This window comes from Jaculus jaculus, chromosome 19 (assembly GCF_020740685.1).
Source record: "Jaculus jaculus isolate mJacJac1 chromosome 19, mJacJac1.mat.Y.cur, whole genome shotgun sequence".
Taxonomy (NCBI): Eukaryota; Metazoa; Chordata; class Mammalia; order Rodentia; family Dipodidae; genus Jaculus; species Jaculus jaculus.
Window position 1 is genome coordinate 34,774,616 of NC_059120.1, and position 129,460 is coordinate 34,904,075.

The 129,460-nt window shown below is 41.7% G+C and overlaps 1 protein-coding gene and 1 pseudogene across 3 annotated transcripts; both read left to right on the forward strand.

Annotated features, from left to right (window-relative positions):
• Window positions 1-19,243: 19,243 nt before the first annotated feature.
• Window positions 19,244-94,552, forward strand: Vtcn1 (V-set domain containing T cell activation inhibitor 1). Of its 3 annotated transcripts, none has more exons than XM_045138414.1 (6): window positions 19,244-19,335; window positions 71,347-71,411; window positions 82,940-83,287; window positions 85,076-85,354; window positions 90,009-90,175; window positions 93,677-94,552. In XM_045138414.1, exons 1-5 carry the CDS (start codon window positions 19,313-19,315, stop codon window positions 90,128-90,130), a joined length of 837 nt encoding a protein of 278 aa, XP_044994349.1. In that variant the 5' UTR covers window positions 19,244-19,312; the 3' UTR covers window positions 90,131-90,175; window positions 93,677-94,552. The 3 variants fall into 3 exon arrangements, with proteins under 3 accessions (XP_044994349.1, XP_044994348.1, XP_044994350.1); XM_045138413.1 differs by lacking the exon at window positions 93,677-94,552 and adding an exon at window positions 92,599-92,899; XM_045138415.1 differs by lacking the exons at window positions 90,009-90,175; window positions 93,677-94,552 and adding an exon at window positions 92,599-92,899.
• A 23,561-nt stretch (window positions 94,553-118,113) lies between these two features.
• Window positions 118,114-119,497, forward strand: LOC101596260 (annotated as a pseudogene).
• The last annotated feature ends 9,963 nt before the right edge of the window (window positions 119,498-129,460 follow it).

Below are 129,460 nucleotides of genomic sequence, written 5' to 3' on the forward strand. Positions count from 1 at the left end.
TGATGACTTCTGTCTCCCATAATACTGCATACAGTGCGTTTTTTTTCCAGCGTTCAGTTGGCTGAGATACAGGGAGAAGGTTTTCTGCTCAGCACCAACTCCATTTCTCAGTGACTTTGCCTCTCAGGCATGTGAAGTCTTCAGCAATAGGATCTTACCATCGCTTTCTCACAGGAAACCAAGGGCCTTGGCAATAGCCTATAATGTTTTGGAGGCAACAGGGACCTCCCTGTCCAATGACTCACTGGAAGGTATCCCATCCCAGGCACTGAAAATCTTCTAGTAACAATCTATGGCTTCTGGATGTGCCATTATTTAAGAAAGTAGATTTTCATATGTCTTATTCAGAATATCTTGAATTTTGGTTGGCCCCCTCCCCTCCACCCTTCTTTTATACAATCTCTTCCCCTGACCTTGCTTAGGCCTTTCCCCTCCTTGTAATCTGTTCTTCTACTTACATATATACAATACCATCCTCTTAAGACCTCCCCTCTCTTCCCTCCCTTATAGCCTTTTTCTAGCTTTTGGGCCTCTGCTACTAATTTTTGATTCCATATCACACACAAGTCTATACATTTGTAGCTAGGGTCCACATATAAGACAAACATGTGACGTTTGGCTTTCTGAGCCTGGGTTACTTCACTTAGTATAATCCTTTCCAGATCCATCCATTTCCCTGCAAATTTTATTTTTCTTTACCACTGAATAGAATTCCGCTGTGTATATGTACCACATCTTTATTATCCATTCCTCTGTGGATGGACTAGGCTGGTTCCATTTCCTAACTAATGAGAATAGAGCAGCAATAAACATGGTTGTACAAGTAGCTCTAAGGTAGTGAGAAGAGTCATTAGGATATATACCGAGGAGTGCTATAGCTAGATCATGACAAAGCTAATTTTTTGAGCTGACTCAAGAACCTCCACACTGATCCACAATGGCTATAACAGATTACATTCCCACCAACAATGCAGAAGGGTTCCTTTTACCACATCCTCACCAATATTTATTGTCATTTGTTTTCTTAATGGTAGCCATTCTGTTAGGAGAGAGATGGAATCTCAAGGTAGTTTTAATTTGCATTTCCCTCATAGCCAAGGATGTAGAACATTTTTAAGATATTTATATGCCATCTGTATTTTTTCTGTTGAGAACTCTCTATTTAGTTCCATAGCCCATTTTTTGATTGGGTTGTTTGATTTATCATTGTTCTGTTTTTTGAGTTCTTTGTACATTCTGGATATTAATTCTCTGTCAGATGTGTAACTGGCAAAGATTTTCTCCCATTCTGTAGGTTGTCTATTTGCTGTATTCACAGTGTCCTTTGCTGTACAAAAGCTTTGTAGTTTCATGAGATCCCAGTAGTTGACTAGTGGTTTTATTTTCTGAGCAATTATGGTTATATTCAGAAAGTCATTACCTATGTCAATATGTTGAAGGGTTTCACCTACCTTTTCCACTAGCAATTTCAGAGTTTCAGGTCTGATATTAAGGTTCCTGATTGATTTGGATTTGATTATTGTGCATGGAGATCTATCTTCATCCTTCTACATATAGATATCCAGTTTTCCCAGCACCACTTGTTGAAGAGGCTATCTTTTCTTCAATGAATATTTTTGTTAAAAATCACATGGCTGTAGCTGCCTGGATTAACATTTGGAACTTTTATTCTGTTCCATTGATCTACATGTCTGTCTTTGTACCAATACCATGCTGTTTTTGTTACTAAGGTTTTGTAATATAGCTTAAAATCAGGTATAGTAATAACCATCAGCCTTATTTTTCTTGCTCAAAATTGTATTGGCTATTTGAGGTTTTTTGTTCTTCCAAATGAAATTTAGGATTTTTTTCTATTCCTGTGATGAATGCCATTGGAATTTTAATGGGAATTGCATTAAATGTGTAGATTGCTTTTGGTAAGATTTACATTTTCACAATATTGATTCTTCCAATCTAAGACATAGGATGTCTTTTCATTTCCTAGTGCCTTCTGCAATTTCTTGTTTGAGTGTTTTAAAGTTCTCATTGTAGAGCTCCTTCACGTCATTAGTTAAATTTATTCCAAGGTACTTTATTAATTTTTAGGCAATTGTGAATGGGAGAGATTCCCTGATTTCACTCTCTACATGTTTGTTGTTAGTATATAGAAAAGCTACTGATTTCTGTGTATTTATTTTGTATCCTGCTATGTTGCTACAAGTTTTTATCAGCTCTATCAGTTTGCTGGTAGAGTTTTTAAGCTCTTTTATGTATAGAATCATATCATCTGCAAATAGTGATAATTTGATCTCTTCCTTCCCAATTTGTATCCCTTTTATGAGTGTCTCTTGCCTTATTGCTATAGCTAAGACTTCCAATACTATATTAAATAAAAGTGGTAACAGTGGATACCCTTGTCTTGTTCCTGAATTTACTGGAAAAGCTTTGAGTTTTTCAGCACTTAGTATTATCTTGGCTGTAGGTTTGTCATAGATAGCTTTAATTATGTTGAGATAAGTTCCTTCTAGTCCCAGTTTCTGTAACACTGTTACCATGAAAGGATGTTGGATTTTGTTGGATGCCTTTTCTGCATCTATTGAGATGATCATGTAATTTTTCTCCTTCAGACAATTTATATGATGTATTGCATTTATTGATTTGCATATATTGAACCATCCCTGCATCCCTGGGATAAAGCCAACTTGGTTGGGGTGAATAATCTGTTTGATATATTCTTGTATTCTGGTTGCCAGTATTTTGTTCAGAATTTTTACATCTATGTTCATGAGGGAGATTGGTCTGTAATTTTCTTCTTTTGTTTTCTCTTGGCCTGGTTTTGGTTTGAGGGTAATGCTGGAGTACAAGGAGTTCAGTAGAATTCCTTCCTTTTCTATTTTATAGAATTTTTTGAGAAGCATTGATGTTAGTTCTTTCATAAAGGTCTGCTAAGACTCGCCAGTGAATCCATCTGAGCCTGGTCTTTTTTTAGTTGGGAGACTTTTTATAACTGCTTGGATCTCTGTACTTGTTATAGGTCTATTTAAATGGTTTATCTCATATCAACTGAATTTTGGTAGGTCATTATGAATCAAAGAAATCATCCATTTCAGATTTTCAAATTTAGAGGCATACATATTCTTAAACTATGTCCTTATAATTGTCTGACTTTCTTTGGTATCTGTTGTAATTGTGCCTTTTCATCTCTAATTTTATTAATTTTTGTCTCTTCTCTCTTTCTTCTGGTCAAATTTGTTAAGGGTTTATCAATCTTATTTATGCTTTCAAAGAACCAACTCTTTGTTTCAATAATTCATTGTATTTTTTTTTGTTTCTATTTCATTAATTTCTGCCCCAATCTTTTTTTTTTTTTTTTTTTTTGAGGTAGGGTCTCACTCTGGCTCAGGCTGACCTGGAATTCACTATGTAGTCTCAGGTTGGCCTCGAACTCTCGGCAATCCTCCTACCTCTGCATCCCGAGTGCTGGGATTAAAGGCGTTCACCACCACGCTCGGCTCTTCTGCCCCAATCTTTATGATTTCTTCTCATCTACTGACTTTTGGTTTGCTTTTGTTCTTATTTTTCTAAGGCCTTAAAGTGGAGCATTAAATTGTTTATTTGTTAATTCTCTAATTTCTTAATATAGGCACTTAGAACTATAAATTTTCCTCTTAGGACTGCCTTCATTGTGTCCCAAAGGTTTTGGTATGTTGTATTCTCATCATCATTTGGTTCTATGAATTTCTTGATTTCCTTTTTGATTTCTTCTATGACTCATTGATCATTCAACAGTGTACTATTTAGTCTCCATGAATTTCTGTATGCTCTGTAGCTTTTCTTGTTTCTGAGTTGCAGTTTAATCCCACTGTGGTCAGATAGATTTCAAGGGATTATTTCAATTTTCCTATATTTTGCAGATTTGCTTTTTGGTCTATTTTAGAGAATGTTCCTTCCATGTGCTGCTGAGAAAAATGTATATTCTGCAGTATTTGGATGGAATGTTCTGTACATATCTGTTACGTCCATTTGTTCCACAACATCATTTAATTCAGATGTCTCTCTGTTTATTTTTTGCTGGAATGACCTGTCAATTGATGAGAGTAGGGTATTGAAGTCTCCCACTACAATTGCATTTCATTTTATCTGTGACCTTAAGTCTAATAGTGTCTGTTTGATGAAACTAGGAGCCCCCATGTTAGATGCATATATGTTTAGGATAGTAATGTCATCCTGCTGGAGTGTTCCTTTAATCAGTATAAAATGACATTCTTTATCTTTCCTCACTAATTTTGGTTTGAAGTCTATCCTGTCAGATACTAGGATGGCAATCCCTGCTTGTTTCCTAGGCTCATTTGCTTGAAATACCATTTTCCATCCTTTCACCCTAAAGTGGTGTCTATCATTTATTGAGAGATGAGTTTCCTGGAGGCAACAAATGGCAGGATCCTGCATTTTAATCCAGTATGCAAGCATGTGTCTTTTGGTTGGTGCATTGAGGCCATTGATATTACAAGTTATTATTGAAAGGTATGCATTTATCCTCACCATTCTTCTTATTTTGTAGTGTTTTCTATTTTCCCTTTACTCATTTGTTTTAACTGTTATTTGATTGTGGATTATTTTTTCCTATTTCCTCCTGTGGGTGTTTTGCTTTCTCTTTGGCATTAAGAATTCCTTCAAGGGCTGGAGGGATGGCTTAGCGGTTAAAACATTAGCCTGCAAAGCCAAAGGATCCAGGTTCAATTACCCAGATCCCACGTTAGCCAGATGCACAAGGGGATATATGCATCTGGAGTTCATCTGCATTGGCTGGAGCCCTGGTATTCCCATTCTCTCTCTCTCTCACTATCTCCCTCTTTCTCTGTCAAATAAATAAATAAATAAAAATAAAACATTTTTTAAAAAAGAATTCCTTCAAGTATTTTCTGTAGATCTGGTTTAGTTGTCATAAATTACCTTGTCCTGTTTTGTTCTGGAATGGCCTTATTTTTCCATCAATTTGGATGGATAGCTTTGCAGGATAAAGTAATCTTGGTTGACAGTTTTTATCTTTCAAAACTTGGGATATATCATTATAAGCCCTTCAGGCTTTTTTTTTTTTTTTTTCAGGGATGACCTGTCAATTGATAAGAGCGGGGTATTGAAGTCTCCCACTACAATTGTGTTTGATGTTATCTGTGACCTTAAGTCTAATAGTGTTTGTTTGATGAAACTGGGAGCCCCCAAGTTAGGTGCACATATGTTTAGGATTATAATGTCCTCTTGCTGGAGAGTTCCTTTAATCAGTATAAAATGACTTTCTTTATCTTTCCTCACTAATTTTGGTTTGAAGTCTATCCTGTCAGATATTAGAATAGCAACCCTGCTTGTTTCCTAGGCCAGTTTGCTTAATATATCCTTTTCTGTCCTTTCACCCTAAGACAGTGTCTTTTATTGAGAGATGAGTTTCCTGGAGGCAACAAATGGCAGGATCCTGCCTTTTAATCCAGTCTGCAAGCCTGTGTCTTTTGGATGGTGCATTGAGGCCATTAATATTAAGAGTTGTTATTAAAAGGTATGCATTTATTCTCACCATTCTTCTTATTTTGAATTGTTTCCTGCTTTCCCTTTACTCTTGTTTTAACTGTTATTTGAGTGTGGTTTATTTTTTCCTGTTTTCTCCTGTGTGTGTTTTGCTTTTTCTTCTGCATTAAGAATTCCTTCAAGTATTTTCTGTAAAGCTGGTTTAGTTGTCAAAAATTCCTTTAGCCTGTTTTTGTTGTGGAATGTCCTTATTTCTCCATCAATTTGGATAGATATCTTTGCAGGATAAAGTAATCTTGGTGGACAGTTGTTATCTTTCAGAACTTGGAATACATCATTTCAAGCCCTTCTGGCTTTTAAAGTTTGTGTTGAGTAATCTGCAGTTATTCTGATGGGTTTGCCTTTGAAGGTGACTTGCTTCTTCTCTCTAACTACTTTCAATATATTTTGTTTGGTTTGTGTGTTTAGTAGTTTAATTATAACATGGTGAGGAGAGGCTCTTTCCAGATTTTGTCTGTTTGGTGTTCTAAATGCTTCTTGTATCTGCATTGGCATTTCTTTTCCAATTTTGGGAAATTTTTCTTCCATTATTTTGTTGAAAACACCTACTAAGCCTCTGGATTGAAATTCTCTGTTTGTTATACCCTGAATTCTTACATTTGATCTTTTCATAATGTCCTGAATATCTTGAAATTTCCCTTCATATCTTGCTATTAGCCTGTCTTTATCTTTGTTGGACTGTATTAGATCTGCCATCTGGTCTTCTAGTTTAGATATTCTGTTTTCTCCTTCATCCATTCTACTGGAGAGATATTCCACAGAGTTTTTTATTTCATTGACTGTATTCTTCATAGTCAGGTTTTCTTCAGTATTTCTATTTCCTTACTCATGTCTTATAATAACCTCTTTATTTCATTAAGCTGGTTTCCTGTGTTCTCTCTCAGGAGTTTGTTTTCCTTTTTAATTTCTTTGTTTTCTTCTTTGATTCCCTTCATCTCTGATTTCTTTGAGCATAGATAGCGTCGTTTTCTTGAAATCTTTGTCAGGCACTTCATCTAAAACAGTCTCATTGGTGATCATTTCTGATGGGTTTTTAGTGGGTCTGTATTGTCTGGATTCTTTGAGTTTCTTGTATTACATTGGAGTGACTTTTGCTTCCTGAATTGATTGGATGCTTGGGTTTGTACTTATCTGCAGTGCTCCCAGATGTGGCAGTCCACCTCTATATACTCTCAGGATATGAGTTCAAGGTGCCAGGTGTAGCTCTTGTCCCCCAGTAACACCACTGAAGTAATCCTAGGTGTTGTGTTTGCTTACTAAGCAAGTATTCTAGTAGACTGGGTGGAATAATTCTAGTGGGTGGAAAAATTTACTGGCAAATTCTAAACTTCAACTGAGTAACATACACAATCAATAAAAACCAGCACAAAGTATGCAATTGTGGGGATTAAGACAAACAGATAGTCATATAAAGCCAAAATCCCTAAGGATGTGTGTTGTTCTACACCCTTCATCTTTTCAGCAGAGAGGGAGAGATTTCTGTTCTGAATTGGGTTCCAGGTCAGTCTGGCCCTGGATCATACCCTTCCCCCAATAATGACAGAAGCAAAAAACAAAGGCCCTATATATATGAAAGCACCAAAGACAAAATATTCAACCCCAAAATACAGGCTATTTGAAAATGGTAAAGCCAACCAAGAATATATACCCCAGAATCTGCCCTGACAAGGAAAGAGAAATTAACTCTTGCAGGACCGTATATCTGTTTTTTGTTGTTGTTGTTGTTTTTGTCAGTCAGCTTCATTACCTTTTGGGATGGCTTCCAATCTCACCAATGCTGAGTACCCACCTCAGTCCCTCTGTGTTGTGCTGTGCAGCTGCACCTCTGCTCTGCTCTGCTGGCTGCACTGCCACTGGAGGCTGAATGCTGGAGGTTCACAGTTCTGATGGTGGGGAATGGGAGAGTTCAGACTTCTGGGTTTGTTCACACTTTCAGTAGCTCTTTAGTTGATCTCAGCTGTCTCTCCTTCAGATTTCTGAACTTTGCAAGAAGGCTGATGGAGTTTAAACATCTGTTGCTTGGTCTCTGCTGCGGCTGCCACCTGGCATGCCTGGTAGGACTGTGCCGGACAAGCCTGCAGATCACAGACTGCAATTGCCTCAGTGGGACACTGGCCATTTTCCTCCTTTCTAGTGGATCTTGGTCTCTCCAGCTTCTCCACTGTGTCTAAGAATAACCTATATTTCTTCACTTTTCAGAAGAAGAGTATGTTTTTCTAGGGTTTGGCTTAAATCCCTCCCTAGGCTGGTTTGGCATGGCTCCTCAGCTGCCATCTTACCCAGAAGCCTCTAGAGTCACTTTTAAATGAAACAATATCCCTAGTTGTTTTAAATTGTTGATTAAACTTGCTTCTAAGGCTATTAACATGTGCTGCCTGTACTCACAGTTGTTAGATGTTTTTTAAAAAGTATGCCCACTTTCTATGTTCTAAATATAATCAGTGTCACCAGTTAGCTTGCCATGAACATTAGACAGAATGACATTGAAATTTTGTGCTATTCTGTAACTAAACATGTTTTGCTCAACACTAAGGTGACCAGATCTGCTCTGTGTCTACATTCTTCTTCTACATGGAGGAGGTTATCAGCTCAGTGCCAGCAGGATTTCTCAGTGGCTTTGCAGCCAAAGTATGTGGCGTCTTCAGCAATAGGGTCTTACCGTCTATTCCTGGTGGGAAACCAAGGGCCTTGGCAATGGCCTGTAATGTTTTGGGGGCATCATGGACCTCCCTGACCAACAACTCATTGGAAGGTATCCCATCACTGGCACTGAAAATTTCCTAGCAACAATCTACGGCTCCAGAGTGTTCCATTGTCCAAAAAGGAAGGTTTCCATATGATTTATTTATATCTTCTTAGATTTTGATTAGCCCTTCCTCTACCTTTCCTTACACAATCTCTTCCCCTGACCTCACTTGGGCCTTTTCACCCCCATTAATCTATTCTTCTACTTACATATATACAATACCATCCTATTAAGTACCCCTTCCCCTTACTTTCTGTTGCCTTTATGTTTCTTTTCTAGCTTACTGGCCTTTGTTACTGAGTTTTCTTCCTACTCACATAGCAGTCCAGTCACCTATAGCTAGTATCCACATATGAGAGAGAACATGCAACGCTTGGCTTTCTGGGCCTGGGTTACCTCACTTAGTATAATCCTTTCCAGATCCACCCATGTTCCTGCAAATTTCATAACTTCATTTTTCTTTACCGCTGTGTAGAGCTCTATTATATAAATGTGCCATATCTTCATTATCCACTCATCAGTTGAGGGACATCTAGACTGCTTCTGTTTCCCAGCTTTTGAAAATTGAGTGGCAATAAACATGGTTGAGCAAGTATCTCTAAGGTAATGAGATGAGTCCTTAGGAGTGCTATAGCTGGGTCATATAGTAGATCTATTTTTAACTGTCTTAGGAACATCCACACTGATGTCCACAATGGCTGGACCAGATTGTAGTCCCACCAACAGTGTAGAAGGATTCCTCTTTTTCCACATCCTTACCAGCATTTATGGTCATTTGTTTTCATGATGATAGCCAATCTGAAAAGAGTGGGATGGAATCTCAACGTAGTTTTAATGTGCATTTCCCTGATGACTAGGGATGTAGAACTTTTTTTTAGATACTTATATAATATCTGTATTTCTTCTTTTGAGAAGTCTCTATTTAGTTTCATAGGCCATTTTTTAGTTGGCTTGTTTGATTTTTTATTATTTAATTTTTTGAGTTCTTTGTATATCCTAGATATTAATCCTCTGTCAGATATATAGCTGGCAAAGATTTTTCCCATTCTGTAGGTTGCCTCTTTGCTTTATTCATAGTATGCTTTGCCATACAAAATCATTGTAATTTCATGAGCTCCCAGAGGTTAATCTGTGGTTTTATTGCCTGAGCAATTGGGGTTAGATTCAGGAAGTCTTTGCCAAGACCAATATGTTGAAGGGTTTCTCCTACTTTTTCCTCTAGCAGTTTCAGAGTTTCAGGTATGATGTTAAGGTCTTTAATCCCATTGGACTTAATTCATGGAGAGAGAGAAGAATCTATTTTCATCCTTCTACAGATATATATCCAGTTTTCCCAGCACCATTTGCTGAAGAGGCTGTCTTTTTTCCAATGAGTATTTTTGGCATTTTTATCAAATATAGGGTGGCTATAGCTACCCAGACTTACATCTGTGTCCTATATTCTATTCCTTTGATTTACATGTCTGTTTTTGTGCCAGTACCACGCTGTTTTTGTTACTATGGCTCTGTAGTATAGGTTAAAATCAGGTATGATGATACCACCAGCCTTATTTTTGTTGCTCAGTATTGTTTTATATTTGAGATTTTATTGTGATTCCAAATGAATTTTTGGATTGTTTTTTCTATTTCCATGGCGAATGCCATTGGAATTTTGATGGGGATTTCATTAAATGTATAGATTGTTTTTGGTAAGATTGCCATTTTCACAATATTGATTCTTCCAATCTAGGAACAAGGGATGTTTTTCCATATCCTAGTGTCTTCTGCAATTTCTCGCTTGAGTGTTTTAAAGTTTTCATTGTAGAGCTCCTTCACTACCTTGGTTAGGTTTACTCCAAGGTACTTTATTTTTGAGATGCAATTGTGAATGGGAGTGATTCTCTGATTTCATCCTCTGTGTATTTGTTGTTAGCATATAGGAAGGCTACTAATTTCTGTGGATTTATTTTGTATCCTGCTACATAGCTGTAGGTGTTTATCAGCTCTAACAGTTTTCTGGTAGAATCTTTAGGGTCCTTTGTATATAGAATCATGTCATCTGAAAATAATGATAACTTGATCTCTTCCTTTCCAATTTGAATAGCTTTTATGTGTGTCTCTTGCCTTATTGCTAAGGTTAAAACTTCCAGTACTATATTAAGTAAAAGTGGGGATAGTCAACACCCTTGTCTTGTTCCTGATTTTAGTGGAAAAGTTTCCAGTTTTTCTCCATTTAGTAACATGTTGTCTGTAGGCTTGTCATAAACAGCCTTTATAATATTGAGATATGTTCCTTCTATTCCCAGTCTCTGTCATGAAGGGATGTTGGATTTTGTCAAATGCTTTCTTTACATCTAATGAGATGATCATGTGATTTTTGTCCTTCAGTCCATTTATATAATATATTACATTTATCGATTTGCATATATTGAACCATCCCTGCATCTCTGTGATGAAGCTTACTTGGTCCAGGTGAATGATCTCTCTGATATATTCTTGTATTTTGTTTGCCAATATTTTGTTGATATTTTTTACATCTATGTTCATGAGAGAGATTGGTCTGTAATTTTCTTTTTTGTTCTAACTTTGCTTGACTTTGGTATCAGGGTGATGCTGGTTTTGTAGAAGGAGTTTGGTCGGATTCCTTCTTTTTCTATTTTATGGAAAAGCTTAAGAAGCAATGGTGTTAGTTCTTCCCTGAAGGTCTGGTAAAATTCAGCAGTGAATCCATCTGGGCCTGGACTTTTTTCAGTTGGGAGATTTTTGATAACTGCTTGGATCTCCATAATTGTTATAAGTCTATTTAGGTGACTAATCTCATTTTGATTTAATTTAGGTAGGTCATATAAATCAATGAAATCATCCATTTCCTTCATATGTTCATACTTTGTGGAGTATATGCTTTTATAGTATGTCCCTATGATTTTTTTAATTTCTCTGGTATCTGTTGTGGTGTTACCTTTTTCATCTTTAATTTTATTAATTGTGTCTCTTCTCTCTTTCTTTTGGCCAGATTTGCTGAGGGTTTACAATCTTGTTTATCTTTGAAAGAACCAAATCTTTGTTTCATTGATTCTTTGGATTTTTTTTTTTGTTTCTATTTCATTAATTTCTGACCTAATCTTTATTATTTCTTCCCATCTGTGATTTTCAGTTTGCCTTGTTCTTCTTTTTCCAAGGCTTTCATGTAAAGCATTAGGTTGATTACTTGAGACCTTTCTAATTTCTTAATATGGGCACTTAAAACCGTAAATTTCCCTCTTCAGACTGCCTTCATTGTGTTCTAAAGGTTTTGGTATGTTGTGTGTTCTCATTATCATTTAATTCTGTGAATTTTTTTATTTCCTTCTTGATTTCTTTATCGACCCATTCATCATTTAGTAGTGTATTGTTTAGTTTCCATGATTTTGTGTATGCTCTATAGCATTTCTTGCTATTGATTTGTAGTTTCATTCCATTTTGGTCAGATATAATGAAAGGAATAATTTCAATTTTCCTGTATTTGTTAAGATTTGCTTTGTGTACTAATATATGGTCTATTTTAGAGAATGTTTCATGTGCTGCTGAGAAGAATTTGTATTCTGTGGCAACTGGATGAAATGTCCTGTATATATCTGTTTGGTCCATTTGTTCTATGACCTCATTTAATCCAGATGCCTCTCTGTTTATTTTTTACTGGGATGACCTGTCAATTGATGAGAGTGGGGTATTGAAATCACTCACTACAACTGTGTTTGGTGTTATCTGTGACCCTAGTTCTAATAAAATTTGTTTGATGCAGTTGGGAGCCCATATGTTAGGTGCATATATGTTTAGGATTGTAATGTCTTCCTGTTGGAGTGTGTCTTTAATCAATATAAAGTGACCTTCCTTATCTTTCCTAACTAATGTTGGACTGAAGTCTATCTTGTCAGATATTACAATAGCAACCCCTGCTTGTTTTCTAGGCCCATTTGCTTGAATCACCATTTTCCAACCTTTTACCCTGATATAGTGTCCATCCTTTATAGAAAGATAAGTTTTTTGGAGGCAACAAATTGAAGCATCCTGCTTTTTAACCCAGTCTTCAAACCTATGTCTTTTGTTTGGAGCATTGAGGCCATTGATATTAAGAGATATTATTAATGCTGGGCATGGTGGCACACACCTTTAATCCCAGAACTTGGGAGGCAGAGGCAGGAGGATCATCATGAGTTTGAGGCTACCCTGAGATTACAGAGTAAATTCCAGGTCATCCAGGGCTAGAGAGACCATACTTTGAAAAACAAACAAACCAAAAAAAAAAAAAAAGAGAGAGAGAGAGAGAGAGAGAGAGAGAGAGAGATATTATGGAAAGGTGTGTGTTTATTTTTGCCATTTTTTTAGTAGTTCTTCCAGTTTTAGCTTTGGTCTCTTGTGTTACCTAGTATTTGAGTATTGTTTGTTTTTTCCAGTTTCCTTATATGAGTGCTTTTCTTTCCCTTCAGCATGGAGGATTCTTTCAAGTATTTTCTGTAGAACTGGTTTTGTCTTCAAATATTCCTTTAGGGCTGGAGAGATGGCTTAGCAGTTAAGCGCTTGCCTGTGAAGCCTAAGGACTCCAGTTCAAGGCTCCATTCCCCAGGACCCACGTTAGCCAGATACACAAGGGGGCGCATGCATCTGGAGTTCGTTTGCAGTGGCTGGAGGACCTGGCGCGCCCATTCTCTCTCTCTCTCTGCCTCTTTGTCACTCTCAAATAAATAAATAAAAATAACAACAAAAAAATTAAAAAATATATTCCTTTAGTCTGCTTTTGTTATGGAATGTCCTTATTTCTCCATATATTTGAAAGGATAGCTTTGCAGGATAAAGTAACCTTGGTTGACAGTTGTTATCTTTCAGAACTTGGGATACATCACTCCAAGCCCTTCTGGCTTTTAAAGTTTTCATTGAATAATCTGCTGTAATCCTAATGGGCCTGCCTTTGTATGTAATTTGATTTTTCACTCTAACTGCTTTCAATATATTTTCTTTGGTTTGTATGTTTGGTAGTTTAATTATAATATGGCATGGAGATGTTCTTTCCAGGTTTTGTCTGTTTGGTATTCTAAAGGATTCCCATATCTGCATTGGCACCTCTTTCCCAATTTGGGGGAAATTTTCTTCTATTATTTTGTTGAAAATGCCCACTATGCCTTTGGAGTGAAATTCTTCTCCTTCTACTATACCCTGAATTCTTATGTTTGATCTTTTCATAGTGTCCTGAATATCTTGAATTTCCCATTCCTCCTTTCCTATTAGTTGTCTTTCTCTTTGTTGTACTGTATTAGATCTGCCACCAGATCTTCTAGCTTAGATATTCTGTCTTCTCCTTTATCCATTCTATTGGTGAGATTTTCTACAGAGTTTTTTATTTCATTAACTGTGTTCTTCATTGCTAGTATTTCTGACTGGTTTTTCTTTATTTTTTCTATTTCTTTACTTATGTCTTGTATTGACCTCTTTATTTCATTAAATTGGTTTCCTGTGTCATATTTGGTTCCTTTGATTTGCTCTTTCATTCCTTTGATTTCCTCTTTGACTTATTTGAGCATATTGATAATCTTTCTTTTGAAATCTTTCTCAGACATTTCCTCTAACTCATTCTAACTGGAGGTCATTTCTGATGCATTAATACTTTTTGGTGGATTTATATTGTCTTGATTTTTGATGTTTCCTGTGTTATAATGTGTATATTTTTGAATATAGGATTAATTTAATACTTGTGTTTTCTAGTTAGCTGCAGTATTATTAGATGTATCAATCAATCTGATGTAATATATATTCAGGGTCGGAGATTAAGGTGCTAGGTGTGGCTCTTAAGACTCTCAGAATATCTATAAAAGTGACCCTAGGTGTTTTGTTTGTCTGCTATGAGAGTATTCAAGTAGGATGAGTGGAACAAAATACAGGAAGATTCTAAAATTTAACTAAACAATGTACACATTCAATGAAAAGCAGCACAGAGTGTTTATGTAAGAGTAATTATTATGGCAACCAGATCCTCTAATAAAGTCACTGTCCTTTAGGGTGTGTGGTTCCCCACACCCTTAATCCTGTCAACTAGGAGTTTAAGATTTCTAGGTTGTTGAGTGTTCCAAGTAAGCTTGTGACCAAGTGAGACCCTTCCCTAATGTACAACAGAAGAGGAAACAAAGCCACTATAACTCAAGAAGCAACAAATAGCAAGCCCAAAATAGAGCTTATTTAAGAATGGCAAATCTGACCATCCATCAGATTTGACATCTAATTTATCCTGCTATGGAAGGTGAAATTAGCACTTCTGGTTCAGGCCTATATCCCAGGCTTAGTTAACGGATACTGACCTGGTGTAATCCCAGTTCCCTTTTGAACGATTTTGGCCTCAGTTATGCTGGGCTCCTGGTTGGGTACCTCTTTGGTGCACTGTGAGTTCAAGTAGGCTGGCTGGGTCATTGCATCACTACTCTGGTCACTGGTGCTGGGTTCTGTGAGCTCCCTTCCTCTGGTCTCTGGTGCTTGCTGGCACTTGCACTGGCAGTGGGGGAGGCGAAGCTGTGGATGGTGGCTCTAGTTCTCCAGCTGGTCCACGTGATCCTCTGCCTCGTGATCTGCTCTTCATTGTTCTCTGCAGTCCTCTCTTCATGTTTCTTGAGTTTGCGAAGAGCTCTGGCATGAGTGGAAAATCCCCTCACCTGGCTTTTCCTGTGGCTCAACGTGAGCCTTGCAGCTGTGACCCCATGGACCTGGTGCCACCACTTCTGGAGTCGCTTCTGCCTGCCTGTGTGGGCTCTAGATGCTCTGGTTCTCTCCTACTTCTCTGCTGCCATTTGTAATTTCTTATGCACCTCACATTTTAGTAGAAGAGTGTATTTTGCTGGGTATTTATTTTGGCTTTTTTTCCCCCTATGCTGCTTTGGCATGGTTCCTACACTGCCATCTTAAACAGAAGTCGGTGATGCACACTTTTAATCCCAGTTAGGAGGATTGCTGTAAATCAAGGCCATCCTAGGCCTACAGAGTGAGTTACAGGTCAGCTGGGCTAGAGTGGAAACCTACCTTGGAAACAAAAAAAGACCACAAGAGACAATGGGGCACGCCCAGCATTTTCTACAACTCTTGTAAGCCACCTGTCTTCTTGATCAAGGAAGACACAGAGACCCAGAGATTGGGCTCCAATGAATGCACAGTCTACAAAAGAAATGTCCAAACAGAGGGGATGATCCTCATGTTTCCATGGGAGGCCACACACTCAGCATAGCCCTGGCTCTTCCTAGTAGATCAGCCACAGAGCTCCTTGCATGTCCCTAAAGTCTCTCCTAAAAAGCCAAAATTGGTCTTAAATATGTAGAGATAGTTCAATATTGGCTCCCACTGTGACACAGATTTCTTCGATCTGGAATCCCCTCCTCCCTGAGGACTCTGTTCTTTCTGCTTCCTTTCCTCTGACTTTAAAATAAACTTTATTATTTAAACCCCTTTTTGCCTTTAAATCTTTAATTGGCTGGGAAAGCAGATTCCCAGTGCACAACTAGATGGATCAGAACTACATTCCTGAGCCCTAAATTATTTTAATAAATTAAACTTAACCTAAACTTAATAAGTTAATTCATCCAGGTGTAATGGACCATACCTTTAATGCCAGCACTCAGGGAGACTGAGGTGGGAGGATCACTGTGAGTTCAAAGACAACCTGGGACTACAGAGTGAGTTCCTGGTTAGCCTGGGGTAAAGTGAGACCCTAGTTTGAAAAAAAAAATACATATATTATTAATTATATATATAATTTAATTCAATTGAGAAATTACAAGAGGCTGAATTTAGACCTTATAGAATTATAAAGAGAAATAAGGTATGGTATTGGAGGCATAAACAAAGCCCTAACCCCAAAGAACCCCAGAATGTGAGCATATTTGGAGATTAGGACTTCTAATGAAGTAATTAAATTAAAATGAGGTCATTGGAGTGGTCCTGATATACTGTGACTGTTGTCCTTATAAGAAAAGGAGACTGGGATACAGCCCTGCAGGGGGAAGACCCTATGACCATGGAAAGACAGACACCTACAAGGCAATGTGATGGGCCTTAGTTGGAACCAAGCCTATCAGCACTTTGGTTTCAGACTTGTAGCTTCCATTACGGAGAGAGAGTAAAATCCTGTTGTTGAAGCTACAGTCTGTTGTACTTTGTTATAAACATCCTAGCAAAGCAGTCAAGGAGGAACATCAAAGACTTGGTGAACACAGGGATATGAGGAGCAAGCGGGGAGGGAGTAATGGGTAGCTGAGGTCCCTGACCTGTGTAATTTCATGCTCAGTCTCAAAGAATGATGCCAGGCTGGAGAAATGGATTAGGGGTTAAGGCAAAGCCAAAGGACCTAGGTTCGATTCTTCAGGACCCATTTAAACCAGATGCACAAGATGATGCAAGTGTCTGGAGTTCATTTACAGTGTCTGGAGGCCCTGGCATGCCTACTCTCTCTCTTTCTCTCTCTCTGTCTCTCCTCTTTTTCTGTCTCTTTGTCTTTCAAATAAATATATTAAAAATAATATTAAATGTATATTTCAAAGAATAATGCCCCCAAATTACAGTGCTTGGAGACACACAAAGGATAGTCCTGAAGGAAAAGCTTGCATTGCTTCTGCCCACCCAAGGCTCAGAAGTAACTCTGGAAGCCCTCGTCTGCACTAAGAGCACACAGCAAAGGGAGCATGCTTGCTTCCATCCCACCCTGACCCAGTACCTGGCTCAGGAATAAGACTGAGAAGTTTAACCCTGCCAGATAATATGTTCCCCTCAGTATGCTCCACTCAAGTTCCAAAGAGTCTGGCTTACAGACCAGTTGCCCTAACAAGCCCTCAAAATTGTCTATACTCCTCCCCTACCGAAAAAGTTGCATAAAGGTTTTCTGTCTCTTTAATAATGTCGAGTAGATAATCACTCCTATACCCCCCTGTGCTAAGCTTTGATCCTTTTGCTGATAATCAATTTTGTGCCTTTTTGTTTTAATCTTTGTCAGATTATTCCAAATGTAGAAGAGACATTCCCTTTATGCTGCTAGCATGAGAGGCTACTGTGTGGTCAAGGTATAACCAAGAGGAGAGAGGGCTGGACATTCCAGGTGATTCTTCTAGTTTTGTGCTATAAAGGAGAGCAAGTATGGATGTCCGTTAAGCAGCTGGCTGTGTAGGGACAGAACTCATGAGCCAGTGCTGGAAATACACATGTTGCCTTCTCTAAACATAGGGCAACTGAAGTACAGTGGTATCTGAGGTCACGATGGGACATGTTCTGTGAGAAGAGAAAACAGAGGACAGACCATGCAGAAACCTGTTGCTTATGGGAGAGAGAAAGAAGACAATCTGGGTCCAAGACAGCTTGAGAGCCTTAGCAGACACTCATAGGGTGCTAGCAGAGCATGGTATCAGGAGTCTTGTGTCCCTCAAAGGCTATAGAGATCAGCGCTTCTAGTCCCCCTCCACAGAGAGATCAATGCTTCCAGCACCACCGACCCATCCCCCCATCACTTCAGTGGGTCTTCTCATGTCTTTACTACTGTCAGTTAGCTTCTCCTGTGGTGGTAGATCCTTTTCAAGGGTGGCAGAATGTTTTGCAGCTTTACATTCCTGCATGAAGTATCTGCCCTGTGGCAGGAGGCATTTTTGTCAGCTTCCTGTCAGAAGCTGCCCCCTGGCCACTTCTCCCTGTCAGAGGACTGCTTGCTGGGCCCATTTTGTTCTCCTCCAGGACTTTCTCTGGACCATCTCTTAGTGATGACAGGTGGAGGCTGGAGGCATTTGAGGTGAGGGTCCTCTTTTCAAGACTGTGAGGGATTGGTCAGAATCCCAGGGCTTTTGGTCAGAATGTACAAGAACTGTGGAAATGTTTGTTCCCACTGATGTTGGCCTCCCAAACATGGGAGAGACCCATCTTCATGGATGTTATGTAGGTTCCAGGGTGTTGTTTACTTACTCTGGGGAAAGGGTGGCACATGGACCTTCCACCAAACCAACCCAATAAGGGATGCTGTGAAGGAAGGTGAAGTGTTTCTCCCAAAGCCTCCCAGGATACTGGCCTGGCTCTGTCTAACTATAGAGCTCTCTCCACTATGAAATTCTTTTTTTCTGTGGTCCCCCTTTCTCCTTACTTCTTAGTACTCCTTCTCGGCTCTCCTCCATGGCTCTTCCGAGAACCCAAGTCCAATCTGGAGTGGCTCTGCAAAAGGCCTGGCCACTTTCACGACCGTCATCCAGTGCTCATGGGCATCTCCCATTCAGGTGTAGAGAAAACAAAGTGAAGGGAGCCAGCTTCATTCCTTCAGATGCACCCTATGCCATATCCCAGCATTCAGGAGGCTGATGCCAAAGAATTGCCTGGGCTACAGTGTGAGGATGTGCCTTAAGAAAGTCCTTGTAGTCAGAAATCTGAAGGCTGATTACTCGCCTTCAGCAATAGTTGTATGTGATGTAGTTGCAGCCTCCCACTAAAATAAAACCAAAGGAGAATTTTCCATCCAGCTACACAGCCCAAGGTGAGCTGTTTTGAGAGACAAACTCAAGGTTCTTGTCACTTTAGTTCACGACCTTTTTGAGGTCCCCTTAGCATGAGCCATTTGTGTGAGTGAGACCACGGGGTGACCCAGCCTGCTCCTGAGCCTGAGCTCCAGCACTCAGGGAGCTGTCCAGTTCTTTCTTGTTTTGAAAATTGACCTCCTTCTCTGGAGCTCCCTTCCACAGTTACAAAGCAAAGACCGTGCTGAATACAAGCCCTGAGGTGGGGCCTGGGGGCCTCTCTGCTCTCCTTCAAGTCAGAGCTTGTAAAGGGCCTTGGCTTCCCAGGCTGGCTGAGAGCTGAGGGCCACAGGCAATTCTGTACCACAGGGCTGTTTCCTCATACCTGAGTCCTCTACAGCCGCACGCACCCCGCCCGGCCCTTACTACTTAAGGCCAGCACACTGGAGCTTGCTGTGAGTCACAGCACCCAGGAGGCAGCAGTAGCTCTGCCCACCCAGCACCAGGCCGTGCTGTGGGAAGGAGCCCTTCCCTTGACATGGGGCAGATTGTCTTCTGGAGGTAATGTGATTTTATCTTCTTCCTGATAGATTAAGACATGGGTAGGCTCTTTGGGGTGTGAGAAGAACCTCTGAGCTGTCCTACAGGGCCACTCTTATGCCCTGCAGGATCCAGCATTGGGCCAGATAATAGCCTAACCCCAGGGCACACACTCATGGGTAGGCAATGTTTGGGTTTGTGAGCTGTCGTGGAGGGCTGGCAAGTGTTGGACCAGTTCTGGACAGAAGGGGGTGTGCAGCAGATGGGGGCTCACTGAGGAGTCTGGGAACAGGAGCTGGGTGGCGTGGGGCTGCACGGATGGGAAGGGATTGCCGACTGGGTGTGGCTTTGATGCAGGGGACCCTCTGGCAGCCCTCAGAAGGAAGGAAATGACAGCATCTTAACTCTTCTCTGTGGGTATAATTTCTCTGGATTACTGAGCAATTCACACCAATACCTCTAACCACTAGCTCAATTTTCTGGCAGCTCCTTGGAGAGGAAACCTTGGTAGTTGCTCCTGCAGTAGCATAACTCCCCAGAAATTGAATTTAAAAAAAAGCAAGTTCCTTTGCTATCCTTTGCTCCCCACTTAGCAAATATTACAGTATTTTTTTCCCTCAAGACAATAATTTGCCTTTCTGGAAGAGATGGAATATGATTTTTTTTTTACCTTAAAATAGCTGGTAATTTATTTCCAGTCTCAACTTGTTACAATTTTAAGAAGATATACTTGTTGATTTTAGGGGCTGTTTAAAGGACCAATACTCCAATTTCTATGTGTCTTTTACAATAAAAAAAAAAAAAAAGAATGTAAGGGAGAGGTTAGAATAAAGAAGCTAAAAAGATTAAAAGTGAAAAGTCTGACAAGACTGAGAGAGAATTACATCCCAGAGACAGCCTAGAAAATTCTTTTCCCCTGAAACAGAACACCATTTCCTTCACTCGTGTTCATCTGAAACCACCAGTCTTGCAGGAATGTTGTGGGGGGGGGAGGGGGTGGTGAGAGAGGGGAGGGGAGGGGAGGAGGGGGCTGGGCAGCGCTCCTCCTCTGTGGGTCTGGTGTGAACACTATGCGCTCTCCACCTGCATCCTGGAGAAGTGGCAGATGGCCACAGCCCGTGCGAACGTTCACAAGAAGCACCCCTCCTCCCGCCTTACCCTCAGAGCCATTTAGTAGTGTCCTTTCCTCCTCGTCACCCAGTGAAGTCTCGGTGTCACCTCAGAGCAACCAAGTCATTTCTCAAGGCCTGCGGCTTGGGCAAGGTCATTTTAAACCCACCCTATCTCACTCTAAAACCCTGTCCCTGCACCCTTCATCCCAGGTCCTCTGTTCCACATTTCTCCAGCTTTGGCCTCATGGATGGAAACATGGAACAAGTGGCCCTGTTGTTCCAAGGACAGGTGTGTGGGCTTACTAATAATACATTACAGCCAGCCAGACTGGTTTTGCTGGAGGCTCAGCCAGAGGTGGGTGTTCAAAATGCAGGTCCCTCACCCTCTGGAGACCCATTGGGATCAACAGAGGCTCCTCTTGTTGGCCTTGGGAACCTTGTTAGCTGTTCCTATACTCAGATGACAAAAGAGGGGCAAGCCACAAGGGTGGCTGGGCCTTGGTGCACAGGGGTCACCAGGAAGAGGGGCCGTGAGCCACTTCATGAGAGTCGGGATCCAGAATCCTTGCCCTGTGGTATAGGTGGAACCCCCTTGAGAAGACCACTATCTTCTCCTGGCCCCCAAATGCCCCTGTCTTCTCCATATTTTTCCTGATTCACGCTAGCACCTCTCGTTGAGGTGTTCGCAAGCTCAGTGGAGCTGGAGAGGGCTCGTGAGGGCCTAACACTTTCCGCAGCCCCAGCAGATTGCTGTTAAGAGTAATCAGACTGCCAAAGCCTTCAACTGTCCCCATCATGGCTGTCCAGGGCAGCAGTATTCACCATGGAACACTTGTCAAGTACTAATTGGAGTCCAGGGGTGGAAAAGTTAGGATCCCAGTGAACAATATAAGTATCTATTCTGTGCTGGGTGTCGCATTAGACTCCGAGACAAAGATGACTAAGATGCTGACCAGAGTATATATGTAACTAATGCTAGACAGAGATTCCCACAGATGCCATTCATAAATTATGGGACAGAGGGTACCATGATATCCCCTCCTTGCCTTGAGAAAGATTTCCTGAGTCAGATGGCTGGGTTGAGTCTTGAAAAATGAATTAGTGGGACTCAAATGGGAAAGAGTGGGAAGGGCACAGAATAAAACAAAATGCAGGCTGGAGAGATGGCTTAGTGGTTAAGGCACTTGTCTGTGAAGCCTAAGAACCCAGGTTCAATTCCCAAGAACCCATATACACCAGATGCACGAGGTTCTGTATTTCTGGATTGGGCTGGGTAAACTGAAGGAGAGGGAAGAATGGCAGTGTTCTGGTGCATAATGAATCTGAGATTCCCCTGGGACCATCAGCTGAAGCAGCTCCGAGTACAGCAGAAGGCATGAGGAGGACACGGGAGAGATCAGGGCTGGGATTAACATGCGTGTCGGCAGCTCACAGGCACAGAGTGATCACATCACATCGCCTAAGGCGAAGATAAAGGGGCCAGAGACGGACAGGTGAAGACCAGCACCATCCGAGGTGGGTAGAAGATGGGGAGTTGAGGACAGAGTTGGAAATAAATAGCAAGGGAGGTAGGAAGAGGTCAGAACAGAGAAGCCAGGCATGCCAGCAGGACAGTTTCATGGATGGCATAGGGCAAGTACTCTGTGAAATTGTTCTGTTTCATCTGAAATCACAGGAGATATATGCTTGAGGAAGAAGTCCAAAGAAGGAAGCTTCTGGGAAGAAAGGGAGTCAGCATCTCTTTACTCAATAGAGGTGGATAAAGCAGATGAAGAAGGCTTGAACACATGAAGCTAGCAAGCTTTGCTCTAGACTCCTGGTATGCCATTCTCCCAGGTTTTAAGTGAGTGCCTGACTCAGACAGCCCAGGCAATGGCTGCTAGAAACATGCTTGGTTCACACTTGTCTGGTGAGAAAAGCTTGCCTGGACCTGGTCTGGGTCGATCTCAGAGAAGTCATATTGACTTTAGACCCTTTGGAAAGATAAGCCCAACTGTTAGCTTCTTGGACCTATTAAATCTAATGCTGCAGGATCTTTCGGACCCATCCCATGAGTTCAGTGGAATTTGGAAAATGGCATAAGATATGCATTGGACGAAATAACCTGAATTGGTGGTACATTAGTTCCATCCCTTCTTGAGAGCACTTTGTTTTGCGAAGATGGTGTTCTTCCCTATCTCCACCTGCTGTGATGACACCCATTTCTGTCAACACCCAGCTTCAACCCACTTCTGCTCTGAACTCTGCTAGAATAGTTGTAGGTACCCTACAAAGCTGCCTCTTTTATGTTCATAGCCAGACTTGTTTCTGATGACCTGTTCCTGGTGCCTTTCTGCTTTCCTCACTAGGTCAGACCCTTGAGGACTAGACTGTCATGCTCATTGTGGGGAAGGTGGGTATCAGAGGATTTGGCACTGTGGCTTCACATCTGGACTCTGGAAATAGATACCTGGATTAAATGTACTTACACCATTGTGAATTCATACCCTCTATAAGCTTCAATTTCCCTATCTGCAAAACTGGGCTGAACTAGCTGCCAGAGCTATATGAACAGCATGAGCATTTTGTACCTGGCACATCCTGAATGTTCTATAAATGTCAGCTCTTGCTACTTTCATCTTATGCAATTCCTCCCTACAGTGCCTGGTACATGGCTGGATCACCACACAAACAGCGTCACTTTCGTGACCACTGGTTCTATGCCCAATGACAGAATTAACTGTCTCTGGGGTATTTTAAAGACAACCAATTCTCAGGACTGGAGATATGGCTTAATGGTTCGAGGCTCGGTTCCCCAGGACCCATGTTAGCCAGATACACAAGGGGGCACACGCATCTGGAGTTCATTTGTTGTGGCTGAAGGCCCTGGTGCACCCATTCTCTCTCTCTCTCTCTCTCTCTCTCTCTCTCTCTCTCTCTCTCTTTCTGCCTCTGTCTCTCTCTCTCTGTCACTCTCAAATAAATTAAAAAAATTTTAAATTAAAAAACAGACAACCAATTCTCATAAAATGTGGGAGACTAGTCACTGCATTCTCCAGATTATGGTTTATTTATTTATTTATTTAAGAGAGGGGAAGAGAGACAGAGGCAGAAAGAGAGAGTGAGAGAAGGTGCACCAATGCCTCGTAGCCACTGCAAACGAAGTCCAGATATATGTGCCACCTTGAGCATCCAGTTTTACTTGGGTACTGAAGAATCAAACCTGGGTCCTTTGGCTTTGTGGACAAGCAGCTTAATCACTGAGCCATCTCTTCAGCCCCAGATTCTTTTTTGTTGTTGTTGTTTGTTTGTTTTTGGGTTTTTTTTTTTTTTTGAGGTAGGGTCTCATCCTCTGGTCCAGGCTGACCTGGAATTAACTCTGTAGTCTCAGGGTGGCCTTGAACTCACGGCGATCCTCCTACCTCTGCCTCCCGAGTGCTGGGATTAAAGGCATGCACCACCACCCCCGGCTCAGCTGAGGAACCCAGTGAATAGTATACAGTCTAAACTTTGTGTACTGTCTGTGAATAGTAGACAGTCTAAAGTGTGTGGACTATCTGTGAATAATAGACAGTCTAATCTCTGTATGCTGTCTGTGAATAGTGGACAGTCTAAACTGTGTACTGTCTGAATAGTAGACAGTCTAAACTGTGTGTACTGTCTGTGAATAGTAGACAGTCTAAACTGTGTGTGCTGTCTGTGAATAGTAGACAGTCTAAACTGTGTGTGCTGTCTGTGAATAGTAGACAGTCTAAACTGTGTGTGCTGCCTGTGAATAGTAGACAGTCTAAACTGTGTGTGCTGCCTGTGAATAGTAGACAGTCTAAGCTTGTGTGCTATCTGTGAATAGTAGACAGTCTAAACTGTGTATGCTGTCTGTGAATAGTAGACAGTCTAAACTGTGTGTGCTGTCTGTGAATAGTAGACAGTCTAAGGTATGTGTACTGTCTGTGAATAGTAGACAGTCTAAGCTTGTGTGCTGTCTGTGAATAGTAGACAGTCTAAACTGTGTGTGCTGTCTGTGAATAGTAGACAGTCTAAGCTTGTGTGCTGTCTGTGAATAGTAGACAGTCTAAGCTTGTGTGCTGTCTGTGAATAGTAGACAGTCTAAACTGTGTGTGCTGTCTGTGAATAGTAGACAGTCTAAGCTTGTGTGCTGTCTGTGAATAGTAGACAGTCTAAACTGTGTGTGCTGTCTGTGAATAGTAGACAGTCTAAGCTTGTGTGCTGTCTGTGAATAGTAGACAGTCTAAGCTTGTATGCTGTCTGTGAATAGTAGACAGTCTAAGCTTGTGTACTGTCTGTGACTAGTAGACAGTCTAAGCTTGTGTGCTGTCTGTGACTAGTAGACAGTCTAAGCTTGTGTGCTGTCTGTGAATAGTAGACAGTCTAAGCTTGTGTGCTGTCTGTGAATAGTAGACAGTCTAAGCTTGTATGCTGTCTGTGAATAGTAGACAGTCTAAGCTTGTGTGCTGTCTTTGAATAGTAGACAGTCTAAACTGTGTGTACTGTCTGTGAATAGTAGACAGTCTAAGCTTGTGTGCTGTCTGTGAATAGTAGACAGTCTCAGCTGTGTGTGCTGTCTGTGAATAGTAGACAGTCTAAACTGTGTGTGCTGTCTGTGAATAGTAGACAGTCTCAGCTGTGTGTGCTGTCTTTCTCTCAATTTCCTGATGGTATAACCCTAGGTCAGTAATTTAACCTTCCTGCCTTTATAACATCAGTAAACAACTCCCAGAAATTAGTCTGTTGTGAAGGCGTTTGAAGTAGTTCTTGTAAAGACCACCGAGCAATGCCTTGAACAGACTTAACCACTTTATGTGTTCACCACTGTCACTGAATTTTACCTTCCCGTGTTTGTAGAAGACAATACAGTGACTTGGAGTAAGAAAGAGGGATAAGCATAAGAGGAACGTTTAGTCTCAAATGTTCTGGGTTTTCAGAAAATTTGAGATGTTGTCTCTTTAGTTCTTGTCCTTTAAGACACAGGGAACCCTTTGCTCCCCAAGGTTCAGACTAACCTTGTAACCAGGAACTGGTACAAGTGAGTACTTACAGAAGTGGGTAGACCCAGCATCTGCGCTGTACAGCCCCTCTGATGCCCAATCAAGTTCTCAGAACTCTGCCAAAGCAGTTTTCATGGAGTCCTTGAGGCCTTAGGAAAAGTGCAAAGACTTAATCCAAACCCACATAACTCTTGCCTGAGGTCAGTTATCACTCCACATCCTTCTTTAAGAAATTTTTATTTTGTTTGCTTTTCAAGGTAGGGTCTCGCTCTAGCTCAGGCTGACCTGGAATTCTCTAGGTAGTGTCAGGGTGGCATCAAACTCACTCATGGCGATTCTCCTACCTCTGCTCCCAAGTACCGGGATTAAAGGCATGCGCCACCACCATACCCGACAAGAAATGTTTTAAAAGTCAGGGTTTTGATGAAAATAAAAGGAAAACATTAAAGTTTCTGAGTTTCTACTAGCCTTTCTCCATCCTAAGCCACCTGCCTGGAACGCCCCTCACTTCTGAGTGCACTCAGTACAGCGGTGGGGGGTGGGCACACATCCCCTCTTTCATTTTCTGTAGATTTAAAGTGAAAATTTTCATGTTATAAATACCACAGAAGATTTGAGAGAGCCGGAGTGCAAGCCCACACTAGGGGACCCTGGACAGCACCTTTCACCTAGCTCTCCTGCTTCCTTCTTGTGGCTCCTCCTCCCCGGCCCCCAGCCCTCAGTGACCAGTTCTCAATCTCCTCTCTCATCTCTCCTTATCTTCTTGCAAACCCCACTGCAGTCTTGGGTCTCAGATAATTATCTGGCTTCATCCTTCACTGAGAAAATAGAAACCAGCAGACAGGTTCTCCTTCTCCTAGTCTTTCTCACAGGTAGTCATGGGTTCCCTTTTATCTGCCCTTGGGCTAGACTCCTGGGTGCAGATCTGCCAGGCTCTTATGAAGGTCAGCCTGTGTACTCTGGATCCATCTCCATTCCCAGCTCATGCACAGCTGCTCCACAAATAGTCAGCAGTGCCTCCCCAGTGGCAACATTTTCTCTTAAAAAGAAAAGCCACTTATCAGCCCCGTGCCCGCTCCAACTATCTTTTTCTTTCCTTCTCTGCAAACTTGCTGAAAGAGTCATCTGCAGTGATCAGTCTGACTGGTTTCCTGGAATGGAAGCCAAGCTGCCTGGTTCTGTCCATTCTCTGCTCTTCCATTCTCTATTTTTCTTTAATTTATGTGTGTGTGTGTGTGTGTGTGTGTGTGTGTGAGTGTGTGCACATGTGCTTCATGGGTGTGTGACTATGGCTACCCATGTGTTGTGGCACATGGGAGGAGTTCTGAGAACAGCTTTGGGGTTTCCCATTGCCTTCTACCTCCTTGTGAGGCAAAGCTTCTCTCTGGGCTTGATCTGCTGGGGTTCATTTCTTTGTTCACGGACAACAACCCCAACTCCCACCTCACTGTCAGCGCGCTGGGATTGCGGACACCCACCATAGCTTCTGACTTTTCCCAGGGGCTCTGGTGGTTAGTCTCCAGTACGTGGGCTTGAACAGCAAGCACTTTGTCCACTGAGCCAGGTCTCTGCCACTTTCTAGCTACGTGGTCTTGCTCATCCTCTCTGTGCCTGACCTCTTCATCTATAAAGTGAGAGGATATCAGAACCTACATCATAGACCTGTGAGAATTTTGTAAGTTGAGACCTTTGAAATAACAAGCACATACCATCAACCACCATCCAATAGTGATTCCCTCCTACTTCACTATACCAAGATGTCATGCCTGTCTATGCCTCTGGTTGCCTCTTATTGCCAAATCTAGTGTTTGCTTCTCTGTTCTTGTCTTTCTTGTCTTTACAACAGAATCCAACCAGACACTTCTACTCCTCCTTGAAGCACTTGTGTTTCTTGTTTCCCATGACACCACATTCTCGTGCTTTTCTGCTCCTTCCTCCCTCCCCCAACCTGGGCCTGAGCAGTAGAAGTTGGCTTCTTTTTGTCTACACCTGGTTCTGTGATGACAATTTTCCTCCTGTGACTGCTCTGCAATCAGGGAACCTGCATTGAATACAGGGACATAGCCTGTCATTCCTCTTCTGTGTTTGATGGGCTTGTTCCTTTGCCAAAAGACTTCAAGGTTCAGGAACAGAATATAGCAGCATAGGGACAATTAACATGTACGTGGCTGGCTTAGGCTTCATAAAGTTCTGTGAGGCACGAGAGAGGAAGGTGCAAGTGCTGGCCAGGCATAGTGGCTCATGCCTGTAAACTAAGTTTAGCATTCAGGAGGCTGTGGCAGGAGGAATACTGTGGGTTGAAGGCCTGCCTGGACCCTGTCTCAAAGAAAGAAAAAATAAGACAACAGTGTGCAAGGAATGTTGGAGTTAGGCTTGCAAATCACTGTCCTATTTTGGGGCAGAACCCTGAATTTAATTGAAGACTAATTCCTGGAATTTTCCTATCCAAAAGTGGGCAAAGTGCTTCTGGGAGCAGACCCTGTGAACTAGAAGTGACCCCCACAGCCGTGGGCTGGCCGCCTCAGCAGCCTGAGGGAGAGAAGCAGAAGTTTGGTTAGAGCCATTAGCAGAGCCCTCATCTCCTTCGCAGCTCTGCTTCACTGCAGCCATGGCTTCCGCATATGGGTGCGCATCGCCGTTTGTATTTAACACACAGTGACAAGCCATACTTGAACAAGTAGTATAGTGCATGAGCAAAGGGTGAGGAGCTTTCGACTTTGGCTAATCCTTAAACATTTGTTAAAGGAAGGGATGTAGGAGTGTGACCTGCTGGACTCTGCTGATCCAGAACATAACACACTCTGATCACAAGAGCAATCACGTTAAACCCACCCATTACCTTCAACCGATCTGTTGGCTCTTACTGACTGACCTCATTTCCTCAATCTTATGATCAGCACTTCTTATACATGTATGATGCTATGAGTCAAGAGCCCAACTAGGGCAAAGCATAGCTTAAGATCAGTCAGCACCTCTAAGCATTGCTTATGAACACTGGTCATCTATGCTGTTTAGCCAAAGGTACACCAAGGCAGAGGAAACCTAGCCATGTTGATTGTTTTTTTTTTTTAAGGACAAGTTACAGGTAAGGAGTTTAGTATCTCACAGCAATAGTCTCAAAAAACTTATTTGTAAGGTCCATAAGAAACATTCCCATAGCTCATTCCCACAGTACCATCATTCCCACATGCTATGTAGAAGGGAGCTGCCTCTAGATCCTAGAGGACCCTCAGCCAAATACCCTGGAAGCTTGGGAAATTTCCAGCAGGTCCTGGTGGAAAGTCCTGTGGCAGGATAGAGTCAGTCAGCCAGGGAATTAATTCCTCCAGGCAAGAAGCTGACCTTTGATTTCAGTTTCCCCAAGAACCTACTTCTGGTCATCTTCTTCCCTTCCTTGAGGACAGGCCAAGTTTCGGTGATTACAAGCCCAAGTCCATGGGAAACTCATGGTATCTTTCTGGTGCCCTTAGGTCAGGGGATCTTTATCTAATGTTCTTAGCATAGGCTTGTTGCAATTTAGCAGAAGCCAGCCACTCTCCCCGCCCCTGTGACAGTCCACAGTCGCCTCTGCCTCCTTATAGCCAGCTCAGTGGGGCTCCCCTGCAAGGCTTCTTTGGGTGCTTTCTCATGCTGGCTCCTTCAGGACGACAGCGTGCTGGGAATGTTGGGGTTAGGCTTGCAGATCACTGTTGACCCAGAACTTAGAAACAATGCTACACTTGGGAGTAGAGTGGGATGGAGAGGAGAGATCAGAACTCTAGCATACCCCATACCCCGAGGAGCTCCCACTGAAGCCAGTTAGAAAAAAGGGAGCTCCTCTGTTACTGGGCCTTTGCTGTCCCACTGAGAGTCTCCTGCAGGTCAGGCTTTGCCTGAAGTATTGAAGAGAGGAATTTCTTGCACAATGGCAACCTCACCCTCCATCAATAGCTGCTGGGATAGTATCCAAAGACTAAGGAAGACATCTTCTATAGACAAGCTTTTATAAGCAGCAGCTAGGTATATGAATTAGCTCATAAAAGTCTATGCACTATGAGCTGAAAAGCTGGCTCAGCAGTTAAGGACACTTCCTGTGCAAGCCTGAGGGCCTGAGGCTGCTCAAGTTCAAAACTCTAGATTACACATAAAAAAGCTGGGCATGGCCATGTGTGCCTGAAGCCTCAGTCTTGTAGGGAAGCAAAGACCCCAGAATCTGTGAAATCTTGCCTGCTGTGGACTCAGTAAAAGGAGATTCCAGCTCAAAACAAGACCAGGCAGAAGAGTGATGAAGGGAGACGCACAATGCTCCAGTCTGGCCAGTGCAGGTGACCAGCCCCTGACCTAGGCAAGCATATGGGATGCCACAAGTGCACATACACATACATACACCCCCCCAACACACGCACGCATGCATTCACATACACACACACAAAAAAACCCTTCTTTTCTTTTCATTTTTTTTTCTGTTTTTTTGAGGTAGGGTCTCACTCTGACTTAGGCTGACCTAGAATTCACTATGTAGTCTCAGGGTGGCCTTGAACTCATGGTGATCCTCCTACCTCTGCTTTCTGAGTTCTGGGATTGAAGGCATGCACCACCATGCCTGGCAGAAAAAAAATTATTTTAAGTCTATGCATTTATGTAGTAGCTAGAATAGTGTGTTTACGCTACTAATGTTTTCTACTATTTTTCCATTCCCTTATAAGTGTGCAATATTTTTGAAACATTGAGATTTGATCTTTTATGGGGTCTGGTGTCTCATAAGTAAGACCATCAGCTCACAGAATGTGAGGCAAAGTTTTATTGGGTAAAAAAGAAAAAAAAAGAAAAAGAAGAAAGTCTGGTATATCAGGTCTGTACCCCAGAATCTCAGAGTGCAGCTCCAAACTGTTCGGAGTGTCAGCTTTTATTGGAAATAAACACATGGTGTTAGAAAAAAACAGGATGGGAGTTAAACCAGAAATCACAATTTACATGTGACAGTTACAGCTATAAAAGTAATCTTAAACATAGTGGGAAATTTGGTGCATCTCAGAAGATGAAAAGAAGGAAATTGTAAACAGGTCTGTTGGTCAGTTTCAGAAGCACCTGGGGCTGTTAGGTAGGCCCGTCACCAGGAGTCTCCCGCTTGTCTGCCCTTAAGGATTTTGCTCAACAATGCAGGCCTGGGTAATGCTACTCAGACTAACAAGGCCTCCTGTTTGCCTACCAACCCCATCTGCTTAAACAAGCGTTTCATTCCATTCTTTTATGAACTCCTACAAGGAAGTGACTTCTAGTTTTCTCTAAGCTAAGTATAAAGAAATGTAGAGAAATATAAAATTTTGCTCACTTTACAAATCAGTGTTTGAGGCCTTGCTGGAAAAGCTAACCATCATTTATAGTGTCACTATCCTATCCTACAAATAAGGAACACACAGTCTTTTGAAAGGAGCCTCTGGGTTCTGAAATGCAGGTAGGTTTTGGAATCTGTGTAGATGGGCTTCCTCTGGGTGATGTGAGAGAATGGCTGCTCAGGGCTAACACTTCACCCTTTGATCTCATGTTTGCCACTGTTATCATCACTGTGATCAAACACTTGACAGGTGGTAACTGAATGGAAGAAGGATTTATCTGGGCTCATGGTGGTCATTGTGGAAGGGAAGGCATAGTGGTGGAGCATAGGGTGACTGCTTGCACCCCTCCCTGTGGACCAGGAAGCAGAGAAAATGGAGTGCCAGTGCTCTGCTAGCTTTCCTCTTTGTATTCGGTCTATGATGCCAGCCTATAGGGTGATACCACCCACACTCAAGGCAGAACTTTCCCCTTAGTGTCCTCTCTGGAAGCACCCTCACAGGCACACCAAAGGTGTGCTTCACTAATACGCTAGCACAATCTTGCTATTGTGGCTCAGGCTGAATTGTGATTCTTCTTGTTTTCGCCTCCTGAGTGATAACATCAAGGGTAAGCACTGCCAAACCTGGCTGTTCAATTGTTTTGACCTATAAGAGTGGCCATTTCTGGGGCTGGAGAGATTGCTTAGTGGTTAAGGTACTTACCTGCAAATGACCCAGATTTAATTCTCCAGTACCCACATAATACCAGATGTACAAGGTGGTGCATGCATCTGGAGTTTATTTGCAGCACCTGGAAGCCCTGGTGCACCCATTTTCTTTCTCTCTTCCTCTCTCTTGTCTCTATCTCTCCCTGCTTGCAAGTAATTTTTTTAAAAATAGGCATAGTTTAATATCTATGCCTCGGGGACATTCATCATACACATTAGCATATTAAATGCATGAAAAAAGTTCTGTATGGTTATACCCATTTGATTAAGGTCAAACTGATGTTATGAAAAACATAATCCTACTTATTTATTTATTTATCAGAGAAAGAGGGAGAGAGAGAAAGAGACAGAGAGAGAGAGAGAGAGAGAGAGAGAGAAAGAGAGAAGGAATGGTCATGCCAGGGTCTCCAGCCACTGCAAACGAACTCCAAGTGCATGCGCCCCCTTGTGCATCTAGCTAACATGGGTCCTTTGGAATCAAACCTGGGTCCTTTGGCTTTGCAGGCAAACACCTTAACCACTAAGCCACCTCTTTAGCCCCATAACCCTTTTTAAAAATTATACTTATTATAATATACATCAGGACATCTTTGGGCAATTAGGGCCTGGGGAAAGTAGCATGTCAGCATGGGGACCTGAGGTCAGCATCATGACCTGCCCCGTTCAAACTACCCAGGTGCTGCCTGGGCAGGCACCCAGCCTGACTACCTGAGCGTCCCCAAATGCCCTCCCATCTTTCATATTCACAGTCATCCCACCTGTCATACCTTCTTCTTTTGTAGTAATTCTTCCTTCTAAAAAAGATTTTTTTTTTTTTGAGAGAGAGAGAATGGGCATGCTGGGGCCTCTAGTCCCTGCAAATTAACTCTACATGCATGAGCCACCATGTCCATCTGGCTTATGTGGGTACTAGGGAATCAAATCTGGACCTTAGGCTTTGCAGGCAAGCACCTTAACTGTAAGCCATTTCTCTAGCTCAGTACGTGTTTTTGGTAGGGTCTCACTCTAGCCCAAGCTAACCTGGAATTCACTTTGTATTCACAGGGTGGCCTCAAATTCATGATGCTCCGCCTACCTTTGCCTCCTGAGTGCTGGTATTAAAGGTGTGGGCCACCACACCTGGCCCAGAAATTCTTTTTTTTTTATTAAAATTTTTTATTAACATTTTCCATGATTATAAAATATATCCCATGGTAATTCCCTCCCTCCAGAAATTCTTCTTTTGATTAACCTTGATTTGTGTATGAATAGCCTGTGACTTTTCCTTTCTCATGAAACTGAAAGAATAATTCTTAGGTGACATTAATGGCTTACTCATCATTCCTCAAGCGGCATACTAAATAAACATGGTTATTATTTTGATTGTTCTTCCATTATTATGATTGCTAATTAGTTCCTCTTTTTAGCAAATTACTACCATCTCAGTTTATAGGTGCTCATCTGATTTGCCTGCAAGCATGACATAGTTGTTTTGTCTAGGTGCAAGGAGGAGATGAGGCACTGGTCACTGGTGCTTCTGCAGGGAATGTGAGCAAAAACACCACATAGGCAGAGTGCACATTTGTTTGCTGACAGACACTGCAGCAAAATGTCCAAGACCTCCAAGAGAATGGAAGTGCAGGACAGGGTGTTCAGAGGACAGTGGGACAGCAGGTTGACCAGGACTGAATCAGGGCTTATGGGCCTCTGGCCCGTCCTCCCTCTCTCCTTCCCTCCCTACCTCCCCCACCCCTCATTCTTTCTTCTTCACGTGACTACTCCACTGGCTGGAATTCTCCTGGGGAAGCCTTTAAACAGTGTTGTCTATGGTTCACATGCTGCCCATTCATACTCAGTGTGACCAACACTCTGTGGAGTAACTAAGTATTTTGACAGCATTTGACACATATGTGTAAGAGTTACGGTGAGACTCTGGGGATGTAGGTGAGAGCTGAAAGGTAGGAGGTACTGCCCTATGGACACAGAGCTAACTTAATGGAAGTCGTTGATTATGGCTAGGTGGTGTTAAGTGACATTAAGTGTTGCCTGGCAGTTGTGTCTTCACAGTGGAAGGCACTGTCCAGAGGTAGTGTACCCATGACAGACATTCTCAGATGCTCAGAGCATTGCTACAAGTACCCAGTTTCCAGGAAGGATAAAAACAAGTTTTGAATTTTTTTTTTTTCATGAGGTAAATGGAAGTAAAATCCTTGACTTGGGCTCATTGAAAAAGTAAACACTAGTAAACCTTGAACAAGTCATGCTATGTTTCAGATGCTCACATCTTATATCACATCTATCTGTAAAAGTCAAATAAACTTAACAGCACACACGAGGTGCTCTGAGAGCAATGGGAAGGCAAGGGTACTGCTCTTTCTCTTCAGCCTCATGGGAGATGAAGGGAAAAACAGAATTTGGAATCTGAAGGGCCTGATTTGATGTCCTTTTTCAAACTTATTCTGTGAGCCTATGCTAGTCAATTTTCTGTGATCCTTACCTTTTCATTTGTTAGGGAAGGGCTAGAAATGTACATCCCAGAACCATCTTAAGGATCACAGATGATAGAGTGAAAGCGATGACCATGGCAATGACATTTGTAGCAACACAGAGCTCTCCTGTATTTCCAGGCACATCTACATCCTTGAATGAGAAGCTGCATTGCCCACTGGGGAAAAAGAACTAAGAAAAATCCCAAGACCCTTATACCTGAAGCTATTAAAATTTTGACAGCAATAGTTACACATGTCCACTGCTCACTTCCCTTTAGATTCAGCTTCCAGTGTCACATCAGGAATGGAGCCTGCCACGTTGGCTGTCCTGATCAATAGTTAATGGTTCTGTTGGAGGTGGTCTTTATGGGACTGATGACCTCATGATCACAAACTCTAATGTTATACCCCTCCTGTGTGTTAGCATTCTCTAAGAGTTCTATACACATATTAGGCTGACAATTATTGAGCAATTTCTTGGGGTTTTGCATGTACTTATTTTTTAATAAATATTCACTGAACATTTACTGTGGTACCTGGCCCCACAGAACCTAGAGGGCCAGTCAGAGATGAGGCATAATTCCCCATCATTTAGAGTGCAGACTAGAGGAGAGGCAGGTAAGTAACCACACTATTATGATAGTGTATACTAAGTCTCACCAAAGTCAAGTCTCAAGATGCCCTTTGAATTCAGTCTTGGAGGGGTAATGATGGTTGGGGTGGTTAAAGAGACCTTCTAGAAGAGGTAAATTCTAACATAAGTGCAAACTAGCCAAGCAAGGGGAGGTGGTGAAAACTCCCAGCAAGGGGAAAGAGGGAAAGAGGAAGGTGGATGTGGACCAGGAGTGACAGCTGCAGAGATCAGCGTGAGCCAGAGGTAACCTTCCCAACAATCGAGGCAGGTGAGCTTTATGCGCTCTTCATTCTCAGCTGGGTATGGTAAGGCTGAAAATGCTACAATGTAAAGAGGATGCTTGGAAGGACAATTAGAAGATGTATAATACTGCAGATAAAATAAAAAGGCGATGACTTGTAATGAGCAGAGATGGTGAGGTGAAGGGGCCATTGCTTCCTGGGAGGACTTTTGGGCCCACAGCTTGTCTTAGTGACCATTTTCTCCCAGGAATCAGCAAGCTTACTTTTATCCATGATCACCACTAGTTAATACAGAATTGTGGCTAATCTGGTCAAGTTGATGGCATTTAGAATCATAATGGAGACAAATCACTTGGCTTACCTATGAGTTTCTAGATGAGATCATGGAGGTAGGAAGACCCACCCTGATTGTGAGTGGCACCACTCCATGCGCTGGGGTCCTTAACTTTGCAAAAAGAGCCAGCCAGAGTAGTACCAATGCCCATCTATTTCTGCTTCCCGACTCAGGGGCAATGTGAGCAGCTGTCTGCCCCTGCTGCCAGGCCTTCTGGGCCATGAACTGTAAGATGAAATAAACCTCTCCTCACTTGAGTCACTTTTATCATATACATTATCACAGAAATGAGAAAAGTAACTAATACATATAATATATGCAAAGGAAATTTTTAAAAATTGTGTCTAAACCTATCTGCTTCCAAAAATCTATGTTCTTTTCTTGAAAAAAAAAGAAAGAAAGAAAGAAAGAAAGAAAGAAAGAAAGAAAGAAAGAAAGAAAGAAAGAAAGAAAAATATAAGGCTTGGAGAGATAGCTTAGCAGTTAAGGCATTTGCCTGCAAAGCCAAGGGACCTGATCTCAGTTCCCCATGGCCCATTTAAGCCAGATGTACAAAGTGGCACACATACCTCTGGAGTTTGTTTGCAGTGGCTGGATGCCCTGGTACCCCCATTTTGTCTCTCTCTCACACCATCTCTCTGTCTGCCTCTCTCTCTCTCTTGCTCAAATAAATGAAAATAAGAAATATAATAATGTGGTGTATATAATCAGTAATGAGATTGTTTAAAGCACTGAGGATGTCAGTTGTGGGCTGATGGCAAAGTAGAACTCATGAGGCAAGTAACCTTAGGTCCATGGGCTTGTAAACTACAAAATGCTTCCCAACAGCAAACCCCAAAGGTCATGTTCCATTGCCTTTCCTAGTGCTTCAGCAAGGGGCTAAGGAAATGGCTCAGGAGATAAAGGTGCATGCTCCACAAGCCTGTTGACAGGAGTTTGGATCCCCAGTAATCACATAAAAACTGAACACTAAAGTGGCACACATGTCTGTCATTGATATTCACCTGTTACTGACAAATTAATTCTTTACAAGATATATAGCTTGAAAATATTTCCTCCTATTCTGCAGACTTTCTGTTTATTGCATTGGTTCCTTCCTTTGTGGTGTTGTGTTTGAGGTAGTCTCATTCATTTATTTTTTTTATTTTAGAGCCGTATTTTATAAGACCATCATCAAAGATGAATGTCGGGGAGATTTTTATCTATATTCTCTGGTAGTTTTAAACCTTTTTTTGTTTTTAATCTATTTCAAGTTGACTTTTGTATATTATATAAGGGTCCAATTTCATTCTTCTGCATTTGGTTATTTAGTTCTAACAGCACACTTTATCAAAGGCACTTGTTCTTTGCCATTGTATTCTGGGTGTCCTTGTCAAAGATGAGTTGACCATGTATGAAAGGGCTTATTTTTGAGCTCTTTATTCTATTCTGTTTGATGCTAGAACATACAGTTTTAGTGACCATAGCTTTGTAAAATGGTTTAAAAATGTTATGGCTCCAGCTTTATTCTTTGTTCAAGTTTGGCTTGATTATTCAGATCATTTTGGGATTTCATGTGACTTTTAGAATTATTTTTCTGTTTCTTGAAAAAATGAAACTGGAATTTTGATAGGGATTAAATTGAATTTGTAGATCACTTTGCTGAACTTTTTTTTTTTTTTTTTTTTTTTGCTTTTTCAAAGTAGGGTCTTACTTTAGCCTAGGCTGACTTGAAATTCACTATGTAGTCTCAGGCTGGCCTCAAACTAATGACAACCCTCCTACCTCTGCCTCCTGTGCTGGGATTAAAGGTGTGCGCCACCACACCCAGTGGTCACTTTGACTAGTATGAAACTGTTAAAAGTATTAATTATTCTAATGGATGAACATAAGTTATCTTTTTATTTGTTTGTTCTTCTTCAATCAAAACTCTATAAAACAGATAATGTACTCTCTGCTCCTTGATTACATTTAAATGTTTTTATGCTATCATCACGGGGATTGTTTTCTGTTGCTTTTTTAAGATAATCACTTACTTGACGTTGATCTCAAATTTTCTATTTTAACATGACTCAGTCTTGGAGAGTGTATTTTTCAGTAACATCCATTTTGTCTACAAGTATGATTTGTTCACAGGACAGGAATCTTACGGCATTTGTGTTTCTCTGTATCAGTTGTGGCATTTATTTCACTTACGTTTAGGTGAGTTCTGTCTCTCTCCCCTCTTGATCAGTCTAGCTGAAGTGTTGTCCCTCCTATCTTTTTAAAATATCCAACTTTTCGTCTTATTGATGTCATCCATTTTCTTTGTGGGCTCTGTTTATTTATGCTGTACTCTGCTATTTCCTGTTTTTGCTCATTTGGGCTCAGTTCATTCTTTTGTTAATTCCTTAAGGTGTGAAGTCAGGTTTATTTGGGATCTATTTTTCTTCATACAGTCATTCATTGTTCTAAACTTTCACATAATAACAGTTTGCTTCATCCCATAAGATTTGGTATGTTGTACTTCCATTTTAATTTGATTCAAGATATAGTTGAAGGATAGTGAGGGGTGCTATAGATTGATTGTAGGGTCTCATGCAGGGTAGATGTACACTCCAACACCAAGGTTCTTCTCCAGCCCTTAAAAGTTTTGTTGAGTTTTCTTTTTATTTGACATAATTGTTGTTCAGAAATATGTTATTTAACAAACATATTTATAAATTTCTTCACTTTTCTCCTGCTAATGTTTTCTAGTTTCACATCATTATGGTTGGAAAAGAAACTCAATATGTGTTTTAATCTCTCTAAATTTGTTATAAATTTTCTTGTGGCCCAATAATATCATTTGTCATGGAGTATATCTTATGTGCACTTTGGAAGAATGGGTAATCTGGTGCTATTGGGTGGAATGTTCTACATAATGCCTGTAGGTCCATCTGGTCTTTAGTGTCACTCAAGGCCACTGCTTCTTCATTATTTTCTGTCTGGATGATCATCCATTGTTGAAAGTGGAGCATTGAAGTGAGTCTCCTATGATGGCACTGCTGTCTGTTACTCCCTTCAGGTCTGTTAGTATTTGTGCTATATATGTAAATGCTTCAACGTTGGTGCATATGCATAAATGTTGGTGTTTATGTTTAATTGTTATATCCTTTTGATGTAGCCACCCTTTTGTCATAATACAATTACCTTCATTGACTTTTGTCACAGATTTTGGCTGAAAATCTATTTTTTTCTGATATAAACATAGCCATCCATGTTCCATTTTTACATGGATTATTTCCCATTCCTTCACTCTCAGCCCATGTGATTCCTCCAAATTAAATTGAGTCTCTCTTAGGAAGCATGTCTTGGATCTTGTTATTTAGTTCATTCAGATATTCTGCTTTTCATTACATTTAATTGCATACTTTTTCCTTTTGTTTATTGTTTTCTGACTGGATTTTAGTTCTGTTCTTTTCCTGCCTTCCTTTGTGGGGTATGTGTGTGTGTGTGTGTAATGTTACATTTTCCTTGTGTTTTTTATTTTGTGTATTTAACAAGTTGGGGGTCCTATGGCCCAAAACTGCCAAGCCAATTTATATCTCCTATTCTTCACAAACACTCCCATAAATACAATATCATACTAAATGTGTCAATCAGAAATAGAAAAAAAAAAAAAAGCTTCTTTTTCCAGGTGTAGTGGTGTACACCTTTAATCCCAGCACTTGGGAGGCAGAGGTAGGAGAATCGCCATGAGTTTGAGGCCACCCTGAGATTACATAGTGAATTCCAGGTCAGCCTGAGCTAGAGTGAGACCCTACCTTGAAAAAAAAAGCTTCTTCTTATAGTGGTTTGCTTTATTTTTAAAAAAACTTATTATGCAAGATAGAAAAAGACTTGCAGGGCCTCAGAGCCATTGGTCCTTCTAACTCAGGTGCTGCCCTTCTTTGAGTTTCCCCTCCAAAAGTGACGATGGAAGACATGAAAAACAGATCCACTTCTTACTCTGCCCAATTTCTCAGGAGAATATTGGCATGTTCTGTGGATCCCCCATACACCTGCTCACTTGTGGATTTCAAGGGAGAAACCCATGCAGAGAAATGTGGAAGAGGTAAGAGAGAAGGACAGAGGACAGCAGTCTTGCCAGGATGAGTGAAAATAGGCAGCAGAAGATGAAAGGAGGAGAGAATTTCAGAGAGCTTTAGAGAAATTTCAAGAGGGAATGATTTGGGAGGTAATTAGAAGGGTAGAAATAGTAAAACAGGGTAAGTTTTAAAGGAAGACTTGCTGTATGTTGCTTATATAATGTCATTTGATATTTCCCTTGATAATCACTGGTTTCATTTATGCTTTCTTGCTGGATTAATACTTCTTTTTGTTTGTATATTTGGATTTTTGTTTGCTTATTTTTGTTACTTGCTTTTGAGACTGTCCTTGAATTCATAATCCTCCACCTTAGCTTCCTTAGTACTGGGATGACAGGCATAAACCATGGTGCCCAGTGATGTGCATTTCTTTTACAGTGTTGCTGCCAAAAAGGTGTCATAAGATATTTGGGTTTTACGGTAAGGGATCAGGATTCTGGGCCACAATGGGACAGTTTCTCTGGATCTTGAAAAAAAATGCTTATATGTAATAATCACTGATTTTCTTTTTTTTTTGAAGTACTGGGAAATAAACCTAGGGTCTACATGTATGCTAGGCAAGTGCTCTACCACTGAGCTATTTTGCCAGCCCTAAGATCTGGTTTCAGATATGCAAGTATATTTAGTAACTAATTTTAACTTCAAGTAAAACCTGGCCAAGGTTTTTGTTTTGTTTTGTTTTTTAAGGAGACATAATTTGAAATGGAAACATGATGGCTATCTCATGGACACATTTTGGTACAGTAATAGAATGTATTCCAAAATGAGGTCAGCTCAGTTCAGCATGGTCAAAGGTGTAGGAAGAGTCACGCACCGGACCTGTGGCGCACACCTTTAATCCCAGCACTTGGAAGGTAGAGGCAGGACGAGCAGTGTGAGTCCAAGGCCAGCTTGAAACTACAAAGTGAAATCCAGGTCAGCCTGGGCTAGAAATCCTACCTAAACAAAGAGTCAGGCACTATGTGTGAAGCCCAGGAATAGATAGACTGCTACATTGATACAGCATGACAAGTGGGTGTAAGCAAAGAAAAGATATTTCCCTCCTTGTGACTTTGGAAAGTACATTACATAGGAAATATCTGATGACACTTCTGAAGCCCCTCATGAAAATTTGGCTTTTCCTTCAGTTGCCTAATTGCCACCTCAGACCATGGGTTTATACCCCGAAGCCCACTTCACACAGATGAACTGTACAAGCCATGTTCCGGGTGTTCTCCTTGGTGAGGGCCAGCCCTGCTGTGGACTGTCTGTCCTGCCAGGGAGTCACGGGAGAGCAGGGACTCCCCAGGGCAGGCCCGCTCCTGCTCTCCCTGCTTCCTTCTGAGCTGCTCTAGACCACGTTGAGTTTCTCAAGTATGAGTTCACTTCTCATCCATGGCAACCCCCAGCCCCCTCAGCAGGGACATGGCAGGCTCTTTAAGTGTGTGTGTTAGGGAGGAGGGGAGCAGAGGAGAATGTTCTCATAGCATAGAAAAAAATAATCTCCAAAGAAAGATCTTCACAAATTTCTTTTCCTATTCTGAGCCCTTCTTATGTCCTTTGAGTGAGGTAGCTATGAAGTATGGAAACGAGCCAAAGACCCCCTTTAAACTTGGAATAAGGGTGCAGTATCCACCTGGCATATGACATCTACTGTATCTCAGCACTTCAGTTGAAACTTAATTTAACATCTTATTATGCAGAAATTAAAAGATATAGTTCCTGTTCTTGAGAAACTTAAAGGAAGCACAAATGTGTAAACCAATCCCTTCAACACAATGCAACCATGCCAAGTTAGGGGTTGCTGGGTACAGTGAGGACACAGTCAGCTCTGGTACAAGCTGCCAGTGGCTTCCCTCAAGAATCGCCCAAGACGGCAATATACAGAAGAATGAGGCAACCAGAGGTTAAAATCGCAGGGAAGGGATCAGAGGTGTGATTGGAATCCTCTGGCTTCAGTGCAGGTGCTTCTGGGTACTCGGATGCCTGAAAGAGCCCTGAATACCCACATTGGTGATGCTGCCTAATTACGTAACTGTCTGGGAAAAAGCTTTCTGTGAGAATTTGACCAGAGGCCCAGAAATCCTAGCAGCCAAAAACAAAAGTAGTATTCTCTTTCACTCTGCCCTAAGGAATTCTAAAACAGGGCCCACCTGGGGCCCTTGACTACCTGAGCATTGGGACATGCACAGACACCTGGGGAAGGAGAGGCCCCATCTGCAAAACACATTTCCTGTCTCCTGTCCAATTCTCCCCACAACACACACACTTTACAATAACGACCTTATTTCATATTCTTAATGTCTAGTCCCAACATAAAACCCAGCATTAGAAGACTGGAGAGATGGCTCAGCAATTCAGTGCACTTCCTGTGCAAATAGGGCCAAAGGGGGCCTGAAGCTATGCGAAGTTAATCCCCAGAGCTAACATAAACTGCTGGGCATGGCCACCCACGCCTGTAACCCCAATCCTATGTGGAGAAAAACCTGGAGACTCACTGGGGCAGAACTTCAAGCTTTGGAATCGGTAAAAGATTCTGCCTTGAGGAAAACCAGGTGGGTGAGTAGTCGAGGGGGACACCGTTTCCCTCTGTCCGCAGAAGGCGAGCACACAGGGCACCTCATCAGCATGTGAACACATGCATCCACCACACACAGACATACCACACGCTACACACATTAAAAAAAAAACAACCAAACACTATAGCATTATAAAATTAAAGACCCAGGTCCCACATAAGCCAGATGCATGTTTGTTTGCAGTGGCTAGAGGCCCTGGAGTGCCCTCTCTCTATCTCTAATAAGTAAATAAAAATAAATCTTTAAAAAATGTTTTAAAATTGTAAGAGGGCTAGAGAAATTGCTTAGCAGTTAAGGAATTTGCCTGTGAAGCTTAAGGACCCAGGTTTGACTCCCCAGAACCCACATATCCAGAGGCACATTGTGTCACATGTGTCTGGAGTTCATTTGCAGTGTCTAGAGGCCCTGGCATACCCAGTCTCTCTCTCTCTCAAATAAATAAATAAAAATAAAGTTGTAAAGAAAATATTGAGAAAGCCTAACAGGGAACCACACTGAGGTAGGGAAGGAAGCATCTAGTTACAGCCTTGTCTGAAGCTTATGCTGTTGGGTCTAGAATCCTACAGATGTTTCATTTGTCTGTCCAAATGGGTCCAATCCACCTCACACACCAAAGGCCAAACATGCAACAGGTATGTGCCTCCAATTTAACAAAGTTGTTCTGGTTTCAGTTACCTTACCTTGTGTCTCTTTAAGCCATGGGGATAGCCTAGAAATTGAAATAGAAATGACTCTGAACTATGGTTTCTGATATCTTATACCTGGAAGATCCCCTCCACTCATTTCCGTTTTTAAAACCCAGGACCAATTTCAGAGCAGGGAGGCAAGATTGCATGCAAGAAATGCCATATTAGCAATAGCCTGGATAGATAGATTCCCAACCTAGCTAGATTAGAACTTTGATGGAAACTTGTGAGAGACTATGTGATTGGCTTCTATGAAGTAATTGGAAAACACCTCTCTCCCCAGATATCCCCCCATCATCCTGCCTCTTTTCTCCCAAGCTTTGGCCTGTCCTGCTTCAACCCCACTGTGCTTTCCTGTATATTTTTCAGTGTCTCCCAGAACCGTCCCATTTTACTGAAACCTTAAAAAATAATTTCTGTCCTCGTTTTGAAGGAACCCCAGAATGGGGACCCCACGCTCTGCCCGGATATGGCGACACCCCAAATCACTCACGAGAAGCGGTCTTGATGCAAACTGCAAGAGGATTTTATTCCAAGCGTGCTGGGGCCCACAGTCATACACCGCGCAGGGGTAGAGGACTGCAGAGCCCCGAATGCAGGAACAGGACAGTTTTTATAGGGTTTCTAACAAAGCCTGTGCATTAGACCAATCATTGTTTTAACATCAGGAGCCTGTGGGGTGCGAGCCAGTCAGTTTGTGCCACTCCATAGTTTCTAAGCCAATTAGTTTAATTTGTTCAAGCCCCTCGTGGACCAATCAGTCTCCTATGACCTTGGTGGTCAGCATTTGCGCAGGTCCTTGGGTGGGGGTAGGAGAGTGTGGTATCAGTCTCCTATGACCTTGGTGGTCTGAGGCAGGCTGCTATGGCTTATGGTGCGGGCTACTAAGGCTTACAGTGTGGGCTATTAAGGCTTATGGTGCAGGCTATTTACAGAAACCAAATAAGTGGTTCACTTCATTACTCATTTCCCATCCTTGAGGGCTATCTCATGCCCTTTTTACCTAGTTTTATATTAGGAGCAGGCTCTGATATAATGAGAAGAGGGATTCTTTACTTGCTTCCAACAGAGAGTAAAGCCTGGAGTTTGAGGTATGCAGGGTCCCGCTTAAGCTCCCTTTGGAGTGTGATAGTATTTCTGGGCTTCTGAATTCTTGGGCCTTTCAGTTTTGGGCAAAATAACCTAAAAGGATGAAGAAACTATGAAACATTTTAAATATAAAATAACAGTGGTTATTGTTCATCTAAACTTCGTAAATCTAAATCCAGATTTTACTTAGCTGGTATAGCTTTTAAGTGTCTTCTTTTCTCATCTCTAAATTGACAAGAGGTAAAGTGATCAGTGAGAGACCAAATATAACCATTTTAAGGAAAAAAAAAAAAAAAAGGCCCAGGCCTGACTTAGATAGAGAAGTAGCCAGACAAAGTGCTGACCTTTTGCTTCTGTAAACTTTGCTTGCTTAATTGCTGCCTTTCCGCCTAAAGTTCTGAGGAATCTCCACTTCAAGGTCATTGCAGAAACACTCCACTGTGGGGGGGGGGGTGGGATCTCCGGCCTCTGACCACCTGCTTAGATAAGAAACTGAGGAATCTCCACTTCAAGGACAACAGAGATGACTTTCATCTGCCTGGAGTGCCCCTAGCTCCTGCCCCCAACTTTGCCCCCTGAAACCCCAAGCCAATTAGAACTGTTTAAGTCAACCAATCATGTATCTATCCCCTACTTCTTTGTTCGAATTCCTATATGAACCCCTTTCCCCAAAAGAAAGGGGCTCTCTCCCTCACTACCTCTGTGCTGGACTGTGGGGACCGAGCCCAGGCCTAGGCTTGCAATAAAGAAACCTGTTGCTTTTACATTTAAGTGTCTCGGTTTCTGTGGCGGTTCTCTGGGTGACTCCTGGGTGACAGGGGTACTTGGCTCCTGGTCAGGGGTCTTGGCACAACAATCAGTTCATATACTAAGGGAAACTGGAGAAGCCTTGCTTCTAAGCCTAGCCAACTCTTAGGCCTAATAGAATCTGCCTCTAAGTGGCTTTGAATAAATCTTGCTTCACCTAGCCCTACTTGGCCTTGAAGTACAGTGTAACTTAGATTTACCATCATCCTTGCTCTTGCTATGGACCTCATATTTTTAGTACATTTGATTCAGGCAAAACACCACCATCCTAGGACATCATGAGATGAGTCTCCAAGAGATCCTTAACTTTCTTTATCTCAAATTCAGATAGCTCTGAGCCTTAAGAAGGTTGCTGTGGTACCCAACAAAACCTCTGTAGGCAACGTAAAATTCAAAGATACTGAACTATAAAGCAAATAATGTGCATATAAGCTAATGGGCTTTATTTTTACTGATTTATTTATTGGTTTTCCAAGGTAGAGTCTTGCTCTAGCCCAGGTTGACCTGGAATTCAATATGGAGTTTCAGGGTGTCTTCAAACTCATGTCATTCCTCTTACCTCTGTTTCCTGAGTGCTGGGATTAAAGGTGTATGTCTCCGTGCCTGGCTAGCTAATGGTTTTTAAACTTTTACTTTTCCTGATTTTAAATTCCTAAATATGTTCCCTTGACCTTAACTTTCATCTCTGGCCCCTTCCTGTGATTGTTCAAGGGTAGTGGGCAGGGGCTGCTCCTACAGTGTGAATGCTGGAAGGATGTTCAGTTGGCCTGATAGCCAGTTCATGTGGCCTAGACTTAGAAAACCCTATGCTATCCCAAGAAACTATTTCCTTTGGTGCATCCTTTGAAGGTAGTTATTGCTTGGATTCCCCAGTGCAATATTTTGTGTGTGACTTGTTTCTCCAACCCATTCCATATGTCTGAGGATGAGTCTCTGGTTGGTCCTTAAGGTTGTTTCCACCTTTGCTAAGGTATAACTCATACTTTTGAGCTTTCACAGCAGTCTCCAGGAGCCCCTCTAATGAACACTAGGGCTCTGTGGTGGTGCTTGTGCTCTCTCTGTACCATATCATGTCCACAATGCCCACTGCATATGTAAATACAGGTCACTTTCCTTTCCTCACGGCACTTTGAAGGATAATTCCATCATTGTTTTTCTTGCTTTCTTTATAGCTTTGGAAAATAACCCACAAGTCTAATTATCATTCATTTCTATTGAGTCTCTATTTTCTTGCTGCATATAACATCTTTTTTGCCTTCATCTTTCCCATTTCACTATGAAAGGTCTTGTTTTCATTTTCTTTTTGCTTTTCTACTTGAGATTTATTGAGCTTTCTGAACCTGAAAACTTGGATGTTTCATAAATACTGGAAAATATCCATTTTTTTCTTTTTCTCTTTGGGAGCTAATTATCCCTTATTCTCTCTTTCTAGGCCTCTGATTATATATAATTTACATTTTCAATGTTGCCTTTATATATCTTATAATCTCTTCTGATTATGACCTCTTTGATTCTCTATCCCACATCATGTGTAATTTCTTAAACTTCTAGTTCTGTTTAACTCTTTTCTATATGTATCTATTCTACTACTTAACTTATCCAACAAATTATTTTTGTATTTATTTGAGAGAGAGACAGAGAAAGAGAGAGAGAGAGAGAATGGGAGCACCAGGGCCTTCAACTGCTGCAAATGAACTCCAGATGCATGTGCCCGTGTGTGCATGTGCAACATTGTGCAATTGCATCATTGTATGTCTGGCTTATGGGGGACCTGGATATTCAAACCTGAGTTCTTAGGCTAAAGTTTCAATTTTTTATTTTATTTTTAGATAGCCTGTTTGGTTCTTTTTTGAAATCCATCTGGTCAGGTTTTTTTAGTCATTTGCTGCTTACTTAAACCTTTCATTTCCTTATTTATTTTAACATGCTAGAAGTCTTATTTTATATTCTAGCTCTAATAATTTCTATGTCTAAAGTCTTATCATTTTCAAACCCGACCCTTATTTATATCAACTCTTGTTCCTTTTATGCATGGTGGTGTTTTCCTTGTACATTTGTGTTTTTGTTTTTATTACAGATTTCTATTTTGGGAAATTTTATCAACTGAAATTCTCTAAAGCCTTAAAAGTACATTTCTTCAAAGAACATCTACGGTTGCTGATATTAAGCATAGGACTGTTAATACAGTTAATTCTTGGTGTCATAGACAGCTTTAGGTTGCTGGGATAAACGTCCAAACCAGAAACAAATTACTAAAGGAAGAGAATTTATTTGAAGCTTACACATGAAGAAGTTTCATAATGTCAAAATAAGTTGCCTCCTTTCAGAGATCCACACAGAGAGAAAAAGCAACCACCACCAGGATAAGTAAACTCACTCCAGGAACCTCAGGGGGTGCAGCTCAGGCACCCTGCATATCTTAGCTTGAAATCAAATCTGCCTCAAAACACAATTTAGGGCTAGACCCTAAGATCCACCCACACTGACACCCCCCAGCAAGGAGGCTGGAGATCTAATTACAAGCTTGAATAAAATTCCTGAAACTATTGGGGGACATCCACTCAAACTACCACATTTTGCACTTGACCACCAATAAATTCATAACCATCTCATATTGTATATTTGTAAGGTTCAGGACTGACCAAGGACCATAGAGAGCCCTCTGAGGCAAAAATAGAAGTTTTATTTGGGAGGAGAGGGGCAACATGAGCTGCCAGAACTGACTCTCAAGAGTGGGAGCGGTCAGTTTGGTGTTACAGATAGTGGGCTTTGTAGGTTTTTCAATTGAGGGAAGGTGAGAAAGGGAAGGAATTTTCTTGTTAGGGCAATAAATCTCTGTTCTTTTATAGTAGCCATATGGAGAGACCAGGAGTGACCCAGTGAGAGATAGGGGGGCAATAAGTCTCTGATCTCAGGGTGAAAGATAAGGAGGGGTGGTAAATCTCTGTTCTTGGGGCATCCTTCTTGAGGAATGTGGATGATCCATTTCCTTGTATCTCCCTGTAGCCATCCTGTTTTCTTTTGGTTATTCCCTTTTGGGAAGCTCATTTCGACCTAACAATAGTCAGTCCAATTTTAAAGGTTCCAATTTTTACCAACTTAAGATAGTTTCAAAGTCCCAAGTCTCATCTGAAATTTAAGATTGTGTATTAGCTGTGAGTTCTGGAAAATGAAAACAAGTTATATACTTTCAACATATAAAGGCACAGAGAAAACATTTTCAAATGTTATAAAGCATAATAAGGGGAGACTGGGAATAATGCAAACTCGATAACCACCAAGCAAACATCTATAGTTCAAGTTTGATATCATAACCAGTGACAAGTGTCTGGAATTTTTCAATTCTTCCCCCTCCAGTTAGGATGAGTAGCCACAGAAAAACTTCCATCTTGAGCCAACAGCACTCCATGGTAGCCCTTCTACAGCCCTGGTATTTCTAAACATCTTTGGGTCTCCATGTAAAACATGATCTATTTTTTTTTTAATTTTTTTTGTTCATTTTTATTTATTTATTTGAGAGTGACAGAGACATAAAGAGGCAGAGAGAGAGGGAGAGAATGGGCGCACCAGGGATTCCAGACACTGCAGACTAACTCCAGACATGTGTGCCCCCTTGTGCATCTGGCTAACATGGGTCCTGGAGAATCGAACCTCGAACCAGGGTCCTTAGGCTTCACAGGCAAGCGCTTAACCGCTAAGCCATCTCTCCAGCCCCAAAACATGGTCTATTTTTAATTCCATACATTGATTGGCCTTTCCAGTCTTTAAAAGAGGAATATCCTGTTTTTCACGTCTCATCTCAGCAGAGGCTCCTGGAACCACGTGTACTTTATGACCCACTCCACACATTTTTATGTTTCCAAAACCAATACCAGTTGCAGGACACAGCCATATTGTTAATTTGGGGATGCTATAAATCAGTGACATCGAAGAGCAAGTTCCTTCTTTACAAAATGGTTTCTATTTTTACCATTTAGTTTTTTCTGGGTGAATCACCCCAGGCATCCTTCCATTGTTTCAGTGTAAAGTAGTTGTCTATCTTTTCTTCAAATGTTAATGTGCTTGACAAAAGCAGCTTTAGCAACCAGTCTCAGTGTCCTTAATTTTAAACTAGTTTGAGTTTTTTTTCTAAAACTTGAAATAGTAAAATTTTTTGTTCCATATCTTTAGCCAAGCAATCTGTCTATTACAAATTTACCTTGATCAAACTCTCTGGGCATGGGCAGCACAATGAAGCCAGCCCTTATGCCAGTAGCCCAGTTCCAGTAAAGTTTTCTGTAGTCTTTTTTTTTTTAAATTTTTTTATTTGAAAGCGACAAACACAGAGAGAAAGACAGATAGAGGGAGAGAGAGAGAATGGGCGCGCCAGGGCTTCCAGCTTCTACAAACGAACTCCAGACGCATGTGCCCCCTTGTGCATCTGGCTAACGTGGGACCTGGGGAACCGAGCCTCGAACCAGGGTCCTTAGGCTTCACAGGCAAGCGCTTAACTGCTAAGCCATCTCTCCAGCCCTTCTGTAGTTGTTTTTTTCCCTTGGGAAGTTTATAACCAAAACCTCCAAATACAATTTTTCCATACTTAGTATTTTTACACTCTTACCAGAATAGTCCATAAAATTTGGCTTATGGCTCTGGAAGGCAGCTTCAGTCATAGGTACCAAGCCCATGCCCATTTATCCAAAACCAAAGTTTCAAAAGACCAAAATCTTTGTGGTCAGATTTCTCAAGCATCAACATCCCATTCCTGGTACCAATTCTGTCATAGACAGCTTCAGTTAGCTGGAAAGAACTTCCAAACTAGGCACAGTTTATAGGAGGAAGGAAATTTATTTGAAGCTTACAGATCAAGGGGAAGTTCAATAATGGTAGAAGAAGCTGGCCCATGCACACAAAGAGAGAGAGAAAATCAGCCACCACCAGCCCAAGCAAGCACACTCCAGGAACTCCAAGCAGAGCTCAAGCACTCTGAATATCGTAGGCTTGAAGCCATATCCATCCCCAGTCATACCTTAGGGCTAGACTCTAGAATCTGTAAGGAAAGTGTAAGAGAAAAGCAAGAAAGAACACCAAATTTGATCTCTACAGACACATTGTTTATTGAGTGGTACAGCAAGGGGCAGCAGCCTTCCTGCAGGATAAAGGCTGAAGCACTGAGTCAGGCTGGGGTTCAAACTTACAAGGAGGATCCTAAGACAGACAAACTGAATCAGCTGCAGGTCCAAGGGAAACAGATAAGGCATCAAAGTTATTTGCTCAGAATAGGCTCTTTAGCAGAATTGACTAGGGAGGACTGGATGTCTCCATTCTTTATAGCCTCCTAATCTTTTTTTTAAAGATGTTTTATTTTTATTTATTTATTTGAGAACAACAGACAGAGAAAGAGGCAGATAGAGAGAGAGAGAATGGGCACACCAGGGCCTCCAGCCACTGCAAATGAACTCCAGACGTGTGTGCCCCCTTGTGCATCTGGCTAACATGGGTCCTGGGAAATCAAGCCTCGAACTGGGGTCCTTAGGCTTCACAGGCAAGTGCTTAACCGCTAAGCCATCTCTCCAGCCCATATAGCCTCCTAATCTTAAGGTTAGTTATTAACTCTTTAGTTCCCTCTAGTTTTCAGGGAAGGCTATTAACACTTCAGGATCCAGCCACAGTGACACCTCCCCCAGCAAGGAGGCTGGAAATCTAATAAATCTATGTTAAATAAAACTTTTAAATCCACTGGGGGACATCCATTCAAACTACCACACTTGGCTTAGCATTCTCTTGGACTGGAGGCATTATAATGACTGCCTTATACATGCATCATCTCCAGGAGGATTTTTCTGTATCCAGATCCAAGACCAAATGGGGTTGGTGCATTTGGGGTAGGAGGTCCCATTTCTGCTAGTCTCCAATTAGCCACCAGCTTTCATATGCCCTTAGCATTGTCTCTGGTTATTCTGACTGGCTATAAGACAGAAGCTCTTAGTTTCTCTTTGTGTGGATTCATGGTTTTGCTTCATTTCAGCCCCTGCAAGTCTCCCTTTTCTTGCTAACAAAGCCAAAATGTGTGTATATTTTTTAATTTAGCATTTTCAGTATTTAAGTAAGATTGTTTGTTTTAAAGAATACTTAGTTTGTATTAATGCTGTGAACTTCATCCCCTACAAAGCTCCCTTTCTCTTGGAAGGAGACTTCTATCTTGTATCTCATTTGTGGAGAGAACTTGTCAAAAGGACCCAATTGCAATAAGCCATCAAGCTCAGCTGTCATCAGCCTCCTCTCCAGGCCAGCCCACAGGAAGGCTCCACACAAGGATGAAGGTGATCCAAAGACTAGGAGTGTCTCCTCTGCCTTTGGTTTCAGAGCCATTCTTGGGGAGTTTCTATCCCTATGGGTTATTTTTTCATAATTCATAGCATCAGCAAGAACTCACACATCATAACTTTTTTCCTAAAAAACAGCTTTCCTTGAGAGAAGACAAATGACAATTTCTACCATAAATGGCTTCCAAAGTTAAGAATAAGCTAGTTTTCCTTAGTAGCACAATATGAATATTTATTAATTCAATGTATCTTAGAAACTGTGTGCTAGATGCTCTGAGGGGAGCAGTCTCTAAAAACCCTCTATTTAACACATATTGTTAAAAAATGCTGAACTAATTAAATGAGGCATTCCAAGAACCTGGAAAGCAGCAGGAACAAGATCACAGGGGCAAGAAGCAGCTTGGCACATTTAGGGAGCCACAGTAATTTTGAATGGATGGGGCATGGAGGTAGGGAGCTGGAAATAAGGAAAGTAATAGAATATTCACAAATGTATATAATGTCTTGAGTTTATATAATCTTGAACTTTTTAAACTTTGAAGACTAATAAGCATTCTCCACTTTCTATGTTCAAATCAATATTTTATATTTATCTTTAAGTCATACCTTTTTTTGCTAAACAAAAACAAGGTATCTGTATGTGCAGAAGTCTTAACCAGAAAATTTGAATTTCATGATAGCCCCATTGTCCATCCCTGGGTTAGTGCTAGGCCCTGAGCTGCAGTGGATCCAGGTGGCCCCCAAAATCCAGAAGGACATGGCAAGGCCCTCTTGCATAGTGTCAGGCTTAGTGCACTTACTGGAGGGACCTATAAGAGAATGCTAAAACCAGTGGCCCAGAAGTAAGAGTGAAACAGGGGAATTATCAAGTAGCAGAATCGGAAGTGGTGGGCTATGCTCCCAGATAACCCAGCTCTAGGGAAGAAGGTCAAAGGCTCAAAAGTCAGGGGAACTTCTTTGTCGGTAACAGAACATCAGGCCCACAGACGTGCTCAGCACAGGACAACTGTGCTTCTTGAACAGGAAGGCAACCCTTCCTGGGTATGGGTAGACAAGGGCTGTTAGGGTGATCCCAGAACACAAGGTGGAGGCCCAAGGATTACAGGGCACTGTGGGGGTCTGGTCTATGGCTGCTGACTGTGGTCAGGCAAGCCAGGCCTTCATGGGATGGGTGTGGCAGTCTGATTTTAACCCCTGGATTTTCACAGGACTTATGAGGTCATAGCTACAGGACTATGTCCCAAGTCTCAAGTATGAGAATGTAGGTCCCAACAGGTAAGGATATCCACTTGGTCTTTTGGAAGACTGAGCACACAAATCTGCCACTGAGCCCCATTGCACAGCCTAGAGGAGTAAGACCACCCAAGACAAGGGGAAGTGATTTGGCAGAGAAAAGCTCTGGGGGAGACATAGGTGCTTCCTTTCCAGCTTTATTAATGAACAAACAACTGACCCTAGGCATGTCTCTGACTGCTCTCAGTCTTCAGTGACAGCCTTGCTTTCCTGAGGTCAAGAAGAGAAAGTCCAAAGAACAACTGTGGCTTCATGGTATTGTCAAGAAAATCTAGGTTATCTGCCAAGCCACCTATCTGCCAAAGACCCAGCTCACAGAGACTTGTGGCCTTCAGTGACCGATGGGGTTGTTGGGCAAAATAGACCCTCACTGGCTCTTGAGGCAGCCTACCCACCCCTCCCTTCAACCTTCTGCCCTGTGTTCCTGTGGTATCTCAGTGCCCAGCCTGCCTCTCACAGGCCCAGACTTCAGAGGTGGGCCTCTCATCCCCCAAATCCATGAAGGAAAGAGGAGGGCAGTCAGTACAGGTGTCTGAAGCTGCTAAGCTGAGAGTAGCTTTTGAAAACCCAAGAAAACATCACGGGGTGGCCTAGGCAGGGAACAACAGGAAATCATGAATAAAGTTTGGTGAGAACCCAGGGTTCCTCAAAAGAATGGTGAGAAAAACACCTTGGGACATTTTGAGATGGTCTTAAACTCTAGGCTCAGGTTGAACTTTTTGGGGGGAGTTATTTAAATTTGGAGGTGGTAAAAAGGGATAAAAATAAATATTAAGTGTATAGTTTAAAAATCACAGGCAATATTTAAACTTCAGAATCCTTGGCCCCTCACAGTAGCCCTTTGGAAGAAGATGCGTTGAACTTGGACACAAGTAGAGGATGACTTGCAGAGCTGCTGGGCAAGTGCCCTGCTCCCAGCGGGCCTCAGGGAGAGAAAGTCAAGTTCTTGGAGGAGTTGATGGGGAAGTGACAGCGCCATTCTTCTTTCATCCGTTCCAGCCATGATAGAGTGAGGCTGAGCTGTGTCCCTGCCCTTGTCCATGGCTGGGCTAGAGGGATAAAAAGTAAGGAAAGCAAAGTGACATGGGTCAGGGTGGGGAGGGCCTGTGAGTGAACAGAAGAGCTGCTGGACAACTGCAGCGGGAAGTGGAAGTGCTTGTTAACGCGTGGGTGAGAGCTCTCCAAGCCTCCACGTGGGAAAACTACCAACAAGAGGCTGTTCTGGTTTAGAACACACAGACTGCTTATGTTACCTGACTTTCTGAACTTGCAAGCACGTCAAGGGAGGGTCATAGAAGGGCTGTTGTATAAACACAATGGGATCAGTTATGCACAGGAGGAGTCTTTTAGAATTTTTTTTTTCATTTTGTTTTTCTTCTCAGCAGCAAGAATAAGAAGGAACAAGAAATACAGGTCTGATTAGGACTAGTAGTCAACCTTGTGTTGACTTTTGTGTGGCTCTGGTTATGTGGAAGAAAACGGTGTGCTCCAGGATGATGGAATGTTAATGTGTGCTTCCCAACAGTGAGGGGACAGTCATTAATAGAGCACGTTTATGAATTAGAAAGAATGGTTTTGTTGCCAACTCAAGTATCGTTTAGGGAAAAGTATCTGTTTATTAATATTCTGGATTTTTCCACCTAACTCTCTTTTCCCCTTCCAGCTTTCTTTCCATAGTCTCAGACATAAGACAGCTGCTGGAGGAGATGATTTGTTTTTAAGCAGAGAGAGAAGAGAGACAGAGAGAATGGGCATTTCAGGGCTTCCAGCCACTGCAAACAAACTTCAGATGCATGGACCACTTTGTGCATCTGGCTTCACTTGGGCATTGGGGAATCGAACTTGGATCATTAGGCTTTGCAGGCAAGTGCTTTAACTGCTAAGCCATCTCCACAGCCCTAGATGAATGTTTTTAATTTGTGTAAAATTGCTTACTGCCCTGACACTGTTTTCAGCTGTACAGAACCCAAACCTGTTACCTGCTTTATACCCCAAAGTTTGCAAAACATTTGTTGCAACCACCTTCTCGTTGCTGGGACAAAGCACCCAACCAAAAGCAACTGAGGGGAAGTATTTATTTTGCCTTCCAGTCTCCAGGGCAAGCTCAATGATAGGAGGGGAAAGATGGTAGAGTAGAGGCTGGACATCACCTCCTTGTCAACATTCGGTGGACAACACCAGCAGGAGAAAGAGCTGAGCTAACACTGGCAGGCTAGGGGCTAACAAACCTCAAGGCTCACCCCCAGCAACACACCTCCTCCAGCGAGTTTCCACCTCCCAAATTACCACCAGCCAGGAACCAAGCATTCAAAACCCACGAGTTTACAGAGGACACCTAATTCAAACCACCACAACATTAGATTGTTATAACATACAGTGCAATATTCAAGACTAATAATGTTGGTATCTCAACTTAATCTCAGTTTAATCCTATTCTCCTTTCCTAAAGCCAGGGAGTTCTTAGACATGGGGTGTTAGGTTGAAATGGGCTTCCCAAAAGGGAGTCACCAAAAGAAAACAGAATGGCTACAGGGAGATACAAGAAAATGGCTCAGTGGCCGGGCAGGATGGCGCATGCCTTTAATCCCAGCACGTGGAAGGCAGAGGTAGGAGGATCGCCATGAGTTCGAGGCCACCCTGAGACTACACAGTGAATTCCAGGTCAGCCTGAGCTAGAGTGAGACCCTACCTCAAAAAAAAAAAAAAAATCATCTACCTTCCTCAAGAAATTACCCAACCACTAACAATGCCCCAAGAACAGATATTTACTGTCCCTTTTCTCTCACCAGGTAACTTCTGGTCTCACCCTGAGATCAGAGATTTACTGCCCCCTATCTCTCACTGGGTCACTCCTGGTCTCTCCATATGGCTAAAATAAAGAACAGAGATTTACTGCTCTAACAAGAAAATTCCTTCCCTTTCTCACCTTCCCCTAATTTAAAAGCCTATAAAGCCCACTATCTGTAACCCCAAACTTGAGAGTCAGTCCTTGCAGCTCATGTTGTACCCCCAGCCGCTATAAAATCTTCCATCTTTGCCTCAAAGTGGTCTCCGTGGTCCTTGGTCACTCCTGAACCTTACAGAGACCCCGGCCTCTTCATCCATAAAACAAGTCTCATACAGCCAGGCGTGGTGGCTCACGCCTTTTTAATCCCAACACTCGGGAGGCAGAGGTGGGAGAATCACCATGAGGTCGAGGCCACTCTGAGACTACATAGTGAATTCCAGGTCAGTCTGGGCTAGAATGAGACCCTACCTCAAAAAACAAAAATAAAAACAAAAAAAAAACAAGTCTCATAGACCTGGTGGGGAGTTAATAAGATGATGAGGTAGTGCGCTTGGCAGATGTCAGATATTGTTAGATTAGTAACAAAGGCTTTAGGAGCATATGTAGAATATGCAACTGTGGCAAGGTCAAAACAAAGGCCAGGGATTATCCAATTACAGAATCATAATTACCTGAAGGGACTTTCAGAATTGGCCCAATATTTTATGTGATGCAGGAAACTGTTGGTCACATTGTGTCTCTTACCCCACTTACATGTGTGTACCCATGATGAGGCTCTGCTACCTTGTGCCATGCCAGAAGTTGTTGGAAAGTTTCTCTGCACCACAAATCTAAATCTAACCTCTGGGGACCTTTATTCAAGGGTTTCATTTCTTTCACAGTCATGGAAAACAGGCTCATAGGATATCATTTGAATAATGAAATGGTCATGACTATATTTGGTCTGCTTTAAATCAATCCCATCCCTTTAATTATTCTTCAAAAGACATGTCCTGTAATCCCACCTCATTGGTTTAACCTCTTCTAAGCTAGTGGTTTTCAACTAAGACCATGTGTCTGAACCCATTTTGTTTTGTCACAAGGGTAGGAACAGTACTGACATCTGGAAGGGAAAAGTTAAGGAAGCTGTAAACACCTTGAAATTCACAGGATCGCTCTCAGCACAAGAACTCATCTCACCTCAGTAATCTACAGTGCTATGCTTGGGAAACCCAGTTCCAAGTCCACATGCATTCAGAGGTTTTACAGTGTGTGCCCAGAGTGTGCACAGAGGAGAGTTAGCCAGTCCTGCTAGTATACCTTTATTACATTTCTATTAAAATAGCCGAAGATATGATAGTTTTTAGTTACAGCCAATTAAACCCCCACTCATGTGTTCTTGTTCACACAGAGATAACATCCAGGTGTCCACATGCTCACACAGAATACATTTATCAGTGTAGGCACTTCAAGAGCCTATCCTACCCACTATTTTAGGTACTACTGATCCAAGCCAAATGGCTCTTGGCATGCAAGTTGAAATATACCTGCTGACCATGTCCCCCTAGATCTGAGATTTCAGGACCCAGATCATCAAGTAATCCTGTGGCCTGTACATTAGAGAGCCCCACAATATGCTGGTGTGATTCTTGGGGGAGCTAGAAGGAATAGAGGGTGCCTCAGACTGCTACTCAACAGCAGCTAGTGTTATGGGGTCCGGTGTCACACAAGTAAGACCATTGACTCAAGGAATGTGAGACAAAGTCTTATTGAGTAAAAAAGAAAGAAGAGAAAAGAAAAAGAAAGAAACTGGTGCATCAGGGCTGCACCCCAGAGGTCAGGATCTCAGGATGCAGCCCCAAACTATAGGGAGTGCCAGCTTTTATTGGAGAAAACCACAAGATGTTCATTGCAAAAACAGGATGGAAGTTAAACTACAAAGTTACATTACGTTACTATTAAACAAGGGGAGGGGTCATTACAAAAATGTCACAAAGTATTCATTAAATAGATCACATAAGTGGAATTGAGGCAAGAAACATCCTATATTATGCAATCACAAAGGTATTTAGAAACAGAGGTACAGGAAGGTCATGGTATATTGCACTGAGGGGTCATCCCATTCCTTAGATAACAGAGTACCTCTGCATTTTGCAATAAGGCCTGTGGTAACGATTCCTGGAACTTTTCCTTTATCTGTCAGGAAGATCAGCTTGGGTGGTGGCCTCCATTATGTGTGCCTAAAGGCAAGTGCTGCATAGGAGGATGTTTAACCAGGTCTATTGTGTCCCTTTACTTTCCGTTTTCCATTAGGACTCCCTAAGATCATTCTCCTAAACCAAACCTGATAACCCACTGCCATCAAAGCACTGTGGAGGGAACATGATGTCCTTTCGCTCCCCACCTTGGGAAACAGCACCTCACCCTCCTTGCCACATCCTGGCCTTTCACTCACTGCTCTTGTGCCCTACTCTCAGTTCCCCAGTCAAAGCTGGTCTTCACCCCAGCTGTGTGCAGGATGCTAGGGAAGGTGTGGAACTCACCAAACACTCTACACCATGGATTCCTCAGGAAAAAAAGAAATGAATAGACAGCAATGAAACCTCAGAAACTAGTCCTAACCAATATCTAGTAAATGGCTAATTATACCTTGAAGTGATTTGTTCCCCTTGGTGTGTTAAAATGCGAAGTCAGGCTGGAGTGATGGCTTAGCAATTAAGGCACTTACCTGCAAAGCCAAAGGACCCAGGTTCAATTCCCCATGTAACCCAGATGCACAAGGCACATGCATCTGGAGTCCATTTGCAGTGGGTAGGGGCCCTCGTGCAACCATTCTCTCTCTCTCTCTCTCTATCTGACCCCCTTTCTCTATCTCCCTCTCAAATAAATAAATTAATAAATTAATAAATTAAAACACACACAATGTTCCCCAGTCTCCCAGAAGCACTGTGTCCAGATGCTCAATTCCCCACCCCCAACAGATACTAAAATCTTCAAATTCTCAATTCCTTATATAAAACGGCATAGGGTTTAATATAACATATATACATCTTTCATATATATTAAACCATTTATTTATTTATTTATTTATTTGAGATAGGGAAAGAGAATGGGCACACTGCAAATGAACTCAACACATGTACTACCATGTGCATCTGGCTTATGTGGGTCTTGAGGAATTGAACCTGGGTCCTTTGGCTTTGCAGGCAAGTGCCTTAACCACTGAGCCACCTCTCCAGCCCTTTACTGAATAGTCTTAGTCCACAATTGGTTGAATCCAAGGATGTGGAATTCATGGATATGGAGGTACAGGTACCACCCCTTTTCCATGCTAATGGGAAAAATGAACAAAGTAATATGTTTTCTACACCTTTACTCAAGTATTCTACTTTATGTATGTGATTTAAAGTAGAATTTGTTCAGATTAATCATAGTTGTTAACTTTGCCTAGCTTTCAGAGTTTTAAATATTTTTCAATTGTATTAGTTACCTTTCTTGTTGCTAGGACAAAATACATGACAGGAATCACTTTAAGGGAGGAAGGGTTTGTGTAAGCTTACTGTTTGAGGTTACAGTCCATCGTGGTGGAGAAAGCATGGCGTAAGGCGCTTAAGGCAGCCAGTTGCATTCAGTCACAGCAAGGAAGCAGAAAGCAATGAATGCTAGTGCTCAGCCATCTCTCCTTTTTATCCAGCCCAGGATCCCAGACCATGAAATGGTACCACTCACAGTTAAGGTAGGCTGCCCCAGCTCAATTGACCTAATCTAAATAATCAATCACCCACAAGCATGCCCAGAGGCTCATTTTCAAGGTGAGTCTAGATCCTGTCAATAAATATAAATATATAATATACAACATATAATATAAATATACAATAAATATAAACCATCACACCAGTTATGAAGTAGAGCTAAGAACATTTTATGTTTTCCAGACTCAAGACCCTCACATTATGTAGCAGATCAAAAACTCTTATTTTCAGAAAAGAAATTAATGGAAATATTCAGGGGTGGGAATGAGAAAGAGTCAGTTAATTTTGTTATGTAGTTAGGAGGACTGGGCCCCTAAAAGTAAAGGAAGGAAGGTCTGTCCTGTAATCTATGCTTGCTAGATGTCAACGGATGATCAGACTTCTCATCTCTTACCTAAAGGAGTTCCCTAGATAATGTTTTTCCACAAATAACCTGAGCACTCCTGGGAGGGAGGTCCCCTTTCCTAGTATTCAAATTTAATCCTGACATTGTGATTGGTTAAGTTCAGCCCCCAGAACTTGGTGTCATGGCTGTCCTCTTCATGAGCCAGCCCCCACCCCTGACCAGTGAACTCTCACTCCGGCTCACCTGAGCCAGAAGGTAAAGCCCACTACAGTAAGGTTATAAATACGCTTATGAGGGAAGGACAAGATGTCTTGGCTGCCAGTTTTTCACTCCTGAACCTCCACTCCAGGTTCTGGTGAGGCTCCCTTTTGTCTCAGCCCAGCTTGTCGGAGACGAGGCGAGAACCTCCTCCCAGCGTCTACCTCCACATGGGTGCTTTACCCCTCCTGCCTTCTACACGGCAGGAGCTCTTGGCACTTTCTTTTCTTGCCTCTCAAATTCTCTTTTTGCGTTTCTTTCCAATCCACCACATGAGTATATCTATTTTCCTTCCTCAATTTTGTACTTCCCTTAATAAATACCCTATTTTAATAATTATACTTCTTAGTCTTATTTTATCCAATTCTTTGTCAAAAACAGACATGAACTCAGGGTTCAGGTTCAAGGACTATATTTTTGAAACCCTAACACCCCGTTTCTTTTCCAAACTTGTGTCCCCCTGCCATGTGAGAATTTTTCTCGTCTTACAGCACATGGTAGTCAGCGCAAGTTTGTAAGTCAAACATCCCAGGACCAACACCCAAGAGTCCTGTAGCACAAGAACCTCATCTGTTACTTAATCCAGGTCTCAGTTTCCATGCACAAAAAAAAAAGTAATGGAGTGGAACTTACATTAAAAACTATCATTAGGATTGAATAAATAGGGTATAGATTTCACTGATACACAGGACATAGCCAACAAGCTCCTGTCTTGTAGACAACTTCTATCATGAATGTGGGGTAAAAGTGAACCTTTATTAATAGCTGGTGGGAGTGTAAACGGGTACAGCCACTCTGGAAATCACTATAGAGATTTCTTAAATAACTCAAAATGGAGATGCCATGACACCACTCATGGGTGTACGCCCACAGGAGTCTAAGTCCATTATAGCACAGAGATACTTGAGCATCCTTATTTATTGCTGCACTATTCACAGTAGTTAAGATGTTGATGTGGCACATATATACAATGGAATTTTTATCTAGGCATAGAGGAAAATAAAATCATACCATTGAAGTAAAATGTATAGGACTGGAAGTTACTGTGTTAAGTAAAGTATCCAAGAATCAGAAAGACAAATATTGCATGTTTTACCTCATATGCAGATTGTGAGTGTGTGTGTGCGTGTGTATGTGCATGTGTTGGGAGAGTATAGCTTGTGGTGGTTTGAATGTAAAATATTCCCCATGGCCTCATGCGTTTTGTGATTATGACTTATTCTTAATCTCCAGCTGATGGAGCCTTTGTGAGTGGAGCCTTGCTGGAGGAGAACTGTCACTGGGGCGGGTCTTGAGGTCAACTAGTCCAACCTTACTGTGTGTTCAGGAGTTCACTCTTGCTGTCTCCCCACTTCTTAGTGACAAGGTGTCACTCCCAGCTTTTTGCTGGTTCCATGTCTTCCCTGCCATCGTGAAGGTACAAGGTAACTGATGCATGACACAAGAAAGGGACATGAGAGAGTGAAAGAGGTCATAAGGGAGGGCTGAGGAGAGGGAAAGAGAGTTATAGAAAACATGTAAATGAAAGCAGAAAGGTAGCCAGAGGGTGGGAGGAAGGAGACCAGCAGGTGGACAGGGGAGATGGAGCAGGAGAGGAGAGGAAGAGGATCCATAAAATCAGGTATGAAAATATCATAATCGAACCATGATTTTGCCTGTTGATTTCAAACAGTAAACAAAGTTGTTTTCTCTCTCCTTGGAGCTCTGATACAATGCACTTTATCCTTCAGATACAGGTGTCTCTTGTAGTTCATTTCTTGATGTGGATGGAACATAGCGATACAGCCTGCTAAGCATTAAGGTGTGTTTCCAGAGCCCAGTCAGTTCACTTGTAATTGGAAAATAGAGGAAGGTATGTTGGTTAACATGTATTTTTCACTGAGGCAAGAACAGCTAAAATAGAAGAACAGCAGCTTAGGTGGGAGAGGTTCAGCATGACTCCAGGCTCTCTTGACTCTTTCTTTCACTTTACATGAACACTGCAGCGGCGACTCTTGCCTTAGAGAAGGGCATCTCAGCCTTGGGGGCACTTCCTCTGGTGCCCACCTTCGTGCTACCCCACTGGCTCCCAGCACCCGAAGCCATACAGTCCAACTTATTATTATTTTGCATTTTAAATGTTTTCTGAAGCAGCTTCTGGTCCAAGTAGGTACCTGCCTTGGCTTTCAACTTGCTAAACAGGGTGTCATCATTTTTTGTGTTGATGGACCCCTTAAAAAGTTGAACAGGCTTGGAATGGTCTACTTTTAACCTGTTTTCCCCATAAGTGAGGTCCCATACATATAGTTCAAATGTGAAGATTTCCAGGGGTGCCTACGTGATAAAATTTTAACAAATGCCCTTTCTTTCAAGTCCTGGAGAAGGAGAAGCAGTGGGAGAACAGGCATGTGCGGGAGCTGAACAAGGCCTTCCTGGGGTAGGATGGATATGTTTTGGCAGAATTCCAGGTTGCCAAGCTGACCCCTCACCTGGAGGCTTTAGTCATCCATTCCCTAGCCTCATGTCCCAGTAGAGGCGAGGCAGTGAGATGCCTAGGTCGTGACCCCGCCCAGTGTGCTGGAAATAACATCTTCTCTTCAGGTTTCAGACTCAGTGTGTAATTTCATGGGTTGGTGGAATATATTGATGAATAAAACCTTTCTCACTTTATTTGAAATTATTCATAGAAAATGGAAACACACTTTGATTCTCCCTATTTCCCCACGGCTTATGTCATCCTTATCTTTTGCAGCTTCTATGGTGAATTTCTTCCTTTCTTTACTGAAGCTCTGATCACATTCACTGCCTGTTATTAACAAAGTATTTTGAACTTAGTGCACAATGATGTAGGGAGAGCTAGTGCTGCAGGCAGCAAAAGAATTTATCCAGACGTGAAAAGACGGAGTTTGTTGAAGTACATTGCAAGGAAACAGCAGGTGGATTTTCAAGGAGGGACTAGCCAGACTGGGAGGGGTCAAATTCTTTTACATAGCTGAGGCATCTATTTGTATGGCACCCATATGTGACTAAATAGACAGCATGTCACTGCTTGTATAGTAAAGTTTTTTTGTTTTTTTTTTTTGTAGTAAAGTTTACAGTACAATGTGTTCTTAAGGTTAGTCGTCCTTGTAAGGTACCCCAGGCCCTTAGGAGTTAGGCCACTGATGTATGCATAAAATATCATAAATCACTAGAGATCAGACTCCCAAGTAGTCATGGGCTAGTTGAGAAAGTATGAAATTTATTTTTTTTAATTTAATTTTTAATTTTAATTTAATTTGAATTTTTGGTTTCGTCCTTTTGTACTACACTCAGTTTAACCATCAGTTCCTTAGAGGAACTTTATTTGTTCCATGTATAAATTTCATCCATATTGCTTAGCACCATGTCTTTCACATAATAAGTATGTTTAATGTGTGCATACTAAATTAGCAAGTCCTCCAAAAACATTGATTTTCACTTGGGCCTTTTGATAAAGAGTACTTAACAACCAAATGCACTGTGAATCCCAATGCAGTGGTTAGAAGACAATTTCAATTAACAACTTCCTGAAATATCATTACTGGAAACTATTATGGAAAGTAAGAACCAGAAAGCAATGGAGGAATACCTTATCAGCCTCTAAGCTCCCCCTCCCAAACCTGAAAATGAAAATTGATATTTCCAAGAATTGTTTCTACCCCTCCTTGTAAGGAAACCCAGGCTCCAGTCTAGAATCCTAGAAATTCCTATGCCCTTCCTTACCTGCATGGGAGGAGACAGTCCCTCCCTTGGCACTAACACCTGGGAAACCAAAACGCAGCTGGAAGTCCACCATAGAAAGATTTGGGACAGTACGGCTCCCACCCCCATGTGAATGCGGTATGAGACCTTCCGCTCCCTATTTTCCCCTTAAAATCTCTCTCTTCCTCGTGCTCTCTTTGATGTGGGCTCCACCAGCCTGCTTCATTGGCATTAATAGAACCATGGATCAAAAAGGAAACTGTCTCTGTGGTTTTCTAAATTCTGAACCTCATGTGCCATATGTGAAACATTTTATTCATATTTTAAAAATTTAGAAGTAGCAGGCAGGAATTATTTAATTTGGTTGCTGTGATAGTTCCTGCTTCTCTTTCCAAGACTCTGGAGGCTGAAATGTTTCCCAACAGAAAACAAGTTCAGAACAAACCTCCAGATGAGTTCTGCTCAGACAGAAAGCTGATAGCAAGGGATTCATGTGGGCCTGGGGCCAGGGATGGTGAGATCAACTTCTGCCACAAAACACACACCCATTGTCCCCTTGATCTTGGTGAGTGTCTGGGAAGCTTCTCATTGGCTGCTGTCCAGCTCTGCCCTCAAAAAACCACCTTTTTTTCTCAGAGAGAAAAAGAGAAAGAGAGAGAGAGGCAGAGAGGGGGAGAGAGACAGAGAGAATGGGCACACCAGGGCCTTCTGCCATAGAAAATGAACTCCAGATGTGTGGGCCCCTTGTGCACATGTGTGACACTGCACACTTAACGTCACTGTGTTTGGCTATGTGGGACCTGGATATTCAAACATGAGTTCCTAAGCTTCTCAGACAAAGGTCTTTAAGTGCTAAGCCACCTCTCCAGCCCTTCTCTAATCATATGAATGAATAAAACAAAACCTTAACAATGAACTTATAGCACATAGCTACAGGTAAAAAATATGTATAGTAAAAATGAATGCTCCTTTGGGGATTACACAATATTCTCTGATCCCCAAACAATGCTTTTGTATTCCTTTGCTGAGAAAAGTCACAACAAAGTGGCACAAGCCAGATAGCTTAACCAGCAGTGTGTTGTCTCACAGTTCTGGAGTCTGAAGTCCAAGATGAATGTGTCTGCTGACATGGCTCTTTTCCAGAGCTGTGAGAGTCTCTTCTGCTCCTGGGGGTTTGCCAACTGCCTCACTGTCTCTGGTGTCCCTCAATTCATAGACCTCTGTTTTCATCTTCACAGAGTACACTCCTCGTGTGCATGTGCATCTGTGTCCATATTTTCCACTTTGCTGTTTTAATTTTTATTATAAATTTGTTAACCTTTGGTTTTCAAGACTGTGTCTCACAATGTGGCCTACACTGGCTTTGAATCCCTGGGCAAAAGGTATCCTCCTGCCTTGGCCTTACAAATAACTGGGATGACAGAGGCATACAATGATGCCGGCTAAGTTTTTCCTTTTTATAAGGACTCAAGTCACTCTAGTTATATCTCATCTTATCTCATTAATTCTGCAGTGGCCTGTTTACAAATTACCTCATATTCTGTGGTGTTAGAAGTCAGGACTTTAATATAGGAACTCGAGGATGGGTGAACGCATGTGAACAACAACGCTCTTTGAATAGATAAAGCAGAAATTTCTCCTTTCCCATTTTACAGAGAAATGAGCCCCCGGAGAGGTACCTAAAGTAAGTAAAACCCTGTGTCACAGGTGCAAATGGAAAAAAATATGGGAACATGGTGGGCCTGTGAGAGCGATGGAGCTTTTCTCAGCCCTTGGTTGGGCTGTACCTCAGGAGTTAGGGTGCCACACGCCCATGGCCACACAAACTCCCACTAAGTCAGGGACCTCCATGCTCTTGTCTTAGGAATTTGATGAATGAAACATACACACCATAGAGGGTAGCAGTTAGAAAGATTTCATGGTAGAGCCTATAGAGCTTAAGAGAGGGAAGGAAGGCAGAGCTCCTGCCTAGGATGGGGTCCCACAAATAGGAAATACCACCTGGAGACCCTGATTGGGGTAGTTTATAGGAATTTACTGGAGGGGGTTTCACTTGGTCAGTCTAGTTCTCATACCAGGTGTCCAGGTACCACCATGTTTCTAGGAAAGGGAATAAGCCCATTGAAATTCATGAGAAAGGGAGTTATTCTTCTTAAAAATGGATAATTGTCCAGGAAAGAAAGAGATACAAGAAAAAAACAGATCCTCCCTATTTATGTTTCTAGCCTCTAGCAAGGTGGAAGTTGCAAGGATTTCTTAAGGGAAAGAGAAATAAGGATGAGCCAGACCTTAGGACCCCTGTCAGGCTTAAGGACCTTCCTTCAAGGGCACTGCTCACCTTTAGCCACCTTTAGTTTCCTTTCAGTAGTTCTGCTAACATTAAACCTCCTCAACAACAGTCAGGGAGAGCCACAGGCACTTGTCTGGCCATTCTCCCTATTAGTAAGGGCTCCACTTGCTGCCCCTTGGATGTAGTCCAGAGGGACTGACCTCCAGGGGAACTGTTTCTTCTAATGTTTTCTTGTCAGTCAGCTCTTTCTGTTTGGTGGGCCCATCCTTGGGCTAAAGGCTGGGTACAACAGGCCTATTCAGGGCAGAAAGTAAAATGCCCGTGCTTTCCTCTTCCCCTCCATGGCATCATTCTTTGTCTGTCTGTGCCTTGCTTTTGTCCTGCCTATTGAGTAACTTCAGTGTGGGTGTCAGGAGCGTGTGAACTGCCAGCAGCTGAGAGTGCAGCCCAAGACACCAGCCCAGTGGTGCACACGGCAGGTAGGCAGCAGTGGGCGAGCTTCCCAGAATGACTTTGCCAGCGCACCCTCTTTGACCTGTTTCTTCTGCTCTGTTCTCCTACAGCATGGGTTTCTCTAGGTGGAAAGAACGAGCATGCCCTCTTTGTAAGCCTCCCCCCTAAGGAGCAGTACAGGAAGATTTGAGAGAAAGATTCTAATCTCAACTGTGCTGCTTGCTATGGTGCTTGCTTAATTTTCATGTCACTTCATCTGTAAAATGTAGATGGCAGATTTTTTTTTTTACCCATACGATCATTGAATGGATAGATGATATAAGCTAGAAATGGTGCTTGGTACATGTCTATCATAACATTTAAGCACTCAGTAAGCTATAAGTAGTATTTTCTTATTTATGCATTTTGTTTCCAAAGTGTAATTTGTTAACCTAGTAATTGACAATTGTCAGGATGCATATAAAACATGTAACAGTGGTTGGGTGTGGGTAATGGAAGGACAGATGATTTCATTGTCGTGTGTGCATGTGTGTGTATGTGACATATGCACCCTGTGTACACATGTGCAGAGGCCATAGGTAACCATCAAGTGTTCTCCTCTATTGCTCTTTTGATTTATGACTTTGAGACAGGCTTTCCTTGAACCTAAAGCTGTTGATTTTTGGTTACACTGGGCAAGGCCCAGCAAGTCTCCTCACAGCAGTTACAGGAATGTGTGGCCACACCCAGATTTTTATATGGCTGCTGAGGATTCAACTCAAGTCTTCACTCTTACACAGCAAGCATGGAGCCATCTCCCTAGCCCCTGTTGTCTCATTTTTGATTATTTACATTTTAAAAATGCTCTGTAAGAAATATGTATGCATGCATTTGTGTCTGTGCATGTGTGTGTGTGCTGGGGAGGGACCAGGGCCTTGAGCATGAAGCATGGTAAACATGTGTTCCATCACTGACTTTTTTTTTGTTAAATATTTATTTATTTGAGAGAGAAAGAGGCAGATAGAGAGAAAGAGAGAGAATGGGCACACCAGGGCCTCCAGCTGCTGCAAACAAACTCCAGACACATGTGCTACCTTGTGTGTCTGCCTTACTTGGGTCCTGGGGAATCGAGCCTGCATCCTTTGGCTTTGCAGGCAAGTGCCTTAACCACCAAGCCATCCCTCCAGCCCCTGAGTTACTTTCTCACTATTAAATAGGACTCTCTCAGAGGACTTGTAAGGTGCGGTGGACTAGGTGTGAATGTGTACAAAGTGGAGAAGACATGACCACTGTCCTTAGTGGAGTTGAAGGTCCACAGAAAGACAAGTGGTATAAGAGGCTGGACAGGATTGCTCAAAATAAACTGAGTACAAGTTGAGTTCCCCTCAAGTGTCACTTGGCTATACAGGAAGGTTATTGTAAGGGTCATGAATGACCAGATCATACAAGACCACTCTGAGGCAGGAAAGGAGCTTTTTACTGGGACCTGAGCTGCCTGGCTATCTCATGAGAAGAGAGCAGCCAACCTGAGTCTGGATGGTTTGGGTTTTTATAGTTTTTCTTTTAAGGGGGGAGGTACAGGAGACAAAATGACTGTTGAATTCAGGCGAGAACAGGGACTAAACAGAGAAACTAATTAACCAGGGTGGGGGAGCAGGGACCAAGCTGAGAAGGAAATCAATCAGAGAATGGACTACCATCAGAAGAAGATCCCTGTTGTCTCTAAGATAAGATCAGCAGGAAACTGTGGCCAAGGGCATTGTTAGTTCAGGGGAGTAACGGTTAGCCAATGTAAACATCTAAAGTTGCATGGATCAGGCTGCTCTGGTTCTCTTCCTTCATCTTGACTCCATTTTAGGACTCTTAAAATTTATTTTTATTAGATATGGACATACTTAGTATGTAAACAATGCATGTTGATACCATCTTTTCCCTCATCCCTGCCCCTTTGCCAAAGAGGCCCTCCTCATTGGGGATGCAGGTCAACCCCATGAGGATTGTGGGTCATGTATTGTGGGAGCAGCAGTCAGTCATGGGGGAGAGGTAATGTCTCTGTGCATAAAGGCCCAACTTGTGGCTCTTACCAATCTTTCTGCTCCCTCTTCTGCAAAATTCCCTGAGCCATGTTGGGTGTATTCTAAGTCTACTTCAGTGATGGGCTCTTAGGAGCCTCTGGATCTCTGCTTTGGTAGGTGTTGAGTGTCCTCAGTGTCTATCTCCTTTACATTTGTGCTGATATCAGGTTCACCCAGAAAGCAGCACTCTTGCTCACTTCCCCAATTCCTCTGTGGTTTCAGCTGGGGCCAGGGTGAAATGTGCTGGATCATATATCTCCTCAGGTCCCACTCCCATCTGAAAAGAAAAGTAGACTCTCCAATGAAGAGTGAAATCATCACTGGTTAAATGGGATAACATTATTAATTTAGAGAGAATTTAAAGGATGTAGACCCCCTTATAATCCAAGATTAGTGAAAGCTTGACATTGGAAAGCAAGTTCATTATCTGGATATGATTCTGACTTGTTTCCCAGTTCTAGATATGGGTTCCTGTCCACTGAGAGGATCTATTAGCCAATCCAAGAGCAGTTGGTTACCTGCCATTACTGTGCCATTATTGCACTTGTGTGAGCATCACATCAGTTGTTTGCTTCTGAGTCGCTTAGTCTTTGAGTTGTTCAGACAGATGTTGGCCACTTTCCCCCAATAGCTCATGTGGTGCCTTCCAGCACTAGATGAGGGGACTGGCTCTCTTCAAGATTCCAACCAGGTCTCTCCATGGTCCATGCAGACACATATGGCATCTTTAGCAGTAGGGTCTTACCATTAACCTCTGGTGGGTAATCAAGTGCTCTGACAGAAGTCTGTCTTGTTTGTTTTGGGAGACCTTGTAGGTCTCTCCAATCAACAGCTCGTTGTGGATCTTAAATGCATCCTGGTGCATGGTTTTACAGGCCGGCAATAAGGGACAAGAAAAAAAGAAAAAGACCAAAAAAAACTTTTCAGGAGTCTCCATATTGATTTCCATAGTGATGGTACCTGCATCCCCACCAATAGTGAGTGAGTGCTCCTATTTCTCCACATCCTAGCCAACATTTGTTTTCATTTGCTTTTTTTAAAAAAATGTTTTCTGTCCTTACTGGGGTAAGGTGGAATCTTATAGTTATTTTAATTTTCATTTCTCTAATGACTAGGGATGTTAAACATTTTCTTAAGTATGTGTTAGCCATTTGTAATTGTTCCTCTGAGAACTCCCTATTCATTTATGTACCCAAATTTTGGAGTGGGTTGTTTAATTTTTTTTGTTTAGTTTTTTGAGTTCTTTGTACATTCTAGATATTAGATTTCTGTTATTGGTATAGCTGGTGAAGATTTTCTACCATTCAGTGGGTAACTTATTGGCTCTGCTTATGGTATGTTTGTCTGTACAAAAGCTTCTTAAGTTCATGAAATCCCACTTATTGGGTGCTTATTTAATTCTGAGCTACTAGGGTTTTGTTCAGGAAGTCTTTTCCCAGTCCTATATCATGGAGCATGCCTCCTATTTTTTCTTCCAGTAGTTGAAGAGTTTAAGGTCTTATATTGATGTCTTTAATCCATTTGGACTTGATTTTTATGTATGGAGAAGTAAGTGGGTCTAATTTAGATTTTTACATATGGTCATCCAACTTGTCCAACACCATTTGTTGAAGATGCTGTCTTTTCTGCAGTCTAAGATCCAGTCAAAGATCAAGTAGCTATAGTTCCTTGACCTAAGGTCTGGGTCTTCAATTCTGTTCCATTGGTCTATGTTTCTGTTTTTAGTCCAGTACCATGCTGTTTTTGTTACTATGGTTTTGTAATATAGCTTTAGATCAGGTATGGTGTCCCCACCTCCAGAGATTTTTTTTCCTGATGATATATTTGGGTATCTGAGGACTGTTGCCATTCCATATGAATTTTGAGGTCATTTTTTTTCAATCTCTGAAGAATAATGCTGGTATTTTATTGGTATTGTGTGAAATCTGTATATTGCTTTTGGTAGAATTGCAATTTTCACAATATTAATTCTACCTATCCAGGACCATGGGAGGTCTTTTCATCTTCTCAAGTCCTCCTTGATTTCTTTCTTGAAGTTTTTATGTTTTCATTATATAGGTCTTTCATATCCTTGGTTAGTGTTATTCCAAGGTATTTAAATTTTTTTGTTACTGGTGAAAATTGGACAGCCTCACCAATTTCTTTCTCTGTATATTTGTCCTGTGCATATAGAAAAGCTACTGATTTGTTTGTGCATTGATTTTGATCCTGCCACTTTGCTGAAGAAATTTATCACCTTTGGGAGTTTTGAAATGGAGACTTTTGGGTCACTTATGTGCAGGATCATGTCATCTACAAATAGGGTTAACTTGACTCCTTACTTTCCAATTTGAACCCCTTTTATTTCTTTCTCCTGTCTCATTGCTTGGGCTAGGACTTCTAGTACTATGTTGAAGAGCAGTGGTGAGAGTGGGCACCTCTGTCTTGTTCCCAGTCTCAGTGGGAACTTCTTGAGTCTTTCCTCATTAAGAATTATTTGGGATTTATGTGCTTTATATATAGCTTTTATTGTATTGAGATATAAACCTCCGTGCCTATTCTTTCCAGCATTTTGATCATGAAGTGGTATTCTGTTTTGTCAAAGGCCTTCTCTGCATCAACTGAGATAAACATGATCATGTGGTTCTTATGGTTAAGTTTATTTATGTGGTATATTACATTGACCAATTTCCATATCTTGAACCATCCCTGCATGTCTTAGATGAAGCCTACTTGTTCAAGGTGGATAATGTTTTTGATGTGTTGCTGAATTTGGTTTGCAAGGATGTTGTTCAAGAGCTTTGTATCTAAATTCATCAGGGATATAGGCCTATAGTTTTCTTGTTGAATCTCTGTCTGGTTTTGGTATTAGGGTGGTGTTATCTTCATAAAAGGATTTGGGAGGATTCCCTGGTCTCCAATTATGCAAAACAGTTTGAGAAAAAGTGGTTTCAGTTCTTCAGTGAAGATTCAGAGAATTCAGCTGAGAAGCCATCTGGGCCTGGACTTTTCTTTTGGGGGAGGTTTTTGATTACCTCTTCAATCTCCATGGATATGATAGCTTTGTTTAGGAGATTAACATGCTCTGGGTTTAGTTTTGGTAGGTGGCATGTGTCTAGGAATCCATCCATTTCTTCCACATTTTGGGACTCCTGTCCTTCCTAACAGTTACCAGTGTTTCTCCTTCAGTGTTGGTGGGTGGTCTTCTCTGAGCTGGAAATAGGAAGGTACGACACCATTCATCTGTGTATGCAGGACTGCAGCGGGATGGGAATGGAATTGCTGCAGTTCCCTTCTGTGGTAGTTCGGTTGTAAAACATCCCTCACAGCCTCAAGTGCTTGTGATTAAACCTCCTAGTCAGTCACCACATGGTGGAGCTTTGCTAGTGGAGGTGTATTGCTAGGGTAGACATTGATGCTTATTGGTCTAGCCCACCGGGGATTCAGAGCTAGTTCACTCACTCTTGCTGCCGCTTCTTTGTCTGCTGCTGATATATGAAGATGTGAGCCCACTGCTCTCTCTGCTTTTGCTTTCCCTGCCATTATGAAGTTTCACTGTGAAACTGTAAGCTAAAATAAACCCTTTCTTCTCATTAGCTCTTTAAGTCAGGTGCATTGTCTCAGCACTGAAAAAGTTACTGCTTATCCTCCCAATGTACCTGTTTTTAAGAGGTGCTTATTTGGAAGGAAGAGTTGAGATGCCTTACATAACACATCTTATACTTTTATGGGGAAGATGGGTACCAGTTCACAAAACTGCATGTCAGGTGGAAGAAGTAATGTCCTGTTTCTCTGTCTTTCTCCGTAGCATTATTAACATCATCATTATTCTGGCTGGTGCAATTGCATTCATCATTGGCTTTGGTATTTCAGGTATGTGCTATCTTAACCACAATCCATTTTCCCCTCACTGAGAAACTTTAACTCAGAATACTTCATAGTACAGAACTTGTTCTACTTACTATGTCTACATAGATATTTAATGCTTGGGCCTTGGTTTCCTCATTTTTAGAATGGAGAAATAATAACCAATCAGCATGCATGTGAAAGAACTGCATGAAAAGTTTATTAGTGTCCCATGTACCAGTCAGCACTGAAGTGGTCCTTCTAGGGTAAACCCTATCGATGCTCACCTGAGCAGGTGTTTCCTTGCAATGAAGCTTCTGCTGAAGAAGGGAGAGATGTGCACCTCTGGGGAGCTTCAGGTGAAGGGAAGCTGGTCACGATTCCTGTGCCATATAGAAAATAGACAGCACTTAGCATGGACGGCTAGTCTGTAAGTGCAGTTAACGGATGTCAGTCACAGGAAGCTTCTCCTTCCTCCTCTTCTCTAAAACATCTACATCTACTTAGTTAAACTGGGCCAGCAGCTGTCTGCTCCAAGGCCATTTGTTTGCTGTAGCTCTGATAATCCACCTAATGCCGGCAGCATGTTTGTTTTGTCTTAGTCTGTGACCAAAATGATAACTTCAGAACTTTATTGTTTCTTAATTTCCTATTGACTTCCATAAATATGATCATAATCCCCTCCCACAGTTCCAATTTGTGCATCTGGCTTTATGTGGGTACTGGGGAATTGAACCCAGGGCCTCAGGCTTTGCAGGCAAATGCCTTGACCACTTTGCAATCTCTCCAGCTCATCATTTTCTTTTTATTTATGTTGTTGTACAACACACTTCCTATCTCTAAGTCTTAGGCACCCTTCCTTTCTCTTTCTCTTTCTTTCTTTCTCTCTCTCTCTTTCCCTCTTTTTCTTCTTATTAAAGTCAAGTTATAAGGTCACATGTGGGCTGGAGAGATTGCTTAGTGATTAAGACACTTACCTACAAAGCCAAAGGACCCAGGTTCAATTCCCTAGGACCCATGTAAGCCAGGTGCATAAGGAGTTTGTTTGCAGTAGCTGGATGCCCTGGTGTGCCCATTCTCTCTTTCTCTCCCTCTCTCTATTCTCTATTCTCTGTCTCTCTCAAATAAATAAATAAAAACAAAAGGTCACATGCTTTATTATCTTTACAGTTATTTTCAAAGAATCAGGTTTCTGTTATTTATATTCTTGATTTGTTTTATTTCACTAATTTTGATTCTTGAAATCCTTATTAATGTTCTTCCTGTATTTTCTGGCTGCTTTTAATTTGCTTTTCTAATATATTAAAATAAGTACTTCATAAGAAAGCATATTCAAAAGAGCCCATCAGTGCCATTGAATATCACTGCCATTCCATTTTCCAGATGGGTTTACCAATTTCCTCTTAAGCAGGTGCTTATGAGACATCCAGTGTTCACATCCTCATTTTGTCTAACCTCAGGTAGTGTAGAATCCTGTAGTTCTGTTTTCTTGTGTCTGAGGAGACCGATACATGTTCATGTCAGAAATATAATGCTGAGTGACAGAAAACGCTGCCTTCTTTATGATTCTGTGAATACAGAGTTCAAAGCAGACAAATGAATTTCTGCTGTGAGAAGGAAGCACAGAGATTATCACTTCCAGGGAAGAGGTAGAGGGATGAGGAGAAGGAGGCCTGAGGTTGCTGCTAGAAGGGCTGTTTCCTGATGTGGGAGGCTGTGATTTATGGATTTTTTATGTGTTATGTGTAAATATATATACACAATTTACATATTATATATTTACATACATATGTAATTTTATTTATTTATTTGAGAGAGAGAGAGAGAGAGAAAGAGCCAGACAGAGAGAGAGAGAGAATGGGCATGGCAGGGCTTCTAGCCTCTCCAAGTGAATTCCAGATGCATGCACCATCTTGTGCATCTGGCTTACGTGGGTCCTGGGGAATCAAAGCTCAGTCCTTTGGCTATGCAGGCAAGTGCCTTAACAGCTGAGCCATCGCTCCAGCTCCAAACTGTATTTTTAAAAAATTTTGTAAACACACATTATATATGGAACCATTCTTTACAAGGAAATAAAATATCAAGCAAATATTTTGGAATAACTTTTAAAGATACTAATACTGGGATATGTGTTGGTACCTTTTTCAATAAGACTAATGTCTTCTTAATTATACCTTATCCTACTCCTGATCTAGTGTGATCTAGTGATCTAGTCCTTTATCCTGAGGACTAAACCCTCTTGGGCCTAGAGCAAACTACCTTGGCAGCAGAACCTTGAAGCGATGTTTATTTTTGGTTGTTAGTAGCTATAACTGTGCTAGCAAGAATATTCTGATTGTAATCACTTTCCTGAGTCAGTGAACACATTTGAGTCCTTTCCTGTTGCATAGAGACATTGTGCACAAGCACTCAAGTCCTAAACTTAGCTTTTTGAATGCAAAAGGTGCTCCCTAAGGGCTCATTAATGAATCAATTCATGAACGCATGAAAGCCACAGTCCCCTCAGTGTAGTTATGTACTGTCAGGACTTACATCCTATTACCACCAATAAAGAAATTTTCTGCCTCCTTCACATTTCACAAGGTTAAAGCTGGTTTTGGATAGATGGGCTATTTATTGGTTTAATATTACTTAGTTGGATTCTTTCAATGGCCTATATTTTAAAAGGCCACAAGCTTTACAGTAGAGTACCATATTATCACACTTTAAATAATTCAATAAAATGCTAGTTAATCCAATATAAAACACATTGAAATTAAGACATTAGTATTAAACAGATGATAACCCCTCTTTTGTGAATCTCACTGAACAGCACTGATGGTATAATGGTAACATGCAATATTCCTGTATATTATCTGACTTACTATTCACAACAAATTGGAGGCAGATATTATTAGTATGCCCAGATAATAAACTTGTACAAAGTTTCATGGCTGTATTTCAAGTGTGCTTGTTTGTTCCTGCCTACCACATGGTATTCAGAGTTGTGGCACAGAAGGCTATCTTTTGGCTTTTCTGCAAGCATTATTACTGAGACCACAGCTTTTAAAGATCAACAATATTGACTAGTACAGAAAAAAAGAGTTTGGGGCTAACTCTCTGGGCTCCTTCTCACACACATATGATAAATAGCTGTCACTGTAGGGACACCAGGAATGATATTTCTTCAGCATTTTATAAGAACTATAAAACTTCTTGATCATACCAATGTAGGCCTCTTTTGATGTTAGGGAAACCAAGGCAGGTAGACCTAGGACACTGTCTTCTAGTAATGCTTCAGCTTTGGATATGGTCTATTCCAGTTATATGAATGTTTGGAAAATATTTTATATTTCTAAAAAATTATAATCATTTAAAAATAACTGCTGGCCTTTCTTACACTTAATTTATGATCATTAGTTGTTTATTTTAAAATGTATTTATTTACTTATTTAAGAACTGAAGTTCAGGCCCAGATCTTACACATCCTAAACAAGTGCTCAAACACTGTTTTTATTTGGGAGGGATTTTTAAAAATTATTATATATTTATATGCATGGTACACTCTCTCTCCATATATATCTATATCTATCTATCTATCTATCTATCTATCTATCTATCTATATATATATATATATATATATATATATTTAGAGAGAGAGAGAGAGAGAGAACCATGGTAGCCATTGAAAATGAACTCCAGACACATGCCCCACCTTGTACATCTGGCTTACATTGGTTCTGGGTCCTTAGGCTTTGCAGGCAAGTACCTTAACCACTAAGCCATCTCTCCAGCCTTGTTTTTATTCTTAAACAAAGTGATGATATATTTTTAGTGGATTGGTCCTTGACATATTTCAATATGGCTTTAATTATCCCCAAAATATGATAAAAAGAACACAGGCTTAGTATCATACATGATTGGTTTAATACTGGTTTTCCTACTTGCTAGACACAGGGCATTGGGTAAGCTTCATTACACTCATTAATAAAATGGGCATGATGGTCATTTTACCACTTGTGGCTTAAATAAGTCACTATAAGAAAAGTTTTAATAAAAAATTTACTTTCCTAGCCAGATGTACAAAGTGGGGCATTCATCTGGAGTTTGTCTTCAGTGGCTAGAGGTCTGGGCACACCTTTTCTCTTTCTCTCTGTGTCTGTTTCTCTCTCTCCTTCTGCTATGCAAATATTCTATGCAAATAAATAAATAAGATTTTTGAAACTTCCTTTCATTAACTTAGGACTCCTAAAATGCTATCTTTCCAAAAGATTGTTTTTAATAATGATTATCAGTATCCAAGATTTAAAGATTTAACATGGAAAGTCAAGTACTATAGTAAGTACTATATTAAGAACTTCAACCGCCCCCCCCCCATAAACTTAGGTGTTCTGAATGCTAACTTTCCAGCTGATAGAAATTTGAAAATTAATGCCTTCTGGAGGCAGTGTATTGCTGGGGGCAGGCTTATGGGTGTTATAGCCAGTGTCCTCTTGCCAGTGTTTGGCACACTCTCCTGTTGCTGTGGTCCACCTGATATTGGCCAAGAGGTGACGTCTACCCTCTGCTCATGCCATCATTTTCCCCTGCCATAATGGGGCTTCCCTTTGAGTCTGTAAGCCAAAATAAACTTTTTTTTCCCCACAAGTTGCCCTCGATCAGGTGATTTCTACAGCAATGTGAACCTGACTACAGTAGTAAAGTTGATAATGAGAATGGGGTCATTTGCTGCTAGACACCTAACTATGTGGCTTTGGCCTTTTGTAGCTGCTTTTCAAGAGGAATGTGGAAGGATTTGAAACTTTAGCCTAAGAGACACCTCACAGTGCTGTAAGTACAGCTTGGTGGATTATTCTGGTCAGAGTTACAAGACCTGAATGTGGTAAGAACTATGGACTGTGAGGTTTGGCTTATAAGGATGAAAAGGAGCTTTGTCTGAACTGGGATAGAAGCAGTTTATGTTAGAGTATTGCTGTTATGCCCATGTCCTGAGAACTTGTGCAGAGTTGCAGTGTGTAGAAATGGACTGATGTGTGTAGACAGATATGGTACAGAAATAAATCTTTCAGCTGAAACTCCTGCTCATTTGGCTGTAATTGTATGAGAGATTACAACCATTGAGATTGGGCTAGCTGACCTGCATTGGGATAACAGAAAGAATGTAGTCTTTTATAAGGGCCTAAATTTAGAAGGTGTGTCCTATTCTTCAAAGTCTGCTTTATTCCCTCCCTAGATTAACAAACTGGCACTCCATCTGGTAGTATGGAGTATATGAAATGCAGGAAAGAAAGGGTCATTAAATTTGCAACACGATCTTGTGTTTTGGAAATGGCCATGGGCAGTGTGAAGCAGATTTGTTGGATGCCTGCACGGAAACCCAATGGAGCAATGAGGATGGACCATGGGTTGCAGCGGAGACCCAGTGGAGATGCTGGACCACAAGATGGCTACCAAGGAAAGCTGCCGGCTCCAGATGAAGTTTTCCAGGACTATGAGTAGCCTACCTGCAGGGGCAGAGTTGGAGATCCAGAGAATCATTGCTGGTTAGAATTATCAGGCTTGGAGATTTGACATTGACTAGAGTTGTTGAACTTTGAGCTAGAGAGTTTGATGTTTGCCCTGTTTAAATCTTGTATTGGTTGAATATTTCTTTGCTAGGCCCAATGCCTTTTATTTTGCAAGTGTGAGTGTTTTTACTGTGCCACTATGGGTTTGGGGGGATGTTTTTGGTATTATGGCTGAGTTAAAAGATCTTGGATTAGGGGATGTTTTAACATCATTAGAATTGATAAATCTGATCTTACTGTAACAGATTTACATTTGCTCCATGGTTTTATTGAGAATTATTGTAAATTTTTATTTTTTCTCTTTCTATAGCTCACATTTCCATCATATTTAGATGTGGTAATTTTGCCAAAAGTTTTTTTCCTCTTGCAGTGGATCTGAAACACTGCTTTGATTTCTCCATGTTCCCATTTGTTCATGAACACAGAAGACAGTATCTTTTCTGCGGGATAAAGTGGTGGGCACTGTAGCAACAGCACATGTGCCTGAGAAACTTCCAGATGAGGGCAGGGCACTGCGTGGTAAAGCAAACGACACTGTTAAGCATTAGGAGTGATAAACCTACAATATTTTGGTTGGGTTTTTTGAAGTAGGGTCTTACTCTAGCCCAGGTAGCCCTGAAATTTACTACGTAGTCTCCAGGTGGCCTCAAACTCATAGCAATCCTCTCATCTCTGCCTCCCGAGTGCTGGGATCAAAGATGTTCACTACCACGCTGGCTAAACCTACAAATTTTGCCTTAACAGACTAAAAAACGTTTCATGGAAAGACTTCCATCTAAACAGACTGGAATAAGTGGAATATGGATGGGGTGTGCACGAGAAGAGGGAACTGTTACTTGAAGGGGCCAGAGGGGAGGGCTATGGCTGTCCAGATAGTGATAATGCACCATATGAGAACCCGCCATCAACCTGTCAAGCAAAGGTGACAAAATACAACAATCTTTGGTTGGTTGGTTGGTTTTTTAAAGTAGTCTCTCACTCTAGCCCAGGCTTACCTGGAACTCACTCTGTAGTCCCAGGCTGGCATCTAACTCACAGAGATCCTCCTACCTGTGCCTCCCAAGTGCTGTGATTAACAGTGTATGCCATCACTCCAGGCTAAAACAGAATCTTTAAAGCAATGTTCAGGAAAATGCCATGACAGGAGACTACATCCATATTATACTGTGGAAACTTCGTATTACTTTTAGCATAACTTCTCCCCCACAAGAAAGACTTATGGCAGCACTTAGGTGAGTTTGACTCAGGAGCCGGGATGCTGGACTCTCAAGAGTCACCATTCTCTGCCCAGTCAGAAGCTGCGTGTCTTCGTCTCACACACTCAGGAATGAAGCTCATAGCCAATGAAGGGTGAAGTGGGGTTTCTTGTGTGTGTGTGTGCTGGAGATTGAACCCAGGGCCTTAGCCGTGCCAGACAAGCACTCTACCACTGTGCTGCATTCCCAACCCAAAGGATGAGTTTTAAAGGAAGAATTTTATTACAGAGAACAAGCAAATTTAGAGAAAAAGCTTATATTAAGTTATTAAGAAACAAAAGTAAAAAGTACTCTGCAGAACAGAAGGGACCTGAACAGGTTGCAAACAGATTCTGGACAGAGGTTTGTAGATGGTGTACTGTGACAGGTCCACAGGCAAGCCGACCAGTTTAGATAGGGCCTCAGTTAGGTCTGGGTCTCTCTCCCCCCTTTTCCCTTGTAGGCACCACATGGAATGGGAAGAAGTGGGTCCAGTTGTGTTGTCCGTACTCCCAGGTTTTCCTCATCCAGGGCTTCCAGCTAGGGTCCCCAAGCCTGCATCCTGACTGTAGGGTGTCCCTCTGAGAGGCTGTCATGGAATTGTACCAGTGCTTGTCAGATCATGTGGATAAATTTTTGTACATGTGGGTCGGTGACCCTCGCTAACTGTCACAAAATGGAGCTGCCTTGCACCGAATTTCTGTCATTCTTATCCCAGCCCACACATACGTTTCCTCCCTCTGCCACTTTTTCTAACCACAGTGTTTCTGCTGTCAGTAGCTCCCTGTTCTTTCTAATGCAAATTCACCCAGTTTAGCTTCTTCAGTTCTACTTCCCATTCATTATCCCTATCTCCTTTAGTAAGCTCTGGAGCTAATTAGCCTTTCCAAGACAGAGCAGCCTAGAAGTGTCAAGGACATCCTATGTTTGGAATGATTACTCCTCATATTTATTTGAAAAAGGAAAGGTGAGCAGGGAATGGTGGAGCACGCCTTTAATCCCAGCACTCAGGAGGCAGAGATAGGAGGATCACCATTAGTCTGAGGCCATCCTGAGATTACGTAGTGAATTCCAGGTCAGCCTGAGCTAGAGTGAGACTTTACCTCAAAAAATAAAAATAGAAATAAAGAAAAAAGAAAATGTGTCCTTTGTACATGTATTTTTTTTATTTTTCAAATCATTTCAATTCTTTTTTTTTTTTCATTTTTCAAGATAGAGTTTCACTCTAGCCCAGGCTGACCTGGAATTCACAATGTAGTCTCAGGGTGGCCTCGAACTCACAATGATCCTCCTACATCTGCCTCCTAAGTACTGGAATTTAAGGCACGAGCCACCACACCCTGCTTCATTTTCAAATAAAATCATAGGTAGTTAGTATATTCCTATTGTTGATATGTGAGTATTTTAAAAGTAAGGTTTAGCCCCACACATATTTTTGATAAATAATGGTCATTTTATTTTTATTGATTATGAATTTTATTGTATGAAACTATCAGGTGTTGGTCTAGTCCCATCAGGTTATACTCTTATATCCCCTCTCCCCCAACCCCACTGAGGACCCTCCTCAGGGGGGTTATTGGTATTCACTGTGGGGTCATGAATGCATCATCTTCTGGACGGGGGTGGAGGGTGCAATGCCTTACGATATTCTTGCCCATTCTGTAACTCCTACAGTCTTTCTGCCTCCACCTCTGTAATGTTCCCTGAGCCTTGGAGGGTGTGTTGTAAGTCTACTTAGTAGTAAGCTCTCTGCAATCTGAATTTTTGCTCTCAAGTACTTTTGAGTGTCCTCAGTGTCTATCACCATCCTCTCTGGAGCTGGTTGTTGGGTTGGCTGTGAGAGCAGCACTCATGTTTACATCACTACTTCCTCTGTACTGTCTCATGGGCCTGGTACATGTGATAGAAGTGAGTCATCTTATGTCAGGCAGTCAGCTATCTTGTCTGGTTTTTGCTGACATCTGTAAAAATACATAAATAAATAAAAGCAGATTTTCCAGCCAAGAGTGAGAGCAGTATGGATTAAAGGGGAAAAGTCTAGATATTTAAGAGACTTTTTGGTGGGCATATCTTCTGTTCTTAGCTATAAACCAATGGAAGCTTCTCTCTGGAGTCCATGGGATTCTGACTTGGTTTTCAGTACCAGAGATGAGCTCTTTCCCACTGAGCAAAGTCAGAGAGCCATTGATTACCCCCACTGTTGCACAAGTATGCACGCAGCTGGTTGTTTTCATAGCTTGCAGGCTCTCCTGCTTATTCCTGCTGTGGGTAGCCGTTATCCACCAGCAACTTGCATAGCACTTTCCAGCCCTGTGAGGACTAGCTGGCCGGGAGCTGGCTTGCTTCTAGGTTCCAGCATAATCTCTTAATGTCCTGTGTCCACAACTTGTGGTGTCTTAAGCTGTAGGGTCTTACCATTTAGCTCTGGTGGGTAACCAAATGATTTGGCAATGACCCCCATTGTTTTAAGGACCTCATGAGTCTCCCCAGCCTGTGGGGAGTAACCCAGTTCTGGTACTGGGATTTACCAACCAGTGCATGTGGTTTTAAGATTAAGCTTTCTGTCCTATAAAGGATCTACCCCAACCACCCCTCTTATTAATAGTTACATCTTTTAGTTTAATATCCAGAAGGAAGGTTTCAATGGTACTAGATCATGCTGTCATTGGTTTTATATATTCCTCCCATTCTCCCTTCCCCCTATGTCTCCTATCCATCCCCTGTATACCTTCTATCCCCTATATTCTGTCCCCCAACTTGCTTGTCAAGTAACCCCTCCTCTCCTTCCTTCCTATTTCCCCTTTCTCCTAGCTTTATTATAGTTCCCTGTCAGTACTCCTGATACTTACTGCCACTTACAATCAACTCAAGCCACTTCAAGTTAGGAAGTGCATAGAAGACAAAACATGTGGTGTTAGTCTTTCTGAGCTTGTGTGACATAACTTAGTATGTACCTATATTTTTAAAAATATTTTTATTTATTTGAGAGAGAGAGAATGGACATGTCAGGGCCTCCTGCTACTGCAAATAAACTCCAGATACATGTGCCACCTTGTGCATTTGGCTTTATATGGGTATTGGGGAACCAAACCTGGGCTGGCAGTCTTTTCAGTAAGTGCCTTAACTAGTGAGACATTTCCCTAGCCCTGTACTTTTAAATTGAAAGAAGAAAATAAAGAGCCCCTTTGATAAGGATAGGCAATATGGGGTATGAGAGGATGTATGGGATAGGAGGCTGTCCAGGGAGCAATGCAAGCTGATATCTACGAGGCATTTCTCATGCACCAGCCAGTGTTTAGTTCTGAACGCCAGGTTGGAAAACTTGAAATTCATTCTAGAACCATGGAACCATGGAAGATTTGTGGTTAGAAAATAGACATGTTCATGTCGTATTTTAATAAGTTCTACTTGGGCTTGGAAAATGGTTCAGTGGTTAAAGGTAGTTGTTGGCAAAGCCTGCCAGCCCAGATTGGTGTGGGTTCATTTCTCCAGTCCTCTCGTAAAGCCAGGTGCACAAAGTGGCAATTGCATCTGGAATTTGCTCACAGCAGCAAGAAACCCTGGTGAGCCCATTCTCTCTTTCTCTTTCTCTCTCCTCCCTCTCTTTCTCTCCTTCTCCTTATTTCAACTAAAATTTTAAATTAAAACAAAGTTCTACCTGTAGGACTAGCTCAAATGAAATGGATTAGAGAGGCAAAGATAAAAAGCGGGAATGCCAATAAGGAAGCTGAGAAGTCCAGTTAACATGTGCTCAGTACCAATCACGGTGGATTTCTGTGGCTACAAGAAAAGCTTGCTCAGGCCACCTTAATGCATTAATGTTTGTGTCAAGACTGTAGAAATAAGGGCAGGCAGCCCTGAACACACTCAGGATCTAAGACAGCTCTTGGGATGCAGGGCCCTCTTCATGCTCTGCTTCTTTCCTCCCTACACTTCTTTCTGTCTTCCATGTGGTCCTCTTGTGCTGCAAGGCAACTCTCCCCTCTCAAGAACATTTAGTTAATGAAATCCCCAGTTGGCAGCCACCAAGCACAAAGAACACTGTCCCGAGATCCCCAACTAGGGACAAGGCTGCAGCCCTGCTGCCACTGCAGTTGGCGTCCGAAGGGGGTTAAGTTCTGAGAGGAGCAGGGAGTGTCTGTCTTGGACCAAGAGTCAACTTTATTATACCAGATCTTGCATGATAGCCTCAGCCAAGTCATTTACCTTCTCTGCTTGAGTTTCTTCACCATAAAGTATGGGCACTTTAGAATTGCTGCCTTCAGAATTAATAGCCACATTTAGTTAACATGAAATTTCATATTTTGTTACTTCTGGTTAGCTAAGAACAATACCTTAGGCTGTAATTATCAATTACAAATCAAGTTTACATCTGTCTGATTTGATCACAATAATGTAAGGTAGGTAAAAATGCAGTGTTACCTCCATTTTCCCAAGATTGGGAGAAGGTGTGTGACTTATTCAAGGTCACACAGCTACTAAGAAGCAAAACTTGAATACTTGTGTTCAAATTCCAAGTCCAAGGTATATTCTTCTTGCTGCCTCCCTAAGGTTTGAGTAAATTGGTTTGACAAAAGGTGTTGTGTATGGCAGCGCAGCACATCTCAAAATTACTTTCTCCCTGCCCTCTTTTTATAAATATGTCCTGTGTTCTCCTATAGCTTTGATTTATCTGTAAACCTCTGTCTGCCCTGTACTGAAAGGGTTTTGTTGTCAAAGTGCCAGAGCTTCCCCTGCCCCCGCCAGCACTGATCCTGGCTTCCTGAATTGCAGGGAAACACTCCATCACAGTCACCACTTCCACTTCAGCTGGGAACATCGGCGAGGATGGAACCCTGAGCTGCACTTTTGAACCTGATATCAAGCTCAATGGCATTGTGATCCAATGGCTGAAAGACGGTGTTATGGGTTTGGTCCACGAGTTCAAAGGAGGCAGAGATGAGCTCTCAGACCAGCATGAAATGTTCAGAGGCCGGACAGCTGTGTTTGCCGATCAGGTGATAGTTGGCAATGCCTCTCTGAGACTGAAAAACGTGCGGCTCACAGATGCAGGCACCTACAAATGTCACATCAGCACTTCAAAAGGCAAAGGGCATGCCAGCCTTGAGTACAAAACTGGAGGTGAGTTGCTTCTAGAAAAAAAAAAAAAAAAGAGTACCAAAGATACTCTGGGCACAAGCTGCTGATAAAATCTGGAGTTCAGTTCATAGTAATGCACCAGTAATGGTTTCAATCACAATGGCTATTTAAGATACTAACATTAGAGGAGCAAAAAGTAATTTTCTGGTTTTCTCTCTCTCTCTCTCACCACTATTTTTTAATATTTTATTTACTTATTTATGAAAGAGAGAGAGAGTCAGGCAGAGAGAATGCATATGGGCACATTAGGGTCTCTAGCCACTGTAAATGCACTCCAGACCTATGCACCACATTGTGCATCTGGCTTTACATGGGTACTGGGGAATCAAACCTGGAAGTGCCTTAACCACTAAGCCATCTTTTTCAGCCTTCTCTCCACTCTTTTTGAAACTTTTATGCAAACATAATACTAATGGTTCATTAAAAACATGCTAAAGGCTGGCAAGAGTGCTTAATAATTAAGGCACTTGCCAGCAAAGCCTAAGGACCTAGGTTCGATTCCCCAGTACCCACATAAGTCAGATGCACATGGTGGCACATGTGTCTGGAGGTTGTAGTGGTTGGAGTCCCTGGTGAGCACATTTTCTCTCTCTACCTGCCTCTTGTTTCTTATCTCACTTTCTCTCTCAAAATGGATAAATAAAAATTTTTTTCCCAAAAAAGCATGGTAAATAGGTTCAATTCCCCAGTACCCAAGTAAACCAAATACACAATGTGGTATATGCATCTGGAGTTTGTTGGCAGTGGCTTGCAGCCCTGGTGTGCTCATTTTTCCTCTCTCTCTCTCTCTCTCTCTCTTGCTCTCTCGCTCTCTCTTTCTCAAATAAATAAATAAATAAATTTTAAGAACATAGTAAAGACTTGGAAGATGGCTCAGTGATTGAAGGCATTTGCTTACAAAGCCTGCTGACCCAGGTTTAATTCACAGTTACCCAAACAAAGTTGGACATACATTTGTTTGCAGCAACAAGTGACTCTGGTATACCCGTACACACACATGCAAATAAATAATATTTCAAAAGAACAAAGCAAAGGTTTCCTTTCACACTTATTCAGCACTAGCCTAATCCTGAGGCAAAAAGGATGCTAAATGTCTTAGCTTGTCAACTGAACTAATAGTATATCAGTTATGTGTAATGTGACAGAATTTTTACAAGTGTGCCTCTACCTAGATATAGTGGAAAGACAGCCTGCACTTCCAAATAGTTACCTTAGCATTAGAATTACCTTAGAAACCAGGTAACTACCTTTCTTTCTCTTCCTGAGTCCTAGAGCTGAATAGTCTCTACCCAAGCAAACTCCAAATCCCCATGATGACTAGACCCGTGTATGAGCTTTCTATGGGGGACAGGCGAACTGTTTGTTTCTTTCTTCTTCCTTTATCATTCAAGCAGAAAGATGCATGAATTCCAGAAGGCTTCCAGGTTCCTAGGAAAATGCCCAGATGTCCCAAGAATAAGCATTTTCTAAGAATAAGCTTGGTCACTGAAGATGCTCTTATTTGGGGAAAATTATCTGTTGTAACAATAATATACCTAGAGCTTAAGTCCTTAGTGGTATTAGTCAAAGGGCTGTAATATACAGCAAGACTGTAAGCAAGTCATTATTTGCTCTTACAGTACAGTGGGCCATACACAAATAGTAGCTTGGGGAGGTGCTGGGTCATTTCAGTGATGGAAATGACTGTGGGTTTGAGCCCTAGCCCTTCAAGGCTATATTGTCTAATCTGTCTTTCCTCAACATTTTCCCTCTTTGACCTTTAACCTGCAGCCTTCAGTGTGCCAGAGATGAATGTGGACTATAATGCCAGTTCTGAGAGCCTGCGCTGTGAGGCTCCTCGATGGTTCCCCCAGCCCACAGTAGCCTGGGCATCCCAAATTGACCAAGGAGCCAACTTCTCAGAAGTCTCCAACACCAGCTTTGAGTTGAATTCTGAGAACGTGACCATGAAGGTTGTGTCCGTGCTCTACAATGTCACGATCAACAACACATACTCCTGTATGATTGAAAACAACATTGCCAAAGCCACAGGGGATATCAAAGTGACAGGTGAGTTTTCTGACTCCCCTGCCCCACCCCAGTGCTGGGGATCAAACCTGGAGCCTTGGACATACTGGATAAGTACTCTATGACTAAGCTGTACCCCATCCCTCTCCAGAAAGAAAATAATATCTAAATTAAAATTTAATTAAATTATTTAACATATATTTGGGTATAAAAGTCTAGCGACCTTGATCACAATTCCAGTTGGGACTGCATCATGTGACAGAAAGTCTAACACAACGCAAGCTTTATAGCACACCAGTCACAGGTGGGGTTTAGGCTTCTCCTTCTTCACTCTCTTGTCTGTGGCTTTCTGGAGACCGTGCTCGGGTTCTGAGGTTCTGTCTAGTGGGGGACTATTGATACAAGGTGGAGAGTGCTGACTGGCAATTTTGCTACATTCAGTTGGTAAACTATATTCTAAGTTCCTCCAAAACTGGTTGGGTTCTAAATTGTCCTTTGAGATCTGAAGACCAAAGTCTAACCTCTGAGTGGGTCTTAGTCAGCCATAACGGGACTGATTCTCTCACTAATACTCATCCAAGACAATCTGAAACCCCTGTATTGAACTGGCCTCCTAGCACCCTCACTGAGAACTGGATGAAAATGCCAAGCCCCTTAACCACTGCTTTAGTACATATGAACTTAGGACTAAGCTAGTGTCAAGAAAATACAGGCCGAACTGGGACTTAAGACCATCCCTCTCAGGCTAAACTAAACTCAAGCTTCAGGAGGAAGGAGTTTGTCAGGAGAGTTCCTGGTTTTATCAAACCTGGAATGGGCCCCCAAATACCTTGCACATTGTAAGTGCCTGATAAATGTTTGCTGAACATAACTGAATAATCATATTCATAACAGCTTGTATATTATTTCAAATCACATATGCATATGTATATGAATCTTAGTCTGTGGGATGGGAGAATATATTTACAAATCATCTAATAAGGTGTTAATATCAAGGATATATAAGAAACGCTTAGCACTTCACAACAAAATTATCAAATAGCTAGATTTTAGGGATCTTGATTTTGGGGACTGAGGTTCAAACCCAGGGCCTTTTGCATGCTAGGCAAGTGCTCTACCAATGAGCTATATCCCCAGCACTAAACAACTGAATTTTAAAATGAGCAAGGTATTAGAATATGTATTTTTTCAAGTATGACATACAAATGACCAAGAAACTTAAGAAACTATGTTTAACATCACTAATCATCTGATGAACACAAAATAAAATCACTATAGTGCATCACCTCATGCCCGTTAGCATGAGGCTACTATCACCTAAACTAAAACTAAAACTAAAACTAAATTAAGCAAAAAGGCAAACAAAAACCCCAGAAACTAACTGGTGTTGGTGAGAAGTAGAGAAACTACTCTCATTGTCTAAACCAGTGTGTAGATATGTCCTCAAAGAATAAAGATCATGATCCTGCCATCCTACTTTCAGGTTTATGTCCAAAAGAATTCAAAGAAATTCTCAGATCTTTGTCAATATTTATGTTCATAATAAAACTATTCATAATAGTCTAGTTAGCCATTCTAAATAGTCTCCTATTCAGAAGAAACTCAAAGTCTCCATTGATGACATGGATACAGGTAGGTGAAGTGGATAAAATAAAGCATACATACAATGGAATAGCATTCAGCCTTAGAAAGAAAGGGGGTTCTAGCACATGCTTTAACATTGTGACCTTTCAGGGAATTATGCTCAGTGAAATAAGCTAGTCACAAGACATAAATAATGTATGTATCTACTCAAATAAGATACCTAAAGCAGGCAAAGTCACAGAAACAAAGTAAAATGGTGATTACACAGAAGAGGTAGAGAAGAGGAAAGTTGTCTTTGATGACTACAGAGCTTAGATATGGATATGAAAAAAACATCCAGAGATTAGACTGGGGAGATGGTTCAGCAGTTAAAGGTGCTTGCTTGCAAAGCTTGCCAGTCTTGGTTTGATCCCCCAGTACTCATATAAAGACAGCCAGTGGCACCTGCATTTGGAGTTTATTTACAGTGACAAGAGGCCCTGGCAAACCAGAGTCTCTCCCACTGTCAAGCAGTAAAACTATTCTTAAAAAACCTCTGGAGATCTAGTTTATATCAATGCAAATATACTTAACATTATTGACTACATATTTTAAAATATCTGCAATAGTAAAGGTGATATTATGTGCATAATACACACACACACAGAGATACACACACACACACATACTTACATATATGTGAAAACTATTTTTTTTGGATCTTTCTTAGTTACCTTATTTGAGAAAACTCACTCAAATAAGTTGAACTAAAAGGGGTTGTTTACCAAAACCAAATAGAGAAATGCAACGGAATGACTTTACGAATAGATGGAGATAGGAGTTTAAATCTGTTGGATTTCTTTGTCTCTTTTTTTCTACTTTATTTTCTGTTATTTTAGTCTATGTAGTAAAATGTGGTTCCAAAATCTCCTACATTATTTAACTCTTTCACCCAGGTGTGGTGGAGCACACCTATAATCCCAGCACTTTTGAGGGTGAAGCAGGAGAATTATAAATTTGAAAACAACATGGGCTACCTAGTAAGACCCTATCTCAAACAAACAAACAAAAAACCCTCTGAATTAGGATGGTCCATCAGTCCCACTCTACATTCCCAAGAAGGATTGATTGGCCAAGGTGGGTAAGCTGACCACAAAGAGACCAATGGAGTAGGATCTAATGGGAGGTCTACTCAGAGGGGGAATGAATCATTGCTAATTTAAAAGGATGATATTGGCAGGAGTGCCTCAGCTCAGATCTCTATAAAAAGCTCCACACTGTATAATGGCTACTTTCTGGTAAAGATCAATGAACTAAAAACATGGACACTAACTACACCTGCTCAGTGACAGAGCCTCCTTATGTGCTTATTGAATGCCTCACAATGTGTATTCCAAGTGCCAGTCCTGAGACTGAGTGCAAGTTGAGCCATCTCCCCAGCCTCAACTTTTGGTAGCTCAAGATTTTTTTCAAAGGCATAATTTCTTTTTGTTATGCATACTGTAGGAGTCCTGTGGGAAAAGAGAGAAGAATTAAAAGATGCTTGAACAAAATAATATATAGGTCTTAGAAAAAGTGAATGTGAAAATAAAGAGATAGGTCAACATGGCTTTGATATTCCTACATGGGATGTTTAGTAGTTTGCTACAACAAAGAAAACCAAAACAAGAAAACGGAACAGAAGTAACAGGTGGGGAGAAGATAAGGGGTTCGAGATGCTGAGCTTAGCATGCCCATGCAGTACACAGGTGGAGATGCCCAGTGCTTGGCAAGCTACACAGTACATGTAGGTCTGGGGAGAGGTTACAGCCTTATTGCAGATATATCCTTCTATGAATGAGGTTTTTGGCCTCCCTGTTGCCCTGATACACTCTTCCTCAGAGGAAAAAAAAAAGCAAATTTATCTGAGTGGTGAGGACATTAGAACCTGAACAATCACAGCTTCTCCTTTATCACAGCTTACTCTCAGAAAGTGGATCTCCACTCTGTTCTCTAAGCCATCAGTTCTGGGGGCAGAATGTGGCCCAGCTGGGGAGGGGTGCCCAGCCTGGCTCTCTCTGTCACTGGGGAAGAGTCCGGCTGCAGCCCACCTGTTTCCCACAAAGCACCATCCTTTGTCACCAGAGTTTTTAGCAGAACTGGTCACATTTTAGCCTTTCAGTTGCTTTATTTCATCCTTCTCTTTAATTGATTCATACATAACCTGGAAAGGGGTGTTGTTTACTGGAATCCTTTGACTCCTAATAGTAGATGCTCAAAATATTTCATGAACAATTGTGTTTTTAACTGACACATTTGGCAACAACTATAAATCCAGATGTGAAACTTAGGACAGAATTAAGATAAGGAAGCATATATGTAAATGAGAATCATGGAAGTGATGATTATTGGGCTTGGGTGGAGCTGGTATTATAGTTGTGTGCTTTGCTGATACTTACTGGGTACTTACTAGGTGCCAGGCACTGTTTTAAGTACTTACGTATATGTATCCACTCAGTCCCCATAATAACCTTATGAAGTAGGTTGTTACTATTTTAGCCTTATGTTATAGAGGAAGAAATTAAAGCAAATATGTATTGTATAACTTTCCTGAAGTCACATGGCTAATGAGTGACAGAAGTGAAATGAACTAAATGAAATTGGATTGCCTAGAAGGAAAACACAGTGCAAGAAGAGTAATTTCATTTCATCACTTCTACTTTCCTCGAGTAGAAAATAGAATCAATAATTCCATATTGCTTTACAGAGGTGTGATGAAAGGTAATGATGCATGCTCTGTGAAGGTCATTGCCAAGGATTGGGGCTGGGAAGATGACTTAGTGGTTTGGGTTCAATTCCCCAGTGCCCACATACATAAAGCCAGAGGCACAAAGTTGAGCATTTTGAGTTTGTTTGCAGTGGCAAATGGCCCTGGAATGCCCATGCCCCCCTTCCCTTGCAAGTAAATAAATAAATTATTTTTAAAAACTATGCTCTAAAAGAAAACCAAGGGCTGGCCATGGCTGTTTAGCCTGATTTTTATGTGGTAACCAGTAAGTTTCTTTGTCAGTAGGTTTTCTTGGCCAACATTCACATGAAGAGGACATCTGGCTTCTCTGGCTAGGACTCTGAAGGCTTTTCCTTCTCTCCGCAGACTCTGAGATCAAAAGGCGCAGCCAACTACAGCTGCTGAGCTCAGGGGTTTCCCTGTGTGCTTCCTCCTTTGCCCTCAGCTGGGTGCCCATGTCTCTCTCCACTTACCTGATGCTAAGATAACGTGCTTTGCCCACACAAAGACACACAAAGTTACTGGTACAACAGGTGAGATGACCCATGAATGGTGTGGTAGATTGGTTATGTGTGTGTTTGCCTTCCAGTGAGTCCAACAGCCTCCAGCATCAGCCACAGAGAGAAACATACAACGATGCAGGGCCGTGACTTCTGCCAGCATTGCAGAAGACAACCTGTCAGCACTGTTACATGGAAAGCAGTGATCTCACCTACAGCTTACAGGAAATCCAACTCCACACAGCTCAAATATTTGTGTAAATCCAAACACCTCTTAACTTAATGAGTCACTAGTGAATACAAAGATATCTTACTGAAGAGAAAGGGATGTTTGGCTGTGACAAAATATCTTGTGTTTCACTGATGTACACATAGTCATCTGGATGGCTTTCCCTGTGCTCACCCCTGGCCCCTTCCACCTGGGCTCTGTTGACGGGGAAACTGGTGGGTGACTCATCAGCTAGCCCTCCTGCTGAGACCTAGTCTCACTTTAGTTCTCTGCCACCAAATATTATTAGGACATTTCCTTCTAAAAATTATACTACATATGAAATTTGTTGAAAACCGAGCTCATGTAGTTCCAGTCAGCACTCCACATGAACTGCCAAGGCATCCAAGGGTCACAGTCCCAGAGTTATTTTTAACTTCCCTCTGTCCTTCATGACAATTTGTCTCCAACCTCTGTAATATTTCTCCCACTTCGTCTCTCAGACTGATTCCAATCCAGTCTTCATCATCTCATGAACAAGTCTTGTTCTCAAACTTTGTGCCTTCATGTCGTCCCCATTTCAGGTAACAGGACGCAAGTGCCATAATGGGGGTGTTCAAACACCACAGCATTGCTTTGCTCTGGAGCTCAGAATGGCCCTGGGCACCACTGTATTGAAGTCTAAGTCCTGGGCTGTGCAGCTCTAGTCCTCTAACAGTTCTTCCTTCTCTCAACCACTACTCTGACTCTGGGTTTGCTCGCTTACTCATTGCCCCCTCTTGGAAACCTACACCCCTACAACAGTTCACATGCATACCTTCCTTTATTCATTTCAGAAAAGGGCTTCCTAGCTTGAGCCCCCTTTCCTGGGAGTCCGTGTGTCCTGCATTCTCTTGGTATGTTGTGCACTGTATACCTAACAGTTTCCAAGGCACATATAGTCCTTGCCTTGATTTTTAAGAGCTGCTGGCAGGCAAGGGTCCATTCAATTGCTTCTCATCATTCTTTCTGTTATTCTCCAAGCTATTAAAATAGTACAGTGCACGAAGTCTCTGCTTTGTAGGGAAACCTGCCAGTTCTCATCACTTCCAGTCGTCCATGGTTGTCAGTTGAGGGTGATTTCTACAAGGACGTCATCCTTTGGGGACTTCCCTTACAGCAGGAAGCACCCTTGCTTCTTTCCTTGATTCCCTTCAACAACATAAATGGGCTTTTTGTTTCTTTGTTTGTTTTGTTTTTCGAGGTAAGGTCTCACTCTAGCTCAGGCTGACCTGGAATTCACTATATAGTCTCAGGGTAGCCTTGAACTCAAGGTGATCCTCCTACCTCTGCCTCCCAAGTGCTGGGATTAAAGGCATGTGCCACCACTCCTGGCTTATAAATGGGTTTTTAATAACATGCAACTAGAGCAGATGACCTATAAAGTATAGCCTGCTCATATTTGCCTCATATACACTTAGAACAATACTGTACAGTCTTTTTAAAAAGTATTTATTATTTTATTATTTATCCATTCATTCATGACAGAGAGAGAGAGGGAGAGACAGAGAGAGAGAGAGAGAACAGGTATGCCAGGGCTTCTTCTTGCCACTGAAAATGAACTCTAGATGCATTGCCACATTGTGCATCTGTCTTTATGTGGGTATTGAGGAATCGAACCTGGGCCTGCAAGATTTGCAAGCAAGTGCCTTTAACTGCTGAACAATCTCTCTAGCCCTTTCTAAAAGCCATGGGGTGCATGAAAAGAAGGGTGCTCACAGTCAGGATACTTGGATTACATACTTTTTCTCAGTTAGAATTCCATCTGTTTCTCTCAAACAGCCATAGAAAAATAACCTCACATCAAAGAGATTTTTTAAATAAATGGATAGATAATGTTTAACACACACTATAACCAGTCATGACATTTTAGGTCACACACACTCCCTGACTAGGAATTGAGGAGAAGCCATCTTCCACCCCAGTTCAGAATGTGTTCAGGCTTTGTCGCTCAGTTCCTGTTTGCTCTTAGACCTGCCTCTTCCCTGCCACTGTCACTGCGATACTCCTCCTTCAGTATGCACTGGAGCCATCCCCCTTCCCTCAGCAATGTATAGGACCCATGTGGCCATGACAGAACATCAAAATACTAAAAAATTAGCTTATTTCTAAACAAGAGGTACACTCATACAGTGGCAGAGAGACTCTCAGGTCTCAATAAAGGTTTGCTGAGTGGCTATAATGTTATCTTTATTGCTGTTATTTTCAGGATTCCAGAAATCTACAGGAACACTTTACAAGATATAACCTAGTTTTATATTTCTTGGAGAAAATGAACTCATGTCTAGAAGTCTGAGTCAACAAACGGAAACAAGAGAGAAAAGGAAAGCAAACAAAGACCACAGCAGCCTCCCGTATGAGCACATAGGCCGACCTTCAGAGACATGTGTGCAAAGTTGGGGGTTCATCTGAACTGGAGCAGAATATTAAGAATACTGAGTACTCGAAAAACAAAAAAAGAAAGGAAGGAGTGAAGGAAGTAAGGAAGGAAAAATATTTGCCAGGCTTGGTGGTGCATGCCTTTAATCCCAGCACTTGGGAGGCAGAGGTAGGAAGATCACCGTGAATTCAAGGCCACCCTGAAAATGCATAGTGAATTCCAGGCCAGCCTGGGCTAGAGTGAGATCCTACCTCAAAAAAACAACAACAAAAAATTTAGTAATAATAAAATAAAAAGAGAATACTGAGTAAAACGCATGTGTTTGCCCGTATCTCAGGGACCTCCCCTTACCTACCAGGTCCTGGGAGTGAGAGAACCAGACATTGCAGCTATCTGATTCCTTTATCCATGTACTGCAGTGCTCCTCTGAGGAGCTTCTGGGAGGTTTTAATCACCGCATATTCATGTTCCATGCTCTGCACATGAAATGGCAGTGCACATTGTGTGAAGCTGCTTCTTGGTGCCACCACACATCTCATAAGTGGCTGCCTTGGAGCAACAGGCCCGTCAGTGTCTTCATCATGATGCTTCAAAACTGCCTTGACTTCTCCTTCCACCCGATAAATGCCAAAGACATGACAATGGCCATAATTTTAAGTGGAAAAAATTGTTGAGTGACACTGATTTTCTAAACAATCTAAGCAATTTCTTTGTGAACAAATCCTTCTTGGATGATGCTGATGTGTGAGTGGCTCAGGGAAGCAGCTCTCCTCATCTTATCATGTAGCCTATGCTATCAGAAGGCTTGAGGTGTCTGCTTTCTACCCTGCACAGAGAGCCATGACCTCAGTTTTACAAATCTATGACTCCACTGGGGTGACTTTTGTCCCTTCTTATCTTCCACAAGGCATCTGGCCACATCTGGAGACAATTTTGGTTGTCACAACCAAGGGAAGAGGGAGAACAGAGCTACTGGCATCTAGTAGGTCAAGCTTAGAAACACTGCTCAACATCCTACCGTGGATGAGACATCTCCTATGATGAAGAATGACCAGCTCAAATGTTGCCACATCAAGGTTAAGAAACCTTGAATCAGAATGGAAAGAATCTAGAAGAGACCGTAGCAAATGAATGGCTTCCTGAAGTGGGCATCAGCTCTGTCCCTGGTGACTGGCTCAGCACAAGCGCCAGTGTTCCCCATGGTGCACCAGCAAAATACCCTGCAGCTGGCAAGACCTGTGGGCAATTCCTGGTGGGATTCTTCCTGCTCATTGTGCTTCGAGCTTCCTCTCCCTTCATTCTACCCTGCACAATAAATTTGTTTGGCAAGAAGGCTGCCCAAGTTCCTTCTCAAGTTCTCTGACTCTGAATTTCATATACTGCCTGGCCAAAATGCAGGTCATGTCAACAAACATGGACCTTCTTTGAAACACACCGAGACTTTTAAGCTTCCTGTTTGTTTTTCCCATTGTTTATTGTTATGCCTGTTTGTTTGTTTTTTAATGTGCCAGAGATCAAATCCAGGGCCTCATGCATACAGGGGAATGCTATACCATGGAGCTACACAAGACTTCTGAGAGAAAACAGGGCAATGACCTTTTGAAATGAAGCCTTGAGGAGTGAAGTGTTAAGCAAAGACCACTTTGTTTCCAGTCATCTCTCCATACGTTCATGTTGACCACTGCCTCCCTGGACTTTGAACCCACATTCTGTATTATGTTTATTATAGGAAACGTTGGAGTTCTGATGGTCCCGGAGAATGATTAAATTCACATTTCCAGCATGGTTTTCTGCCTGGTCTGTCACAGAAAGTGAAGAAGGAAAGATGAATTAGGAAGCCACAGCACAGGTCATAGAGACAAATACTCAGCCCATAACAAGCCTTCCACAAATGTTAGGTGAATGAGAGGGAGGTGATGTTTGTTGAATGGATGGGAGATGATGTCAAGTGGATGGATGAGAGGTGATATTTGTTGAATGGATGGGAGGTGATGTTAGTTTAATAGATAGGAGGTGATGTTAGTTGAATGTATTGGATGTAATGTTAGTTGAATGAATAGGAGGGCATGTTTGTTGAATAGATGGGAAGTAATGTTAGGTGGATGGGTAGGAGGTAATATTGGATGAATGGATGGGAGGTGATTTTAGGTGAATAATGAGAGGTGATGACAGGAGCCTGTGAGTGCAGGCTGAGTGTCTGGATCTAGTTTTGTAAGGAAAATCTTCCAGACTAATACCACCCTCACGTTTCTATCTGGGAAAACAGTGGAGGCGTAGGGCCTGTGCCAGATCAATGAAAGAGGATGTACGTATAAGTGAACAAACCAACTGCACTAGTGCCAAAAACTTGCCTCTTACTACTGAGGAACTGCCAAATCCTCAAAGTTTAGAACTAGAAAATCCTAGTTGTCATCTTTTCTAGGCCTTTCATTTTTCAGGTAAAGACCCAGAGGCCTGAGATAAAATGTGGATCATTGGCTAGCCTCAAGTTACATAATTTCTTATTGGTAATTGTTGAAAAGATAAAATCTACCAAAAGTATATTTGTCAAAGGACAATTCCCACAGAACTTTCAGAACAATTCTCCTACTGAATTGCAAACATGGTCCCAATCTAGCTTGTGTATAAAAAGAGGACAAGCTTCTATCACTATGACAGATAGCAGAGATGGCCAACTTGCAGGAGGAAGATGTGATTTTGGCTCACAGTGTCAGAGGTCTTATCCACGGTTGGTTGGCTCTGTTGCTTTAGGGCCTGTGGTGAGGTAAAATATGTAGACTATTGAACGAAGCAAAGATGCTCACCTTGTGACTGAGAAGTAATGGAAGACAGATCCCAACAATCCCTTCAAGACCGTGCCTCCACTGACCCAAGTCCTTCCATTTGGATCTACTTCTTAAAGGTTCTGCTTCCTCTCAATGGCCCTATAGATGAGACCAAGCCTCTGGGGACATTTCACAGTCAAACCATAACAGAGAACAAAGCTGAACCAACTGTGTAAATGTAACCACTCGTCCCTATGTTCATTATTTGACCTTGTCCATACACTGAGCAGACACATTTGACAACAGTTATGTACACTACAAACCAGAATATGATATACGCCACAGGCGTCTATGAATACTCAAACCTAAATGCTGTAAGGCTAAAACATTTTGGAAATAGTAATATATTTGAGGGAATAAACAAGTTGAACTTCACAGTGAAGTATAAGTATTATGGTTTGGATATAAAATGTCCTTAAAGGCTCAGGTGTTAAAGATGTGATTCTCAGTTGGTGGCACTATGGAGAGGTGATTGGAGCATGAGGATGCTAACTTCCACAATGGGTTAATCTGTCAGTTAGTTTGCACTGAGTGGGCTAGTGGAAAGTGGGCTAGTTGGAGGAAGTAGGGTCTCTGGGGTCTGTGAGGAGCGCGTCTCGCCTCTGGCTCCTCCCTGCCTTGATCTTTCTTCTTTCTGATTGACATGAGGTAAGCATCTTTTTAGAGGTTTTTTTGTGGGGGGGGGAGTTAGTTTGATTTTTATTGTGGATACATTTGCTGCATTTAAATTGTCCACTTGCCTCTTTCTTTCTGAGTTTGTCATAAATTAACACACCAAAATGAAAACATGATACTACATCACCTATTTCTTGTGGTCCTCCTTGAGCATCTTTGCTCCAGCACATGCTCTTTGCGGGAGGTCGGCCTCTCTCAGGTTCTGAGCAATGGGACCAAGCGGCCATGGACTGAATACTCAGAAATTATGTGCTAAACTGAATATTTCCTCCTTTTAAGTTGTTTATGTCAAACGCTTGTCACTATGGCAAAGGCAGAGCAATACCAGGAGCTACTAGCTATTTCCAGGTTGCAAAAGGAGTTGTTTTAAGAGCATAATGACCTCAATCTGCACTAAAGTGGGGGAATAAATGTGTGCTGGAGATCATAGTTGCATAATATGACCTCTACTTGGTTCTACTGATGGAACTTGTAATCCAACTTCTTCCCCTGGAAAAGTTGCCCCACATCACCTGGAAGCTCTAGTTCAGGCTGTTAACAACAGATCTGGACTGTTTTTGGAGAGCTAGTCCCCAAAATTTCAATATTGGAGTCATCAGTAAAAATGAAGAGAATACATAGATATGTTTTTTTCCATTTTTCTTTAAATTTTGACTTACCCTCAAGGTCTGGCAAAAATTCTTTCTTCATGATGCTCCGAATGGCACAATCCAATATGATCTTATTTTCTTCTTTAGTCTTTGTGTGCAAATTAGCATGAAATAGCCTTCTCTTTAATGTTGTACACTTAGACTCCCTTGAAAATGACAATAAAATAAAGATAGGAATTCAAACAGCCTTAGAAAGGTTGCTATATGAAGGAGTCAAGAAACATCCTATAGGAAGGTTGCTTATTGATAAGGCCTGCTGGACACATGAGTTGGGTTGTAGCATGGAAAGGGGAACCTGCACCCATCACTCCTGGAGCCTCTGTCCTATATCCCAGATCTTCATGTCCTGGAACCCCAATGTCCCAGAGCCCCTGTGTCCTGGACCCCCATGTCCTTAAACCTCTTGTCCTGGAGCACCATGTCATGAAACCCAATGTTCTAGAAACCCATGTCCTGAAACTCAATGTCCTGGAACCCTATATCCTTAAACCCCATGTCCTGGGGTTTCTGACTCTTTTAAAAGTCATAGCTTTGACCTTCAGCTTTGTATTTATTTTCTCTTCAGTTCAGCCTAAAAGTCATTTTTAGTATTTTCAATTATAAGGTCCTTTACTCAAAACTCTAAAGTCTACCTCCATACATAGTTTATGTATACATTGACTCCACAAGCTTATTTTAGAACAAGGAAAAGGGAAGCTCAGTAAATCTAGCCTGTAAACTATTCATGAAAGGCTGAGACCATTTGCTGTCTCTCTGATCTTCCATATTTGCAACTATCTAACTTCGTCCGACTTAATAGGACTAATGAAATCGTTCAGGTAGCTATATATAACTCCAGTGGTAGGCTTGGGTTTTATTCAGAGCATAGGTGAAGCTGGATGACTGTTAGGGTTGGAGGATAAAGACAGCATTTTTAGAGAGAGACAGCAGGTACTTACAGAGAAACCCAAGTCACATCTTGCTAAACAAGTCTCCATGAGAAATGACAATTATGTTCAGTTCCTGATGCATTCCTTTCAAAACAGTTTTACTGTCCTCTAATCCTTGTCTACTCTCCACCTTTGCACTACTTTGCCATTACAACCTCCACCTCAGACTACCCTAAAAGATGCTCCTTGGTCTCTAGCTGCCAATGAGAAGGCAGTTGACAAGCACCTTTTTTTCTAGCTAGTGCATTGCTCTCTTGTAAAAGTAACTTTTTACTTCATTGAAATAAAGCAATAACAATGAATGATAAGATATTCCAAAATTTCCAACTAGTCAGACAGAATTTGGGTTACCAAAGTTGTAGACTGATTTTCAGAGAGGATGTGGGCAATGCTTTTAACAATATGGACACTACCCTTCCCTGCACCAGTGCTGGAGTCAAAACTCACATGTAACAGGGACACATTTCGTTTGGAGATACTAGGCTACCTTCATAAACACGTGATGTTGTAAAAGTCAGAAGCAAATAGCCAGCTTTATAGAGGAAAGGAAACAGTGCCTACTATGCATCAAACATCACAGTAGGTATTTCTCTTATTTTCATCCTTATTCTATAAGATGGGGTCATTTGACAGTAGTACCAGCAGTAAGAAGAGAAAAGTCCCTGCGGGGTTAAGTCCTTGTGAGATCATTCAGCAGGTTAGCCAGAATTCAAATCCAAGCCTGTCATCCCTAACCCACACACTTGCTGAAAGAGTACAAGTGTAGGTAAAGTGCCAGATTAAGTTCAAAGTATCCTGTGGACCCTGGGTATCACGTCTCTGTAGAAGCATGAGCTTCATCGGGGGCTTCTGTTTGTTGTCTCTGAGAATCCACAGCTGCCTGTGAAGAGGAGCCCTGGTCTCTCGGGAGGCTTACAAATTCTCCATCATGCCCAGGCCTCCCCTCACTCACAAAGGGCTGGCAGTAAAATGGCAAGCCTCATCTTTGCTCGCCCTGAAGACACTGACCCATGCTCCGCTGATGTGACACAGGTTGCCCTACTCGGGATAAAGATATATATGTGTCAGGAAAACTTGGCTCAATTACATTCCTCTCTCCACCTCTCCCATGTATAAGCCAGAGAGTTTTGTCTACTTTCAGGCTCAAGCCTGAGTGTACATTGAACTGAGCTCCTGCTGTGAACAAAATTTATATTGGAATTTCTGTCTAAACAGCTCCTGTTTCATTTAGCAACTGAGCCAATTAAAGAAGTCAATATGAACATTAATTCATCACTAATAAACCAAGTTGGTTAAACAACAAGAACTTGTTTTGTCACAGTTTTAGAGTCAGTAGAAGTCAGCAGATTTTTCTTTGTCTTGCTGCCAGCTATTTTCTCGCTGTGTCTTCACATGGCCTTTAAAATAATATCTATTTGTTTATTATCTGGGTGGGGGGGCACAAATGCCATGGCACACATATGGAGGTCAGAGGACAACTTTGGGGTGTCCGTGTTCCACTTTCTTTGAGCCAGGCTCTCTATTACTGCAAAGGACCTGCAGACTGCAAGGGAACATGACACTGGCTGACCAGTAAGCTTTGTATTCTCCTGCCTCAATTCTCTGTGGTGGTTTGAATGAGATGTCCCCCATACACTCACATGTCTTGAATACTTGGTTCCCAGCTGGTGAAACTTTAGGAAGGGAGCCTTGCTACAGGAGATGTGTTGCTTGGGATGGGTTCTGGGTCCAAGAGCTCCTGTTTGTAAGAGCTCTGCTCTCTCTTTCTCCTTTCTGCCAGCTGCTATGGCGAGACACAGTGTCTAGCTTCAGCCCTGTCATCTTTTCCCTGCCATGATGAACATTCCCCTTGAGACTGTAAGCCGAAATAGCCCTTTCCTGCTGTCAGCTGCTTTTGGTCTACTGTTTGGTTGCAACAAGTGAAGGTAACTACAGCAACCTCCCATGTCATAGGGTGATAGGGTTACAGACGCATGAGACACTTTGCATCCAGATTTACATAGGTGCTGGGGAATTGAACCCAGGATAGCTGGTTTTGAAAGCAAGCACTTTTAACCACTGCACCATCTCCCAAGCCACCTCACATGGTCCTTTGTCTGTGTAAGTATACCCTTGATAGCTCTTCCTATAATTTTCTTTTGCTTTTTTGGAGACATGGTCTCACACTGTATCCCAGGATAGTCTTGAACTCAAGATCCTTCTGCCTCAGCTTCTCCAATATGGGAACTACAGATATGTACTACCCACACCTGGATTTCTCTCTTATAAGAATATCATACATCTTGAGCTGGAGAGATGGCTCAGTGGTTAATAGATACTTGCTCGTAGGGCCTAATGGCCTGCCTTCAATTCCCTAATACCCATGTAAAACCAGATGCACAAAGTGGTGCATGCATCTAGAGTTTAACTGCACTGGTAGACGGCCCTGGAATGCCCAAATACACACACTCTCTTTCTCTCTAATAAATAAATAAAAATATTTTAAAAAATAAAGAATACCAAACATCCTAGGTTAACACCAATGCAGATGGTATGGCTTAACCTCATTATGTCTTAAAAAGCTCTTTTCCAAGTACAGTCATATTTTGAGTTATACTAGCAATTATGAATCAATACAAAAATTTGAAAAAACAATTTTAGTCCATAACACTCACATATATAAAGGAACTAATGAAAATCTGCTATCATTAAGTATATGTGCTGAGCATCAAGGATTATTGTAACAAGAACATGAATATTTTTTCTTTTATTTGACCACGTAAGTAAGTAAGTTAATGTTTGAGCAGTTGGGAAATACAGAAACCCTTGTCCAAATAGCCACCAGTCCAAAGCAGGTCAGAGGACACTTGAAGACTAAAGCACACTGGCTCAGCAGGTAGATGCTGTTAAATGAGCTGAGTTGGCTCATGGTCTCCCGACCACAGGGTGCTATTTTAAATGTTACAAAAGACCATAGAGCATGAAAAGATTAAAAACAACCAGCGTGGCTCCAAATTCAAAGGAAGAGAGCTGAGTCATGGGGGAGGGGCAGTTGGGCTCCGTGTGACTAACCTGAATTTCAAGTACACGAGCTAGCTTAGGGCTTGAGGTAACTACAATCTTTTCTTTCTTTTTCCTCAAAGTAGGGTCTTGTTCTAGCCCAGGCTGATCTGAAATTCACTATATAGTCTTGGGCGTATAGCTCAGTGGAAGAGCATTTGACTGTACTATATAGTCTCAGAGTGGCCTCAAACTCATGGTGACGCTCCTACCTCTTCCTCCTGAGTTCTGGATCTAAAGGCATGTGGCACCACACCCAGCTTATTTTCTGATCTTGTGCTCTAAGGAAAGAAACTGTTCTTTGTTGTGATTGTTAGTTTTTTGTTTTGTCTCCCTTTTACCTTTCTCCTTATATTAGTTATTTTCTTGTGACTCGGACCAAATAATCTGACCAGACAGTTTCAAGGGACAGTTTCATCATGGCAGAGAAAGCATGGCAGGAGCAGACAGCCAGGCGTCACATCTTCAAATTAGTGTGGAGAAAGATGTGTGAATGAGCTGAGTGCAGCAAGTGGGGCTAAGCTGTAATATCCCAAGACCCACCCAAGTTACACACTTCCACCAGCAACACTCCACCTCCCAAAGACTGCCCTACCTTCCCAAACATTATCATCAACTGAGAACTGAGTATCCAAACCTATGAGTCTATTTTACATTCACACCACACTTCCTAAAGTCCTTCAAAACAAAAACATTTGTGTTGATCAAAGTCATACAAAAGGGACAAAAATACTTTTATTTCTGTGGCACATAGTGAAATTATACAAGAGATCTTATTTATGCAGGGAAAAAAAACTTTATAACCAGATTTGAAGGTGCAGGACAATCCTGTGGACTTCTGGGTGTATTGACAGGGACCAGCAGCACTGGACTCACTGTCGCCAAGCACCAGGACAGAGTGATCTCCCCAGCTCCATCACACTAGAGAATGGCTCTTCCCCACACTAACACTGCTCTGTATTTGTTAAAAAAAAGAAAAAAAAAAAGCTTCAGAAAACTATGACCCCGTGCAAGCCTCCCTGCCCCCACAAACTTTGGAAATGTCCATGTTAAAAGAAAAAACAGGTTGTTGTCCTAATAAAGGACATCTGTGTATGTGCTCAGTCAGGGAAAAGAGATAAATCAGACCTCTCCACCAGCCTTTATTAATAGGGAGGTCCGGCAACCCTCACTACATACAGCTGTCATTGGATAACTGGTCACTTATGCTGCACTTTGTGGCATATGCTTTATTCCCAGCACTCCGCAAGCCTCAGATAGGAGAATCACCATGAGTTTGATGCCAGCCTGGGCTACAGAATGAGTTCTAGGACAGCCTGGGCTAGAGTGAGACCATATCTTGAGAAACTGTTTTTTAATAACAAAAAAAGGTAGCAAAGGATGACCAGTTTCTATAAGATCTCTCACATGGGTGTGGCCCTGCGCAGCACGAGCAAGCTTGTCCCAGTGGTGGGAAGAGGAGGCCTGCAGGTGTGCAAGTGAACCACTGCCGCAGCCCCATTAGGAATCTTACTGCGTCCAATCATACTTTGACTTCTGATTTGTGATCCAAGGCCATTCTTTTGAGGTGTGTACAACAGTAATTTGCTTCAAGAGAAAATTGAGCATCCACTAGGCTTGTTCAATAATAGCTGTGATGGGCTGGAGAGATGGCTTAGCAGTTAAAGGCGCTTTCTTGCAAAGCCTAATGGCCTGGGTTTAATTCCCCAGTACCCATGTAAAACTAGATGCACAAAGTGGCACATGTGTGTAGAATTTATTTGCAATGGAAGGAGGCTCTGGCATGCCCAAACTCACTCTCACTATCTCTCTTTTTTCTAAGAAAATTTTAAAAATAGGTCTGATGAAATTGAGGGATAGAAGGACAAGTATTTCCCAGGATAGTGTGGCATGATACCTGGTTTGTTCCCATAATTGTCAGGTTGTATGCACATTTGGAGGAGATGGGAGGGAAATGTAAAGACTGGAGCTATAAAAAAAAAAAAATGAGGGAAAAATCACTATTTAACCAGCGATTCAACAATCAATTAGGGTCAAGACAAGTGAGTCTTAACTGTTCTTAATTAACATGCAAGAACTTGAATACATACATATATTAATAATTATTGAAAATTTTATTTTATGGAAAAAAATGACTCCCAAATCCATTTCCCTTTAACAGTTACTGTGTTTGCACACGTTCTACTATTCATTCATTTGAACATATTTTATATAATGGCAGATATAGCCTTTTTACTGGATAAACATATGGAATTATGGGAGTAAAGATTTAAGTGGGCCAGGGAAATGGCTCGGTGGATCAAGTGCTTTCTGTGCAAGTATGAGGAGCATTGTCAGATTCCATGTAAAGTCAGATGCTACAGTGTGCATCTGTAAGCCCAGCACACTCGTGCTAAGGCAGGAGGTAGAGATAGAATTCCCCAGAAGCTCACAGTTAGCTAGTGGGCAAATGTGGCAAAACACCAGAAGTCCCACCAACAAGGTGTGTGACGAGGACTGACACCTGAAGTTGTCCTCTGACCTCCACAAATGCACTGTGGCACACGCGTACTCACATGTACTCACACAAACACACACACAGATTCAATCAGAAAAGCAACTGATTCCACCTAATGCCATTTGCAGAACTGCTAATCTGGAACATAACACGAGGGCAGTTCTTCTGCTGAAAGGTGAATTTGCAGGCTGGCTCATACCAAAGCAACTTTAAGGAAAGGAATGGAATTTGGTAAGGAACTGTATATTTGAGATTGGTGGGCCCATTACTGGGAGATGACTTAGCAGCTAAAGGTGCTTGCTAGCTTTCAAATGCTATCTTCCAGATATGAAATAGTCAAGACCTCACAGTGCCTGTCACTACCTACACAAGACCTTCATAATAGGAGGGGGAAATCATGACTTCAAAATAGAAGAGAGGCTAATAGAAAGAAGAAGGGATTCAATGCAGGGTGGATTTGGGTAGGAGGATATGAGGGTGGTGGAATTTATCTTGCCTTATTGTCTATGTTTATGGAGTTGCTAATAAAAAGTTATTTAAAAAAATGCCTGCTGGGCCAGGTTCAATCCCTGTGTACCTACATAAAGCCAGATGCAAAGTGACACATGCATCTGCAGTCCCAATGTGCCCACAGCAAAGGGAGGGGGAGTCAGAAGAGTCAGAAGCCCCCAGGCCAGCCAGTCCTTTGTCCATGGTCAGTCTGGCAGTTCATGGGCAGCATCAGGAGACTGTCTCGAAATGGTGGAGCACAGGCACTTCAAAGTTGTCCTCAGGCCATCACATGTATGTCATAACATGTATGCCCATGCACACACAATAGATAACTACATAATTAAATATTTTTAACTGGTAAGCCCTACATAAGGGAGAAATGTGTAAAATTTAGAAAACAAGAGACTCTTATTGTTAGAGCAGGATGTTATGACTTGGATCTTAAATGTCCACCAGAGGCCTCCATGCAAAAGGTTAGGTTGGGGCTGGAGAGATGGCGTAGTGGTTAAGCGCTTGCCTGTGAAGCCTAAGGACCCCGGTTCGAGGCTCAGTTCCCCAGGTCCCACGTTAGCCAGATGCACAAGGGGGCTCACGTGTCTGGAGTTCGTTTGCAGAGGCTGGAAGCCCTGGTGTGCCCATTCTCTCTCTCTCCCTCTACCTGTCTTTCTCTCTGTGTCTGTCGCTCTCAAATAAATAAATAAAATTTTTTCAAAAAAAAATTAAAAAAAAAAAAAGGTTAGGTTGCCAGCCTGTGGCTTTACTGAGAAGTGATGGAACAATTAGGTGGTAGGACCTACTAGAAAGAAATGAGGTCATTGGAGGTGGACTTCTGAAGGGGTCACTGAGACCTTCCCTTTCTCATTTGCTTTTCTTTCCAGATGCCCTGAGATAGAAAACCCTCCTCTGTCACATACTCCCAGCATAGAGCACTGTGCTACCGCCAGCTCAGAGTAAACCAAAATGATCTTCCCTCCTTGATTACCTCTGGTATTTAGTCATGACAATGGAAAGCTAATGCATGAGACTAATAATATCCACACTACGGGCTTTCATGGGGAATAAAGGGTGTAAAAACCTCATTGTGAACTACAAAAACTATCCAAATGTAAAGGAAACCAGACATAGTGATGCATGCCTTTAATCCCAGCACTCAGGAGGCAGAGGTAGGAGGATCATGAGTTCCGGGCCAGCCTGACCAGTCTGGGCTCAAGTGAGACCCTACTTTAAAAAAGGAAGGAAGGGGGGCTGGAGAGATGGCTTAGCGGTTAAGCGCTTGCCTGTGAAGCCTAAGGACCCCGGTTCGAGGCTCACTTCCCCAGGTCCCACGTTAGCCAGATGCACAAGGGGGCACACGCGTCTGGAGTTCGTTTGCAGAGGCTGGAAGCCCTGGCGCGCCCATTCTCTCTCTCCCTCTATCTGTCTTTCTCTCTGTGTTTGTTGCCCTCAAATAAATAAATAAAAAAAATTAAAAAATTTAAAAAAAATGAAAAGAAAAAAAAGGAAGGAAGGAAGAAAGGAAGAGAGGGAGGGAGGGAGGGAGGGAGGGAGGGAGGGAGGGAAGAAATGGAAAACTACTAGGATTTCATTATAGTCCATAATTCTCAAACTCCCAAGTCCTGAAAATGATTCCTTGTATGTTCCTGCATCTCCACAGTCCACGCTGCTTCTCATCTCTCCTTGTTCCCCTCTCCCTCCTGCTGAATGCTGAGGTCTAAGCAAAGCTCTGCTGCAGATGAGGAAAAAAAAACATTAAGTTTTATTCATTTATTTATTTGACAGAGAAAGGGAGAAAGAAAGGAGGAGGCAAATAGAGAGCGAGAATGAACACATCAGATCCTCTGCCCATTGCAAATAAACTTGTGCATCTGGCTTATGTGGGTCCTAGGGAATCCGACCTGGGTCCTTTGGCTTTGCAGACAAGCGCCTTAACTGCTAAGCCATCTCTCCAGCCCTTACTAGCCCATTGTTCTTGGAGTTGTCAGAGACGTCACACAGAGTCTTACATGGAGAATAATGGGGATCTGGGAGTTGTTTTTAATTCACTTTAATTTTTAATATTTTATATTATTTTAATACTATTATATATATCTTATATATTTCATTTTTAACTTTTTAATATATTTTTAATTTTTAATGTTTATTATATAATATATATTTAATATATATTTTAATAATATTTTAGAAAAGTCTAATCTGAAATACTGTTAGCAGTAAAGCTTTACAAGCTAAATAAATAATTGTTTTCTTTATTTTTTCTTATAATGCCCTTCTGAGAGAAATTGCATAAAACAACTATGCATCTCATAGAGAAGTTATTGTTCTATTTAACAAATATTGTTAAGAAGTCCCAGAGTAGCTGTAGAGGTCAGATATGAATAGATCCCCATCCCTGCCTTTAAAACCTCATAGTCCAGGGCTCAGTAGATGGTCGAGTGAAGGAAGCACTTGCCACACCAGCAGGAGGACCAGAGCTCAAGCCTCCCCAGCCCCCGTGTCAACACTGGTGGGTGGGCCAGACCGCCTGGGATCTCAGCAGTTGCAGAGGCAGAGTACCTTCATGGTAGGCGCTGGGTTCAAGCGACAGACCCTGCCTCAGCGAGCAAAATAGAGAGCTAGCTCAGCAGTTAAAGGCACTTGCTTGCATAATTCTCCAGTATCCATGTAAAGCCAGACACACAAACTTACATATGTATCTTGGGTTTGTTTATAGTGGCAGGATGTCCTGGCATGCCCTTATACTCTTAAATAAATTTTTTTTTATTATTTTTATTTATTTATTTGAGAGTGACAGACAGAGAGACAAAGAGAATGAGTGCGCCAGGGCCTCCAGACGTGTGTGCCCCCTTGTGCATCTAGCTAATGTGGGTCCTGGGGAATCGAGCCTTGAACCGGGGTCCTTAGGCTTCACAGGCAAGTGCTTAACCGCTAAGCCATCTCTCCAGCCCTCTTAAATAAATTTTAAAAAATATTTATTTGTTAATAAATATTGTTTTTATTTATTCATTAATTTTATTTGTTTATTTACTTATTTGAGAGAGAGAAAGAGGCAGACAGAGAGAGACAGAGAGAGAATGGACATGCCAGAACGTCCAGCCACTTCAGATGTACCACTACCTTGTACATCTGGCTTATGTGGGTACTAGGGAATCAAACCTGGGTCCTTAGGCTTTGTAGGCAAGTACCTTAATGACTAAACCATCACTCCAGCTCCCAAAATATTTTTTAAAAAAGACAAAGACACATGATGCCAACCTCTAGCCTCCATACACACATGTGCATGCACACCCACACATGTATGCCCACTCATACACAAACACACATACACACATGAAGGCATACCACACACAGAGAGATATGAAAAAAATATTTTTATAAAACTCCCATAGTCAGGAAAGATAGATGAGCTTAATGCACAAGTGTAACAAAGTGTGAAGATAAATGACAAGAAAGGAAGCCTATTTGGGTGCCCATGGAATACTTCCTATAGGAATGAAACCAGAACACTTCTGGGCGTTGTTCAGGCAATGGCTGTGTGAAGGACACAAGGGAAGATAGTTGAAGGAAAATAAGTCAAAAGGCTCAATACACAAGAAATTGCAGTTCCACGGGGCCCCACAGTAGTGCCACAGGCAGGTAGAGGCAGGGTGTGGTGGAATTTTATGCCAACTTTTATTTGAAATGTTGACATTCTGAAGACATTGGAAGCTGGGTGTGGTAATGCACACCTGCATCTCAGTACTCAGGAGGCTGAGGCAGGAGCATGGCAAGTTAGAGTCTGGCCTGGGCTACACAGTGAGAGCCCATCTCTAAACAAGCAAGCAAAACAAAACAAGAAGATATTTGGAAAAAAGTTGTACAGTGAACAGCTAACGAGAGAGAGAGAGAGAGAGAGAGAGACAGAGACAGAGACAGAGACAGAGACAGAGAGGGGGTGGGGAGGGAGAGAAAAGATGATGAAGAAAACTGCTGATGAGTGAGGTAGTTATTTGGTGACATCTTGAACACCCTTCAGCTTTTCCCTCTCCCATAGGACCCCAGAGCAAAACTGCATACAGAGGTGGTTAGAGATGGAATATGATATAAATATAAGGTTTTCAATACTTTTTTTCTATTTTATACACCTTACCCTCCTGGGGAATCTTTGAAGATTAACTAGTCTAAGTTAAAAGTTCAGTTGTCATGTATAAATTCTGGGAATGTCTATCTAGTGCACATGAGCCCTTTGCCAGCCTTTCATGATCAACACACTAAGAAGTACTTGTCCCATGGGAAATTTTAATCCACAGATATATGAACCCGACCAAGAGCTGCTTGTGGGAGGAAAGGGTTTATTTTGGCTTACAGACTTGAGGGGAAGCTCTATGATGGTAGGGGAAGATGATGGCATGAGCAGAGGGTGGATATCACCTCCTGACCAACATCAGGTTAGACAACTGCAACAGGAGAGTGTGCCAAACACTGGCATAGGGAAGCTGGTTTTAACATCTATAAACCTGCCCTCAACAATATACTATCTCCAGGAGGCTTCAATTCCCAAATTGCTACCAGCTGGGGACCTAAGCATTAAAAACACAAAAGTTTATGGGTGACAACTAAAGCAAACCACCACATTCCACATCTGGCCTCCATAAACTGATAACCATACATGATGTAAAACACAACACATTCAGTCCACGTTTAAAAGTCCCCATAGGTTTTATCAATCTCAATAATATTTAAACATCCTCATAGTCCAAGATCTTTTAACTGAGCTGTAATACCCCCCAAGAAAAACAAACAAAGGAAAACATAATGGCACAGAATAAACATTCACACTGCAAAAGATGGCATTGGGGATAGCAAAGAAGTATTCAACAATACACTATTTAAAACAAACAGGGCAAACATCAAACTCTGTAGCTCCAAGTAAGTCTCCAAGTCCAATAAGTCTAACTAGTGAGGAGTCTCTGGAGTTCTAATTCTGCCCCTCCAGCTAGGCTACTCACAGTCCCTAAAACTGTCGACCAGTGCTGGCAGCTTTCCTTGGCAGCCATCCTATAGTCCTGGCATCTCCACTGGGTCTCCACTGCAACCTACTGTTCATCCGCATGGCTCCATCAGGCCTCCAAGCAGGTAATCCAACAAGCCTGCTTCACACTGCCCATGGCCATTTCCAAAATACAAAATGGTGTTGCAAATTCAATGGCCCTCTCTTTCCTACTTTGTTATACTCCATGGTACCAGGTTGGCTACCAATTTGTTAATTCAGGGGGGATTAAAGCAGATTTTGAAGAACAGGACATTCTTTCAGCATTCAGGGTCCTTCACAAAAGTCTGCATTCTTCCTATTGTCCCAATGCAGGTCAGCCAGTTTTGAGTTGCTGCACAAAGAACTCAACCAAGAGCAGCTTGTGGCAGGAAAGGGTTTATTTTGGCTTACAGACTAAAGGGGAAGCTCCATGATAGCAGGGAAAAATGATAATGTAAACAAATAATGGGCATTACCTCCTGCCAACATCAGATGGACAACAGCAGCAGAAGAGTATACCGAACACTGGCAAGGAGAAGCTGGCTACAATACCCATGTGCCCACCTCCAACAATACACTGCCTCCAGTAGGCTCCTATTCCCAAATTGCTACCAGGTAGGGACCTAACAATCAGAACACAGAAGTTTATGGGGGAACACCTGAATCAAACAACCACAGAAAGTAAGTTTTTTCACTTGCAAAGAATATTTTCTCATCTAGGGACCATATGGCTCTCACTGAGAATGTTAAGATAAATAGTTCTAACACAAAAGAAGAATGAATCAGATTATAATTGGATCAACTCCTATTCCAATTATTTTCAGAAACAATGTCAATATAACTTACATATAAATATAAGATAAATTCTAAGTATTCTAGCAACCAGATGTTTAACTCCTAATACTTTTCTTTTGTCTCTTCTAAGAAGAAGGTTTTTGGTTGTGAACAAATCACAATATTACATTTTCATATGCACCCAAGAGCTCAGTGCAGTTAACTGGAGCCATTAATGTTCCCTGTCCTGACTACAGCATAAGTGCTTTAGTTGTCATTTGGGAAGTGGCCAGGGCTGAGCACTTGGGGGTATTAGAAGAGACAAAACAGAAAAAAGCCTTCAAGAGGAATATTCTTTGTAGGAAGCAACAGGGTCCAGGCAGGTGTTCAAATCGGGAGGATGTTTGGATGATAACTCATGACTGCTAGCACTGTTTGCCAAAATTCTCTACGGTGCTATGTTAGCAACCACCTGAAAAAGGAAAGCAGAACAAGTCGAAATAATTTAAATATTGATTTTCCATAGTAGGCATTTTAGTTTTTTTACTTATTTGAGAGAGTGAGGAGAGAGGCAGATAAAGAGAGAATGGATGTGCCAGGGCCTCTAGCCACTGCAAATGAACTCCAACAAGGCATGAAAAGACATGAAGGGACTGGGAAATCACAAAGCCATTAAAGGTGCTTGCTTGCAAAGTCTACCACCCTGGGTCCAATTCCCCTGTATCCATGTAAAGCCAGATGCACAAAATGGTGCATGGGGCTGGAGTTCCTTTGCAGCAGCAAGAGGCCTGCTGCCCACACTCTCTCTCACATGCACGCAAATAAACAACAACAAAAAGACATGAAGGAAACCTGAATGAGCATGGCTGAGAGAAGGCAATGCAAATCTAATTATATGACCTTCTCAAGAAAGGCAAATCTGTAGAGATAGTTTAAAAGATCAGCCAATTGCCAGGAGTTTGGAAGGAGGAAGAATGAATAGACATGACATGGGGATTTTATATAAGGCAGTGGATCCATTTTGTGTGGTTCTATAATGACTAGTACAAGCCATACATTTGTTAAAACCCATAGCACAAACAACACCAAGCGTGAAGCCTAATACAAACTGTGGGTAACTCTGAGTGATAACATGTCATCTTTAGTTCATGAATTCTTACAAATGAGCCACCATGGTGTAGGATTTCGATGGTAAGGAGGCTACTTTTATGTGAGGACAAGAGGTTATACAAGAACCTTACATTTTCTATGAACCTAAAACTGCTCTTTAAAAAAAGCATACTTGAGCTGGAGAGATGGCATAGCAGTTTAGGCACTTGCCTGTAAAGCCTAAGAACCCAGGTTCAGCTCCCCAGAACTCATGTAAGCCAGATGCACATGGTGGCACATGCATCTGGAGTTTATTTGCAGTAGCTAGAGGCCCTGGCACACCCATTCTCTCTCTCTTCCTAATAAATAAGTGGAAATGAAATATTTTAAAAGGCTTTAAAGAGAAGTGTATACTTAAGCAGGGCATGGTGCTGCACACCTTTAATCCCAGCTCTTGGGAGGCAGAGGTAGGAAGATTGCTGTGAGTTTGTAGCCAGCCTGAGACTCTGTAGTTAATTCCAGGTCAGTCTGGGCTAGAGCAACACCTTACCCCTATCTCTCTCTCTCTCTCTCTCTCTGTCTCTCTCTCTCTCACACACACACGCACACACATATATATACTTAAAATTATGAAAATAAACATAAATCACTTCAACATGCAATCAATATGGACATTGTTAGGATTTTACATTCTTTTTCCACAATAAATCTTTGAAAGTCAGCATTTATTTTTACTTACAGCATGTCTTAATTTGGACTAACCCCATTTCAAGTGGCAGAGAGCTACATGAGGCTTATGCACCTTCTCACTGGACAGCACGGACTCAGAGTGGTAATGGGCAATACTTTGCAAGGGCCTTTACCACCCTCCACGCTTTCTGCCTCATTTCTCTAACAGCACTGCCCCAGCCACAACGGGTACCAGGCTCTCTTCCTGCCACACATCTCTGACAGCTGCCCCAGCCACCCCTTGCTATAAGGGAAAAGTGCTCTTGATCTGCAAAGCAGCTTCCAAATGAATCTCCACACCTGCCGCCCAGGCTGCTGCCTCTCAGCTCCTCAGACAGACACTCAGAAGTATCGTCCTGTCGCTGCCCACCTCCGTCTCTTGATGAGACTCTTAACAGAGGAGCATGGAAGACTAAGCAATAAAAAGGCTGTGTCACACCACAATTTCCTGAAAACACTGTTACTCATCAATAACAGAAGAGCTTTCATGTCCCACACAATGCAAATAAATGGAACATTTATTAAAATGCAGTGCAGATTTCCAGGCTACCTAGAAAATAGATACTTAAGGAGAAATGGTGGCTGTCAATCTAGAAATGCATGACTAGGCTTTGCCTCGGTGGGTGAGGGTTATTTATGTTTCCTTGTAGCCAGGAACATAATTTATTTATATTTCTAGCAACTTTCCTGGAACTAATGTACAGACTTCTCAACCTACCATAATATATTATAATCTACTCAGGTTTTAAATTCTATTACTAAGATGTAGGTGATCAGAAAACTTAGCTGTCATTTGAATTAGAAAAGACACCATATTAAATCATAGCTTGCCCTTTTATATTCACATCTTCAGATTTATCACTCAGAGAAATGAGAAAAAGAGTATTTATTTGCTAACCATTTCCAATAGCTCTTCCAAAAGAAGGGAAAGGAAAAAAATGAGAAAATGGCCCAAGTGAAAAACCAAAAGAGATGCAGCCTCACAGAATCTCGCAGAGAAAGCTGTGTGGCATGGATGGTGTTGCAGTCTGGTTCGCATTGCTGGTAGAAATCACCCAACCAAGAGTAGCTTCTGGGAAAAAGAGGTTTATTTTGGCTTGCAGGCTCGAGGGGAAGCTTCACGATGGCAGGGGAAAACGATGGCATGAGCAGAGGATGGACATCACCCTCTGGCCAACATAAGATGGACCACAGCAATAGGAGGGTGTGCCAAACACTGGCATGGGGAAACTGGCTATAAAGACCATAAGCCCGCCCCCAGTAATACATTCCCTCCAGGAGGCATTAATTCCCAAATATCCATCAGCTGAGAACCTAGCATTCAGAACACCTAAGTTTATGGGGGACACCTGAATCAAACCACCACATTCCGCCCGTGGCCCCCAAAAACTGATATCCGTGCATGATGTAAAATACAATGCATTCAGTCTGACTTTAAAAGTCCCATAGTTTTTATCAATCCCAAAGATGTTCATACATGCCCAAAGTTCAAGATCTTTTAACTGAGCCATAATACCAAAATATAACCTCAAAAAACCCAGAATGGCACAGAATATATATTCACACTGCAATAGATGGTATTGGGCATAGCAAAGAAACATTCAACCAATACAAGATTTAAAACAACCAGGGCAAACATCAAACTCTGTAGCTTCAAGTTCAGCAACTCTAGCCAGTGACAAGTCTTCAAGTCTGATAATTCTAACCAGCAACAAGTCTCTGGCATTCCAATTCCGCCCCTCCAGCTAGGCTACTCACAGTCCTGGGAAACTTCACGGGGGCCGGCAGCTCCTCGGCAGCCATCTCATGGTCCCGGCATCACCACTGGGTTTCCACTGCAAGCCACGGTTCATCTTCATGGCCCCATGGGGTCTCTATGTAGGCAACCAGCAAAACCGCTTCACACTGCCCATGGCCATTTCCAAAACACAAGACCGTGTTGCAAACTCAATGACCCTCTTTCCAGCATTTCTTATACTCCACGATACCAGGTAGGGTGCCAATTTGTTAATCCAGGGGGGAATAAAGCAGACTTTGAAGAACAGGACACTCCTTGAGCACTCAGGCCCCTTCAAAAGAGTCTACATTCTTCTTGTTGCCCCAGAGTAGGTCAGCTAGCCCAGTCTCAAAGGTTGTAATCTCTCAGTTGCAGCTGAACAGGCAACAGTTCACCCAAAGATTTTTCTTTCTGTGCCATATCCCTCTGCTCACACCAGTTCATTTCTATGCAATGCAACCCTGCACAACTTCTCAGGACACAGGCACAAGAGCAAGCTTCTCATACAAACTGCTAGCCCAGTCCAGGCACAGCTCTTTCTCACCCTCATAAGCCAAACCTCACAGTCCATAGTTCTTACTGCATTTAGGTCTTTTAGCTCTGACCAGATTAGTCCATCAGGCTGTACTTACAGTACTGCAAGGCATCTCTTAGGCCAAGGTTTCAACTCCTTCCACATTCCTCTTGAAAATCAGCTTCAAAAGACTGAAGCCACATAGTCAGGTGTCTATCAGCAACCCCACTCCTGGTACCACTTTACTGTTGCAGTCCGGTTCGCATTGCTGGTAGAAATCACCCAACCAAGAGTAGCTTCTGGGAAAAAGAGGTTTATTTTGGCTTGCAGGCTCGAGGGGAAGCTTCACGATGGCAGGGGAAAACGATGGCATGAGCAGAGGGTGGACATCACCCTCTGGCCAACATAAGATGGACCACAGCAATAGGAGGGTGTGCCAAACACTGGCATGGGGAAACTGGCTATAAAGACCATAAGCCTGCCCCCAATAATACATTCCCTCCAGGAGGCATTAATTCCCAAATATCCATCAGCTGAGAACCTAGCATTCAGAACACCTAAGTTTATGGGGGACACCTGAATCAAACCACCACAGATGGCATAGTGTGTGTGTGTGTGTGTGTGTGTGTGTGTGTACATACAATAAACCGTACTTACAGTCACAAAATCATTATTACAGTTTTAACTCCCACCTGATCCCTTTTGAAATGAAAGAGGATATTTTCAAAATTAAATAAAATGTTAGGTACATGCTAAAGAAACCTTCATGGAGAATTCAAAATATTTTCCATCTAAGTTTACAATAAGCATCTTAATATAATATTAACATAATTTAGTAAAATGACATGACATCTGGGATTTGCTTTAAAATTCTCTATCAAAATAAATAAATAATTAAATATAATCCACTCCTTGGCATATACCCTAAGAACTCTACTCACTACCTTAGAGACACTTGCATCATCTATGCTTATTGCTGCTCTATTCACAACACTTAGGAAATGGAAATAGTCTAGATGTCCCTCAACTGATGAATGGATAATGAAGATGTGCTACATTTACACAATGGAGTTTTATTCTTCTGTAAAGAAAAATTAAATTATGAAATTTGTAGGGATGAATGGGCTTGGAAAAAAATATACTAAGTGAAATAATATAGGCTCAGAAAGTCAAATCCTGCATGTCTCTCCTATGTGGATCCTAGCCTCAAATGTTGAGGTTTGTATGTGAGTTGGAGTGAAGGTCAGTAGTAAGTAGAGGCTAAGAAGCTAGAAAGAGGTAATGAGGGAGAGAGGGGAGGGGTTGGCTTCCGGGTGGGGAAACAGTAGATATGTGAGTACAGGCGCAGAATACTGGGAGTAGAAAGGTCTAAGAGGGGTAAAGAGGAGGGATGGAAGAAAAGAGGGATAATTAAAATTTCTTTTTCATATTTTATTTTTCTTCTTGCTGAGCAGATTCCACATTGCCAATTATATTCCACCAAAAATAGTTTGTGCTCAGACTATTTATCTTTAACCAAATATATATATCTTAATAAGAGACCACTTCCTAAACAGATTATTCTTCTTTCTGCTTTCACTGATGCCTAATTTCCCCATAAAAGGCACACATTTTAAGTGTACGGTTGGACAAGGTTTGGTGAGTGCATGCAGTTATGAACCATCACCACAGTCCAGTTTCACAACTAGCCCACTGCCTCACAACTTCAACCTTATCATGGGCAGACAGTCCTTGCTGCCACCTCCACTCGAGGCAAAACTGAAGTGCTTTCTATCTCCATGGAAATTTCACATAAATAACACAACTTGTAGCATTTGTGTCAAAGGTTTTTCTCGAAGCATCTTATGAGCATCTGTTACATGTATCAGTAGTTTGTCCAACTTTGAATGGATAGGTAGTATTACAGCTCTTACCAACATATCGATTTTCATTTACCAATTGATGGATTTGGACAATGTCTGATTTTGGCCATGATGTGTCTGCTATAAGCATTTGAATAAAAAGTGATTATGTGAGCATATATTTTCATTGATCTTAAGTAAATGCCAAGAAGTGGAACTGCTGAATCATGTATATGGTTAAAATATGGTTTAAATTTCTTTTTTGTTATTTTTTTTGTTTTTGTTTTTTAAGGTGGGGTCTCACTCTAGTCTTGGCTGACCTAGAATTCACTATGTAGTCTCAGGGTGGGCTTGAACTCACGGTGATCCTCCTACCTCTGCCTCCCAAGTGCTGGGATTAAAGGTGTGTGCCACCATGCCTGGCAAGACATATTTAAATTTCTTTTAAAGAGAAATCTGCCAAACTTTACATTTTAAGAAAATTCTTTTATTTCAAGTTTGTATTTGCCATAAAATTACCCAAATAATAAATACAAGTTATATGCATCATTCTGCAAATTTTTTAGAAACATTATTTAGAAATAGAATTATATATATTATTAAACAGAACAAAGGAAACACTCGTCTTAAATCCTATTCCATTTCTGCTCAGCTTCAGCCCAGGAGAGGGGCTTTCTTCAGAGATGTGCTGACACAGCAGAGGCTCAGCTCCTCCGCTGGCTCTCAGGACTTTGCCTCCTCTCTCAATCCTTGCTTCTTCTGTGGTCTGGGGCTGAGGTTGTCTCTTTCTGAGGTGCTTTGAGGATGCAGTAAGACCCTTTCTGAAGTGCCAGGAACCGCAGGCTCCGAGAAGCTTGGGCCTGGCCAGTCCGAGTGCTGCTAGTGGGCATCAGGCTGCTTGCTAGTGGACACTTCGACTTTCTTTGTTCTTCCGCAGCTCTTTCCAACAGCCTTCTTGATCCCCGGAAGTGGTAGGCCTGAATATCCCTGGCCTTGTAACTGGATTTCCCATATCCTTACCCAATTACCTTTCTCTGGTGATTTGGGGTGACAAAGCCAAGGGCCCAGATACTGAGTGGCGAGAAGTTTCCTCAAGGTTCCTGTCCTTTTCTGCCAAAAGGATGTCACAGTAGAGCCCTCTAGGAAGGCCTCCACTGCTATACCCTTGCACCAGAAATAGGATGGCCTGAAAATTTCCACAGGTGCCCTGCCCATCCTCTGCTTTTTCTGGAATCCCACTGAAAGAAAGTTTATTGTCAAGAATGGGCTGAGCCTGCCACCAACCGTGAAAACCCATCAGTACCAGGCTATTGTTATTATAGGTATAAAATTTTCCTTCAATGGGATTCCCCAGTCTTTCACATTGTGGTTTTGAGGTTTGTAAATCTGAAATGTATGATTGCTGGGAGAAAGGGAATCATGCCCTCCAGCTGTGTAGCCACCAGTGGACTTCCCATGCTTCAGTAAATAACTTCCAGCCCATGGTAATGAAAGCATATTTAATTTAAATCAGTGGGATTTTAGCATGGAAGTGGGATGGGGATCCTATGGGAAAAAGAAAGGCTTTTGTGGACAGCAAGGTTTAATTAAAATTTAAGATGTTAGGTATAAACTATATGAAAACCTACTTCTTAGTAGCTAACAACATATGGTTTTTTTTTTTAATTTTTTTATTTATTTATTTGAGAGCGACAGACACAGAGAGAAAGACAGATAGAGGGAGAGAGAGAGAATGGGCGCACCAGGGCTTCCAGCCTCTGCAAACGAACTCCAGACGCGTGCGCCCCCTTGTGCATCTGGCTAACGTGGGACCTGGGGAACCGAGCCTCGAACCGGGGTCCTTAGGCTTCATAGGCAAGCGCTTAACCGCTAAGCCATCTCTCCAGCCCTGTTTTTTTTTTTTTAAAGAGAGTTATGCTGGGTGTGGTGGCACACGCCTTTAATCCCAGCACTCCGGAGGCAGAGGTAGGAAGATCACCTTCAAGGCCACCCTGAGACTATTCCAGGTCAGCCTGAACCAGAGTGAGACCCTACCTCAAAAACAGAGAGAGAGAGAGTGAGAGAGAGAGTTTGGACAGAAGTATGTTATGAAGGTATATAAGGTTGTGCCCAGAAGCCATAGATTATTATTAGAAAAATTTCAGTGCCAGGGTGAGATATATTTCAGTGAGTTGTTGGCCAGGGAGCCCCCTGATGTCCTCAGAACATTATAGGCCATCACCAAAGCTCTTGATTGTCCACCAGAAGTAGATGACAAGACCCTACTGCTGAAGACTCCACATACTTGGCTTGCAGGTTACTGAGAAACTGAACTGGAGCTGAGCTAGAAGCTTCCTCCCTATTAACTAGCTATCAAGAGACTAGAAAGAGCTGCACAGCACACAGCCTTTGGGAGAAGAAAAGTCATCAATAGTCTTAACCAGGAGGCTCGCGGCTGACTTTCGGGTCTCGGTGGAGCGGGCGCTCACGTGTAGGCGGGGCACTCGTCGGGCGGGTGGACTGGTAATGATCACCAAGACCCACAAAGTAGACCTGGGCCCAGGGGTCCCAGAGAAGAAAAAGAAAAAAAGAAGATTGCAGTCATCAAAGAACCCGAGACTCAGTACTCTGTCTTAAATAGTGACGATTATTTTTCTGACATTTCTCCTACAAGGCCCAATCCCCCTCTGATAATGTGGGTCAGGGGCAGGACTCCGAGATGTCTCTGGGCAAGAAAAAGAAGAAAAAGAAGGACCGCCATACCCCTTGTAAGGAGTTTTCAGAACCTGAGCCCCTGGTATGTGCCAGACTGACAGAGTCACTCGGTGCTAGAAATCAGGTCCTTGACCAACTGGAATGTCTTAGTGGAGAGAAGAAAAAGAAAAGGAAGTCCTTATCTCTGGCTGGTTCCCAAAGCTCAAGTTGAAGACTTCCCCTGACCCCAAACAGGGCAAGGAGGTGAGCAAGCTGGCAAGAAACTCAAAAAGCACAAGAAGGAGAAAAAGACACAATATGCCATAGCCTTCTCCATCAAGGACCCCTGGCTGTGTGAGGCTGGCGATTCTCTGTATGCAGCCTCAGTGGAGAAGGAGGAGACTGAGGGTCAGGTGGCCTTGGGGCAGAAACGCAAGCAAGGTAGCCCCAGAGAGCACAGCTTGAAAAAGAAGAAGAAGGCCCCCCATGAGAGCGACACCCTCCAGGTTCACTCTAGGCACAGTAGGGCTATAGAGACTAGCCCCGGGAGAGGAAGGAAGAAGCAGCCGGTTGAAGCTGGAGTTCTAGACTACATCTCAATAGGAGACAGCCTGAAATCTCCAGGGAAGACAAAGGGGGAAGTCCAAGAAAAAGGAAGAACAGCTAGTTGGTGAGGAGCTGGCAGTGAAAACAAAGAAAAAGAAGAAAAGGAAAGAGCACAGAGTAGCAGAAGTTCCCTTGGGGGAGGAGGAGGTGTCTGATGCAGACTTGGAGGTGATGCTGGGAAAGAAAGGCAACATGGATGAAACCTACATAGACCAGGTGAGGCGAAAGGCCTTGCAAGAAGAGATTGATCGGGAGTCTGGCAAGACAGAAGCTTCAGAACCCAGGAAGTGGATGGGAACCCCGTTTTCTCAGTGGGATACTGCTGGTTTTGAAAATGAGGACCAGAAACTGAAATTTCTCAAACTGATGGGTGGCTTTAAGCATCTTTCCCCTTCATTCAACCGCCCCCCCCCCCAACATGACTGGGAGACCCAACATGGCCTTCAACAAGAAGGCCGTGGACACACTACAGCAGAACTTGCCGCAGGACTACGACCAAGCCATGAGCTGGAAATATAGCTGTGGAGCTGGCCTTGGATTCTCCACCACCACAAACAAACTCTTCTATATCGATAGGAACGCCTCCAAGTCTGCCAAATTTGATGATTAAATTCTAGGGTCTTGCCTCCCTGAGCAACCCAAATTACATCTTGTTTGATTTTGTAGATGAAAGCCAATTGGAAGGTTGTCTTGAGTTAAACAAGAAGAATAAGGAAACTCATGATGGGTTTTGGACTAATGGGTAGGATGGCTTGTGTGTCAGGACTAGAATATGTGTGGCTAAAACTTCTATTTCCTGTGTGAAGTGTTCAATCCCTGCTTGGTGACATTGGTGTGTAAGTAACAGTAACTAACATCTGTTAGATTTTAGCATGTACAGAGCACATACTGAAGGGTTTTCTTTGCATCAGTGTAAATAATCATGATTATGAAATGGACGCTATTCTTATCTCCATCTTATAGATGTGGCAACTGAAGTTCAGGGATAAAGTAATAAAACTGTCCAGGGTCACCTAGCAATAAGTGTCACCAGGTGCCCTACATTACTGCTCATTCCTAAAAGTCCCTTCTAGAGACTTTGAGCACAAATACTTGATGGGGATTAGTGTATGGAGGGATCAAACTTTATCCATGTCTAAATACTGGCAAATGGAATTAATGCTATGTGGGGAACAGCAAGCTTTCTTTCCCTCCCTGGTCCAGAGGTGGTTAGGTGCCCCAATACCCCTGATATGCAGTGTGTCTCTGGGCTACCCTGACTTTCTAGCTGTTGTCCTTCCTCCTGAGTTGGGCTTGATTTGGCATTTCTGCATTGACTGGTAATGAACGAGGCATTTAGGACAGCAATTAGTACAGATAAACTAATGGCAAATCCGTGCTGCTTTGTGGTCGCCAGAAAAGGCAGCCTCTGTGGAAGCCACATGGAGGCTTGGCCTGCGGGGTGATAGAGGAAGGTGCTCATCAGCTGAAAAGGCATGAGCTCCATGGAAAGCTGTAGAGCACTTCTGGGTATGAGGACCCATGACTGCCTTTCCATGCACCTTCGTTTTGCTGCCTCACCTAGATGTTCAGATAGAGGCATTTCCCTGTCACTTGGCCTGACACATAGCCATCCCAGCACAGGCAGGCCTAAGATCTCACAGCAGGAAATCCTGACCAGGGGACATGGTAGAGTGATAAACAAAGACCATCTCCTTCCTGCTCTGTTCTTGGCACTGGCTTCATCCATCTGCTGGGAAGATGGAGGCAATTACAAGCACCATATAAGGAACCTAGGACATTTCAGAGAAGGGAGAAAACCATTTTTGTGCTCAAAGAAACTTCCAGAAAGTCCTCGAAAGATCTCTTCGGGTTTGTATGCTTGTTTCTGAATCAGCCCCCTTGGGAAGGAAGAGTCCTCCCAGGCCAGCCAGGAAGGGGGTATGGCATTTGGTACTGCCCCATGGATACCAAATGGGCAGCACCTGACCTCCCTGTCCTCTAACCTGCAGGCATTGCCAAGGTCAAGTCCTGCAAGTTTAAGCCTCCTCTTTCAAGGTGAACTTGGCCTCTCCTAGAGTTAAATAAGAGGCAGTCTTACCTCCCAGTAGGCAGAGGTCTATATTTGAATTAGTTTCAGTGGTCAACTTGTGATCAACACTAGGACTTCACTTGGTACAAGAGGGAATAAGATGCTTGACTCCTGTAGTTTTTTTTTTTTTTTTCCCCTCCAGGTAGCGTTTCATTCTAGTCCAGGCTGACCTGGAATTCACTATTGTAGTCTCAGGGTGGCCTTGTATTCATGACGATCCTCCTACCTCTGCCTCCTGAGTACTGGGATTAAAGGTGTGCACCACCACGTCCAGTTCTCATACACTCAAATAAATGAATATTTTTTTAAATTAAAAAAGTAAAAAATAAAAAATATAAATAGTCTTAACCATCAGTGGACCCTGCAAGCTTTACAGCTGTCCAGCCAGCCCAAATGTACCAACTGGTGTAATAGTAGAATGTCTGTTTTAGGGGAAAACAATTGCTCTCTGATTGAATTTAAGGCCCACCCCACAGGAGGGACTTCACACCTAGTACTGAAAACCTAGCCAAAAGTCTATGGCTTGGGAGGTCATAAGCCTTGAGGGATACTACAACTGTTTTCTGACTAAATACATTTATTATTCCCAGCAAACTACCCTTTAAACCATATATTAAGGCTACTCTCCCTGTGGTTAGAGAAGCTTCTCTTTTCTGATGGTGGTGACCACTGGGGTATTGCAAAACTGGTCAAAGTGCTGAGAAGTGACCGTGGAGTGTTCAACACTAAGTGAGACATCTCTATCCCAGCCTTCAAAGCTCAAGGACCACTGCTGAAGAGGTGGCAGAAAGAATGTAAGATCCAAAGGAAGGGGAGGAGAACTTACAATGCTGTCTTGCAACATAAAATGGCCCTGATATTCATGATCTCACAATGGCTGACACTACCTACACAAGACCTTTATAATAGGAGGAAAAAATGATGACATCAAAATAGAGGAGAGGCTAATTGGAAGGAGGAAGGGATTCAATAGAGGGCAGATTGGGGAGGGGGGAAATAGGGGTAGCAGGTGGTAATTATGATGGTTTATTGCCTATACTTATGGAAACCCTCAATAAAAAAGTTTTTAAAAATGTTTAAAATCATTCACCATAACTTTTTAATGTATGAGTATTTTTAATTAAAAAAAAGTTGTTAGTGATTTCAGACTTGGGAGTTGGTGCAAGAGATTTACTACTCATGCGTATATTCTTCTAAATCGTCAGCATGTTTTAGCGAACATGTAATTTTCTTAATAAAAATATGTAAAGTAAGCTGGGTGTGGTGGCGCACACCTTTAATCCCAGCACTCAGGAGGCAGAGGTAGGAGGATTGCTGCGAGTTCAAGGCCACCCTGAGACTACAGAGTGAATTCCAGGTCAGCCTGGGCCAGAGTGAGACCCTACCTCAAAAGAAAAGAAAATGTGTGGCATATGGTGTATGAAATATAGACATGTGCATCATACTTGGGTGGTGTCATCAGAGATTGGTTCCAGAACTCCTCACAGATACCAAAAGCTGCAGCTGCTCCAGTCCCTCGTATACAGCAACATAGTATTTACATTGAAATAAGCACTTCCTTCTGTGTATATTATTTATAATGCCTGACATAGTGTAAATACCAAGTAACTGCTACACTGTACTGTTCAGAGACTAGGAAGCACTAATACATATTTAGTACAGATTGAATTATTTTTATGAAGTTTAGACTATTAAGAGCAAGAGGTTTCAAACTCAGAAAAACTAAAGCCATATGGTGTCAATGATATGCTGGTCTAAGATTGTAATATTTAGAAGCATATGTATGTAGGGGAAAATATGGCTAAACATATAAAGGTAGACCTATATCCAGAAGCTAGTATGAAGAGATGAGCTGGAAGATGGAGGATGGAGGAACCAAAGGACATATGTGTCATGTAAACGGAAGTGGAGAAGATGTTGGGGAGAAGGAAACTGGGAGAGAGACAGTGGTTGGGGATGGTGCGGTGTAGGAATTAATAAAAACAAATTATATTTTAAGATAGAATGGATGATACCTAAATCTCTGTATATCAACTAAAATATTAAAAAGTAAGTAAAAAGTAAGTAGGCTGAAGACATGGAGCAGTGATTAAAGGCACTTGCTTGCAAAGCCTACAGACCTGAGTTGAGTTTGATTCCTTAGCATCCATGTTAAAGCCGGATGTTCAAACTGGTGCACACTTCTGGAATTCGCTTGCAGGGGCTGGAAGCCCTAGTGTGCCCATTCTCTCCACCTCCCCCACACACACAAATAGATATTTTAAAAAGTAAGCAATTTCATTATGCCATGTCTGTAAATGCATCATGTATGTTCTTGAATCATAGTCACCTCTTTTAAAAAATATTTTATTTATTTGAAGGGGACATACCAGGACCTCCAGTGGCTATGAACACCAGACATGCACAATTTTATGTGTCTGGCTTTACATGGTTACTGGAGAATTGAACCCAAGCCAGAAGGCTTTGCAAGCAAGTGCCTTTAACCACTGATCCATCTCTCTGGTCCTCATCTTGTTCCTTTTTATTCATCCTTCCATTTCCCCCTTCCTTCTCCACATACTTAAAAAAACTTTTTCAAAAGTAACTTTTATTTATTATTTATTCATTAGAGAGAGAAAAAGAGAGAGAGAGAATGGGCATGCTTTAGTCACTGCAAACGAACTCCAGAAGCATGTGCTGCCTTGTGTATCTGGCTTACATTGGTTCTTAGTTGAACCTGGCTCCTTAGGCTTCTCAGGCAAGCACCTTAACCACTAACCATTGTTCCAGCCCTCTAGTACTTTTTCTTTTAGTTTTATGTCTATTCTTTTCCTAGCTTCCATATATGATAGAAAGCACGCATTTTGTTGTTGTTGTTGTTGGCTTGTTCTGGGGTTGTTTTGTTCGTTTGTTTTGGATATTTTTTGAAATATATTTCCAGAAGCGTTATGGCTGGGTCATATGGTAGATCTATTTTAAATATAGTGAGGAGTTTCCACATTGATTTCCATAGTGGCTGAATGTAATACATCCCTCCTAACAGTGAATGAGAGTTCCCTTTGTTTTCATAAGGATATCCATTCTGACTGGGATGAGAGGGATCTCAATGTCATTTTGATCTACATTTTACTGATGGGTAAGGATGGTGAGGACTTTTTCATGTGCCTTTTGGCTGTCTCTATTTCTTCACATGAAAATTGTCTATTCCTTTCCATTGCTTATTAATTGATTGATTTGCGCTCCTGGTAATTTTTTGAGGTATTTTAATTTTTTTTTAATTAAATGTTTGGCAAAGATTTTTTCCCATTTTGTGGGCTGTGCCTTCATTTTTTCCTTTGTTGTGCCTTTTGTTTTTTATTATTTTATTTTATTTTATTTTATTTTATTTTATTTTATTTTATTTTATTTTGTTTTCTACGAGGTAGGGTCTAACTCTAGCCCAGGCTGAACTGAAATTCATTCTATACTTCCAGGCTGGCCTTGAAATCACCACTCCTCCTTATTTCTGAGATTAAAATGCTGGAATTAAAGGCATGCATTACCATACCTGGCCAGAAGCCTTTTAATATGATAGTCCAATCTGTCAATCCTTGCTCGTAGTTTCTGAACAGTTGGAGTCCTATTCAGAAAGTCATTGCCTATGACTACATCTTGAAGTGTTTTCCTCTGGTGGTTTCAAGGTGTCGTATCTTACATTATGAAGATGTGCAGGGGGAGAGGTGGGGATCTAGTTTTGATATCCATTTTTCCTAAAACTATTTGTTTAGCAGGCTGTCTTTTTTTCAATGCATGTTTTTGGTACTTTGGTCAAGAATCAGATGACAATAGCTGCTTGGGCTCAGTTCTGGGTCTTCTCCATTCCACTGATCTTGTGGTCTTTGATCCAGTACCATGCTGGCTTCATTTTTGTGTATAGTTTTAAGTCATTTTTTTTTTCTCTCTCTCTGCTTTGTTTTCCTTTTTTCTTTCTTTCTTTCTTTCTTTCTTTCTTTCTTTCTTTCTTTTTGTCTGCTTTGTGTTTTGATATTTCAATGTAGAGTTGCACTGTAGTTCAGGCTGACCTGGAAGTCACTACAGTCTCAGGGTGGCCTTGAACTCATGGTGACCCTCTTACCTCTGCCTCCCAAGTGCTTGGATTAAAGACATGTGCCATGTCTGGCTCTTTACCGTTTTCAACACACAGACACACACATAAAATGTTTGAATCCCATTTCTTTACTGTCAAGTTTCCTCCCTGTGCCAACCCCCACTCCTTACAAACCTGTAGAAAAACCCCAAGCCAGGACAGCCCTGGAGAGGAGAGGCAGAGGATGGTATGGGGAAACCCTGTGCTCTGGCGCCTCTACCGGGCAGTGCAAACAGGGGAATGCGTGGAGAAGGGTAGCTGACACTCTGCAGCAGGAGTGGCACTGGCTGGTTTGCATTAGGAGGGGGAATGGCTAATGCCAACTTTTCTCTGGTACAGGCTACAGACTGGCATCCAGGGATGGGCGCCTGGCTGAGCCCTGAGAGAGTGACATCCTTCTCCTTCTGGTGGCCATTGCTTCTATCAAGTGGCTAATTAAAGGCCCCATCATCTGTGACCTGTGCTTAGCTTTCCTTGCCTCCAGCATCTCCAGTCTCAACTTCTCCCTAATATGTGCTGTCTCAGGGTTGTGTGTCTTTTGGGGGGACTGGTGGCTAGCTACTACCATCACCACTGCTATCGCCCTCTTTCCCATCTGGCCTTTGCTCCTCAGCAATCTGCTCCAAGCAACCCAACAGGACATCAATGTTGGATTTGATCTGTGTTTCTGTCATGATGGCCTGCAACTCTTCAACTTGATCTGAACTGAGTCAGCAGTGAAGTCTGTGGAGCAGGCAAAGAGGTTGAAAGGTGGTAGTTTTGCTACAACAGAAATAAGGAGGTCATTACAAGACATGAGTAAGGAAATAAAACACTAAAGAAAAACCAGGCAGAAATTCTAGCACTGAAAAACACAGTAAGTCAAATTAAAAAAAGAAAAAAAACCTCTGTGGAAATTCTCATCAGTAAAATGGATGAAGGAGAGGACAGAACATGTAAATTAGAAGACCAGGTGACAGACCTAATACAGTCCAACAAAGATAACGATAAGCTAATAGGAAAGTATGAATAGGAATCTCAAGATATTCAGGACACTAGGAAAAGATCAAACATAAGAATTCAGAAAACAGTAGAAGGAGAAGAATTTCAATCCAAAGGCATAGTAGGTGTTTTCAACAAAATCATAGAAGAAAATTTTTCCCAAATTGGAAAATAAATTCCAATGCAGATACAGGAAGCTTTTAAAACATCAGACAAAACCTAGAAAGAATCTCTCTTTGCCATGTTATAATTAAACTACTAAACATGCAAACCAAAGAAAATACACTAAAAACAGTTAGAGAGAAAAAGCAAGTCACCTATAAAGGCAAACCCATCAGAATAACTGCAGATCACTCAACACAAACTTTAAAAGCCAGAAGGGCTTGGAATGATACATTCCAAGTTCTGAAAGATAACAATTGTCAACCAAGTTTATTTTATTCCACGAAGCTTTATCCAAATTGGAAGAGATATAAGGGCATTCCACAACAAACATGGGCTAAAGGAATTTATGACAACTAAGCCAGCTCTACAGAAAATACTTGAAAGAATCCTTCATGCTGAAGAGAAAGCAAAGCACACACATGCAGAAACAGGAAAAAAAAAAAAAACTTAAATAACAGTTAAAGCAAGAAAATAAAGGTAAATCAGAAAGCACTACAAAACAAGAAGAATGGCAAGAATAAACACATACCTTTCAATAATAAATCTTAATATCAATGGCTTCAATGCCCAGCCAAAAGACAATTTATGGCTCTAAATGCTTGTATTAATAAATTATAGATTTCACAAGTAAACAATTTAATGCTTCACCTTAAGTCATTGGAGAAAGAACAAGGCAAACCAAAAATCAGTAAACAGGAAGAAATAATAAAGATTAGGGCATAAATTAATGAAATAGAAACCAAAAAAAAAAAATCCAAAGAATCAATGAAACGAAGAGTTAGTTCTTTAAAAAGATAAACAAGATTGATAAACCCTTAGAGAAGAGACAAAAATTAATAAAATTAGAGATGAAAAAGGTACCATTATAACAGATTCTAAAAAAATTCAGAAAATCATAAGGACATACTTTAAGAATATATATGCTGGGCTGAAGAGATGGCTTAGCGATTAAGCCCTTGCCTGTGAAACCTAAGGACCCCAGTTCAAGGCTTGATTCCCCAGGACCCATGTTAGCCAGATGCACAAGGGGGCGCACACATCTGGAGTTCATTTGCAGTGGCTGAAAGCCCTGGCACACCCATTCTCTCTCTCTCTCTCTATCTGCCTCTCTCTCTCTCTGTCACTCTCAAATAAATCAATAAAAATGAACAAGAAAAGAATATATATGCCTCTAAGTTTGAAAATCTGAAATAAATGGATGATTTCCTTGATTCATAAGACTTACCAAAATTAAATCAAGATGAGATAAGCCATTTAAATAGACCTATAACAAGTATAGAGATCCAAGCATTTATAAAAAGTCTTCCAACTAAAAAAAAATCCAGGCCCAGATGGATTCACTGGTGAGTTTTACCAGACCTTCATGGAAGAACTAATACCATCGCTTCTCAAACTTTTCCATAAAATAGAAAAGGAAGGAACAAACTCCTTCTATGAAGCTTGCATCACCCTGATACCAAAACGAAAGATAGAACAAAAAAAGAAAATTCCAAACTGATTTCCTTCATGAACATAAACGCAAAATATCTCAACAAAATATTGGCAAACAGTACAAGACTATACCAGAAAGATTATTCACCCCGACCAAGTAGGCTTTATCCCAAAGATGCAGGGATGGTTCAACATACCCAAATCAATAAATGTAATACACTATATAAATGGACTGAAATATAAATGGACAAAAATCACCTGAGCATCTCAACAGATGCATAAAAGGCATTTAACAAAATCCAACATCCCTTCATTGTAAAAGTCCTACAGAAACTGGGAAATGAAGGAACATATCTCAATATAATAAAGGCTATTTATGACAAACCTACAGACAACATAATACTAAATGGGGAAAAACTTGAAACTTTTCCACTAAATTCAGGAACAAGACAAGGGTGTCCATTGTCCCCAGTTTTATTTAATATAGTACTGGAAGTCTTAGCTATAGCAATAAGGCAAGAGACACTCATAAAAGGGAAACAAATTGGAAAGGAAAGGTTCAAATGATCATTATTTGCAGGTGATATGATTCTATGCATAAAGAACCACAGACTCTACCAGTAAACTGTTAAGATAAACACATTTAGCAATGTAGCAGCATACAAAATAAACACACAGAAATCAGTGGCTTTCCTATATACTAACAACAAATATGTGGAGGATGAAATCAGGGAATCTCTCTCATTCACAATGGCATTAATAATAATAATAATTAAGTACCTTGGAATAAACCTAACCAAGGAAGTGAAGGATCTCTATAATGAGAATATTAAAACACTCAAGCAAGAAATTGCAGAAGGCACTAGGAAATGGAAAGACATCCTATGCTCTTAGATTGGAAGAATCAATATTGCGAAAATGTCAATTTACCAAAAGCAATCTACACATTTAATACAATCCCCATTAAAATTCCAATGGCATTCTTCATGGAAATAGAAAAAAAAAATCCTAAAATTCATTTGGAAGCACAAAAAACCTCAAATAGCCAAGACAAAATTGAGCAACAAAAATAAGGCTGATGATATCACCACACCTGATTTTACAAACCTGTAGTAACAAAAACAGCATAGTACTGGCACAAAGACAGACACGTAGATCAATGGAACAGAATAGAGGACCCAGATGTTCATCCAGGCAGCCATATATATTTGACAAAAATGCCAAAAATATTCATTGGAGAAAAGACAGCCTCTTCAACAAGTAGTGCTGGGAAAACTCGATATCTATATGGAGAAGGATGAAGATAGATCATTTTCTTTCTCCATGCACAAGAATCAAGTCCAAATGGATCAGGAACCTTAGTATCAAACCTGAAATTCTAAAACTGCTACAGGGAAAAGTAGGGGAAACCCTTCAACTTATTAGCATAGGTAATGACTTTCTGAATATAACCCCAATTGCACAGGAAATAACACCACTAATCACACACTGGGGTCTCATGAAATTACAAAGCTTATGCAGCAAAGGACACTGTGAATAGAGCAAAGAGACAACCTACAGAAAGGGAGAAAATCCTTACCAGCTATGCTTCTGACACAGGACTAATATATAATAAGATCTCAAAAACAAAACAATAAGAAATCAAACAACCCAATTAAAAAATGGGCCATGGAACTAAATACAGAGTTCTCAATGGAAGAAATACAGATAGCATATAAACATCTGAAAAACTGCTCTACATCCTTAGCCATCAGGGAAATGTAAATTAAAACTACTTTGAGATTCTATTTCACTCTTGTCAGAATGGCTATCATCAAGAA

Bases quoted from the DNA above. Each gene is read 5' to 3' on its own strand.
- Vtcn1 (XM_045138414.1), top strand. From the start codon at position 19,313: ATGGGGCAGATTGTCTTCTGGAG. The intron at 71,412-82,939 runs GTATGTGCTATC...CCTGAATTGCAG, and splicing joins CATTGGCTTTGGTATTTCAG to GGAAACACTCCATCACAGTC. The intron at 85,355-90,008 runs GTGAGTTTTCTG...TTCTCTCCGCAG, and splicing joins AGGGGATATCAAAGTGACAG to ACTCTGAGATCAAAAGGCGC.